Genomic DNA, 144,179 nt, shown 5'->3' on the forward strand with positions numbered 1-144,179 from the left:
TGATAATAGCCAGACAATGCCTCATGCACGATGCATTGCCTGGCTCATGTGCAATGTGAACGTGTCAGACAGACCAAAAACTAAAAATCATACAAATCTGCCATAAGACCGTACAATCGTACAAAACGTTCGAAAATCTTACAATGTACGGCTAAATCGTAGTAATGGCAGCTATGTGTCAATAACCATGAACCGCAAGAAAAGAAAGAAAAAAAAAAACACCATTAAATCAAACAAACCAATAACAAAAATTTCGGAACATAAAAGAAAAGAGGGGGGTGGGGAATGTCAATCACATGTTGGATGTTTTTTCATCCACAAGCTCATTTTTTTTTTGCATTGAAAAAAGCATTACTTGTGAGGCCGGAACATGCGTCTGCAGTAATTTGCAATTTGTGCTATAATGTTATTTCTTATTTTACAAGTAACAACAGTTATACAGCCCTGCAAAGCACAAAAGTCGTATTTGCCCTTTTTATTAAAATTAAGTTACTATTACTAGGTGGTTCTTTGTCACATATTTCACCTAAATACAATGCTTTATTGTTATTTGTCCGTGGGAAATACTTAAGAAAAAATTCTGAAAAGTGGCATCTGAATCACATGCATGGAGGTGAAAAGCTTTAATTAAACGAATAAGTCTCATTTTGAATCTAGTTTTAGATACGACTTTTGTGCTTAGCACAGCAGTATATTAAAAGTCATTTTTAGAGGTTTAAACACAGCACAAATAAAATTACTTCAAACCATAGAAGTATAACTATTTTTCTCTTTAAATGAAATATCACATCAGAAAAGAAGCTTGCTGATCATGTTTTTTTAGATACTAATGTTAATGTCATTTAAAAATCAATCTAAAATCTTCTCAACAGTTCATAATCATTGTTTCAGCAAACATAAGTTTTATAATTTAACCATAATTAAAAGATAAAATGAAATAGCAATAAAAATTTAAATATCACAGAATTTGTATCATAAATAAAATTTTAAAACCAACATAAGGGAAATTGAAATTCTCAATAACTTCAAGAGGTTTAATTTATTAGATTAGTGTAGGTAAGAAAATCAAAATCAAATTTGTCATATTTCGTTGGTTAATAACATTAAAAAACATGAGATTATGATACATTCCCAATTCATTAGGTCATTTTAAGTTAACAACAAAAATTTAAGTACTAAGTAAATATAATAAATAATTCATAACAACCATTAAAAGATCAAACATTGTAACAAAGAGAGGAAAAATGTCTATCATGTAATTTGAATCAAGTCTAACACAACCAAAATTTGTACATTACGAACAACATAAAATATATTGAAGTTCATCATTCACTCGAATATAAATTCTTTATCACAAAGAACTTTTACCTAACAGAAAATAGATAATTTAAAACTTTTCCATATAATGAGCTTTTAAAACCGCAAATTTTTTTTTTTTTTAAACCCCGAAGAAATATGGAAAAATATAGAAATTGATTCAAATAATATACTGTCAATCCCTTAACTTTATTAATGAAAAATAAATAATACTTTGCAGCTTTTTTGTACTAAAATAATATACACAAAAAAACGAAAACTTATGTTTCAGCATTCTGTTTCATACAATTAAGCATTCAATTCATAAAGCATTAAAAATCCTAAGACTATTTTGAGTTGTAAAAAAAGTAATAATTCAAATTTATAGTTTTAAAAATACAAAGACAAACATTTATAGCTGCATTTAGAACATGGTAACACTTTACCAAATTGATTTTGTTCATGTGAAAAAGAATTTTTATCACCGGCATTAATAGCAGCACTAAACACAGTTAAATAAATGATTAGCAATCTAAAAAGTAGGGTTTATACAACTGTTCATTTAAATCAAATTATACTATTTATTACTTGTTTTAATAAATTCCGATATCAATGGAAAGCTATAAATAAATATGAAATATCCTAATCTTTGTAAAACTAAATCCAGAAGAAAATTATGCTGCTAAATGAATTCAAGTGAAAACAAGATTTGTTCAGTAGCTGTAAGAGAAACCACTTTGAAAAGAAAGAACTTACAGTTGATTGTAGTATGTAAGATAAATTAAAGATCATTTTTCTAGTTCAAAAAAGAAAACTTAAAACATAAACAATTATTTTTTTTGAAAGGCTTTATGAGATGTTACAACAGATTTATACAGTTTAGCATTTCATGTTCCTTGTGAAGCTGCAACAGAGGAATTCTCCAAATGTCATTTAATGAAAACTTAAAATAGCATCAAGTTAGAACTAATATTTAATTAACACACTAAAAACTAAAAAACATTTCCTATTGGATATTTACTTAGATTCCAAAATGTCTGGATTAAGTAACTGACATTTCTTAATGGGCAAAAAAGGAAAATTAACTAAAAAATCAAAAAATGACTTAACATTTTTGCTTCCTAGAAAGAATAAGGTCAAAACTCAATAAATCTCAGTTTTCAGTAGGAAAAAAAAAGTAAATGGACTCATTTACACTAGTGGAACTTCTGAAAAATTGCATAAGATTTGTAAGCTACAGTAATTGAACAAGAGATTAATTCAAATTCATGCATTTTTGAGTTGTGACATTATTCTTACAAGGGTTTGATATTTCTTTCTATATTTTCAACCTTAACTAATAAACTTCATCAGATACATTTTCAATTATTAGACAAGGGGATTATATTCAGAATATTGACATATTTACATATAAATTGCAGTTCATATTTTCAAAATTAAACAGCATAAAACTAAATCCCTATGCAAAGAAATTTAACATATCCAAAGTCAAAATATACAGTAAAATTTAAATTGACCTAAAAATGTGATGTAATTCATTCAAAAATTAATAGTTTGGAATATAAAACACAAAACAGGCCAAATAATAAAATGTATTGGTTGCTTTAACCGTACTAAATATGCAGCTGATTAAATGCTGCATGGACAGAATTTTTCTGTCAGTGAAATATATATACAGAGTGTCTCAGAATGCTGTATATAATTGAAGGGGAGATAGAGAACATGGTGGCAAGCAAGAATTATACCGGAACATATGACCAGAAACGCAGCGCTGACGGGCTACATGTACACAAAGTCAGAAACAGATGAATGCGAAACAAGTTACAAATTTATTGCACAAAGATGATTTCACACAACATTTAAATTTTTAAGTAAGTATTTAAGTCATTGTCAAAATTTGAGGCCTCCAGCTATATTATAGGCATGTCAATGTCAACGCAGCAGCCGTCGCAACACCAAGCTATTTTCACAAGCTTTCATCTATTGCGACATTGTGATGTATGTATTATAGTTACAGGATGCAAAATTTAACAACGGCTCTAAACCTTCAGCAAAAAAATAAAATGCTGTGTGCATCAACTTTGTACAATACATTTGTAACCTGTTTTGCATCCGTCTGTTTCTTGTTTTGTTTGCATGTAGCTCATCAGCACTGCTTCTCTGGTCATGTGTTCGGATATAATTCTTACTTGCTACCATGTTCTCTACCTCCCCTCCAAGTCTGCAAATGGGATTCTGGGAAACCCTGACAACATTCAATATATTAAATTAAATTTCTAATAAAATTTGCTACATAAAATATTTACAAAATAAATAGAATTATAAACTAAAACAGGAATTGAATTAAGGCTTCAGATAAAGTAATGAAGAAATTTAGAACAAATGCATCAATTATTTCTTCTTTATAAGCATTAAAATTAACATGAATGCAAGTGAAATATGTACTTTAAAAATTTCATTCCCTGACAAATTTGGTCAACATAAAATAAAATTTTAAAGAAAAACTAGAATTCATTACAATAAATAACTGGCTTGCAATTTTTGAAAATACATTTTACATGTGAGAGAACAATATGTGGAAGAAGATTTTTTATGTGTTTTCAAGTAGCAAGGGACCTTTTTCAAGTTGGAAGACTTTTAAGCTTCAGTATGCAAGTAGAAATCTTGATCAAGTGTGACTGCCAGCCTCTAGTGTAACTGTGATTGTTTCTTGTACCCCAAAACCCCAAACACTTCTCCATTGAAAACAGGTTTAATTGTGACTCTTAATAATATGTATGTAGTATATTTTGTTCTTTGTGAGTCAAAATGTTATTCCATAACTTGTATGATTTGTAGTAGTAATAGTTTACTACACATTTTCAATAAATTTCAGTAATGTAGAAGGGTTGCCCAAATGAAAAGTGGACAAGTTGAATAAAAATAATACTTTTAGTGTAAATCAAAAGAAATCACCATAGTCCTTTAAGGACCCAGTGTTGTGGCAGCAGGTCGATGCCTTTGCTGTAGAAAGATTGGGGCTGATTCCTGAGGAAGTCCAGCACGGCTTAATTCGCTTCATTGTCTGATTGGAAACATTTACCCTGTAATACTCACTTAAATGGCCCAAAGATGTGGAAGTCACAGGGTGACAAGTCTGGACTATATGGAGGGTGCTCCAAAACTTCCCAACAGAATATGTTTTGGGTCGTCTGGGTTTCCTGGGAGACATGTGGGCGGGTTTTTGGATGATAGTGTGAACCATTCATTTACTCAGGTTGAATTCATCACTGATTTTACAGGTCTTAATCCTTCAACTGGCTCGGATCATTTCATTAACGAAGGTAATGGAATCATTGGTGATCGCCATGTTTGCTTGGCTCTGTCTCGGCAGATCCAATGTCGTTCGCCGGCCTTCACGAAAACTTTTACACCACCAGTTTACTGCCGTACGATCTAAACAGTGGTCACCACACACTGCTACCATTCGCCAATAGACGTCCGCATTATGCTCACTTTCCCCAACCAGAAACCGTGCGTTGCTCCTATCTGGACGCATCCATGGATAGCATGACTTTCCTTTTGTACAATTACCTCTAATGCAAACAGGTTTCACCGCTGAACTGCATCTGAGATGCATACTTTATACCACCCTTTATATACTTCTGCAGTGGCACTGTAATCGAATCATTCATTTTGACGTTATCACACATATCCACTTTTCATTTGGGCAACTCTTATATCTAGTTAATATTAAAAAGTCTTATCAGTGTTGACTCACAAAGCATAGCAACTTGATTATAACAAAACAGTAAACTAAACAACAAACAAAAAGCTGAATAATAGTTCGTTCATCAATAACCTGAAATCTTCTGCATTGAAAAAGCGTTTCTTGTACTCGAAAACACATGAACGCAAAATTTTACAATTTGTGGATGAGGCTCTGAGAAGTTGAGCTCCCACTCTGACAATGTTTACCTCTGTTTTTCGGAAAATAGGGAGGGGTAATTGGTGCTAAAATACTTTCTTAGTAGCTCTTCAAAAATATTAAAACTAAAATCCGAGCCAATAACACGCTTATTTTTCACTAAACTCCCCTAAAACAGGTAAACATAATCAAGGTCACAGCTTAACTAACCAGAGCTGCACTATACTTTAGCAACGTTGTTTTTATTATTATTATAACAGCAATCAAAACCATATCTACTATACAAAAGATCATTGTTCCAAAATTGAGAAATCAGGAATGTTTTAAAATATGCATAAAAAGTAAGAAATAAATAACCACCTTCTGGCTGAAAAAAAAAGAAACACAAATTTGCAGAAATTGTGGATACTTGTTTTACTCTTTTAAATTTCTGTTTCTCAGAGTAAAAATAAGTTAGACAATGCATGTAAAGACATTTGACAAAAGCAACAATGCAGACCAGGTAACAGCTGAATTTGTGATAATAGAGGAATAACCAACCATTAAAAAAGTTTAAAAAAAAGAAAAAAAAAAGATTAAAGTAGCAAAAAGGAACACAAAGCCATGAACGGAAGCTTTCTCAGAAGTAGAGAGTAAAGTAAGTGTAACTCCTATTGGATAGAGTAGAAATAACAAGAGAATTTGAAAAGTGGTAAGAAGCAGAGAAAGCTAAAACAAAATGAGTTTTGTTAACTGAATGGTGAAAAGAAGTACAGAATGAAAAGAAAATACAAGAGAATTTGCAAAGTGGAAAGAAAGCAGACCATTTAGAATGATTTCCCCTCACAAATACTCTTTGTTTCCTTCTAGTCAGCCAATTCCTAACCCAAAGTAAAAATTTGCCCCCTATTCCTGTACCAGCTAGTTTGTTGAGAAGAGCAACATGCAGTACCTTATCAAAAGCTCTTTGAAAATCAATATAAGCTACACTATAAGTACACACTTTTTGTTATCTAAAACCAAGGTAACCTTGTTATAGAAATGCAATAAATTAGTAGTACACAATTTATCTCTAATAAAAGTAATTATCTTAATTTTGATCAAAGTTTCAAAAATTTTACAAACCCCTGCAGTCAAGACTTACAGGTCTATAATTCCCTGAATTACCTTTAGACCCTTTCTTGAAGAGCGGCATTATATTAGCCAGGCACTGTCCCTGAGTTATAAAGAAGCATTGAAAATATTTAACATCCACTAATTCATCTGCACATTCAACTAAAATTTTTGGATAAATATTATGAGATTCAGGAGGAGCTTAACTTTATTCAAATGAAACAAAATCCTCAAGCTGTATGACAGCCTGTGACTTGTTAGGCCTATGACTGGAAAAAAGTTATTAAGAACAGTTGCAATATCTTTATTTCTTTGAATTAAATTGCCATGTTCATCCACCAGTGGCGTAATTTGACCATTACAAACTTTCCCATAATTAGCATAAGCAAAATAACTCTTAGGATTTCTGTCAATGATATCTGCTAGCCTTTGCTCCAATTCTCTTTTCTGAATCCGTATCAAATACTTAAAACTATGCCTTGCCTTACAATACCGGAACCTACCTGCACACTGACCAGTTTTTTCAAACAGTCGAAAGATGACTTGCTTATAATTTAAGAGCTTCTTTAACCTCCCTAGAGAAATACATGGGCCAAATTTTAGTATTAACATCTTTTTTCTGAAAGGAACATAATCCCTAATCGTTTTTGCTAGTTTTTCCTTAGATTCTGTCTACTGCAGATCTGCATTACTATTTTAAAATCCTGAGAAAAATATCTCTTTCAAGCTCTGCCTAAGTGCAAGAAAATCAGTACTTCTGAAATTGGGTACAAACCTAAAATTTTCATCTTTGTACACATCAAATTTTATCCAGAACCTATTACTGTTGAGGTCACTATCTCCAATATAATCCCCTACACACAACCCCTGAACAGAACCTCCCATATCACAGAAAACTAGATCCAAATCACATCCTGCTGAGTTCCGTGAGTTACAACATGATCTAAGAAACAGTCACCGCAATTAATTTCAAAAATTTATCTTCTCTGCCATCACTGGGGTAAAATATATTCCAATCTATCCCCGTATAATTAAAATCCCTCATTAAGATAATAGATCCCTTATTGGACATGTTGCTAATAATACAATACATACATTTGTTCATCTTGTTCCTTGGTTTAAACTAGGTGGCCAATAAATGTTTCCCCAAGAGCAATATTTTGCCCTTATTGCTCATTAACTCCAGCCAAACCATTAATATTATTAGGTTTGTCCTTAATGACCAATTCATTGCAAATGAAAGTGTCTCTAACAAAAAATAAAACTCCACCACCTCTTTTATATACTCTTATCTTGTCTAAACAAATAATACCCAGCAATACATAAAAAACCTGCATCATATTTGGTAACCCATGTCTCCGTAATTCTCATCTATAATAATGCTTCTCAATTCTCCCATCGTGTGCCTAGTACGTCTAGCATTGGTATAGGAAACTTTAAGCTTGCATAAATAGCTTTTGTTTAACACACTGAAATTTCTTAAATCACAATTGTTATAATTACTTCTCTTATTGCTCCCCTATTTCTATTTCTAGTAATACTCGAATGATTACATCCTTTTGAAACTTGATGCTTGAACCATGCCCCCCATTCAAACTTTTTTGATTTGTTAATTTTACAATAAACTTGTAATATTTCCTCCTCTTTTTGTGTCTCTTAATTTCTCTACAATTAATTTAAAGAAATTTTTTCCTGCTTTAGCTTCATTGGCATTTTCCTTCCAGCTTGCTAATTCTTTCACCATTTCCTTTCCACCCTATTAGAGTTATTCTTGCTTAATCGTATAATTCAGGGAAAAGTTTCCGTTTGTGACTTCGCTCCTACTGGTCCTCCAATTGCATTCTTACTAGTTGATTGTTTAAACCTCTATTTTCCCTTCCGAAACTATTTATTGTTTTACATGGTGACTTTTGTGCAATGTCTCTATATCCATAGGATAACTTTATTTTGTATTGAAGAAAGAATTCTTTATAAACCGAAAACATGTGTACATTTTCTTTGCAAATTTGTGTTTTGTAATGCTGTTCTAGAAATTTTTAATCATAAGAAGTGTTTCAAAAGATCAATTTCATTTCCTCTTAAAATTTTGTCAGCTTGCTAGAATTTAACAGAAGAAGTAAACTTAAAATTTGAAATCGCATTGAAACAGAATATGTTATTAGATCTTACTTCTCATGCAAACATACCAATCAAGTCAGTCAGGGTAACCTTGAGCCACAATTTCTCCATTTTTAACTGCCCCACATTTTCTAATAGTATTATTGAATACATTATATTGGCATATAACTCAAGAAAAACCCTTAAAGAATTATATAGTTACCCAAAATTAAGAAATAATTATAACCATCAACCTAGTTTAAAGTTATTCTGCCACTCAGTTTAACCTAGAATCACATGAGAAATGTGATGAAAAACAATTATTTCAAAAAAAGTTGTGCAACTTTTAACATGAAAATAAAATTTCTAAATGTTAAAAAAACTCCTGATTTGAAATTTTTTTACATTACAAGATTTCTCTAATACTGTAAAACGGTACAACTTTGTGTCAAGGGGGCAACAATGGGTCACTGTTGCCATGGCGATGATTTTGCTTTCTAAGGGCCACTTTTTCAAACTTACGAGATCCAAACAAAATCACCAGGTAGTGCAACCATTTAGGTAGATAAAGACTCTTTATCAGAGATTTCCATTGTTTTTGTATACCTTAGTCAATCTTAGTGCGTGATTCGATTCACTAGTGGAAGAACCAAAAGTCTCCTTTGGGCAGACCACTTATACTGTTTTCCAAGATCTGGTAGGTTCAGATTTGCTTCACTAGTTTGTCAGTTATGAATTAAATGGCTTGTTGACTTAAAATGTTTTATAGTTTTCACAAGCTCTCAACATTTATCAAAAATGGGAATGTTGGGGTACAACAATGGGTCACCTATTTTTCATGGATTTTAGTGGTTTGGAGCTTCATTTTATTCTCTGTTAGGATGCTTTTGTCATATTTTGTGTTATTTATTGTAAATAATGGCAATAAAAGACAGAAGAAAGTTTGGGGGTCGCCCTATCACTCGTTCTCATAGGAGTTTTTGAAGAAGGTGCTGACTGAAATCCGGACCAAATACAAACTGAGATAATTTTTTAAAATTATTTATTTTGATAACATTTGAAATAAGAAATGTGATTTTGCATTTCAGTCTTCAAAAAAAAATTTTTTTTTTTCTATTTCGTTTAAAATTTGTCAGACCTACATATTTTCCGAGACCTAAGTATAGGTACCTAGCCTTTAGTTGATACCTATGTTTACCATGTTGAACTTTATTAATCACTCGAGATGACAAGTGATGATTAAGTCTTAAAAATTTGAAAATAAAAGGTAAATCATCGACAAAAATTTTTTTTTTTAAATACAGTTTGAAGCATAGGACAATGTGTAGTCTCAGACAACAATAGGCCAGATCAAGTTTTCAATGTGTTTTCTAGGGTTAAAATGAGGTGACCCATAGTTGTACCAGATAGGGGTACAACTATGGGCGACGGGAGAAAAATTCCCCTTCCTCTTCTTTCCAACTTAGATTTTTTTTAAACATTTCATTCGAAAGATGAGATGTATAGCTACCATTGCTAATGTTCTCAAATTTCTAAATCAAAGATGTATACGGAATTTTAATTGGAAACATCGAAAAGTGACTCATAGTTGGACCATTTTACGGTACTGTATAGAATACTATATAGTAGGGAATGAGAGATTTCAACAGCTTCAAATCAGCATCTAAGAGTAGCTTCTAATAAGTCCATAATTACTGGATTATACCAATAGCTGTGCAAAGTGTTGCCAACTTATTTTGCAAAATGAAAGTAGAAAACATATTATTACCTAGTTAGCAGAATACAGCATTGGACTTTCTATTTCCTTTTGAAGTAAAATATATTTTAAAATTAGAAATGAGGCAAAGTTAAACCACACGGTTCAAAATTACCCTAAATGACTGTATGCAGTTTAATTATTTTCATTTCCATTTAATTTCTCACTTTCATTAAAAAATACTTTTGTTATAACAATATCACCAGTAGATAAGGTTTGAGAAGCTGCAGCGCAAGTTTGTACACTCATTAGTTTGGGGTGTTTTGGAGACATTGGGTGGTACTTTTTATGGCAGTCACAAGTACAAGTATTCATTCCACCACAGCTACTACCTCCCGGGGATAAACTACTGAAATGATCAATACTACCATTAATGAGTTCTGGGGAAGTACCACGATAATTTGATAACGAATGGGTTGGAGAGGTATAAGATGTGAATGGGTCTGAAAATGAACTATAATTTGACTCACTGATGTCATATTCACCTTTACTACTTAAATGATCATCATAATCACCATTTCCATCCACACTGCTGTCTTCAGAGAAATTATCATCTTCAGGATTTCCAGATCCAGAGTGAATAGACCCAGAGTCATTACTAGTTCCTCTGCTACGTAATCGCTCAAGCTTTTTGGCTACTTTGGGTGTGCCTTCAATTTTGGCTCGATCTTGAGGACTTAAGTCAAGATACCTAGAAAGTAAAAATATCAAAGAATCAAAGTAAGAATTCCTTAGAAATGAAATGGAAAAAATCAAAAGTTATTTACACTTATTATTAACCCTTTAAGTCATAGTGGCTTCATTTGAGTCCATCTAGCGCTTTTTTTTTAATTTTTAGTTAACCGACACAGTGGTTTCAAACGTTAAATCACCAAAAGTGAGATAATATGATGTACTTGTTGCTTGCATGACTTAACAATCACTTAAAAATATTTTGGATAGATGAAATCCGGTTAACATGAACTGATTATCATGTACCCATGAAGTTATATGGTACGTAATATATACAGTAAAAACCCTCTAATGCGGACACTAATGGGACAAATTTTTTTGTCCGTTAGGAAGGGTTTTACTGAGTATATATATATATATATATATATATATATATATATATATATATATATATATATATATATATATATATGTGTGTGTGTGTGTGTGGTTTCGCTACGGGGGGGGGGGCGGTCCGCATCACGTGTCAATCATCTAGGGGGTGACACCCAAAGTGGAATGGCAAGTCTTCAAAAAATATGAAGTTAAAATGCATTTTTAAGACTACAAATTTGAAAATTTTCCGAGGGTTCTTCTCCTTTCCACCCCACATCATGCAGTGAATATTATACAGAGCATTAGGTCCATATTTTCACTACAACTGTGCTTGAGATCCGTTTGATAATTAAAGGGCTATCAATTTCATACACCATCTTACTTTTTTGACCTATCGACGGTCTACACACACACAAGCGTCTAGGGCAAGTTATACAAAAATCATTCATAAATTTATTTGTCTTCTGTACACTAGCTCTCTTAAAATTTTGCTGTTACATAATATATGTACACACACACACACACACACACACACACACACATATATATATATATATATATATATATATATATATATATATATATAACACATATACACTGTTACATAATATATCTGCACACACACATGTACTTACCTGCCAACCTCCGAGAAAAAAATCCGGAAGATTTTTTTATTTTTATCCACAAGATTTTAACTCAAAATAAAATCAAACAGGACCCCTATCCTTTTTACATTTAACAATATATTAGTTATGAATTTCATATCAATTGAACTTACTTTCGTTTAGTAAATATTACTTTTATTGCTTTCTTTAAAAGTTTGGAAATAACATTTGGTACTCATTTTAAAAAAAGAACAAAGCAAAAACAGCTCAAACTGAGAGAGCGAGAAGATAATCGGCGCCGAAATTGTGCCCCTAGTTGCCAGGCGCGACGCTTGCTTTGATTGGATCCCGATGAAGTCATGCGCTGTATCACTCCGTGACGTCATAATCTTGCCTCACTTCTTCTCGTGCCATTCTCCTACGGCAATCTTTCCTTGGCTACTTGGCCTAAAACGCGGTGCCGCATTCCACAAAAGAATCGTTAGCGCCAAAATTGGCGAGATACTATTTTTTTCCTACAAAACGTGAAAAATCCGGAAGATTTTGCTCATAACCGGAAAAACGGAAAAGGACATAAAAATCCGTAAAACTTCCGGGAAATCCGGAAGGCTTGGCAGGTATGCATGTATATGTATCATTCTTCAAAAAGTAACTTTTCTGTCACACACCTTTTACAGTAAAAACTTTAAGGAACAATTCATTTAACAATGTTTTTTAATTTCATCAAAAATATATCTATTTAAACATGCCAACAATTTTTTTGATAATAATTTTTATTTAAATATAATTTTGGTTCACAGCATGTGAATTCTCACCTCCGTGGCATGTCACACCAGATGTGATTTTATGTTGCTTAAAAACTTGCTTAATTATAGTATATTCTTATTTATTTACTATTCCTTTCACAATTGAATCAATTATTTCAGAAAGGGCATAAGTCCAACTAATGCAACTTTTCAGGAATTAATAAAAAATGATTATTTCATTCAGAAATGAACAAAATTCTACGAAAATTTTTACCACTAATCTAGCCACAAGTAGGATCATTACCTCACCTTAAATTACATTTTATTTTGTCGCTGAAATTAATTAAATTTTTTTTTTTCAATTCAGAGTTATGCCCTTTCTGCAATAAATATCCTGAAAGACTAGTTTTTACAGTGATGAAAATGAAACTCAAGTGAAACAGATTTGTTTCAAACTGATTTATGGTAATAAAAAATAATATAACAAAGTGACAAAAACAATTAATGAAGTCCGGAATCATAAATTCATTATCTTAAGAAAATACATCTTGTATTTTCTGCTTTCTCTCATCTTGTTTTAGTGAAATAATAAAGTCTGGTGTAAAAAAATTAAAACAAATACAGAAAACTAACAAACTGAGAAAAAAGGCAAAAATTTTACATATATAAGTATAAATTATATTCATATTCATAAAATGCATCCTTCATAGAAATCTTTTTTCTATATTTCCCTTGCCAAATTTCGTGTACCAAGTTCGATGCACATATTAGTATGACTATGTTCAAAACTGCACTGAATAATCATCTTGATATCTGTTATTTCTTTCAACAATATGAAAATTTTCCCTTTATACTCAATATTGGCAAAGGTAGTTCGGTCAACAAGCATTACTTTGCAATATTCTCTTGAAAACAGTCTATAAAATAACTAGCCTGAAACCATTCCTTTGATGTTCGATCGAATATTTAAGCATCGTAAATGTTGATAATTGAAAACTTCTGTCGACCAGTAGAATCTTTTTCCAAAATATCAATTTGGGAGATAAGTCCTCTTAAAAAATCCTGGACACCTGTTTAAGCAGTTACAGATTTCATTGTTTTCAACAAATTTGTAATGCTGATAATGATGTAATTCAGGCCTGGCTCTTGGGGCAGGCGACCTAGGTAGTCGCCCAGGGTGGCAGATTTTAGGGGTGGCAAGTTTTGAAATTGAAATTTTTTTAAGAGTAAGAATATCTGTTTCAGCTCCATAAGATTCAATGCTAACAAAAAATATTATTAATAATAATAATAACTTAGAGTGTGTACCAGTGCTTGGATGTGCAAAACACTGTTGGTAATTAAACTAAAAATTCAATTTACTTTTAGAGGCAGAATTGCGCAATTTAAAAATCATTTGAAAATATTAATATTTGTTTCAGCGCCAGAAGATGCGCTACTGTAATGTTTGTCCCAGCGCTTAGGTATGCAAAACCCAGTTTGGACTTCAACTAGAAACTCCCTTTAATAGTCAACTCTTTACTATTTTTTTAATTTATTAAAATATCATTACTTTATATTAATTTTATTATTATTCAATGGGCAGAGGGCAGCACTTGTCAATATTGCCAAGGGTAGCCGAACTACTAGAGCTGGCCCTGATGTAATTTCAGGATTTCACATGGTTATGACCTGTCATATATGTTGAGCATTCGCTTTACTGTCCCAAGATCCCGATCGCAAAGGACAAACGAATGTCCTCTCAGAGGAAAGTCATCAGTAATCTTGTTAAATTTCATCAGTGTTATTTCTAGAAAAAGTCTCCTGTAGTGTTGTTTGTATTTTGACCAGCGTACATCTCACTGAAATCATAGTTTTTTTGCAGTTTTTAGAGGGGTGTTAATGGAACCCCTGAGAAATTAGCGAATTTCATTCGGATTCCATGATTTTGAATCTCTCCCCACCTAACAACCCGAACTGATGAACCTACCATAGTTAGATCAAAGGAAATTATTTGTTTTTTCTTCATTACGAAAAAAAATCTAATTTTTCTATGCTCTTGCCATTGCGTCTTTACTATTTCTTCCTTCGCGTTTGGTGCAGAAAGGGCATAAGTCCGAGACTTGCGTCCATTCTGCACTGAACAAAAAAAATGATCCCTAAATAAAGTGCTTTGTTGTACAAAAATTGACTTCCCTGCTACAGTAATTGATGTCTCTACATCCAAGCATGGGAAAACCACAGCGAACTCAATTTTGAAAAGAAATGTGATCGATTCCCTTTCTGCAATAATCGATTCAAGTGTCTCAAATACTAATTGGTTGAGTATATTTAATTGTTTAATATTGTGTTTTAGTTTGTTTTAGTAGGATAAGGAATCATGTCACACAATAAATTCTTGCTTCCGTTACTTAAACACAAAATGCCATTTCTCATTTACACCTGGCAGTAATGACATCATATTTTATTTTTCCATGATACTAGAGAGCTCCCTTGTTTATTTTCAGCCATAAAGAAGTGAGATTTTTGTTGAAAAACAAGAAGATAGATTTTGTTTTAAAAACTAAGAGTGTCATTGTGAATTCTCACCTCCTTGGACTTGAATTTCAGGGAGGTAAATTAATGTAAAAAAAAAGAAGTGAACATGTTTTCATATGCTTAACATGTGCAGATTGCAGCAATGAAGAAAAAAAATATTTCCCTGAAAAATGTATCCTATATTAATGGAAAATTCCTCATCTCCGTGAATCTCACCTCCGTGACAGACCTTATCAAAGTCATTATTTCTGAGGAGAACATAAATGATGGAGGGGAAATACATCAATTTTAGGCATTCAACTAAAATTATCAATTGTCAGTATATTCTGAAATTTACTAAATACTATTTTTTAACACACATTTGAAGAAAAAGGATAACTACTAACTAAGCCGTGCTTTAATTAAGAGAGCTTAATATTAGATTCCCACTAATCATTAAAATAGCTCATTGTTTGCACAATCAACAAAATTGCTACTTTAATATTAAATTGGCCTCAGTTGTTAAACATTAAAAGATTTTTTCTTTTTTTTTTTAATTTCCGTGAACAAGGCATTTTTCCTTTTTCTTATTTATGAGTAAAATAATTGGAACTTAGCTGGGCCACTGTTTATGGTTACTTCTAGTGGGTAACACTTTGTTGTAAGGATGAAAAAAAAAAAGGGTTTTGAAATTGAAAAATATTTGCTTTCAAAACTTACATTTTCTGGAGACCCAATATATATATATATATATATATATATATATATATATATATATATATATATATATATATATATATATATATATATATATATATATATATATACAGTCGACGCTCATTATAACGACCACACATTATAAAGACCATCCCAATATAACGACCAGTGGTAAAAGCCCCAACTTTATCCCTATGAATCCTATGTTAATTTGGTTTCGTTGTAACGACCGTTCTGTATTGTCTAATCCAATACAGCGACCGAATTCAGCGGTCGCTATTTCCGATGCTTTTTTCAATTAAACAAAAGTATAACTTGAAATGACCTTGGTTATTGTTTACGGATAGCTGCATGAAATCTTCAATGTAAAATCCAATTTTGATTGGGGGGGGGGACTATCACTCACCGCAGCACAGAAAAAAAATGAGAGGAAAAAAGAGATTTCCGGATTCCAAAGAAAAAGAACTTAACAGATGTATTGGTATAGTTTGGTGTTTGAATCAAATGGTTTTTAAGAGTTTGCTTCTGCACTCCACGGAGGTGAAGATTACAAAAGGATATCCTTGCAGCTTTGCATCTCTTTAATGGAATGCATGGAATGAATCCTCAGAAAAGACCATCAAGAATTTTTTCCATCATGCTGATTTTAAAAAGCAAAAGTAAAAAGCGATTGGTGAGGCAATCCAAGATGATAAGCCATAAAAAATTTCTAAGAAAATGAAATTGGATGAATCTTTAAACTTTGACGATTATGCTAAAACAAATTATGATTTAGAATGTGTCGAACATCTGTCAGAAGGTAAACTACCTCTCGATATTATGCACAAAAACAAATTGATGTATATCATGATCAGATGATGATGATGAAATTGAGACCAAAGTTCTTAATATGAAAAATGTTTCGAGTTCTAGAGGTGTTCAAAATGTTTCTTTGAAAAGCAAGAAAAACACTAATTATCATCTATAACTGAAACAGAAAATTATGTTTTGCAAAATAACATGTGCTAAAAAGGCAAACATGTTTCTGATTTTATCTTCAGAAAGTAAATGATTTATTTGTTCAGTGTGTAATATTTTTTCCCCTATATTTTCTGCTTCAAAATCTGTTTAATATTTTGCACACATGATTTTTCTAAAAACTCCTATGGTAAAAATAATTTGGGTATTTCACGGAACAGCGGGACATGAATGACGTATGTGTATTTTCTTTTTAATTCCACCCCTTCTAACGACAACTCGTCATAAAGACCTTTTTCTTTGGGATGGAGATGGTCGTTATATCGAGCATCGACTGTGTGTATATATATATATATATATATATATATATATATATATATATATAAAGCAATAATGATAATGAGTTTAAGGGAGTTCACTTTCTGCCTGGAAAAGCACAAAAGGTAATCTTCAACATTTACAAATAACTTAAGAATGATTTGCTATTTTTCACAGCATTTAAAGCAGTGGACCAGTCACATATTTCATACATTCAATCAAAAATACGAACCTTCAGAGTCAAAGGGAAGATTACCAAAAACATAAGAAATGGCATAAAGAAAGTTACAAGGTGACAAATCCCATTGATTCTCAGGAACGGTCATTTGACAAAATGAGAACATGGAAGGGATTCTTGTAACCAGTCTACAATGTGTTAACATTAGATAAGAAATATATCCCAAGGTACATTAAGCACTTTATTATAATTTTTTTTCTTACTCAATTTTTCAAAGATTAAAAATTTTTATTTAAAACAACTTTTTTTTAATTTAAAACTTTGGAAATGCTCAGGCTAAACACTGAAGAATTTATGTTACTTTGATGCGGTACATTATTCATAAAACACAAATCAAACTGGCAATAAAAACAAATGATGAGATTTGCAAATTACAACTCAGTTTAATGATTTTGTTTTGCATTTTTATTTATGTACTCTAAAAATACTGCTCTGCTTACTTTTTACATGTTTTTGACACAAGAATTAACATCTACTTAAACTTCGTCTTTTTTTCAAGTCAACATAAATTAATTATACTGTCTGACTGATTAAAAAAAAAGCAAGGGATTTTTTCCTCTCATGGCTCACGATTCAAGCGTCAGTAAGAATGGTTTTCTCCATAAACTAACACAGTGAACATTTAGCTTCTAAAAAAGTCTGAATTTTCAGGATTTTTAGTTCTTTGGGTCAAATCTAAGTCAACATAGCAAAAAGTATTTAAAAGGTAGCTTTAAATATCAAATCACACTTATTTATGATTAAAAAAAAAAAAACGGAAAGAGAAAACAACTATCCTTACCTAAGTAGTCTTATTTCACGGTTACTCAAAACAACTTGCTTTGTATGAGATGAATTGAGTTTCTGTTTCAAATCTAGAACTTCCATGTCAATTTTTCTTTGTTTCTTAGAATTCTTTATTTCTTCAGGACGAACATAATTCATTATTTGTTCATAGCACAACTCATTAAGCATTGAATAAGATTCCGGTCTTAATAAGCTACAATAAATGATAAAAGCAATAGTTAATTTTAATGAAATATAAACATAATTTGAGCAGCTTTGATGAAAATTAAGGAGGAAAAAAAAAGAGGCATTTAAAAATTAAAAAAAAAAAATTAAATGCTAAAACACATATTCAAATTTCAAGAAAAGTTTAGTATTGACACTGTTAAACAAAAATCAACTTTTTTTTCCTTAAATATAAAGCTAATATTTTGGTTCAATACTCTCATGGATAAATAAAAATGATATTAAAAATGTTTACTTAGTTCTCATTTTGTTTCAAATGTAGGGTATGATTACATGAATTATTACCATATTAATTCCGGAAATTGTACAGTAAAACTTAAAATTTACGGCAGTGTATTGGTATACATTTTACACACCAAAACACAGACTATTACCCAAATACACACCAAAACACTATAAGAGCATTAAATCCAGTACATTAGTACCTGTTTATACAATTATATTTTTATGCAAGTAACATGTTTGTTAGGTAACCCATTACTGTGAGGTACTGGTGCTAAAAAAAACTTTAGTCTAAATTCAAATCATAGATTCAGCGCAAGATAAGCAATCTTTATAACTTGAATATAACTTTCCATGTTAATGAGCACTTTTCACAGGAAGCAAATGAATCGCTTACACAGAGCTTGCGCTCAAGTTTGAAGCGGTTCGAGATCCAATTGTAACTAATTAATAATTAGACTTGCTTATCTTTAAAAGTGCTTGCAGTGCTCTCTATCGGAATTATGAGTGGGAAGGAGTATAGAGCTAAGGTTTCTCTACAACTGGTCTTGATGCAGAACTGATGTTAAGATGCTGAACACATGACACTGTTTCGAGAATTAATTCTTTTTGCAGTTAGAGTCGTACAAAAACCGGAATCCTCTAAATGTGTGTGATTTCTAGATTCCCTTCAAATTATTAGAATTTGGAGGGAAGTTTTCCCATGATCCATACTCGAAATCATATAGAACAGTTTAAACAACATAAAGGTGGCACCCATAATTTATTTTGCTCACTAATTTTACATCTAAAACAATGTTCATAGGCAATTTTTACAAGTGAAGTCATTTTTCTGCTGTGAGTAGTGCTGATGCTTACAAATTTGCCTGTAAAACAAATATTTTAAAAGCCTTTTTTTTTTCAGCTTATTAAATGCTATACAAACCAAATATTTATTACAAATCAACATTCAAATTCATTTAGTGTTTTTTTTAAATTACACCAGCCAACGTCCTCTTGGACATAAGGCGCCTTGCAGTCCAATTCAACAATGATGTAGTAGTAGAGCGGGAAAGCTCTCTACATCCTTGAGCATGTTGAGAAGAACGGGGCAATCAAAAAGATGATCCCCTGTCCTTTGCATAGTCTCTTCACATAGTGGGCACAGTGGAGAATTGTCCAGTCCGATTTTAAAAAGATGGGCTTGTAAGTAGCCGTGACCAGTAATGACACAAAAAGATGTAACCCCTTCAACTCTAGGGAGGAGGGAAAGGTTGCAGTCTTGTTTGGTCTTTAAGAAGACACCCCCAAGATTTTAATTCATTTAGTGTGAGATGGAACCCATCTAAACGACACCTCCACCCACTTTGAGGATCATTTGTGTGCAAAAACAAAGTACTTTTAAAGGCAAAAAATACCATCTTTTGAAACTTTTCTCCATTTAATTGCCCATAACTAAGTATCAATGCTGTGTACATAAGTAATTTATGAAAAGCTTAAAAATATTTTATTTTAGAACAAAGGAGAATATTAAGTTTTAAATTATTACCAGTTAAAATAATTTATAACCATGCTGAAATGTAACTAACTATCAGTTAAATTATAATTTTCACATAAAAATAATTATAGCGATAAACAAAGAAAATTTTTTTATGTATGCCCTCGACATTTTCTCCAGTTCATAATGTTCACTATGTGTTACAGCCATTTTGGGAAAAAAAAAGCAAATACAGTTGGCTCTCTGTTTAACGACTTTCTCTATTTAACGACGGCTTTTCACAGTCCCAGGTGGTCCACTATAATGTTAAAAGCATTCTATTTAAGGACGCTTTCTACTTAAGGACAATTTTTTGTGGTCCCTTGAAAGTCGTTAAACAGAGAGCCTACTGTACATTTTATCTGGCAATGGTTTAAAGAAGACTAAGTAGTACAAATTCTGTGCTTAGTTAGCCACTTTGAATTCCACCGTCGATATACTAGGCACCTCTTATTCGTTTCTTCTGACAGTCAATTTAAGTTATTGAATGGCGACTACGGTTGCACACAGTTGTAATAGTTTACATGAAGCAGCCGCTACTCGCAATTTGGAAGTGGGACCTTGATCTTCATTTATGATTGATAAATTGAATAGGAGCCACTTGCTGGTCGCCACTTTTCTATTTATGTATTTGTGTATGTATTAGGGTTGATTGAGGGAAGTAGGTGACTGGGGTAAGTGGGTCACCCCCCTAAAACTGAAATATGGATAAAGTTTTCAAACCTTTTTGCACTGATCATGTTACATTTCATCACAGTGATTGGTTTTGCATATGTTCGTGTTTCGTGGAATTTTTTTCTAGGTTTAGCACTTAGTCAAAATAAAATTCTGATTTTTTTTTTTTTGCGAGTTCAAGCAACATTTTTCAAAAAAGTGTTTCCAGGTTAGTTTTTACAGTCGAACCCCGATTTAACGAATTCTTCGAGACCAAAATTTTTATATGTTAAATCGGGGTTATTCGTAATATCAATATCGGGGTACGAAAAAAAAAAAAAAACTGCACTCACCTCTTCTAAAACCCTTAATAAGAATTGCATAAAAATATCTATAATTAGAAATTGTACATTTTTTATTCAGCATTTCACCACTTATTAGTTAAGTTGAAAATTTTTAAATTACTGAGTAATAGTTGATAATGTTCTCCTTGATACTTGACTTGAAATAGTTCTCTTTCAAATTTGTGGAAAGAAGCAGAAACTGTGTCATTTGCAGCATGCTGCATGAGATATGTTTTTACAGTTTCCACGCCATATAAAGCATTTGAGAAAGCAACAGTTTTAATGGGAGTTTCATTATCTCTTTCTGCATCAGAATCAATATTCCTTGGTTGCCCCCTTGCTCGTCAAAAATTGTTAATTCCAAGAAAAATCTTTTTCTGCTTCGGACAATATGGATATAACATTTGGAAAACAATCCAATATTTCCTAACTCAAATTACAAAAAAAAAAAAAAAAAATTTCGGCTGCTAGAATAATTCGTTAATTTGGGGTCTATTATTTGGTAAATAGGGGTTTTTGCCTTCATTTTAGACAGGGAAAAAGAAAAATTCACTAAATTGCGAAATTTGTTAAATAGAGGTTCGTTAAATTGGGGTTCAACTGTACTATTTTTTTTATGTTAATTAATTTCTCAGGTATAGTTTAGCTTAAGGTTCATACAGCAACAAGAATTTTTGAAAAAAAATATTATTAATAACTGTTTAAGAGGAGGCGGTTCCACTTAACCCATAAATTTTTGCTATAAGGGGTAAGTGGGTCCCCCTATAATAATGGGGATTTCAAAATCAAAAGCATCTCTGATAAAATATTTGTATTAGTGAAATACAAGACAACCATAATGACCTAGTAGGAATTGATAGTTAAGCTACATAAACTGCTAACGCTGGTGGTTATGTATTTGTTAAACTTACAACAAAGTAAACCATAAAGTGTTATGTAGGTCTAATGTTGGGAGTTCGAAATCAACCTTAATCAACTGTATTACGTTTATTAAACACACCTTTATATGTTAAAAGTAAAATATGTACCTATATGCTTTCAATAAATTGTAGATTTGTTTTGTTTTTGTTTAAAAACTTTCTGTCATACAGATTCAAAAGACAGTAAATATCTCATGAATAAATGCATTAAAAAAATATTCATACTAAAAATTTACATGTACTGTATCAAGTAAAACCTCTTTACCCCTTTTTAGGTATGCTTGATTTAATTTTAAATAAAAGGGGGGGGGGACCCACTTATCCTTTATTATGGGGTAAATGGGACACATAGCCGATTTTTTTTTAAAAATACAATCATTAAGAATATTTAAAGCATTATTTTAGAAAATAATGATGAAAGCATTATTTTAGAAAATGATGATTCATGAATAATGTACAAGATAAAATGAGACAATAAGTTTAATTTGTCTTATTTTATCTTGGGTCAAAATTTTTTTTTCAAAATTTTTGGATAAGATTTCAAAAACGAACTGTTCTGAAAAGGAGTCCTACTTACCCAACCAACTCTATATTTAGAGTAAAAAATAATTGAAAATGAGAAACGTTGATAGAGCGTGAAAGCATTAACACATGTGTCTGCATGTGTTCCTAATTATGAAGATCTTGTTTAGGAATATTTATTGTTGTTTCTCTCACATCCTGTAGAAGTCATGCTTTTGTGTTCGACATTGTTACAAATTCATTTTCCTGTATCATCTTAAAATGTTCTTGCTTTATATGATCTCAGAATTGTTATGAGGCAATTCTTTTATAGCAGTGCTGTAGTTGGGGGAGGTGGGGTGTCCCCTCCCTCTTCTCCCGATAATCGAGTAACGGCACCAGTAACAGACAAGGGTCCAGTAACAGACAGTCGTAAGTTTGGATTTAAATAATAAGAATTTTAGGTGTTTAAAACTGATGTTGCTACGACCCATGAATATGGTGCAACCATCTAGTGTTATCAAAGTGAATTTCATGAGCCAGTTGGTATTCACAAGGCAGTGGTGGAAAGTTATGAACAGTCACCCCAAGGTCTGCCGGTGATTCATGTTCATTTGAATTTAATAAGGTTTTAGATCTAAAAATAAAAACTTTTGCCCATTTAGTGAGAAAAGAGGAACTATGTTCATTACTCACCCTTTGCTCATCCTATCTGTTACTAGGTATCATCAGAATAGTCGGTGTTTGTTACGGGGGGGGGGGGGGGGGGTTCGGACCTTTTTTTCAAAATTGAGTAAATAAAAATAGAATCGACTAATTTAGAAGATCCAGAATTAGATGAGATGTAGTTGCATGAGAGAAAAATAGTTTAAAAAGTCTAAATACATTAAAAATCTCAGAAAATTGAGTTAAACTGAGAGCATATCGATTATTGGTGGCATTACTGGTTACCCTATGGTTTGTAATTACAAAAACAATGCAAATTTAATGTAAATCAGTTTCAGACAATCCTTAAAAAATAAATAATTGTCTCCATTTTAACTTTGAGTAGGGTGTTATTTTTGTAAATAATCAGTCAATTAACAGAAATTTGTACATTTTTTTTTCTTTTTTTAAATTTAAATATCAAGACCGTTGCTTTCATTTTTTTTTTTTTTTTTTTTTTTGAAAAGTTTGCTTCATGCATTTATGCATATCTATTCATGCAAACACATTAAATCAATAGCTAATAAGCCTTAACATTTTCCCTAATTGACACTCTTGATGTAATTCTATTCTGTGCGTTCATTTATTTTTGGAAAGAAAAATTAGCAAATACTCTGATGTATAGGGAAATTAACTAAGCTTACAGCTTGGATTATCAAAGTTAAACCTTTTAAATGTGGAATACTGAACTTTAAAACACATTTAAAGAAGAACAAACTCCTTGGAAAAAATATGAAAAAAGCTTTTTTCCCGACCGTTTCTATCCCTTCGCACTCCCAAATATTTTTTTTCCAGCCATAGCAGTTTTAAAGTATAAGTGTTTTTTTTTTTTCCTTTTGTAAGTGTTTCCCAGAAAATGGTAAACTGATTGTTGTTTTCTAGTCAAACGATAATCTTTGTGCAATTTACAGTTCAAACACAAACATTTTCAGCGATTTTGTATATTGTGATATAAAGAAAACTCAAAGTCCTTAATTCCACCAGTCTTGCTTAGCTGTCACTCAATCATTTAACCATTTCTGACACAAGCACTTAAATATAGGATAAAAACATGAAACAGGATAGTAAGAAAATTCTTCACATATTTGTGCAAAACGAACTTTAAAATAAATTGAAAAAAAAAAAGCTCACCTTTTAATATTATAATAAACTGTTGGCAAAAGACAGAACACATCAAATGCAGCATGGAAAATCATGTCATCTGTCAATGGTCGGCGACTCCAGAACTTTTGATCTCTCCGATATAAGCTTTTCATTTGATCTTTGCGTGGATTTACCGGGCCACCGTATGTACTACACAATGTATTAAGAGATATATTCTTTACTTTGTAAACAGGCTTGCCAGCATCCTGTTGTTGTAAAATAGCATGGGCAGCCTAGAATGCAAACAGTAATAATCATTACAAAGGCTGGACAAAGTGCAGAGTCATTTAGTTAAAAAATAAAAAGTTCAGCTTTGTGCAAAAATAATAAATGGAAAAAAAAAAACGAGTTGATGTGTGCATCACATGACTTCCTTTTACTCCAATTTAATGTCATTTTTCTCATTATTGGCAGTTTTAATGTGATTCAATAGTTTACTCTCTAAATATCACCAACAGTGGCCAAATTAAAACCAGATTAAAAAAAATAAATAAAATTAAAAAAAAAAATCGCCAAATTTGTCGCCAAGCTGGCGACAAAACTTGGCGACCAAAAGACTGGCGATATATCGCCAAGTATCCGCCAAATTATAACACAACTTGAGTTTACATCGAAATTAACTATGATTGCCCCCCAAAAGGGTCAAAAGACCCCCTTCGGAACATCAGAATGCAACCAAAAAGGGAGGTGCACAACTAGACCCCACTAGGAGTCTAAATACTAAATTTCAACTTTCTAGGACATTCCGTTTTTGAGTTATGCGACATACATACAAACATACGCACATACATACGTACATACAGACGTCACGAGAAAACTCGTCGTAATTAACTCGGGGATGGTCAAAATGGATATTTCGGGTGTCTGTACGTTCCTAGGCATACATCCACGTGTTGTCGGGCTGAAAAATAAACTCAACATTTATTCGGGGGTGAGCAAAATGGAAATTAAGGCCGATTTTTGAATGAGAATTTTTTCGCGAATACAATACTTCATTTTTTGTAAAAGGAAGTAAAAAAGGTTCGTTTTTGCGATCTCGATTTTTGTAAAAAATTCGTTTTTGCGCGTTTGTGACTTCTGCTAATAGAGTCTTCCTTTAAAATTCCTGACGAGCCCAGTTAGGAGGGAAGGGGGAGAGCGAATATTCAGCAATTTTACTGGAAGAAAATTCTGGGAAAAAGAAAGGGAGCGTGTCTTGTTCGGTATTTTAAGTGCAGCTTATTCTTTTGCATTGCAAGATCTTAAGTTTCAGGTGTTGTATTTTCGTATAATTTTCAAGGATGATTTGAGGGGTGATCGGGTGCTGCCGATTGAGATGATTTTTCAATCGCCATTTCCTTTCATTTAGTCGCCTTAACGCCGGTATCTACTGTTAATTTCGTCTTTTAGCCAGGGGGCCATATTCTACTCTTCAAATGGCGAAAAACAAGGTGGCAGTGACTCAACTTTTAACCTTTTAAACGCCGTAATTCAAATTTTTAATTTTTACTCTTAATTTTTTGCTTAAATGTCTCAATTTACCTCTAGTATAGCTAACCTAAACATGTTTTGGCGAAAAAAATTTTTTAAATAGGAATTTCAGGATGTTCCCATTTGGGAACATCGGCGTTTGGAATGAAGTAAACGGGAGGATTGATCTCGAAACTTTATTACTTCGAAATGGATGAAAAAATATGAATATTTTTTGTTTATTTTACATACTATTATACTTTTCTCTTCTGAATGACACTTTTTCTTCCTTATTGTCCATGGTATTGAGGGAAGCAAGATGAGCGGAGTCTTGTTTCACATTCAATGCCCGTTTTCACACGTTCTTCTGACAAACCGTACAACGTCTCTGAGCAAAGGGGACAAGATAATGGTTATCTGTTTTTAAATTCAGAACAGGAAGATGTGATTTAGGTTCAGGTCTGCTTGACACCTTCACTGAGAGTTAATATATCAGCTAGATGTTGCATTTAATCCAGAGGAAGTATTTTGAAAAATAACTGCAGGAGATCCATTGCCTGAAGCTCGGGGAATTTTTCAGTCAATTTTTCGAGTTTTTTTTCCCGGAAGATTTTCTTCCAACTTAGCATATTTTCCCCACCTGGGATAGGGTTCTTGTTTCCGCTTCTTTGCTTTTGGAGTCGAGCATGAGGTTGTGTTTCCCTTTTGATATCCTGAATTGTGAAGCTGATCATCTGAACTATTTGAACCTGTATCTTCATCGCTAAACATCAAGTCAACATGGCCGCAGACATCTTTAGGATAAACTTCATTTAAGGCTTCATCGTTTATGTGTTCTTCATTACTCAGACTCGCGTGTTTATCAGGCAGCAAAATACAAAGATCATGCTCATGTTCGTCATCAAGTTCGCTGTTGGATAAGCTGTGGAAATAATCTAACGCAGCTTCTAACGTTAAAAACTTGCGAGGCATCTCTAGATTGCTGTTTATACGGAATGATAGTTCAAAAACACTAAATAGATTAAAACTACATTATTCTGAGTCTAAAAACAAAATCGTTGGTACGTATGAGACTCGCTAAAAGAAACAGAACGCACGTGAGCCGAGTAATGAAATGAAATGATGAAATGAGACTGGTCAATGTTCATAAAAGGCCCTTATCTTTATCTACCCGTCAGTCACGAGATACATTTTAAAAGTGTTAAACACATACAATTCATAGAAAGTGAGTAGGGTAGGAAACAAGAATCCCAACCCCGAAAACGCGATTTACTTATAATAGAGAGAATGCATGAAGGCGGGTGTGAAGGTCATATTTACAATAGAATAGTGGTGTGAAGGGCAAGCTGATTGATAAAAAATGTATGTTCGTGAATGAAAGAACCGAGCACGCATATTCAACACAAAACAGATCTTCTACAACAAAATATTTGAAATAAAGAGGAATCACACTCAAATTCCGCAACTGACTAAAATCCCCCTCAAATACTATACTCTAAACGCCGATGTTCCCAAATGGGAACGTGTCGGTTCTTATGGAAATAACTCACAAGAAATAATAATTGGAAATATTTTGTTAAGTTGAAATAAAATATATGCCCTCTGGCTACTAAATAACGCCAATAAAATATTTCTTACATCTTTTTCTTTAAAAGCAGATACAAAAAAACTTAGACAAATTCTAAGTTCAGAAATTCAGTAAATTTGACTTTAATTTCAAGATAAAGGTTAAACGTACTTTAAAAATTAAGAACACTTAAAATAAATTCATATTGTTATGTGTCATTTCAGAAAATATGACAAGTCTAAACAAATAACTAGGTTACTAAAAAAATTCACAAAAAAATGTTCCCATTTGGGAACATCGGCAGGTAAAAGGTTGGTGTGTCACTAAAAGGGGTTCTCTTATGATCTCATTGTCACTCGCCATCGAGATATTGCAATCTTAGATCATTGAGATGGTCTAAGATTGCAATAGGGGTCCAGAATTTCTTTCCAAGAGTGAGGGTCATAAGAAGCCATTATTTGTAAAGATATTAATGTATTGGAAAGGGTTCAAAGGCGGGCTGCAAGGCTAATAAATTGACTTTCCCACTTAGATTATGATTCCAGGCTTAGAAGGCTAAAAATGTACAGTCTTGAGCAAAGAAGAGACCGAGGGGACATGATTCAGTTGTTTTAATTTATTGAAATGAAAGATGTTACGGGGCTGAAGTTTAGCACTGAAAACAGACAAGGGGTCATTGTTTTAAGCTATTTAAATCTCAGGCTATCATGGATATTAGGAAAATTATTATTTCAGCAGGGTAGTGGAACCTTGGAACAGCTTACCGGAAGAGGTGGTAATGAGCAAGGGAGTAGATAGTTTTAAGAGGGCCATTGATCTTCACTGGGGATTGTAAATTGACTAGGACCAGTCTAGCTGGGCCCAGAGCCTGTTGCTGGTCGTCACTTTTGTATTTGTATTTTCTCCTGGTGGTTGGTCATAACATTTCTTACATGCAACACTAGGAATTGCAATGTGGCTTAAAACCACAGGTTCGTGAGGGAAGGGTTATTTCCGAAAATGCACCCTCGCTTGGTCCCATGTACTGCTGCATCAAAAAAAAAAAAAAAAAAGAGGGAGCCAAAATGAAAAATTATTCTTTTTTTTTTAATGAATACAGTTAACTCTAGATAACTTGAAGTCGCAAGGGACCAGTTAAAAGCTTCGAGTTGCCGGAAGTTCCCCTCCGAGCATTTTCAAGAATAATGTCTTCTTTTTAACCGACTTCAAAAAGGAGGCGGTTATCAGTTCATACCGTATGTATGTTTTTTTTTTTGTTTGTCCACTCACAGCGTCTCACCTAGTGAACCGATTTTGATGATTCTTTCTTTAATGGATAGGGGATGGCTCAACTTAGGTCCCATTACTTTGTTTGACCATATTTGTCCTTTAGAAAAAAAGTTATGGGAGAAAAACCATACATTTCATGCAATTTCCCTATTAAATGATTAAATATTGTAACGAAGTTCGCGCTTACCTTCCGTGTATAACGGTGGCTCAGTGGTAGAATTCTCGCCTTCCACGCGAACAACCCGGGTTCAAATTCCGATTAGGACGAAGTGAATTTTACTAAGATTTCGTTTCTACTGTTTCTCGTATTTTCTCGAATGTTCTATTGATTTCTGTTTCTTTCCGATTCTGGAAAATTCCGGCATTTTCTCAAGTGGTAAAGATACATTTTTAGTGTCAATCGCTTAAAGTTTAAGATGTGCTTATAGTTTTTTTTTAGTATGTAGCATTTTTAGGAAAAAAAAGGGTAAAGTTTCATGATGGTAACTTCTTACTTTTACAGAAATATATACATTTACACTAAAAAGGATGAAAAAAAAATTTTTGGAAAAAAATAGAACCGACTTCAAAATTGCTCTAAAAAGGGAAAAATAATTTTATTCTTTAAACACCATCGATAATACTTTTAAACATAATTTTTGAAGTTGGCGCAATAACGATAGAACAGATCATTCACCGCCATAATCCAACTACAACTATATATTTTACCAGGCCTAGTTCCTTTACTACCACATACATTATGCATTGATAACAGCATCTTTGGGTAACGATATAAATGTTTCGTTTCTAACTTTGGATGATTTTCTGAAAAAAATATGAACGAAGCATGGTTACACTGGAATTTACTTTTTGTTTTTGCGCCAACTTCAAAAATTATGTTTAAAAGTATTATCGATGGTGTTTAAAGAATAAAATTATTTTTCCCTTTTTAGAGCAATTTTGAAGTCGGTTCTATTTTTTTCCAAAAATTTTTTCTTCAGAAATAGTGTAAGATAGAGTAATTATAATGATCATAGTTTAGAATAAAAGGGTTATTAGGACAGTACAAAAATATTTTCACATAGAATAAACTTTGTCACATACTTCTTTAAAAAAAGGAAGTTATCTTTGCTTACATTTTTTTTCTATATCGGACTTAAAGTCATTCAGTTTGTTAACAATTCGACTTTTTATTTCGATTTAAGGTATTCAATTTTCATTTTGACATCATTCTAAGTAAACACCGCACAAGCAAATCTCAAATCTGAAGTCTCGATCGGAAACGGCCAAGAAGGGTTGTTATATTTTCAGAATAGCAAAAATTCCAAAATTTTAAGAAAATAGCTCGAGATAACACAAGGTCGCCCAATTTCTTTTGATCACATTACTTTCAAACATTTTTTTGGCAGAATTATTTATGTGGTCCAGAAAAAAAAGGCAACATTTTCAAATTTTGACAAAATAGGGAAGTTGCAACCTATTAAATGTTCATATTTTGGCTAATGGATATTGTTAATTGACACTCAAAACTAAAAAATTCACCATCGCTGAATTTTAAAACACCGTGGTTGATTTTTAATGAATTTTTAAAAATCCACGCGCAAAAGTGCGCTCTTCTGAAACGTCACGAGCCTACGTCACAGGGCGCGAATGGGCAGCCTTCCGCCGAAGATCCCTTGTTTTCGCTAGGGACATTTTGAGCACGCTGATATTTTTATTTTTTAGAAATTCAATAATCCTTTTGAACACACTATGGAGACCGGATTCGTTAAAGTACAATCTAAATAATTTTCCTCATATAACATCAATGATGATATTCGAATACTTCCGAGAGGATGAGAGGTTTAATGTTCCAGAAACGCGAGGAGTTAAATGCGAGGAGAAAAGCCTTTTACGTTTCGTCTTCGAAGTCGAATGCGTGACCTTCGGCTTCGCCTGTATCGGAAGAGCGCATGACGTCTCAAGCGCTTAAACTTTAAAAATTAATTAAAAAAAAAACTACTTATCGTATCGCAAAAATTTTTTCACCTATGATGTTCATATATGTTACTCCATCATATAAAAATAAAATTGAAAAATCGAAAACTTCCCTATTTAAAGTCGACCAAAAATAGACAGCTGCTACTCAATAAGGTTTTAGTTCGCTAGAGATAGCAAAATGTAGCCCAATCTCGCAGAATCTAGGGGGGGGGGGGGGGGGGGGGGTAGGTAGTACCGTTAAGTTGCACTATAGTAAAGCAAAACACTTGTGTGAAAAGAAAAAAATTTTGTTTTCGTACGTTTTTTATTGGATTTTCGTGCATGAAATGAAACAAAACTTTCATAAGAGCTTTGACTTAAACGTTATCTTCTAGATATAGAGACAACTTAGCATCGGAAAACACTGATAATTTCTGGACACAATGAAAACTTCGAAATAAAGGAATATTCGAGTTATCTTGAGTTGACTGTATATAGCTAACAGGGGAGGGGGGAGTTCGTTCTTAGTTGACGTTTTTCAAGTGCCGTTGCTCCATATAGAGTATAAAGGCTAGGTTTTAAATAGAGGATTAAGTCTATCCAGGATCTGATTAACACACGGTCCTGCAGGTCTGTGTTAAAACTATGTAGGGCAATGTGGCGCAAAGTGAAATGGTTAAAATGGCCGAGATATTTCAAAATGAACAAATCGAAAATTTGTTTTGAAAATTACAGTACATAAAGAAAGAACATTGTATTTTGTACTAAAACTTGCGTTGAAACAGTATTTTTTATTTTTGGGAGTAAATATAAGTCTTCAAAAAAAAGGGGGGGGGGGGATTTCACTTTTTGTTTTTCATGGGGCAAAGTGGAAAATAAAATATTTTTCTAATGAAATATTTTCTATTTTATTATAAAACATATTTTTGATCAAAAGAATAAGAAAATAAAAGGTTGAATGAATAAATGAAAAGATTATGAAACAATAAACGGGGGTATTAAATGAATAAATCAATTAATATATGAAGAATAAATGAGCGAGTAAAAGCCATAATGAATAAGAAAATAAGTGAATGACTGAATAAATAAGTGAATTACTAAATGAAGGAAAGTAAATGAATTAATTAATAAATGAAAACGTAAAGTGATTTGTGTTAAATGATTGAGTGAGTAAATGAAACAAACTATTTCACTTTGCCCCGTATGTACTTACTTGACTAATTGTACAATTTATTTAAAATGCAAATAAGCTTAATATTAACTAAATTAATGCTGCATTGAATATTAGAGGGTCTCAATAATTATTTAAAATGTTAATAACAATAACTTTATCATTTTATAGTAACAAAAATAATTTTTGATTTACAACAAAATATTACAATATGAGTATCATTTTTTAAAAAATCCCTGTATTACCAAATGCTTTAATCATCGGCAGTATGTTTCTCTTGACTGGAATAGACTACATATGGTACTACATAGTTAAAATAATACCATATAGGTGGAGCTAAAAGCAGAGAAAATATGTCACCGTTTCACTTTGCCCCGCTATTTCACTTTGTCCCATGTTCCCCTACTACTTTGAAGAAGTGCGGATTTTTCCATGAGAGTGGTATAAAATTTTACCAGGACCTGGCCACCACTTTGGCTTGATCGGGCCCTGCGTCTATATCAACAGCATAGACGCGATATTTGATATGGAGCGAGCCGTACTTTTAAAACCCGATCCGTAACCATGTTTGAAAGTAGGAGCGACGCGACGTTCAAGTTCGTTGGACAAGGTGAAATGAGCGTAAAATCGCGCGACATCTTTACTTTCCCGATTAAAAACGCATTTGTTATGCGATATGGAACATGGAAAGTGACGTAATGTAATGGGGCGTCTGATGATTGCTTTCACGAACTCACGTAGCGTCGTTCACTTCTTTGAACATGAAGTTTGGCTTGTTCTTTCACTAGTTTTTAACTGACCCAATAAATTGTGATGTGAAAAAGCCTAACGACTAAGAATAAAATTTTGGTCAAATTTAAAAAAGAAAGAAAGAAAGAGGAAAAAATGACAGGAAATTGAAGCAAGCATTAAAAATTATGCCATAAAACACTGTTGATAGGCTATTTTGTGCGTCAAAAATCATACGTGGAAAATGCGACGATTTAAGAAAAGGTAGTATGTAATAACCTTTTCTTTTTTTAAACAAACTATTCCTTACATTAAAAAAATGTAAGCAGTTGAAAAGTATAAAATAAAATCTTAAGATATCGCAGCCTACGGGGGTAGCCAATTAGGTTCTTAGAGGTCATCAGAGGGCTATAAAAGTTTTCAGGGGAAAGAATGTCAGATAGTGGAAAGGGGGGGGGGGGGGATCCTTAAGTGACTATAATTGTTTAACAACAGGGTTCCTCAGCGCGGATTTTGCTTTTTGCGAAATATTTCACACACAATTCGCTTTTAAGTATATAGAATAACAAAATAACCAATGAGACACTGCTCTTAGTATAAATTGCCAAGCAATTTGGTACAATCGAATGTGCTCGTACATCTCGAGCCATATACTTACTTCATATTAGTCCCAGGTGGGTGTAAATAACTTACTCCGAAATCGTAACAACACAACTATGAGCAGAGGATTAAAAACGATGACGACCCAAATTATAGGTATAATCGCGAAACAAATAAGAATAAAACAAGCCTAAGAAATTTCTAATAAAAAAATTCCCTAATTAATCCTAATACGTAAAATTTCTGGAAACTTTGAGACGTCGGAAAAAAAATCGGGAGGGGGGGGGGGGTCTGGAAAAATAGGAAAAACTGATTATTTGCGAATCAAAATGTAACTAAGAGCTATATTTTCATTGAAAACATGAAAAATGATGATGCCATGAAACATACGTATATGCAATCTATGTTATTATTTTCCCTTTAAATATTAATTTACATAAAACTTCAGTTGTTAAAAAAAAAAGCTATTTTAATTGAAAACACCAAAAGTTACCTAAATTAGTCAAATTATTAGTCAGCCATTAACTGGGGGGGGGGGGGGGCAACATCAGTCAGCCATTTCTTCCCCCATCCAAAGTTCCTGTCCCCCCCCCCCGACCATTCTCAGACAGGACAAAAATCAATTTGAAAGTACATTTTTGCCATAATTATTATCTGGTTCTGCAGATTTGAGCAGTAAGAGGGAGGGGGAGACAGAAAAAGTAAAAATGTTTATTATGTAAACTTGTGCTTAGCATTTTGGACAATTAAAGCGTGTACCTGAAGAAATTGGTATATCCATATTTTTTAGAAAATGTTTTTTTTTTTTCTCTTTTAAGATACTGCAATACTAAGGTAGGTCAACAACCGTAAATGATCAAGAGTTTCAGGACTTTTCTTTTAACAAAACAGTAAAAATTCTGCCGTGGGAAGGTAAAGGGCTGTGTCTGCAGAAATGAGTTGTTGAGGTATTTAAAAGAAAAGCGTTTTGGATTCCATACGAACAACAAGGAAAAGTTGGAATTTTTTGACGCTTTTTTCGTGCTTTATTTTCAGCGGAAACCAAATAAGCAAGCTTGTACGATAAAACTAATGTACAATAGATGACAAAAATGCAAAATTTGCAGATACCACTCTTTACCGTCGCACGGTGGAGTTGTAACTCATGTCTTTTTATAGCGACAAATATATGAAGTCTTCCTATTCTTGTTTTTTGGAAATAACCTACTTTTACAGCATTGAATCTATCGCTTCAATTGTTCTAAAATTAGTTTGCTTTCGCAGATCATGACATATGTATAATCTTTAAACAAATGTGTAGAATTCTTCAACGTTGCTAAAATTATCGTCAAAGAAAGGACCTCGCGAAAGACTCTGGATAACTCCCAAAGGGAATAATTGAAAGTTTACTGCACGTTTAAAACCATAAAATGGGAGGAAAACTAATAGTCAATTCGCAGTTTTATTTATTTATTTTTAACCGACTTCAAAAAGGAGGCGGTTATCAGTTCATACCGTATGTATGTTTTTTTTTTTGTTTGTCCACTCATAGCGTCTTACCTAGTGAACCGATTTTGATGATTCTTTTTTTAATGGATAGGGGATGGCTCAACTTAGGTCCCATTACTTTGTTTGACCATATTTGTTCTTTAGAAAAAAAGTTATGGGCAAAAAAAAGTAAATTTTATGCAATTAAAATGATATTGTAGCGAAGTTCGCACTTTTCATTCGTGGATAACGGTGGCTCAGTGGTAGAATTCTCGCGTCCCACACGAGTGACCCGGGTTCAAATTCCGACTAGGACAAAGTGAATTTCACTAAAATTTTGTTTCTACTGTTTCCCGTATTTTCTCGAATGTTCTATTAATTTCTGTATCTTTCTAAGTCTGAAAAGTTCCAGCACTTTCTCAAGTTGTATATAAGGAGATGTAACGTTCATTCGTGGTTCTGAATAAAGATCTCGAGTTGAGAATAACGAGTATTCGCTTCATTTGGCTTTCACATTGTCTTCGCTATCTTCATCTACGCGACAATATGAAACTCATTGTTATAAAAGTTTGGTGCCATATAACAGTAACATTAATAGTAATTGTAATGATAATTTTGAATAAAGGCTTTTCTAAAGCAATACAGTGATATAGAGCCGAACTTCTTACTAGGTAACTTCTTACTTTTACTGAAATATCTACATTTACACTAAAAAGAATGAAATAAAAAATTTTTGAAAAAACAAAAAATAGAACCGACTTCAAAATTGCTCTAAAAAGTGAAAAATAATTTTATTCTTTAAACACCATCGATAATACTTTTAAACATAATTTTTGAAGTTGGCGCAAAAACAAAAAGTAAAATCCATTGTAACCATGCTTCGTTCATATTTTTATCAAAAAATCATCCAAAGTTAGGAACGAAACAGTTATATCGTTACTCAAATATGCTGTCATCAATGCGTAATGCATGTGGTAGTTAAGAAACTGGACCTGGTAAAATTTATACTTGTAGTTGAGTTATGGCTGTGAATGATTTTATCGATCGTTTTTGCGCCAACTTCAAAAATTATGTTTAAAAGTATTATCGATGGTGTTTAAAGAATAAAATTATTTTTCACTTTTTAGAGCAATTTTGAAGTCGGTTCTATTTTTTGTTTTTTTCAAAAATTTTTTTTAATCAATACACTTTTGTAAACAGTGTTTGAGAAAAATTGAACTATGGGTTTAAATATCTATTCGAAAAGGACCCGTAGTTTTAGCGATCGAATATGAAGCAGTTAAAAATGTAAACTTTTTAACTCCGGAATGTGTTACAAAACGAATGCTCAGGGCGATCCAGAGTTTCAGACGTTTCCAAACCAGCGATTTCTCACCCAAGCCTCCTTAGGGCTACATTAGTGCAAGATAACAATTTGCAAACTAAAAACGAAACAAATAGCGCTTAAAACTGCACGGATTGCGATCATTCTGAAAGATAATTTAATTTTCCAACCCATTCAGCAATCGAGCTCTTTCTCAAGGTCTAGATATCTCATGATTTCAAAACTACAAACGACGCGTAAGCATTCATGTGTTACTGAAACTAACTACTCGTTTCGGGATGAGAGAAGAAAAAACAAGTGCCTTTAACTATCCAAAGTAAAGCTAGCTTGATCCGTAAGTTACGCTTGATCGCGAAAATTTCTGATCTAAAAATACTGTGTTTAAAATACTAAACTATGAGTAAGTCTTGATTCTCCTCACTGTAGCCTGAAATAATCAAACAATCGTTTGTTATAAGTTGTTGACGATTTGTGCTTTACCAGGGCCGGACAAACCAGACGAAGGGGGGGGGGGGGATTTTAAAGGCGGCATTTAAGCTCAAATATCTAAATAAACTTTTCATTGGAAAAAAATTGTATAAAAATACAAAAATACTTCACATTTTCTTTGAGCAATCACGATTGCTTATTGTTCTCACTTGACTGTTTTTGGCGTTTACGCTGATTTTATTTTCCCACCGCCTCCCACTGCCAACACCGCCGTCGACCGGACTCACGATGCTGCTCCTCTAGCGAAAACAGTCTTCAGGTAGCGTCCATATCCTACACACACACGCATGCATACACACACTCACACACACACATACCCACACACCCAAATACACACGCCTGCACACACACATACACGCCTGTACACAGACACAAACACACGCACATACACACACATATATACACACACATATATATACACACATACCCACATACACACACACATGCCTGCACACAGACACAAACACATACGCCTACATACACGCATACCTGCACACACGCAAAAAAAAAAAAAAAAAACACGTGATTGCGAAAAACATAATTTGAATTCAAGATGTCAAAATTCATTTTTTTTTCTTTGTGGCTTGGAAGCCTGAAAAGTGAATGTATCATTATTTAAGTGTATTATTTCAATGCAACACAAGTTTTCTGGCTACTACAGCACAGCCTATTTTAAAAAGAATCCTACTTCGGAGAACCATCAACTGCTTCGTTGTGCTACTGAAAATTTTAACTGTGTTGTTTTTTGCGGTTTCCTAGAAAAATTCATGTCAACTAAGTTCGCCCCCTCTCCCTCCCTCCCCCGATCTCGCTTAAAAAAAAGAACGAAATAAAAAAAAGTTGTCACCCTAATTTGAAAGTTTAATGTGGGCATTTTTCGAATAACCCTTGTTTTGCACTCTTAAGGGGGTCCGGGACACAAAAATCCTCAAATTTTGCATTTTTTTTTTATAATTTGAAAAATTGCTTCGTTTTTTTCTGCTTAAGAGGACGTTTGAATCTTGTTTCTACCTTAAATAGAACGAAAGTTATAGTTATTTTTGTTGCATGCATCTAACGAATGTGTACATAACTTTGAAACTTTAAACGCGTTTTTCTCCATGATGCAATTTTTCCCGATTTCTTGCATTCAAACTCTTATAAGTCAGGAACCGATACAGATAAAGTAATGAAACTTGGAGCATATCTTTTTCAAGCAATTTACTTTAATTTTTATTCGGCGAATTTGAAAAAAAAACGTTTACTGCAAAAATTATGATTTTTTTTTAAAAAAAGTATCTTCGAATTTTTCGAAATTTTTCTTCAAATATTTTTTATTTTTTATTGAATCAATATTTTTAAAATCGCCGAATAAAAATTAAAGCTTAGATATTTGTGCATACTTTTTTGAAAAAAAATTGAAAATTGACCAACAATATTTTGAGTTATAGCAATTTAAAGCAACCCCATTTTTTTTGAAAAAAAAACTAATTAAATTTAAATAAAAAAATATTTTTTTTTTCATATTTATATTATGATTTTGCTTATTAAATAAATGATGAATCAGTTCAAAAAATTTCAAAACTCTAAAGTACATAATAAAAAAATTTTCAAAATGTGTCCCGGACCCCCTTAACTCAAAGAACTTATTGGGAAAGGATTTACCGACACTCCACCCACCTTGCATTCCAATAATCGAGGCACATATCTGAAATGTTCCCACTGTCCCCTTCCCTGAGTAAAAGTATGATTAATCATAACTAACAGAAAAATATAAACAAAACTTCTGTACATGCATCGAGCTTTTATTTATACCGGACTGTTGCCGCGAAATATCGCAAAAGTTTCACAATTAATGGATGTCTTACTATTTTTAGTAAAATTTCTCTACGTCCACTGTTTCCCCGTATCCGCGTCACACAGTTTGGAAATCACTGCCTTGGAAGGCAGATTGAACTTCATGAGTTCCAACAGAAGCTATGTTCAATTTTTATACCACTTATTTGAAATCAAAGATATCCGTAAAAATGTGCTAATCAAAAAGATTCGGAAATAATCTTGACTATTGACAAACATGAGATGGTGTCCGTTTCGGCCTTATTAGGCTGAAAGCAAAATCCACTTTAAGAATTATTACTACTTTTATCCCTAGATGAGGCACCAAATCTTGTAATTGGAAAAATAACTTCGCTGTACAGTAAAACCTGTAAAGTTGACTACCCTTGTAAGTTGACCACCTGTCTAAGTTAACCGCTATTCTCAGGCACAGAATTAGATCTATATCATATAATTCAACTTCTATAAGTTGACCACCTGTTTAAGTTGACCACCAATGTAGTGCACCGCAAGTGGTCAACTTATACAGGTTTCACTGTATTTGCTAATAAATAAGGAAAGTAGAAAGGAGTTTTTCAAAATTAAAATTAATACATTTTCTCACGCTCCATAATTCTTCAAGATAGGTAAAATAGTTTAGCAACGTTGACTACATTAGCTGAACAAATCGATTTCAAAATGTTAATCAAATAGTAGAATTATAAACCAGGAAATAAATACCCTTTTAGATTTTTTGTTTAGAACAGGATTCATCTTGACACAACTTTCGTACTGAATTCTAACCCTTTTGTCCTGGTATTAATAATCATTTTTTACTAATTATTTCTTTGTCTCGTCTAATTTCTTTCTAACCCAGAACGTTGCGAAGAAGCTTTACTTTTTGAAACTATGAGTTACCTGCTATCGAAACAAGTTCATTCTGTTCGTAATAGCTTTTTCTTTGAGATAAATTATTAATTAATTCTCCAGAAAATTAGTTTTCCTCCTCCAAAATCATGTGTTTTTCTTCAAAATGGAAAACTTCCTGCTTGTGGGTAAGTTTGTATTGCAACAATTGTAACCCTTCTATGAAGCACTTTGCATAGCAGAAAAGTATGATTTTTTTTTTTTTTTTTTTGAATTCAGAGATTGGATTGACTGTTGAATTTCAGAATCTACCGCCCAATTTGTTTTCCACCAAAACTGCATTTTTATAGACTTGATAAAGAAGACAAACTATAACTGCAAATCCTTATAAGAAGAGAATGACCTATCAAATCCAGTGAAAAAAAATCAGTTCACTATTGTACTAAATATACATATACATATATATATTTTTTTTTGTTAAAAAATGTTTGACGCTTACATTTCTGTGGCTCTTAATTAAATAATCTTAATAAAAGAAAATCACGGATGTTCATATATTGTATTTTAAGATTGTATTTTCTATTCAAATTTTACAGAAAAAATACTTTCCGTAACTTTATTCCAATTGTTCATTTATTAATATTATTTAAAAATTTTACAACAACGAAAGTTATCCCTTTTTCTTCGTTTGTTGCATCACTAAAATAAAATTGGCGGCTCGATTTCTGAAAAACTGAAGGAGAATGTAGCATTCCTCCATACACCCCCCTTTGCGACGGCCCTACGCGGATGTAAGCATTGGTAGCCATTATAATAAGAACTGTTTAAATAATGATAGCTTTTACTGTTAAGCTGTAATTATGGAACTGGCTTTTACACAATAAATTTTATTTATTTTTTTTGTTTTATCAGGCGTGTCAATTCGGCGCCACCTAGACACCCACCGCCTGCGTGATTTGTTAGTCATCCGAAGACGAACGAGGCAACAGAAGAGGGGGGGGGGGGCATACAGAAAGAAATAAAACCTTGCAGCTTATTCATTTCCCTTTTTCCTTTCCGCTTTTTTTTTTTTTTTTTTGACGATTTGGTACTTTATTGCTATGAAAAATGCATTTCAATGTCAAGCCGAAAAAAATTATGTTACACGGTGCTGCCAAAGCCCCCAGATTTTGGGTTTTCAATAAGGAACTTGAGTTCTTGGGATTTTGTTTCAAAGTCTTGGGTTTCGGGCTTCATTGATAAAAACGATACATTTGTTAAATATTTTACAGATAAAACATAAAATTTGAACAAAAATATCAATTTTTGGCTTAGAAATTTAGAACGAAAGTTTCTTATATGGGTCATTTTCCAGAAAAAATATAACTTTTGAACGCGAATATTTTTCAGTTTCGAAACCTTTTGTTTTCTTTATTTTTCATTCTTACATGAAAGTGTTACCTACTAGAAGTAACCATAAACAATGCCCCAGCTAAGTTTCAATTATTTTATTCATAAATAAATTTAAAAATAAAAAATAAAATAATGCCTTGCTCACGGAAATAAAAAAAAAAGAAAAAAAAAACTCTTAACGTTTGAAAATCGAGGTCAATTTAATATCAAAGTAGAAATTTTGTTAATTGTGCAAACAATGAGCCATTTTAATGATTAGTGGGAATCTATATTAAGCTCTCCGTCTTAATTAGTAGTTTTCCGTTTAGTTGAAATGTGTGTTAAAAAATAGTATTTAGTGAATTTGAGAATATACTGGCAAATTATAATTTTGGTAGAATGCCTATTATTGATGTATTTCTCCTCCATCAGTTATTTTCACCCTCAGAAATAACGACATTGATAAGGTCTGTCACGGAGGTGAGATTCACGAACGTGACGAATGTTCCATTAATATAAGCCTAATGGAAACATTTTTCCGGGAAAAATTTCTTTTTCTTCGTTGCTACAATCTGCACATGTTAAGAATATGAAAACTTGTTCACTTCTTTTTTTTTTACATCAATGTACATCCCTGTAATTCATGTTCACGGAGGTGAAAAGTCACAATAGTTTTGAACACACTTAGTTTTTAAAGCAAAATCCATCTTCTTCTTTTTCGAGAAAAAAAATCACAACACCTTTATGGCTGAAAATAAAAAGGGGGGCTCCCTTGTACCATGGAAAATAAAATTTGATGTCATTACTTCCGCGTGTTAATGAGGAATGGCATTTTGTGTTTAGGTAACGGAGGTGAGAATTTATCGTGTGACATAATTCTTTATCCTACTAAAACAAACTAAAACACAATATTAAAAAAATATACTTAAACAGTTGTATTTGAGACACTTGTGAAAGGAATAATAAATAAATAAGTATATAGTACTTTTAATTAAACAAGTTATTAAGCAACATAAACAGTCACACAAGGTGTGTGACATGCCACGGAGTTGAGAATTCACATGTTGTGAACCAAAAATGTACTAAAATAAACATTATTATTAGAAAATTGTTGTCAGGTTTAAATAGATATATGTTTGATAAAATAAAAAAGCATTGTTGAATTGCTCCTTAAAGTTTCTTCTGTTAAAGGCGTGTGACAGAAAAGTTACACACTTTTTGAAGAATGACCCATATGCACTTGATTTGACTACTGTCCTCTCGTTATGAGAATATATAATTGTATCAAAACAGTAATAAAACCCCTTTTTTCTTTCAGCAGACAATGTTTACACCTTTTATTTTAAGAAATAGTTCCAAAAAAAGAAAAAAAATCATTGAGCCAATCAGTTTTATTTAGTATTTATTCCATTTTTTTACGACATCGCTTTTAAGATTAATAATCGATCATCTACAGTAGTAGCGAAAGCAAAAAAAAAAAAAAAAAAGTGAATAAATACTATTAAAAATAATTACTAGCTGACCCTTGTGAAGCACTTGTGCTCGATAGAAGGAATTTCAAAACCCTGTTTTTTAAGTTCTTTTTTTCCTTTGTAGAATAGCAAAAATGTAACTTGTTTGACTGTTTTTTGCTGATAGCCGTGAAAAAAATCTTTAAATTGATGTCTTACTTTTGAAGTTTGATGATGTATCAAGCAAGATTTACAACCCTTCTAACAAATTAATAAAAATCAAAAATTAAAAAAAAAAAAATCTAAAGATTCAAAAAATATTGAGATCATCAGCTGCATGAAACCAAATATAAAAATAGTAAAAATTATCGACATGATCATCAGAACTTTTGAGTAAATTAAAGAATAATGAAAAGAAGCATATCTGACTTGAGGTAGTTTTACAAACTTTTATTATTTTTCTTTGGGTTTGATCTCGAGGCTTCGCTGGTTTGTAGCAGTTAAATAGTTTTAGAATGTGTATAAAGTTTTTTTTTTTTTGGGGGGGGGGGGGGATAAAAAAATATTTCGTGTCAAAGTGAAAAGAAATATTAGGAAGGAAAACTTCAGAGGCTTGGTGGTAAAAATTTCCCTGATATTTTGCGAAATGTTTAAAATACCCTGTTAATTCCCGGATTTTTTCCAGAAATTAAAATTTCCTTGAGAGTTCTCTGATTTCCAGGTTTTCTAGGTTGTAGTTAGACACTGAAAAATATTTTAAACTAAGTTTTACTGTGATTCACCATGCTAAAATTAATGTCTTGTTTCCTGATTTTAACAACTACAGACCTCAAACTCAAAATCCTGCAATGAGTTTAGATTAGAAATTTGGATCAAATTCTGCTGAAGAAAATGATTGTTGGGCTAAATGCCTTTATTTTTGGTTCTTGAAGGATTTCACCAATATTGTTTAAAAAAAAAAACATTTTGTGACTTACCTTTTGCCATTCCGGGAGAAAAACCTTGCGCGGGGAATCCCATCCACCTGCCACCGACACTCAAATGTCCGAGTTTGAATCGGAAGTGTTCGGAAAGACATGTGGCACGCTATGATTGGTTGCCGTCATTCGGCAGACGTCGGTAAACTTCCGAAAGAGCACGTGTCGATGACGTGATGAAATCATGTTGAGGTGTTAAGTGCTGAATGCCAAATTAAATAAGAACTGTGCAACCTGCAAGCTGTGTGATTGCCGAGTTGTGTTGTTCTGGCAATATGCAAATCATGTAACGTCACATTGTTTCGGGAAAGGCCGAATCTGGCTATAAATACGCAGACCGGCCGTAGCTCGATCGCTACTTTTCTTCTACTCGTCTTCTCGTCTTGTGTTGTTTGTGTTTTGTGAACGTGTTCGTCAAATGTCATCATAAATTTTCGCTACTGGCCTCTCAGGTGAGGTCTGGTCTTTCCTGAAAAAGCACTGCTGATGTCTTAAGTTTGGAAAGCGCGTGTGGTGATGACGTCTATCAAAGTGAAAAGTTATAATTTTCCCTGATGTGGGTCATTTGTTCTCCGGTGAAAGAAGATCGTGTCCATCTATGGTATGCCTTTTCCCTGATGTGGTGAACTGTTGCTCACGCGGTACGAACTGACCAGCCTGCAATTCTGGTGGAAATTGCGATGCCGTCCATCGACCGGTGAGGTGTCACCATGGAACATCAACAGGACTTTTGATCCATGCATGGACTTATTGTAAGATCTCTTTTTTTAATTTTTCTTCGGGGAACAAATCATTGTGTTGTAATCATTTTTCCAATATGTGTCAAATAAATGTTTTTCAGTGTAAAGAATGATTCATGTTTTATTTTCTTCGGGCAGACCACTACCTCAAATTTTTAGTTGGAAATGAGCAGGGGCGGACTGGCTCTAAACTTTTAATGTGGAAAAAAATTCATGCCGGCCCCATCCAAAAAAGTTTGGATGTAGTTTTCCAAACCTAAAAAGTTTCTAGTGTGTTTTTTCAACAAAAAAAAAAAAAAAAAAAAAAAAAAAAAAAAAATCCTCCCCCCCCCCCCCAGCACCCCCTCACCTCTCTCCCCCCGCTGAAATACCAAGATTTTTTTTTTTCAGAAATCCTAATTCAACATTTTATTTCAAGCAAACTAGTGAGCAGATTGATTTAAACCAAGCGTACAGCAAACGTCCATAATATACAGATGATATTTCAAGGATCAAACTTTCTAAAAAATATTTGCAAGCTTAAATTGCTCTACGCAATAAAAAAACCACTGTGAAAACTGTGTGGCTTCTTTGAAAATCCGCATTTAAGAGTATTTCGTCTATGTAAAAGTGAATAAAAATCTTATTTAAAACAAAACGTTTTACATTTGAGGCAGTGAGAAGTAAAGGGGTGTAAGTAGACATTTTCAAGTTTTGAGTAAAACTCGTATAAAGATCACATCCTAGGTAGGCTTTCATTGAATTTTTTTTCTAAATCATGCTATACAGCGGCACCTACCAGGGCTGCTAATAGTACTATCTCTTTCCCCAAGACAGAGAAGGGGTCCACCTACCTTTTTGTACTGGTTATCTCCAAATTTTTAATTTTGCCTCTTGCATCCCTTTGCTTCTCACTGGGAACCGGACATAACGTCCAGATACAAAACGTCCATGGATATAACGTCCAGGTCCAAAACGTCCGAGGGACAAAACATCCGTTATGTCCGGCATTCGCTTCTCACTACCTCATATGGCCATGAGCGGTACTATTTACCCTTTAGAAAAAACTCTTTTTTTTTAAAGTCTTTTCTTAAAATTGTATTGTACGTATTCAAACTAATGAAAAATTTCATGTAAACCAAACGTAATACATCAGTTCCGAATGAATACATCCCAGATCATGAGACAGTGAGAACTGATCGGAAATATCGGATAAGCCCGAATTACTCTACGAAAGAAAAAAGAGTTTCACTCGAAAAAGTCGCCATTTGTCTCAGTGAGAAAACTGATTTTCAAAGGTATCTCTCAAAATGTTATCTAGTAAATGAAATTTATTTGTAAGGTTCTAGAACTAAATTGAAAATCATGGGATATACACTTGGGGTGGGGGGATTGCGGTCTCCTCCCCGGGCCCTTGGTTTTAAAGTAGATTTACATTGCCAATAATTTTAATACGGTAGTTTATATGCATATAAAGATGGTTATGACCAAACTCCCCTCCCATCCCCACAGAAGGCAAGTTCTGGCCGCGCTTGTACTTTATGGTATATGTATGGCCTATGCTACATATTAACTTGTCTTTAATAATAATATTCCACTGACTCTCAACGTTTTCAAGTAAGAACAATTTATTTATCAGCTTCCAAGATTTAAAGTGAAAACGGAGAAATGTATTGGGAAAAGCAATGAGATGTGCGTATTCTTTTTCGCAAGTAAATATGTTCAACTAGAGTTTAACCTTACACTTTATTAATCTGTTTTAAGAATTCATTAAGATTGTTTATATGAAACATAAAACACCAACTTAATATAGGAAATTATGATTGGTTACTGTAGCGTAAACCCTTTCTCACTTTCTCTCTCTCTCTCTGTTTTTTTTTTTTCTTTCTTTAACTAATTTGTTTATTTAACAGCAAAACTGAAATTTACTTCAGGAATGTTACTACGTCATAAAATTTAAAGTAAATGTAAAAACAATTCATGAATTAAATAGATGTATCTAAAAATGTAAGACATTTTCTCTTTGAAAATCAAAACAAATCACATAAAAGCTTATGGATAACTTTCAATATGAATTACAAATTCTATAGCATAATTGCTGATTGTCAACTGAAATTTTAAGTTGATATTCATTTTGAAATTAACAAAAGTCCTCAAGAGAACGTTATGAAAAGGATATTTTGCTTTTTATTTCTAATCAAGTGAAATATCCAGTATATTTTAAATCAGTGGTTTCCAACCTGAAGCGATTATCCCCAAAAGGTTGATTTGGTTACTTCAGGGGGCAATGAACATTCAAAACAAAAATTTAAATGATAATAATAATAATAAACATAAGTAATAAACATAAATCATTATATTTTTTCAATTTTTAAATTCTAATAATTTTTGTTTATTAATAATAATAAACATAAATCATAAGAATTTAAAAATTGAAACAAAACAGCAGATATTGAAAGTGAAAACGTATGCAAAATCGATGGTCCAGAGTTTAGACAAAAAATCATGAGTTTAAAAAAGAAATGAATTAAATTCAGGAGGGCCATGCACATCCTCATATCTTGGACAAGCATACGAGTTGTATTCAGGGCAGGTTCTGGACACCGGAACAAACCATTCTCTCTCTTCTTTTTTTTTTCTTCAAGTTTAAACTGCCAAAGTTTTTTATTCTTCCAAATCCTAAATTTTATGCCAAAAAAAGGGGGGGGGGGGGGGAAAAAGAATAATGTTCTGCTGTCTTTGAAAAGTACATTAATAATCTTAGTTTATTATCTCCCTTCAAAAATTAATTACTCTTGAAAAAAAACATAAAAAATTTGTGTAACAATAAGTGGATCAAATTGGTACAGTATTTAGGCTTTAAATTAAAATTAAGTACAGTAAAATCTGTAAAGTTGACCACCCTTGTAAGTTGACCTCTTGTCTATGTTGACCTATTTTGTCAGGAATGGAATTAGTCCTATCTTATAAAATAAAGGAAAACCTCTAACTTGACCACCTGTCTATCTTGACCACTAATGTACGCCAAATTTGGTTTGGAGTATTGTAAAAAACCCTTTGTAAGCTTACCACTTGGTTTATTTTTTAAAACTTTCTTCAGTAAATTATTTTATTTTATTATTTATTAATTTATTATTATTGTATTATTATTATTATTTGATAGCTTTCTAAGAATGTTTTTAATGCTTCGATGACGGACTAGCATTTTACTAACTAAACAGCAGCATAAAGCTTATGCTGCTCTTTATTCTCCAACCTTATTTTTCTTTTGTTGTTCTATTTGAGATAGTTTTTTGTACTTTGTTCAGTAAAAATAGGTGTCAGTAGGAAAGTACAAAGTGTTTTCTTTGAGTTGCAATAGGTTGTGGCAATACTGGAATTGTGCTAAGGCCCGGGGCTGTACATTTTGGGCCCTCTGCAACAAAATGGGTAGGGCATCTCCCTAGTGACCAGCAGTGTTTATTTGTAAAGTTAATAAGTCTTAATGCTGGTTTTTCTTTCTTTTTTTCTTGAATTTCTAGGGCCGTTAGCCCCCTTGAGGAAGTGAGCCCCCCGCACAGCGGGTACGCAGATATGAGCTTGCTAAAGAGCCAGTCTGGCTTATTTCGGGTGCAAGGGATTAAGATATAGGACATTTTAATTTTGCCTTTATGAACTGAGAGAGTCGAGCTTGTTGCTCTTTGTGCTATAAGTGTTACATAAAAAGGCTTCAAAAAGAAAGTTAGTTGAACTTGAAATTAATAAAAATTATGAAATATTAAAATGAATTGAAAAAGGAGAAAGCCAAAGAAAATTAGCTGGCACATATGGAATTTCTAAAACTACGGTGTCTAATATAGTTTAAAACAAGGAAAAAATAACAAAACTATTTGAATAGTATTTTTAATTATGGTTTCACTTTCAATAATGTTTAACAATGAAAGTTAGTTGAACAGAAAGAGTAATAAGGGTGAATTCCTCGAAAAATGAATACACGGTGCGAGAAATGACAAAAAAATATTTCAAAAAATCATTACTGCCCTTTATAAGTTGACCACCGGTCTAAGTTGACCACCAAAGTACTGCACCACGAGTGGTCAACTTACACAGGTTTCACTGTATGCAAAAAATACTAATATCGATTTTACGTTAATCTAAAATTTTGCTTTTTTCAAGAAAAAAGGTAAGGGGGCGATGGATAAAAAAATGTTGGAAATCACTGTTTTAAATATTTATACTGTTTGTACTTTTTGTGAATTTTATCTTTGTTAAACGAAAATAGATGAAGTGGACGGTGATATACAAAAATGAGTTATCCAACAAAAATTTTCAAAAAAAATAATGAGTTATTCACATATGTTGGCAGATAAACTGATACACTACGGGGATACAAAGACAATTTAAGCCAAATTCTGAATTAATATGTCATCTATGAAGTTCAGCTTAGAACTCAATTTACTCAAAAGTACTGCTTGGTGGGGTTGACTCATTTTTGTGTAACACCGTCAATTTGTTATAATTATAACCGATAGTTCAAGTTCTTATTATTTAAAGTGCTGATGACAAAAAATAAATAAATAAATAAATAAATAAATAAATAAAAAATACATGATGATTAAAAATATTAAACCTACCTAAAAAAGATTCTTGTCACCGTTGGATTTAAAACACATGCAATCCCATTGAGTAGTCAACACGGTGTATAACAAATTGAGTCGTTTTTTTCCTCGGAGACGAAATTGAGGAGATCTCAAAATTATCTAATTGGTTGAGAAAGTCATGGATCTATCTATTGCAAAGTGCTGGGAAACATAACAAAAAAACGAAGGATGAAAATGAAAAAGAAAAAAAAAAAGCTTTTTAGCAGACGTTTTGCTCCTATACATTCTATTCTTAGGATGGCGCCTTTCTCTTATTTCATTAGAAAAAGGTTTAATGTAATCTTTTCCCAGACATAGACCGGGATCTGAAGGGGGTTGAGCATGCATGGAAAGGCTGACGCAATATTATTTCTGATTATTGTTACAGGCACGATGGTGACTATGAAACCACATGTCGTCGCCCCCCTGGGTGGTCGACAACCCAGGGGGAGGGGGTAAAGCAGTGGGGGGAGTCGTTTGCTAAAACACTCGTAACTCGCGAACTATTTGAGATAAAACACTGAAAAAAAAGGCAATCGACGCAACAAAACAAGGGCTTCATAAAAAGCTAAATATGATTATGGACCTATCTTTGTTGGTTTCTGAGTAAAAATGCCCATTTTTCGCAAACAAGCAAAATTTTTGAATGAAATGCGCAAAACAAACTTTTTTTGACCAAAATAAATTCCAAATCAAAATTGTTTGATTTTTTTTCAAATGAAGCCTAAATATCATTATTCAGTTTGTTAAAAATAATTAAAGTACTGTTAAACGCGTTGAAAAACAAAATGACAGTAGCAAGCTCGAACACGATTTGCATTATAGTTCAGGATCTGAAGAGGTATTTTGAGCATGCATGGAAGACCTGACGCAAAATTATTTCTGATTAATGTCTCAGGCACTATAGTGAATATGAAGCCACATGTCTTCGCCCCCCTGGATGGTCGACAACCCCGGGGGAGGGGGGGAAAGCAGTGGGGAGAGCCGTTTGCTAAAACACTCATAACTCGCGAACTATTTGAAATAAAACACTGAAAAAAGTGGCAATCGACGCAACAAAACAAGGGCTTCATAAAAGCTAAATATGACTATGATCATATCTTTGTTAATTTCTGAGTAAAATTCTATTTTTCGCAAACAAGCAAAAAATTTGAATAAAATACGCATTTTTTTTCCAAATTATCAAAATTATTTAACTGTTTACGAAACCAATAAAATCTGAAATATCATTATCCAGTTTGTTTAAAATTACTTAAATATTATCAAAGCGTTGAAAAGTGAAATAAAAGCAAGCTCAAAAAGCATTTGAGGTAATTCACAAAAGGAAAAAAAAAACCAAGTTTGCGGGATGTACCTTGAAGACTCGACATAAACCAAAGTAAATTTTGTGGCTCTCCTGTTTTGCCGGTTTTATTCGTATTATTATCAAAACAATGTCCCAGTTAAGTAATTACTTAATCTTTAACGCATTATAGCTGCTTAGTATGGGTCACAATGGCACTTTTTAAAAAATTAAAACATGCAAGTTTGCAAGTACGAAGTAATTACGGAAGGATAAATGATCAGGATAACCCTTTTGCAGATTTTACACCTGAGTTATGAAACATAGTGAGCGAGGCTATTGCCACATAAGCAGCATCAAAATTTCAGTGGAACGTTACAGAAAATGTGAATAGTCTCTTATCCAGAGAAGTCCTGCAATGGCAATGTCTTCAATAGCGACTGCAAAACAGCAAAAGAAAACCAAAAAAACATTTAACCTAGGAAACGTTAGCTCAAAAGTGATGTTAGTACATCTAAAAATCATCCCCATACAATAAGCCCAATGCTAGGTTAGGTTCATCAGAATGGTTCACTAAAGCAAAGCGCGAGGTCCGATTTCGTGAATGTAATTGAAAATGATACTTCTTGCAGCAAAACTCTGGAAGAAGCACCCTATTTTAAGAACAAAGTTCAAATTATCGATAGAATGAATGACTTTGGTTCATAATGTCCCAAACACTACTTTCAAATGTAGCAAAGATTTTACAGGTCTCCAAATAAAAAATAATAAAATTTTCTCTCCAATTGTCAAACTACACGAGTGGACCTTAAACACGATCGGTACATCTCACTGTCGTTTTCATAACTTGAAAACCAGAAGTTCCGGAAAAGTAAATTACAATAATTTCTTGTCATTTCCATCAGAAATAAATATAATATCAGCTCTTTACCATGCTCCTACCAATTCTTTCCAACATATGCTAAGAAGTATTGCTCAATACTGTACTATTGAATGAATTCCCCTGTACCTTAGCAGTGCCTTTAGATGTAACCAAGTTTGGGTTTCACTTGAATGAAAATAAATCAATAAAGCTCCACACCTTATGATGCAGCCAGTGTTACCAGATAGTTTAATTCCACCCTGCGCAGGCAAAAGCTGTAAATAATCTTGTATTTGTTTTATTAATAATTCATCTTGCTGTAAATACTGTGCTTTTAAGACTAAAGCAAAAACCCATTAAACTACAAAATACTCGGAAGAGAACGATTCAATAGAACAATTACAAGTCAACAAAAAAGAGTATGATCCATCTTTCAGAATTTCTGATATATTAATGCTTCATGTATGCATATTGATATTCTACAATTATGTTTTTAATACGCATCATTTACTAATTTTATTTAATTAGTTTTTTAGAACTCTAGTGTATAATTTTATATTTATATTCGTTTTCATAAAAGCTCAAGCTTCTCATTTTTTATATTTATTTAGTACATATTATTTCTTGTATCATTGTTCTTTGTTGAGTAAATTATAAAAAGCAATATCCGCAAAACAATACCCGCAATATTCTTTTGTGCAAATTGAAAACACAAATTAACAGAAATAACTTAGAATTATATTTGAATTGAAACTACTCTGGGCCTGGTTCCCTAGTTCCTCTCAAATTTAAGCAGTATATAACAAAATTAAAGTCATAGTTAAATACTTTGCAATTAGAATAAGTTTGTAAACTTAAGAATGAATAGTTCGTCATAAGGATAATAAGGCTATTTTTTTCTCCTTAGCATACTGCCGTTTTATTCAATGCGCTAACTTAGGCAAGTGCTTACATTTTCTATTTCGCTTTTTAACTCTCACGTTGGTAATAATTAAGTAGTTTTAAACAAACTGAATAATGAAATTTCAGGTTCTATTGATTCCCTAAAGGGTTAAATAATTTAAAAAAAGAACTTATCTTTAAAAGAAAAGTTTTTCGTATTTTATTCAAAATTTTTGCATGGCTGCTAAAAAAGGAATTTTAATTAAAAACTAACAAAGATAAGACCATAAACATATTTAGGTTTTTCAAGCCATTGTTCTGTTGCATCATTTGCCACTTTTTTCAGTGTTTTATTTCAAATAGTTCGCGAGTTATGAGTGTTTTAGCAAACGGTTCCCCCCACTGCTTTCCCCCCTCCCCCGGGATTGTCGACCATCCAGGGGAGCGAAGACATGTGGTTTCATATTCACTATAGTGCCTGTGACATTAATCAGAAATAATTTTGCGTCAGGCCTTCCATGCATGCTCAAAATACCCCTTCAGATTCTGAACTATAATGCAAATCGTGTTCGAGCTTGCTACTGTCATTTTGTTTTTCAACGCGTTAACAGTACTTAAATGATTTTAACAAACTGAATAATGATATTTTGGACTTCATTTGAAAAACAAAATCTAACAATTTTGATTTGGAATTTATTTTGGTCAAAAAAAGTTTGTTTTGCGCATTTTATTCAAAAATTTTGCTTGTTGGCGAAAAATGGAATTTTACTCAGAAACCAACAAAGATAGGTCCATAATTATATTTAGCTTTTATAAAGCCCTTGTTTTGTTGCGTCGATGGCCACTTTTTTCAGTGTTTTTATCTCAAATAGTTCGCGAGTTATGAGTGTTTTAAAAAACGGCTCCCCCACTGCTTTCCCCCCTCCCCCGGGGTTGTCGACCACCCAGGGGGGCGACGACATATGGTTTCATAATCACCATCGTGCCTGTAACAATAATCAGAAATAATATTGCGTCAGCCTTTCCATGTATGCTCAACCCCCTTCAGATCCTGGACTAGACAGTCTCAGATCCTCTCTGATGGCCACAAAAAAAGATCCCCACCCCCAATAAAACTCCTTACCAGAATTCCAGGAAACATCAATCCCGAACAGATACGAGAGACACCCATGGACCCTGAAGGCTTCGCTTCGGACGAAGACCACCCAACAAAGACATTGTTTCGTTTTCCCTACGTAACAAGATACGGTAATAGTTATAGGCAAGAACAGACTAACGTCCTGAGAGTGACCGTTGAAAAAGGAGCGGCCGTCCTCCTCTCCCTCCTCCCCCCCCAAACAAAAAGAGCAGTTCTGGCTGATGCAGCCCTCGACACAAGAACGGCCGGCCTAGCTAAGAACTTCTTTTTTTAAATAAAATTGAGGAAAATGGTACGCACACATTGAATGCACAGAAAACGGCCCCAGTTAAGGACGGCCCATGTGGAATTTTCCACATTTCACACGTGGCCAGTCCGCCCCTGGAAATGAGTTGCCTAATTTTCAGCTTAGCTGTAGGCCATTAATCCCAAATTATATCCAACAGGTGGTAGCAGAGTCGTGTGGTTGACCTGCCCGGAGAAAATTGAATCATTTTTTATTATGGAGAAAGATTATAGAAACGTTGAGAAGTTGGGCTCCCATAATTGGGCTACCTGGTCCAAAGATATAAAAATGGTGCTCATAGAAAGGGATTTATGGGAGATTACCCAAAAGAAACCAGAAGGGGAGTTAACTAGTGCTGACAGAAAAAGATGTGGCCAAGCTTTAGCCATCATCTATTTAAACTTGGAGAAAAAGACATAAAAAGGTTAATTGATAATTTGGAAGATCCTAGTGAAGCTTGGAAAGCCCTTAAGGCAAATTTTGAACCCCCATCTTTGGCCAGAGTAGCCGCACTATGGGAATCCTACTTCTCTTGCAAAATGCAAGAAGGTGAAACGGTGGGATTATTCGCTGCAAGGTTGGGGGGAATTTTTAACCAATTAGTCGAAAATGGATATATTATGGAAGAAAAACTCAGAACTTTTCAATTGATACGGCATTTACCTCCAAATTTCAGCAGTATTGTTCAAGCCATCTACAGATGGGAAGGAGAGAGATTTACTTTCTCGAAAGTAAAAGACGAACTACTGGCTGAGGAAGGTAGGATTAGGTATTTGGCCGAAGAGCCTAATGTAGAAAATTCGGCAATGTTTTCAAAAAACCGGAAACTCCGGAATGGCAAATGGTAGGAGTAAATTTTTTGCTAAAAATAAAGTTTGTTACATTTGCAAAAAGAAAGGGCATATTGCGTCGAAGTGTTGGAGCCGTAACAAAGTAAAACAGGATAAGAATTTTAAATTTCAAGCCAAAGAAGACCCTCAGGCAGGAATGTTTTGTTCAGTAAATGAAAACGAAATTTCTGCAAACACTACCTACCCAAAATGTGAGGATACATGGCTATTGGATAGCGGCAGCACATCTCATTTTTGTCGAGATAGATCATTATTTGCCGAGCTAGAGCCTGTACAAAACACACAAATGGAGGTAGCTGTAGGAAATGTGAAGAGCCAAGTAGAGGGCATTGGGAAAGTGATTTTTAAAATTGAATCAGATGGAAGGTTAGTTACCATCACCCTGAATAACGTTTTCTATGCTCCAACACTGCGACGCAACCTAATTTCTGGTTCTTGTATAGACAGACATGGCTATAAGCTCAAATGGTTGCCCGGAAAGATCTGTGTTTTTAATCAAGAGAATGTTAAACTATTTACAGCAAATTTAATAAATAAACTTTATCATGTTAAACCAAATTTCTATATTGATTGTGAAAATGTTAATTATACCAAAGTTTTTAAGACCAAGGACCCGTCTGAAGGGGCCAATATGGTCAGTGTTGATATGGAAAAATGGCATAGGAGATTTTGCCATATAAATATGGAAAGTGTCACCAAAAGGAGTAAACTTGGTGCAGTCCAAGGACTAGAGATTAACAAGGGGCAAAAACCCAATTGTGACCCTTGTCAATTGGGAAAAATGAGGAAGTGCTCGTTTAAATCTATGCCAGAAAGGCGTACTAATTCTGCACTTCAATTGCTCTACATGGACCTGATGGGACCCCTTCAGACCGAGTCCTTGGGGGGAAAGAAATATATTTTTATAATCATAGATGATTTCTCAAGAAAGTCATATGTTTTCTTTTTAAGAACAAAAAATGAGGCATTTAATGTTTTTGTAAATTTTCAAAAAAGGACTGAAAGATTCCTGAACTCAAAAATTTTGGCTATCCGTTCCGATAATGGAACAGAATTTGTTAACAAAGATTTTGAAAACTATCTCACCAATCAGGGAATAAAGATAGAGCGGACCAATTCCTACACCCCGCAAATGAACGGGGTAGTAGAAAGATATAATTTAACCATAATGAATGGTGTGAGGTCTATGCTCAAGGATTCTGGATTGGGGGATGAGTTTTGGGCTGAAGCCGCTCTTTGTTTCAACTATGTAAGGAATCGGACGGTAATAGGAAATATGGACAAGACCCCTTTTGAGCTGTTTTCTGGGCGTAAACCTTCAGTGAGGCACCTACGTATTTTTGGATGTACTGCCTATGTAGGTCAGCCTAAGTCTAAACTAAAAAAGTTAGATATGAGGGCTACCAAGGGGATCATGGTCGGATACGCCTTACGTACCAAAGGGTAAATAATCTGGGATCCTGAAACCAGAACAGTCACAAAAACTATTAACGTAAAGTTCAATGAAAATGAGAAATGGGGGGAATTAAAAGTCCAAAATAAGAATGAGAGAAAATTTAACTTTATCAGGCCTATAAGTGAAGTTCAACTTGAACAGGAAATCCAGGAGAGTGTTGAGCAAACTCCCTGTGAAAAGATTAAATGGGTTAGAGAAGCCAAAAAGAGAAAGACCGGGGACAGGACTGATATTTATTATACAATTGCTGGTAAAAATAAAGTAAGATTAAATTCATTAAAACAGGTTCTAAAATATTGTAGTAAAAATAAAATAGAGTATAAACCAAAACTTTTTGACTTTTCATCTAAAAATCCAACAGTAGGGGAAATCTGTGACGACAGTGAAAGTTCGGGAGAAAGTGAAGAAGCAAGTTTGGTAGAAGTTTTTATACCGAATTCGTATAGGCAATGTATGGCCACCCCCGAGGTGGACAACTGGAAACTGGCCATGGAGTCTGAATTAGATGTCATTAACCAAAGAGAGATGTGGGACCTTGTACCCCCACCAGAGGGGAAACCAATTTTGGGAAACAGGTGGGTCTACGACCTCAAGGTAAATGACAAGGGTGAAATTGTAAGATACAAGGCCAGATTAGTTGTAAGGGGGGACCGTCAGTCAATTGAGTCATATTCTGAAGTTTTCAGTCCAGTAATTGAGTTTTCACTTGTAAGAGTTTTCTTTTCTATTTTTATATGTCTTTTAAAATGGTGTCACTCACAAATTGATGTAAAAAATGCTTACCTGTATGCTGATTTAGAGGAACAAATCTACATGAGACAACCAGAGGGTTTTGTCAGTAAAAGCCACCCTAATTTTGTCTGTAAATTGAAGAAGTCTCTCTATGGACTACACCAGTCCGGAAGAAACTGGTTCTTAGAAATAGACAGTGTTCTTCGTGGTTTTGGTTTTCAAAAATTAAAAGGATGTAATTGTGTATACCATAGAGACAAAAATACTTTTCTTCTTATTTATGTAGATGATATAATAATTCTAGCAAAAAATGAAAATTTAATTAAAAAGGTAATTAATGAAATTAAAAGTATGTATGATATTAAAGAAATGGGGAAAACCAGAAAGCTCCTGGGGATTGAATTTGTGGAAGATAAAAATAATCTTTTTATTCACCAAAGCTCTTACATTTCGAAGGTCTTGGGGTTATTCTCTGATTACTATGTGCCAAATTCAACCCTCCCAATCTCAAAGGGTACAGTTTTGTCGAAGGACGACTGCCCGAAAACTGAGGAAGAAAAAAGGGAAGCAGAAAAGCTTCCATACAGAAATTTGTTGGGTTGTATGGCATACATAGCGGGAAAGACCCGACCTGACATTTCGTATGCGGTGAATATTTTTTCCCAATTTCAAGCAAATCCCGGAAGAAAGCATTGGGATTTTCTATTAAGATTGCTAGGGTATTTAAAATATACAATATCATACAAACTAAATTTAAGTTCAATCAATAGTGTAGACCTACGGGGATTTTCAGACTCCGATTACGCCGCTAATCGGGAGGATAGAGTCTCAATGGGAGGATCAATTTTGTGTATTGATCGGGTCCCCATTAATTGGAGGACATTTAAACATAAATGTGTTGCGTTATCCACAATGGAAGCAGAATATATTTCACTTGGTGAAACTGCAAAAGAAATGGTCTGGCTGAAGAGGATAATCACAGAAATAAGTGAATTAAATATTGAAAACCTCCAGCTTAGGGATACAATTATTTATTGTGATAACACTGCAACAATTGATTTTTCTAAGTCTCCCATTGAGAATTCCCGTACAAAACACATTGATGTAAGGTACCATTTTTTAAGAAATTTAATTGAGCAAAAGATTTTTTTGATTAAATATGTGAGGACAAATGTAAACATCGCGGATATTTTCACTAAACCCCTATTTAAGAATTGTTTAAATAAACTTTGTAAAATTATATTTAATTGGGATTAAATGAGGGGGGCGTATCAAATTTTTGAACTGTTTTTTCAAATGTATCTTTTGTAAATATAATATGAATGTAGTTAAATGTTTTTAATGTATATAATGTGGTTTTTGATGAAATTCCTTCAAGAGGGGGGAACTTGTTGGGCTAAATGCCTTTATTTTTGGTTCTTGAAGGATTTCACCAATATTGTTTAAAAAAAAAACATTTTGTGACTTACCTTTTGCCATTCCGGGAGAAAAACCTTGCGCGGGGAATCCCATCCACCTGCCACCGACACTCAAATGTCCGAGTTTGAATCGGAAGTGTTCGGAAAGACATGTGGCACGCTATGATCGGTTGCCGTCATTCGGCAGACGTCGGTAAACTTCCGAAAGAGCACGTGTCGATGACGTGATGAAATCATGTTGAGGTGTTAAGTGCTGAATGCCAAATTAAATAAGAACTGTGCAACCTGCAAGCTGTGTGATTGCCGAGTTGTGTTGTTCTGGCAATATGCAAATCATGTAACGTCACATTGTTTCGGGAAAGGCCGAATCTGGCTATAAATACGCAGACCGGCCGTAGCTCGATCGCTACTTTTCTTCTACTCGTCTTCTCGTCTTGTGTTGTTTGTGTTTTGTGAACGTGTTCGTCAAATGTCATCATAAATTTTCGCTACTGGCCTCTCAGGTGAGGTCTGGTCTTTCCTGAAAAAGCACTGCTGATGTCTTAAGTTTGGAAAGCGCGTGTGGTGATGACGTCTATCAAAGTGAAAAGTTATAATTTTCCCTGATGTGGGTCATTTGTTCTCCGGTGAAAGAAGATCGTGTCCATCTATGGTATGCCTTTTCCCTGATGTGGTGAACTGTTGCTCACGCGGTACGAACTGACCAGCCTGCAATTCTGGTGGAAATTGCGATGCCGTCCATCGACCGGTGAGGTGTCACCATGGAACATCAACAGGACTTTTGATCCATGCATGGACTTATTGTAAGATCTCTTTTTTTAATTTTTCTTCGGGGAACAAATCATTGTGTTGTAATCATTTTTCAATATGTGTCAAATAAATGTTTTTCAGTGTAAAGAATGATTCATGTTTTATTTTCTTCGGGCAGACCACTACCTCAAATTTTTAGTTGGAAATGAGTTGCCCAATTTTCAGCTTAGCTGTAGGCCATTAATCTCAAATTATATCCAACAATGATTCATTAAAACGATATTTTTCGGTCCCAGCGAAACCGAACCTTCGCATTATTAGCACGACACTCTACCAACCGAACCATTAGGTTTCCATTTTGGGATGTTATGCATTGAAGCAATGCGTAATGAAATAAAAAAAAGAGGATAAATCGCTTTTTTCGACAAAAGTCATTGTCTCAGCAGCGAGAAATATTTTTTGAAAAATGATGCCTAACATATGAAATTTGATTATGTATTGAAAAAGTTAAGGCAGTATCAAAAAAAAAAAAAAAAAACGCACACAACACTCATTTGAAAAAAATACGATTAGCAGTATGATCTTGGTTTTCTCGACTTGATCTTAGAAATTTTATGAACCCAATCTTGGGGTTTGTGCAAAAACTTAAAGCCAACCCTGCACAGGACGCACAAAGTAAAATTGTTAAGCCATGCTTAAATTAATATATTTTCCTAACTGCTCATCGAGTTTTCATAAAAGGTAAACTTTTCAGAGGTAAACTATTTATTTTGCGAACTTTTTAATAATGTCCGCAATTAAGGATAAATCAATGCAACTGACTTCTAAAACAGTGTCCTTGAGCGTATTTGAGGGCGTTCGTGCGAGAGAGGTTTTTAATATATTTAGGATCCTTTGCCTAACCGTCAGGAATTTAAAGCTGTCCGCATAAGAGGGGTGTCCGTTAGAGCTTATTACATTGATTCAGTTATACAAGTTTCAGAAATTAAAATATATTTCTAAAATTGAATGATCGTAGATTCATTTTTCGAGCACAATAAAAGCGCCTATTTTTGCAAGGATTTCATCTTCGCAACTTTCGATTTTGTGCATAATAAATTCGCGAAATTTTCAGACCGCAAAACCATCGATATCTTCTTTTTAACGAAAATTTCAGCTCCAAAAATCAATAATTTTACAATAACCAGAACCACTATAAACAAAAGAAAATTGACAACCGTGCAATACAATACACTTGTCCTTTTCTAATCGTACGAAGCAATTAAGAAGCTCACCAATAAAACATAAATGCATTTTTTGAATAAAAAAGCTTGCTTTTCTCAATATTTACAATAGGTGATTAGGTAAAAATAAAAGTCTTAAGACGTTTTTACAACTTTTGTCTGTGTGTCTGAAACTGCCCTGTACCCTACTTAGAAGCCGCTTTACGAAGCGGCATAAGCAACTTACGTCACAAATGAATGATTACGTCTCCGGTGAGTTTAAGCAAAAGAATGGGTTTGTTTTTTTCTTCATACCAGAGACTATTCAGTAACATATGGAACAAATTGTGCACGTTTTCAGTGTACTCAGCAGAAGAAAAAAAAAAGTAATAATAAAAAAAGAGGTCAAGATGTCTGAAATAGATATAGGATTTTTTTTTTTTTGTCATGAGCATTCTTTTTTGAGAGCTGATTAACAGAAGAAAAGCGATGTATTTTTAAAAGATGAAAAGAGAGAGGGGGAAAAACTATACTGGGGCAAACTTCACAAGAAATGATACAGATTGAACCACTCTACATCGAAAGAAGAGATTTGGTTATTTTAATTACATAAATTAGACAAAATGAAATGATAAATACCTTCTATGTGAGAAATATTGAGAAAATGTTGAACTTTTAGAGGATTTTAAAACAAATAAAAGATGTGAAACTGGCCTGGATCCAAAAATTCTGAAAATTTCTATATGCAAGTAAGACAGGTGTGTAGTCAAAAGTTAAAAAAAAAAAAAAAAAAAAAAAAAAAAAAAAAAAAAAAAAAAAAAAAACCTTGATCCTCCCTTTAATTTAACAAAAATAAATCAAGTTTTTAAGGTTCATAGTAATTTTTTTTCATGAGTGCAACACATATCGAACATATTTTGAAAATATTTAAAATATTTCAAGGCAAAAAACAGCAAACGAAACTTAAAAATGATTATAAAAGCTAAACATCACTCAACCATGGCTCAATGTCGCTATCGGCAACTTCGGCCTCACTTGTGGGCCACTGTTTGTGTTGTAATAATCCTGATGTTGAACGGGATATAATGCACCATCATCTCAATGGTCAAATATTTTCGCTTTTTTTTATGGATACTTTATATACAGGATAGGCTAGAGCTGTGGGTGGTTGAACAGCCTGTCGCTTAGACATGAAAAAGGTGGAGAGGGAATCTGACTGTTTATGTTTTGTTTTCTATACGAATTTAAATAATGTGCAGGCTGTAAATAATTGAACAGCCCTACTTTAAAATTGTCTAGCGGCAAAACTATTGCTCAGAAATTTACGAAACTTTGTGTACAACACAATGAAGGGATGGGACTTAGAACGAATAATAACAACAATAATATATATATATATATATATATATATATATATATATATATATATATATATATATATATATATATATATATATATATATATATATATATAGTTCAAATTTCACCACCAGAAGGCTTTTTAATGAAATTGCATTACTTTTCGGTCATCAAAACTTGATCTATGTGACTTTTAGCTCTGAAGGCAGTTTGACACACCTCATCGTGATAATCCTAAAACTTGACCTGATTTTAAATACAGCATATCACGTCATGTTCGTAGCCTTTTTCAGAGCACACTGCGGTCAACTGTAGGACATGCGATTCCAGAAGGTAGACGAAAAGGATAGCCGTCATGTTGAACATGTTTTGATGCAATATTTATTTCACAACTATTGTAAATGTACAATAAATGTGCAACTCATAAAAATGCGACCTCTGGTGGTGAAATTTGAAACTGTTTGTTCTTAGCTCAAACAATTTTTCATCCCTTTATTATGTTGTACACAAAATTTCGTTAATTCCTGAGCAATAGTTTCGTTGCTAGACAACTAGTAGAGTCGTTTAATTATGGACATCCAGTACTAGTTTGGAAAGTTCTCAATGTCTTTTTTTTTTTCCAATCTTTTTAACTTTTGGTTTCTTGGGGAATGCAGGGCTTTTTGCTGTGGGCTTTCGTCCATGTTTGCAAGAATAAAACGTCCGAGGAAGATATTTCCCAAACTGTTAACTTGTCAAATATTGTTGCACAGTTAACTCCCGATTATCCACGAGTCAATCAACAATCAGGAATATGCATTTTCGCAGCAAAAAGCAAATACCAATGGCTGCCCCCCCCCCCCAAATTGTAAATTTAAATGTAGTTGTTCTTTAATTTCATCGTACATTTGCTTTTTTGACGTAATACAAAACATTTTTACTGTACTATTTTCACTGTTTTCAGAAAGTATTATGCATCAACAGAGCGAAATTTTTTGAGGAAGGACAATCTTTATCTTTTTTGTCCTTCATTTAACCTTTTTGCGGTTTATTCGCGGCACTTGTTCCACCCAATTCCGCGGATAATCGGGAGTTTACTGTACTTGATTTAAAGTACTCCAAGACGATATTCACAGGTTATGTGTTCCCAGACATTTCAATAAGAGATCGAAGTCGTGATCGCAGGGGAGAAACATATGCCTCGCACAGAGAAGTACAAAGTACAGTAAAGTCTTGACTTATTAGAGGGATGCGCTTCAAGATCCCCTCGCGTAAGTCGAAATTTCGCGTTGTGTAAAAGGGTATGTATACGATTTTTTTATAAACAGGAACGACTTTTTAATAAAAATAAAACTATTTTAGGCATTTGCAAACACCTCTCAAACTGTTTCAAACTATTTTTTAACTATATATAGTATCATTTCTTACAGAAAGAAGTGAATTTTTATCGAATTTTAAAAAAAGTTGTATTATTCAACATCAAATATTGTTCCGATGCAGAAAATCAATGATCAAAGGGAGAGAGAGAGAAGCATAAAATAAAAAGTACAGTAAGTATAGTATGTAGTAATAATAAAATGCAGCACAATAACAGAACTGTACAACAGTAGATAAATTAATAATATTTATAATTTAAAAAAGGAAGATGATGATTTATGGAAGCGCAATCAGATTGTTATCTATCTTCCTCTTCCAGCGCATCCACACGAAGCAAGATGTCAGAAGAGGAAGAACAAGAAAGAGTGATGAATCGATCTTCTGCTTTCTGGCGAAAAATTTTGTGTTGGGGGCGATTAATTAGCATTAGTTCTAAAATTCGTGACTGGTGAAAAATTCGCGTTATAGCCATTTCACGAAGTCGATTCGCGTTGCAGCTAGAGTACACTGTACCTTTGTCCAATTTCCCAGAATCAGTAAGATAATGGCTAAATCTGGGAAAAGACTGATCACTATCTGGGAAAAGACTGATCATTACAAAACGGTAGTTCAATAGCCGAATAAACTACTAAATGAACTTATGATGTTGAGCACCTATGTAAGATGCAACAACCACAGCAGAAATGGCCAGCCGGCAGATGACAGTCAAATGCCAGACATTAAAAAAAAAAGTGTCCACGACAAACAGGGTGAGTCAGCCTTCATGGACTCATGGTCTTTCAACAAAAACCAAGAATTAACTTATGCCTTTTTAACAGGAACCACCTTTTTTGCCAGTTTGTCATGTCTCTCTCTCATTATGGATATAGTTTAAAAACAAACTTTTAACGCGAATCAATGTGTCTGTCTTTAAACAAAATAAAACCATATCAAATTTATATTAATAAAAAAATTTTAACTTACTCTCTTTTAAAAGACAGTGATTCAAATATGGACTGACAGCGAATTTAAATACATATTGAACTATAAAACATTATCATTTAAGGAAAGTTGCAGAAATATATATAATCTTCTTTAGTAAAAAAAAATCCATGTTTTAGCCCACATTTTTAGTTAAAATGGTAGAGCACCTTTAACATCAAAATACCTAAAATGCAATATCATTTATGCTGATATTTTATGAAGAGAGGAGTGGGGGGGGGGAGGCAAAAAATTAAGATTGTAAACTGGATTGAGAATGAATGCTTCTATTACTTAAACTCCGGTGCCACCTTTTGGTCAAAACTGAAACTAATACAAAAGCACCTTGAGTTATGAGTTATCTAAAATATGCCCAAGATATGCATAGATACATAGAGGGTATACATATGGGGTCGTTTGTTTTTTAATTGGAAAAAAAAGGGGGTTGCAACGTGCAAGAGATTAGAAACCACTGTTATAAGGTTTTAAAAAGTCTACTGACTTTTAGATCATTCCGTGTAATAAGTTAGCCTTCTTTTATAAATCTATTGTGCCCCAAAAATTGATATATTTTTTCCATAAACCTTACCTCACAGCGTGCTTTTAACCGGACATGCTTTGTACGTCAAACATATAATTTGATCACCTATTGTTAAAATATAGACTCGAAGCTCCTTATTTAAAACTGCTTTCATCACAAGAAAAAAAAAATGGCTTCTTATTATTCCGATTTTCCAGACGGCAAAACCTGTAGTTACTCGCTCGTTGTTCATATGAAGATAATTTTGGCGGCTTTGTTGAAATAATGAAAGGAGTAGAGAGCGCCTTCAAGTCTCCCCAAAGAGGAGTAAGTCGACACGAAACGAAAGCCTTCAGTCACCCTGTGTAACCTCGAATAAAAATTCGTTCATCGGTGGGCGTTCTGGAACTTTCGCGGAAAACGCAAAAATAAACCGAAGAGTAAATGAGAGGTTTCAGTAACGAAGCAACTCGACAATTCTTTTTAACGATTGCAAAAGCAAGCAGGTGTCTTAAATCATGTGGGATTCTGCGGTGAAATCATAAGAAACAAAATCATAGCTGTTACTTTTGGAGACGTTTTCCCAAACGGCACATTTTTTTTTCTTACGAAACGTACGGAGTCTCTGAAGAGAGACATTCAAAGTAGTTTAAATCTGGAGTGGTCAGTTTTTCGATCACTAAGCAGGGCCGATCCTAGCAGGTGTGCACCGCACAAGGGCGGCCAAAGTAAGGGGCGGCCACAGGCCGCATCATATAGTTCTTTTAATCAAGCAAAATTTCTCAAGAATTTCTCACAAGATAACATAATAAGTCGAATAAATGTGCTGAATTTTAAATGTTCAATTATCAAAGTAAGTGCCAATTTTCCAGCAGCATAGCATATTAAGAAAAATGGAATGTTAGAGCACATTGTGTTGCTCCATTATCCATTAATATCAACTTTTTATACATATGCTTCATTTGGTTGCAAAATTTGTGACAGAAATGGTAATCAGGCATGGTTACAGGGGAATGGGCAATGATGAAAATCCCCCCCCCCCCCAAGCCTGAAAGGGTGCCTTCTAAAGGACACTAATGCTTCACCCAGCCTCCCAAGTTTTTATTGACTCTAAACAATGAAGACATATTTTGTGTAAAAAAAACTATGCTGATAGGTTACTCTCGCAAGTATTTCAAACAACAAATTCTGTGTTCAGCAGTCGTGGATGCGTGGAGACTGGAGAGGGAGAGACAATGGAAAATTGCGACTCCCCTGAGAGTCAAACATATATAATCAACGAAATAAAATTTTTAATTTTCCCCCTTTACAGCAATTTTTTCTAATTAAAATCTCGAATGAACTGCCGGTTTCAGATCAGGTAGGAGGACAGGGCCTTTGCCCCGGGTTACAAATTTTAAGTGTAGCTCCAAAACGAAGATCCAAAAGGATGCCCTGACGAGACTAAAGAAGGCTTCAAACTGCGTTTTTAGGACTTTAATTTCGGAAAATTTCGCTGGTTGAACCCCCGATTTTCAGGATCCGATTAAGTTCACCCTTTCTTCCTTAATGTAATCAAATATAGCCTAAAAATGATGGCTCCAAAATGTCTTTTCTGGAGACAGCCCTCCCTAACGTCATCAAAAATTGCTCAATGGCATTTTCCGAATTTCTTTTTCGAAATGTTTGAGATAGGGTCCTGAAATCCATTCCCTAACATTACTACCAAAGATAGTCTGAATTGGCGTCTTTAGAGAAGCCTCCAATCCCACCCCCTCTCACTCAACAAACTAAAAGTTTCGAAGAACTTTGGGGGAAATTCCCCGGATCCCCCTTTTCTCCAACGTAATCACTATAGCTCAAAATTTCGTTTTTAGACGGTTCCGTGGAGCCACCAAACCTTCCTGCCTAAACTAGCCTGAAATTGACATCAGTTTCAAAAAACAATTCTTGAGGGTACACTGAACCCCAGCCCGCTCTTTGTCCCATCGTTATCAAACAATGCCTAAAATATGATTTTGGGACTTCTATTTCTAAAAAATTCCGGATGGCTTATGTAAATTTTCACGGCACTAGGGCATCCGGCATCCCCCATCAATCGCCGAGGTGAGGTGGAGAAAAGTCTTTAGTTGTATTTTTCAGATATTAATATCGAAAAATATTCAGAAAGATACACTGAAGCTTCTCGGTTTCCTTAACGTCACTAAAGATAGCACAAAATTGTGCTTTTTAGAGCCCCAAAATCCTTCCTTCACAAAAATAACCTAAAATTGATTTTAATTCCGAAAAATATTTCAGTTCGGAATATTTTCCCGTTTCCCCTATCGTGTCCAAATCTAGCCAAAAATGTGTTTTTGAAACAATAGTGCCGATAAATTACCGGATGAAAGATGCCAGACGCCCTAACGTCACCAAAGACAGCCTAAATTTGAGTTTTAAACTTCAATTTCGAAAACTTTCGATAGGAGACGACCGAATCTTCCTCCCTGGAACAATTTCAACAAAGATCACCCGAAATTGCGTGTTTAAAACTGTTTCAGAAAATTTTCGGGAAGAGCGCTGATTCTTCCTAAACTAAGGTCACAAAAAATAGCTGCAATTTGACATCAATTTTGAAAGAATTTCAGGAAAGAACTCCAACATTACTTTCCCCTCAAATCTGGAAAAATTTCCTGAAATTGCAAGTTTTGACTTCAATATTGAAGCTTTCTCCATGGACCTTGAATGATCCCGAATCTTTTGGCCTTGCAACCAAACAACCAAAGATTAATTCCAGCTATTTTTCATACGCCAATTTCGTATATTTTCTGGGGCGACCCCCCCTCCCCCTTCCTCTGATGTCACCAAAGACAGAATATAAAATGCTTTTTTACGACTAGTAAATTTTGGTACTTATAACTTTCTTCAAAGATATAAATTGTACCTAAGGAGTTTCTAACTTTTTACATAAATTCATCCTTCTGTTTTTTTTTTCTTTTTTCTAAATTAGAACTTGATACAGAAATTTGAAGAAAAATTGAAAGATTTATATGGGCGTTAAGTATTAGTCAAAACATGCAAATTGCTCTTCAGGGGCGGCACATTAGGTCTTTGCACACGGGCGGCCGACACCCTAGGATCGGCCCTGTCACTAAGTAAAATTGCTGCAGTTAAGTTTAAAAAAAAAGTACACACATATCCTCAGTCTGCCTGTTGATTTTGGTTAAATTTATTCAACTTTTTTCAGTTCCATCGGGTATGCTGATAAACATTGATTTACGTTCTGGTATCAAGGCGAGTCGCTGGTGATCGGTTACTAATTTGGTTGCGTAACTGGAAACGTACTCATTCAGTTGGTTGCAATCATGTATCAATCTTGTCCAGAACATATATAAACATACAAAAACCGCTCTCTCTCTCTTTATAATATTAGTATAGATTTTACTGTGCAAGTTTGCGCCGTTCAACGCTGAAGAAATTTTTTGATTAGTTGCAGTGGTTCCGGAGATTACCAGGAAGACATAAACATACAAAATAAACCCTTTCTCTTTAAAATATTAGTATGGATAAAAACCACAAAGGCTAGCCCGAAATGCATGCAAATTTACAAAAACACTGACTAATATAGTCTATCTACATTACTTAAATTCAAAAAATCAGTCGTCACCAAAACTAATTGTGCTTTAATAAGACATAAATATTTTTACTAGAACTGCGAAAGACGAAAGGTTCTAAGTTATCAAAGTTGGTGAGGAAAGTTTCTGCCGAAAATGAAAAAATAATGATCATGTCATAGGGGCGTAAAGAAACACAATTTAATCAAAGAAACGGAACAAGGATAATACAAAGAATTTGCATGATTTGATACAGTTCTTAAAAGCTCATTAAAACGCAGACAGCAACTCGTTATCATTTTCAAGCATTTCCCAGATTCCCACTCGTATAGCATACCACAACTATCTCCCGTAGCATAAACTGGTTTTGAACCCACAGCAGTGGAAGAAGGGAAATGGAGGTCGCGCACATTAACGAAAACAAACCATACATCAAACGACCGCGCCGAGGACGTTTTACTAAAAAGCAGATGTCATGATGTCAAGGTCATGGTAAACGACAGTTAAAGTATAAGGGTTAAATAATTGAGTTTTTTAAATTTTGAGCATGAAATCGACATTTTAGTAAGGCGAAAAATATCGGATTTTTTTTCTTTTCCACATAGAGCTATATTTTCGCTGTTTTTATAATGTTAAGGTGAACCATTATTTTGTTTCTAAAAAATTCAACAAAATTACTTCTTTGCCATAAAAATAACAATCAATTCAAAATAAGAATATTAGGTTGAAACAATATCAAACGTGTAGAACTCAAAATCTTTTGTACAAGTATTCGAATATAAATCAACTGTAACAAACACAAACCTGTGCAAATGTTTTCATTAGAAACTATCAGTCACTAAGTGAAATATACAATGAAATTTGAAATTATCATATTGAAATAAAAACTATCCTAGTTTCTATAGCATTGTGAACTGTGCGCATCCATAAAGGACATTAGCGCTATCAATTTTGTGTATAAGTTTTGAGCATTAATTTACCTAGAAGCAGAAGCCAAGATCCGGTATGATGAATGGAAAAACAAGGACTGTAGCAAAAGAATAAAACTGATCTATCAGTACCACTAGCGCAGCCAGAAATACCTTCTGGGGGGATTTTTTTTTAAATCAAAAATACCGTTTGAGGTTTTTTTTTTGATCAATAATACCTTCTGAAGGGGTTTTCTAAACAAAACATTCCTTTCATATGCATAAACTTCTGTATTAGAGTTGGCATCTATGTTAAAATCAATGCCTCTGGGGGTGTTTTTACTAACTCCCCTTTTGCTACGTCACTGATCAGTACTCGAGACACTACATTTTCCCTTCAAACGCCCGCTATTTAATAATATGACAATTTCTCCAACAAAATGCAGTGAGGAACGATCATTTGTACCCTCAGGTGAGTGAAGACATGACTGAGAAGTACAACGAACAAATAATATTTTTCTTCCAACTAAAATCTTGAAACTGAAACATTTTCTCAGCCCGCCCCCCCTAAAATTACACACATGGGCGCATATGTTGTGAACATCCCAATAAAATGTAATGCTTAAGAAAAAAGAACAGGACTGATTGGCTTGCATTACATAGCTGCAAACACAGAAAACATCTGAAAAGAAAAAGGTAATATTTCCACACCCAAATTCATAAAAAGGTCATAAACAGCTCTTTCATATCGATCACAAACGGATTGTTCACAATCTATTTCAAAAATGGATCGTTTTAAGCAAAAAGGTTTTTAAATGGTTAAAATATGTATTAGGTTACAGTTTTATTCGATTTAGCGTACAAAAATACATATAAAACAATGGGCCACTCGACGATATACTTCACATCAAATCCCTCCCTCCTCCCGAAAAAAGGAGGAATGCGAACAACAAAAAACTGGTCTCTTTTAAGCTATCATTTAAGAAGACAGAACAAAACTTGGAGTTAAGAAAAATCTAAGTTATTATTTTTTCGAAAGAAAAACTCTATAAAGTTACAATGAAACAAGTATTTCCTAATCTGTTTTAAAAATTGGTTTTTGTGCCAAAAACTATTCAAATATTTGTAATATCGATTTGGTTATGGTTTTATTCGCCTCAGCGTAAAAAAAAAAAATATATATATATGTTAGAAATGACACCCCATTTTCCTAGATTGCAAAGTTGAAATCCCCCCCCCCCCCCAAAAAAAAAAAGTGGGGAAGCGTAGAAGAAAACGTCGGGGACATTTGAGCTGTCGTTGAGAAAGACATAACAAAGCTTTTTGTAAATAAAAACTTGGGTTCTAACTTTTTTTAAGCAAAATGCTAATTTTACTGGACTATGGATTTTAAATACTGGCCCACTTGAAGGCATTAGTTTCCAGCAATGTCGATACACGCATTAGCGGATCTTAATAGTTGCTCTAAAATGATGTCAAAAAATGTGTGCGCTCGTGTATATATATATATATATATATATATATATATATATATATATATATATATATATATATATATATATATATATATATATAGAGAGAGAGAGAGAGAGAGAGAGAGAGAGAGAGAGAGAGAGAGAAAAGGTCTTGCATATCATTATACCTCCAACATGAAACTATCTATCGATTTAATACCTATTGCGCACAAGTTTGAAAGTTATATTTTAATTTGTGTGGGAGTTTTTTTTTTTTTTTTTCCTTCGTAAATTCGCTTTTTTAGTGAACAAAAACAGGATCATTATACTAACTCAGAGAGAAAATTCTTCGCTAGATTTTGTAGTCAATATGAAATAGCTGTTAAAAAATATAAATAAATTAATTAATAAACATACCTGCGTGTCGAAAACATTAGCTAAAACTATCCCAAACTGATGATAAAGGGCTCCACTGTCATTTCTGCAGTCATGAGCAACCTGACCAAAGAAAGAAACACACATTAAAATAATTAGAAAAAATCAAGCCAGATAACATAAAAGTAACCACTTTTGTGTGTGAGAGTGTGTTTTAACATATTCACAGATTCTTTTATACAAAAAAAATTTTTTTTTAGTATTACGACGAGCAGGTATTCCACACTACTAAAACTACTTAAAGCAGAAGACATGACATTTTGCACTACATTAAGACAATAAACAGCAAATTAATTTTAAAACATTTTCAGAGAAAAAAGTATCCCCCCCCCCCCTTCTATTTTGAAGCAACAAATATCAAAAGAAATTGGTTCAAACAATAAGTGGAAGACAAAAATGTAATAAAGGAGATGTATTTTAAATAAAATAAACAGGTATTTATTGAAAAAATTACGAAATTTATTTATTTCAGGCACTAAAGTAAACGTAAATTTTAAAAGCATGACCATCATTTTTTATTATCCTATAAAAAAGTGGCAACATTGTATGTGTAGATTTATCTTCCTTCTCAAAAAATAGATAAACAAAATTATGTTACATAAATAAATAATAATAATAATAACAAAAACAATAACAATAATTTTATTCAAATAACTGAACTTTTTATTTTCTAATAATATCACTTTCTATTGAAATAACGATCGGAAATTTTTTTTAATAAAATCATTTTAATTTAAAAGAAATATGTTTTTACATACAACTATAGTGCATTCAGAGACAAGCGAGAGTGGAAGTAAACGAAGCAGCGTGACACTTGGCGATTCCGTTGTCTGCTTGGTGATGGGATGTTAGAAACAGAGCAAATCAAATAAACGAAAAGTTCGTGAACAGAATCGCCAATCCAACGAGTAATTCATGAAAGTGGCAAACATTGCCGCCAAACAGCAACCTTCTTTGTTTACGTCCACTATCACTTCTCCTTGAATGTATTATACAGTTAAAGCGCGGCTGTCCGGAAAATATGGTCGAATTCCAAAGGGCAAAGAAGTACAAGAAATGAAAACTCAAAATTTTAGTGTTATTGTTCAAGAAGGGAAGCAAAACTCACTATTGCGAAAACGAAACCTTTGAAAAAATTACAAACACGACGCTTTACACAACACAAAATCGAAAAAAACGGGCAAATCTCAGACACGATCAAGAAAACTCTACATTCCTGATCTTCATTTAAAAGTTTATAGCTTAATTCCGCGTTACATTTTACAACAACGCGATTCAAAATAGTGTCATCTTGAAGAATGTTCAATGTTACTATAGTTCAAATAAAAATGTCCAGATCGAAATAAATTAATTGTTAAGACGTAATTCAAGATTATGAGTTTCTTGTGTCGTAAACAACTCGAAATGCTGTTTCAGAATATAAGTTATAACCATTAAAAAAAACCCAATCGCGAATACCAACAGTTTGTACAAATCACTACTTCGAAAACGACGCTTTACAAAACTCGCTACCGCAAAAACGAAATAATTCCATAAACGATGAGGAATATTATACATTTTTGAACTTACTTTCGTTCATTTAAACTTTAATCACATTTCCTTATTAGGTTTATTTTCCTTGTGCTTAAAATATTAATTTTAACTTTAATGCTATTCTTAAACCAACGCATTCTCAAAATGGCGTCACGTTGAAGGTTTCAATTTCATTACTTCAAACGAAAATGTCCCTTCCGAATTAAATAAATTGTAAAGAAGAAGTAATATTATAACTTTCTTCGGTAAAATGGATGAACAATAAGAAAAAAGCGCTATTGAATCAAAAGGTATCTAGACTAGGTAGAAGGAATAAATCACTGGAAACGATCCCTGGAGAAGCCTGCGGGTAAAGAGCAGGGCGGGGAGTCTCACTTGGTACTTTGTGCGCATGGGAAGATTTTTTAAAACGATGTTTCTTTCCGTGAAAAATAAAAGTATGTACATAAAAGGGAAACTAAAGTTCTGACCACCAATATGCACGGATCTTACAAGTTTTTTTTTTTTTACAATTATATTTTCTTTCCTTTCTTGAGAAAGGAAATACCAAATGCTGAAACCGAAACAAAAGCTCTGGCTGAATGTTCCGCCATTTTTACTTTTTGAGAGAGTGGAAAGATGAAGATGATCGGAAGATTTTTTTTTCCTTTTCTAATGCGTCTGCGTGCACAGAAATTTTGGGGCTCGTTACAAATAACTTTTACGGGGCCCTCTCCATATTGTTCACCACTACGTCATTTCACCCGTCATTTAAAAAATCTGGACCCCCTTCAGGAACGAGACCGGGCCAACAGGTGTCCATTCTCCCCCCCCCCCATGCACTATCGGCGGATGCCTTTATTACGAGAACTTTGCTCCCACCAGATGGAGACGCCTCTGGGCGATGCACTACGAATTTAATTTCGCCAAGAGCACTCAAAACAACCCGAGTAGTTCGAAAGATCTTTTATATGCCGCATACTCATATGACATGAACGCTGTCGATTTTCTGCATTGTGAAAATCCACCGACTGAAACCAGGTTCGATCCTGCGGATATGGGAGCAAGAAGTTGATGCCGAACTACTACAGAACTCTGTCGGCGATCGGATGAAATAAAAGCATTTATTTCAGAAACCAGTCAAGAGCAACATTTTTCGAAAAAATTTCGAAAAATCATTTTAAGCATCCTATTATTATTTTTTTTTTAATATAAGATCGCAACATTTCAAACTTAAAAGGGCACACCACACATTTAGGTACATTTCTATCAGTAAAATGGGTTGCAATCACTTGAAAGGCAAGTGTTACTTACACATAATTACCTAGAGACTTTTCAGAAAAATAAGTTTCAAAATTGGCATCGATATTCTGCGACAGTAAAAAAGTTAAATATAAATGGCAAACGAAGTAAAGCAGCAGACAGTAAAGAGAGGTAAAGACAGAATTGAAAAATTTAATAGTAGAACAGAAATTTAAATCTGCGCATAGGAAATTACCAAGACCTTGAAAAGTAAAAAATAATAATAATAATAACAATAAATAAATAAATAAAATAAATCAAAAAAATAAGTAACGAAACTGAAGCAGTAAAAAAAGAGGGGGGGGGGGGGCAGAAATACCGACCTTTTTACGTATAACCACAAAAAGGACGCTGACTTTTCATAACGACATGATCAATCAATATAACCAGAGAACCGGCAAGGATCCCCTTGTCAGTCTTATCGCCCCTAAACTCATAAAACTTATGCTACTCCGATACCGAGCAGGCCCCGCATTGGCCGGGCCTATAGTTTCCGACAAGGTTGACTTGGCCTCTTGTCGGCCCTGATAATAACGAGAACTTAACGTCATCCTTTTAGCGATCATGTGCAGACATAGAATAGTTGTATTAAGAAAAAGGATAATATATTGAGCACAGATTTTTGCTCAACAGATTTGTTCCTAAAAGATAAAAATTGCAATTTGACCTACATAGTTAAAAATTTGTTTTTAAAGGCTTCCCTACTTACGTGATAAAAAAAAATAGAAAAAAAGCAATAGACATTGCTCTGATATCCTTTTAAAAGTGGATAAGCACCTTTCTCAAAGTAAAGTAAATTTCGGATAAAAGTGATAACACCCGTGTAAGGATAAGGAAAAAGAAAAACAATTTGTAGTTTTATGACAAAACTAGCACGTGTGAAACGTTAGCAATTTTTGCTACACTAAAATAATTGTGTCTAGTGATATAGCTTTCCAGAAGTGTTAAGAGTAAATCAAGTTTTTTAATAAATTTTACCGTGTTTAAAATTTTAAACAGCCTTGGGAAAAAAGACTGAGGCGTGTCAATGCTACGATAATACATTTGCTTGCTGTATGAGTTACATAACCTTCTGGCATATATAGGACAAATTTGGGATTCTGAAGTTTTGAGAAAATTTGCTTTGAAAATGGAAAAAATTGTACGCAGAGCCACATTTTCTCCAATTAACTATTAACTTTCACTTCGCAAATACTTTTATTTATTTATTTATTTATTCATTTATTTTATTTTATTTATTTATTTAATATTATTATTATTTTTTTATTTATTTATTTATTTTTTTTTTCAGAATTGCTGATTCACTTTTTACTATGACAGCATAGAGTTTGGCCAAATAAAAAATGTCAACTATCACAAGTGTTCCTCGCTAACAAAAAATGACAAAAAAGATTCGATTTTGAAACGAGCATTTTTTCTATTTTAGCTTCGTCTTCGTTTTAAAATCTGAAACTTTATATTATTTGAACTTCGTAAATATCTTTATTCGTCCTCAAGATCAATAATCAACAAACGTCAAGCGAACACATTATAAGTAAATGAATTTGTTTTATTTCCCAAACTTTGGTAAACATTCTAAAAAGTTCGTGAAAAATAAATAAAATAAAAAATAAATAAAAAAAAAAACATTATCAATAATGCATGATTCTGACTTTTTAAGGCAATTGAAAAGATTTTCGGACATAGGGCTCATAGTAGTGAGTTCTATAACTTTGGTTTTATGCCGGAAAAAAAGTGAAATTTTTATAAAACGAATCCCTAAAAAAAAAGATTGGTTGTGATGATTTTAAAAGTATTTCTGGGGGGAATATCACCACGAGTCTCCCGATTTGCTCCAAATGTTCATGTTTTTGAATTTTAAACCTCTCTAGCTCCTCAGAAGACTGTTAATGACTAATATAATGATCCTTTTCCCTCCAAATAAAAATAATAGCTATAAAACTATCAAAAACTGGAAAAAAAAAAGAAGAAGAGGGACATTTCCAAATAGTGGGACGTGATGAAGAAAAACTCTGATATTCGAACTCAGGGGTTGTTTTACATAAGAATGAGCAAGAATTACGTCAAAAGCATTCTGAAGGTATAAAAAGTGCATGAACTCAGTGAATGAACACCCCCAACCAGCAGGCAAACAGTTGTCAAGCAACAACGTTTGTTTTCTTTCTGGAATAGACGGAAGTTATTACTGCCAAATTATCTAAGAAAAATGTTTAAAAACCTTTTCTTTTTTTAAAAAAATTGAATTATTCATTCACTGGGGGGGGGGGGGGTTACATTATAGTGTTGTTAGGAGTTAGGCCATCCTCTTAACGCCATCAAAGATAGCTTGCAATTAAATCGATGAGTTCGAAAAAAAAAGTCGGCTCCATCAAAACTAATTTTACACAGGAGAGACAAAAAACATATTTGTTCAATATTCATGCGATACATAGCGCTTCCCCCCCCCCCCCCGCACTTTTTTAGAGTTGAATTTTGCTGTTTACCTTACAAGGGTCTGGCAAGAGAAAATTTGGGTCCGTTAACGGACCCTTCACAAAACTTTGATCGATCAAAACGGACCCTTCGCAAAATTTCGATTAACCAGAACGGACCTTTCAAATTAGTTATTGGAAAAGCTAATCTGAAATCAAAATAACGCATGTCTCCGTGTATAAGCCAATAATTTTTGGAACCTTTTTTAACGTTAAAATTAGGAGGATCAGCTTTTACACGGGTTTGCTAATTTTGCAAAAAAATGTCGGTGCTCTTCTTTGGGGCTTGCACAAGCGATATCACTAAATACTGAAAAATATTAATAGCGCTTGCTGTTAATATTTCTTAGTTTCTTTGAAAGAAATTCAGTTGCTTCGTTTCTACAATTTTGCTTGTTTGTTTTATCATAGCCGAATCAAAGCGGCTCAGAGATGTTGTTACACATTCCGCTAAAAATGCAATCTCCTGCAGTTGTAAAATGGTATGTAAGACTTTTCTCCCAAGTCATGATTTAAACAAAAAATATAAATATAAAAGCATATCAGGGAATTGAACTTAGAAGTGCTACGTTTCATGTAAGGTTATCAGTTTTAAAATTATCGCCACTTGGCGTCTGGCCCTGGCCTTAAACTTTTTAGGTACATGTTTTAACATTATTTTGGGAGAAAATTTTAAGGGGTTTTGAATTTTTATGCTAACAGGGGTGGTTGTGCTCCAGTTATATTCCGGAATTGCCGTATTTTTCAGTGTGTTAATACCGGAATTCCGGTACGGTCCGTTATGCTTTTATCTCCCCACCTCTGAACTTTTTTCCCTTACTGCAAAGTTTCAGTGAATATGTCCCAGATTATTAATAATATTCATCATGCAGACCTGTTAAAATGCCATTCTAAAATTACTTTACGGTAATGAATTCTTTTTATTTGCTATTGTATACTTTTGATGCCTTCATTTTGAAAAAAATGCGACCTCTTTGCATTTGATATGAGAATCGAATTCTACTCATTTTTGATGCCGTCTAAGGTTTATTATCAGGCAAATAAAGGAAATTCATTTATTTATTTATTTTAATTAAAACATAGTTCAGAATTTTCAAGCGAAATTTCATGTTCATTATGATGGTTTTTCTTATAACACTACGCTACGGTTACCATTTTTTGAAATCAAGAATAATTTTTGTTGCCACCTTTTTTACAGCTTACCAGTGTTGCCAGATTGGGGGAAATTTTTCCATTTTGGGGAAGTCTGGTGCTCTATGGGGAAATGGGTTTTGAGGGGAATTCTTTGGGGAAATTTTTTTTTTTTCTTGGGGAAAACCAGGGGAAAAAAAATTTCGTATTTAAATTCACGTCTTGACATTTGGTAGTTACATTGTTTGCTTCAAACAGCATTGGTTTAGCTTTGCTCAACTTTATGGAATTCGCATTTTGCATTATGCGGAATATTATGCTACGGAATTCACATTAATAGTTCTGAGTGAGTAACTAGTTGATACGTGAAACAGGCAAAAATAAGTGTGATGAAGAATGTTGTTGGATAAATATAAACAAAAATCATAGTTTAAATGTACATACAGAAGCAGAGTATTAAATGCGAGAAGAAAAAATATATATTTGGCTATTTCTTATCTTTCAGTCAGGCGCTTATATTTATGACTAGTGGCACCTGCACGGCTTTGCCCGTAGTAGAAAATTAAAAGATATTTTGGTTCCCCTGTATATTTACAAATAATGCATGATGAATTTCTCGCCCTCATTAGGGTTCCACATTATGATAACTTGGTAATTTAGTCGTCTATCTTATGATAATTTTGCTCATTAAAATGTTCTTAAAATTGGAATAGAAAAAGAACAAAATCGAATTTTCGAAAAATCGCTTGAAGTTGCACACCCCCCATGCTGCAAAACTAATTCTTCTCCAAACTTCATGAAAATCGGTCGAACGGTCTAGGTGCTATGCACGTCACAGAGATCCTGACAGAGAGAGAGAGATCCGGACAGGGAGACTTTCAGCTTTATTATTAGTAAAGATTAAAAAAGATAAAGATAAAGACAAAAAAAAAAAAAAAAACCGAAAATGGGAAGAAAAAAAAGTTGGGGAATTTTATAAGAAAATTAGGTTATTTGGGGAAATTTTTTTTTTCAAGAGACAAAAATATCAGAGGAAGTCGATTCATTTTATGAAAATATTAGTGGAAAAATAATTTTTGAATTTGGGGAATTTTGATAGAAAACATTGCTTTTTGGGGAAAATTTAGAAGGGAATTCGGGAAATCTGTATTTGACCATCTGGCAACACTGCAGCTTACATGCGGTACATACGGACGGAGCCGGCCTTAGCGAATGATGGGTCTGATTGAAGAATTCTGGCGAGGACCTTTACAGAATAATTTGCATTTAATTAGTTAGACAGATGTGAATAGATAAATATAAATAACAGACATGGCAATAAAAAAAAACAGACATAGATATTGATAGAATAAACGAATAAACAGATAGATAAGGGGTAGATATAAACATGGATTTTAATTGATAAATAATAGGAGATATAGAGATAATAGATATATGTATAGGCAGTGGCAGATGGGACAGCATGAATAGATCCTGGCATTTACAGGCCAGTCTTCTCCTGACAGTAGAGCACATATACAGTCGGACCTCCATATATCGAAGTAGCAAATTGCGGGAAAAAAATTCGATATATAGAAATTTCGATGTATGGAAACGATCTTATTTTATCATAAAAGTATCCTAAAACATTAAAATAAAAGCTAATTTTCGTGTATACATGAAACCCAATTTATAATTTACATGAGTATCGAATTAAATGAAAGTTGATGATTAAAAAGTTAACAGAAATTACATTTTTACGCCAACTATACATCTTCATATTTTTCGGCAATTCAACTTGATCGCAACATCAGGGGATTTCCGTTTTAACAATGTGATCGAGAGAAAAGCAAAAAATCAATCTACTTAACTTGAATGATTTTTACTGAAGCTAAGAAGACTAGAAATGATAATCAACAAACAAAAGGGATAATTTGAAACTGATTTTACAGTCTTACTGGTTACAGCTAAGATTTGAAATAAACTTGAGGGAATTTAAGAACTTCAGAACGGAACAACGACTCAGCTACACACCCTTCAACTCCAGATTTCTTACGAGTTCCATAGCAACCTTTAGTGAACGTAATTTTCTCCATTTTTTATGAAGCAAACAGTCTAAAGTGGAAAAAAAATCTACGAATGTCTCGAATTTTTTTTCGATATATAGAGATTTTTTCGATATATAGAAACAATTTTTCTATATAATGAACATAGAAATTTGCTGGGATTTCGATATATAGAAAATTTCGATATGTGGAACTTTGATATATGGAGGTTCGACTGTAGTTGTGTGTGTCAGTCAGTGGCATATCCAGGGAGGAGGTTTTGGGGGCGAAACCCCTTCCAGAACCTTCGGTTTTAACATATATTGTTAATCATAACACGATGATAGTTCTGTACCTCAGAGCCAGATGGAAGTAAGTCCAAACATTGCGATTTTCTGTTTATTGGTGCATTGTATCTAAAAGTCTATCCTGCATCAAGCCATGTGAACGTCATTCTTGAAATAAAATCCTTTTCAAATTTTTACCACGGTTAAAAGAGTGCACGTCCCATTTATCATAATGTGACTTACGTTCCTCTGGCTCTGAGGTACAGAGTTTACACACAGGTTATGACCAAAAACCTAACCCAGAAGGTAATTTCTGGCTGTGCTACTGGCATAAGAGTAATATTTATGACTAATCTATGACAATAAATCATGCAAGGCAGAATTTTAGGAAGTATAAAGAACCTATTTTATGTTTTTTCAAGCAAGTGCCAGCTTCACCCCTCCCCCCACCTTCTTTATTGAAAAGTTGCTCTTTGAAGAGAAAAATTATAAAGATCTGACCTCTTATTGTAAACTTGAACCAAAGCTAAACAATCTACAGTATTATGGGCCACAAGAGGACTAGACATTTTGGAAAGGGTGTATAAATTTGCCCCCCCCCCCCAAGTTTTTTTCAATTGTAAAAGAATGAGAGAGCAAATCCAGTTTCTGTTAGGAGGATCATCACTAGAATTTGAGTACTCAAATGAAAAAAGCTAGTTGCGTTTACATATGCAGAGAAAAATAATTAGCAATACGAATCAACCAGCGGCCTCCCTGGTTTAGATCCAGGGAGCTGCTTAGTCTGAAAGTAGGAAAGAGATTGAAAAGTCTGCTGGGTTACTAACTGCACATTGCTCTCTTCATAGGCATCTTAATGTGAAGGATATTACACACGATCCACCGTGTAGAGGATGCCATATGGCAGATAAATGCTCAGTTCATGTATTATGAGAATGTGAATATTATTCTGCACAAAGATTCGAATATTTAGAATACCACTACGAAGATCCTTGGGAACTGCCTAACACATTAGTTAAAAAACTGCTGAAATTCATTTTGGTTATTGTGCTCTACTAGGGGTTCTAGCGGGGATAGTACAATAGAACAGTGTCTCAGTGCTCACGCTCGTTTCAAGCACTCCCCTTTCAGGGGCAGATCCAGAAATTTTTGTAAGGGGGGGGGGGTCAGGTTTTAATGGTCAGCGTTACACCTCTTACTTAAAACGGTATCAGTTAAGCAGGGGTGCCCATCCCCCCCCCCAAATAAGATCGAAACCCTGTCAATCTTTTCCCACTACATTTCTCAATGCCGCAGCTTTCGCCATAGATTATATTCCCTTAAAATTTTTATCAAAACTCATATTTCTTTAGGTAGACAGGCTAGTCACGTTACGCTAAGCTCTGAATACATGAGATTACAGCTATTAAATAGTTGAAAAAAGCTCAGACAACGCACACACGACTTGTGGTTTGAGTTGGAAGAGTACTTTGAAAAAACTTTAAGCTCATTAGAAATGATTCTTCCTTTGAAAATTCGCAAAAAATTAAAAAAAGCAACGCCCCAGTAAACGAACTCAATCAATACTTTGAATTATGACGCGCTAAGAAGAATTACCGAACACGAACCAAGCAAAAAAAAAAAAAGATTCACATTGATTCCAGGTACTATATTTTCGGATCTAAAAATTTGAAGTTCAATAATAATCATAACATAAATCTTGTCACAGGGGGGTCAGCTGACCCTTTGACCCCCCCCCCCCCGAATCTGCCCTTGTCCCCTTTTTCACTTCATACTTCATTCATGTTAACATATTCCAGATGAAATGTTCCCCTATTTTAGAAAATATGTTTAATACACTTTTTTACAAATAGATAAAAACCATTTTTCACCTGTAAGGCCCCCATACAAATGCATCTTTTTTTTTTTTTGGGATTTCTTTTTGCAAAAATTAATTTGTTACAGCTCTCTGAAACTGCTCTGGCTTTTCTATTCTTTTTTTTTTTTTTTTTTTTTGTCTTATTGTCCTTTGGATAATCAGAAAAACTACTCTCACAAACAATTCTTTTTTACGAAACTAGAAGATCAGAGCTGCTGAAGTTCTTCAAAATCTTAAGTTGATGAAGAATTCTTTCGATATCGAATTTAATTTCCACTTCTGATGATATCGAAGACGATTAAGATAGAATGGAGGTTGCACCTGCAGCTGACTAAGCAGTTCAAAGCAAAACTAGAATAATTTTCACTTGTGAATGCCAATCAAAAAGTAAATTTTTTAAAATTCTTGGAATAGAACAGTGGTTTCAAATCTGGGAGGGTAGAAAAATTTCAAGGGGGTGTAAGGGTTTTTCACATAAAATAAGAAATAAAACAAACTATTAATTTTATTTTGTGTCATGCATGAATATCAAACAATAGTGTCAGCCTTCTCGTTTATGCTGTCAAAGATTTAATCAGGGGTGCAGAAAATGTTTTGAACACCAACATTTCTCCCAATCTGTATGAAAATTTCCCCAAAATTTTATAATATGCTATATGTGTTTCAGATAAAAATTCATTCCTATTACTATAGGTAGAGATAGTTTTGGGGGAAAAAAAAGCAATTGCATTTTTAAAACTAATAGAATGAACTAGTAGCCTTAGAACTCAGTATCTAAAAAGCAAATTAAGTAAATGCATGTAAGTTTTAATTAAAATATCATATCTATATTTATTTTAAATGTAAATTATTATCCAACAAATAGTTGATGAAAATATAAAGAGTGGTGATGCAAAAGAAAATGCATTCAAAAGACACTTGCAGGAAAAAAAAATGGATTTTTCTTTTTTTAAAATCGAATCTGCAAAATTTTCCCCAGATGGTTCTAATTTCCCCCGATCCTAGATCGTCGGATCGGACATATTCTGCACCCGTGGATTTAATTTGAGCCAACCTCCCCATGATCCTAAATTACCGCTCAAAATTGCATCTGTGGGCCATTCCACCGTCACGTGCAGGACAAAAATACGCTTAAATGTCATTAACATTTCGTCATACAGTCGAGCCTCCATATATCGAACTTCCACATATCGAAATTTTCTATATATCGAAATCCCAGCAAATTTCTATGTTCATTACATAGAAAAACTGTTTCTATATATCGAAAAATCTCTATATATCGAAATTATTTTTCGAGATATTCGAAGATTTTTTACATTTTAGACTGTTTATCTGATGAAAAATGAAGGTTAGGGGAGAACATTATGTTCACTAAAGGTTGCTACGAAACTCATAAGGAATCTGGGGTTGAGGGGTGTGTAGATAGGTCGTTGTTCCGTTCTGGAGTTCTTAAATTCCCTCAAGTTTATTTCAAATATCTTAGTTGTAACCAGTAACACTGTAAAATCAGTTTCAAGTAATCTTTTTTGTCTGTTGATTGATCATCATTCATAGTCTTTTTAGCTTCAGTAAAAATCATTCAAGTTAAGTAGATTGATTTTTTACTTTTCTCTCGATTACATTGTCAAAACGAAAATCCCTTCACGTTGCGAATCAAAATGAACTGCCGAAGAATGAAAATGTATGAAGGCACAAAAACGTAATTTCTGTGAATTTTTCAGTTATTAACTTTCGTTTAATCCGATGCTCGTATAAATTAGAAATTGGGTTTCATGCACTAAAATTAGCTTTAATTTTAATGTTTTAGGAGATTTTTATAACAAAATAAGATCGTTTCTATGTATCGAAATTTCTATATATCGAATTTTTTTCCGGCAATTTGCTACTTCGATATATGGAGGTCCGACTGTATCTCTTAATATTTTAATGAAACAGGGGTAAGGAATATTTTTAATCTTTACACTTGATACAAAGATACTCCTGACACAATTATATTTTTATTAAACAATTTTGTTATTTAAAATAAAATTTATTTACATGCGTCACATGCATCACATCCAAAGTCAACCTCTGGTAATTTGCTTATGAATAAGCTCATATTTTTGCTTTATTAATACAGTAATGACAAAACAAAGTGTAGATTTTGAAAGCTATGGTTCCAACATAAAGGAAACATGTCTCATTAGTTGAGAAATAATTATTTAAACCAAAAAAAAATATGTATATGCCCTTCCTTTGAAAATGGTCATTTTTCCCTGCAGGTGACGGTTCCTATACTTCATAAAAAAGAAATAATTTTTGAAGAAAGTTTTTGCTTAAGAAGTCACACATGCGTTTGTGATTTCTCACGCAACAAAATTTTGTTCATCATCCTTTTAAACTATTATTTTTTTATGAAATATATGAAGTGTCACGTGCGGGACAAAATTACTGTTTTTCGTGGAATAGCCCCTGTTCTTTCCTTCTAGGATTTCACATTTTCTTGTAATAATATGTGTGAAATTATCTGGATTTTTACTTGTTAACTATAGTCTCAGCTATCCTAATCAACTCCTGTTCCCTATTGTACCAATTAAATACGGGCAGGTGGATGGGATTTGATCTCATGTCAGTGTTCAAAAGGGGGGCAGAGCCTGAAAGGTATAGAACACCTGGTGTAGAACATGGAATGGAGGAAATTATACCTTAAAAAACAGTGATAACTTTATTCTGCTAATTTACTGGATATGTGTCATTTTTTAAACAATATGATTACAAACTAAACACTCATCTCCGATTTTACATTCTCTTGTTTGGTACATGTTTTATCGCTAGTTGGACAGAATACATAACCGTAATGACATATATTAAGACTATCATCTAGAAGCCTATTTTCACTGTTCATGTTTTACTTAATCATATGTACATCATGTATAGAAAAGTGATATCGTAATCAGGGTTCGCACTAGGGAAAAAAGTCAGGTGGGATCTTTTGTAGTAACTAAAATTTCATGTGGGATTTTTAAAATTGAAGTGGGAGTACTTATTTTTTATTGGTTGAAAGTTTTAGACAAATATTTATTCGAACAAAGTATTTCCATAACATCGAAAGTGAATGTTTTATTTGTATGCTAGAACAAATATACATCTTATTATATTAAAGATATCGACAAATTTTTTGAAGGAAAAATTAATATTAAAATACATTAATCTTTGCCACAAAGGCAATATTTTGTTAAATGAATCTCTTACTGAATGGTGTGTTAATGAAGTACTACTCTCAATTGTTATAAAAGATGTATCAATGTCTCCAAAAGAAAAAAATTGCTAAAGAAAGATTATGCTGATGAAAGCATTTTGATGCAGCTTTGATCCTACCAAGTTGAGTTAAAAATACAATCGTTTAGGTGCAACTTGGGAGCAGAAGATAAAGTTCCAAAAGGTGCTTGAGCAATCAGCAAACCCAAAGGATATACGAGGGTTGATGCAAAAGTAAGGTTTTCATCAATTTTAGAAATATACAGCAGTCTATTCTCCTTGAAATTCATTGTTGGAAAGAAAAAACATTTCTCTATTTGTATACATACTTGCCATCTTTTTCTGTGCATTAATGTCAACAGTGCCTAACTTCTGTATCGAGTGTCACAGAATTCCACCGCCAACCTGTTGAGGAAGCGTTTCATCCCTTTTTTGACTTTGTCATCGCTCCAGAAACGTTGGCCATCAAAGTATTCCTTAAACTTAGAAAACAAGTGGTTATCACTAGACTCGAGCTCTGGACTGATTGGAGTTGTTAGTTGACTGTCATGTCCCAGTCTGGAGGTGGATTTTTGTGACAATTGATACAAAAGTTAAGGCACAGTCGACAATACTGTTAGATAAAAAGATAGCGATTATGTATAAAAATAGAGAAACATTTTTTCTTTCTAACAATGTAAATTTCAATTAGAATAGACAGTGCTGTATATTTGTAAAATTGATGGGAACCTTACCTTTGGATCAACCCTTGCAGATTACCTCAATCTTTTATTCTAGTTTCTTTGTGGCTAAACTTACATTCCTCTGTTCATTGATAATAGCCTGGTGATAATAGCCTCATTGTATAGCCTGGAGCAAAGGAGAGTCAGAGGGGACATGATTCAGTTATTTAAATTTATCAAAATGAAAGATGTAAATGGATTAAATTTTTGCGGGGAAAGCAGGACAAGGGGTCATTGTTTTAAATTATTTAAATCTCAGGCTAACTTGGAAATCAGGAAAAACTACTACTTTAGCAGGGTCGTGGGCACTTGGAATAGCTTACCGGAAGAGGCGGTAATGAGCAAGGGAGTGGATAGCTTTAAGAGGGCCATTGATCTTCATTGGGGACTAATTAATTGACTAGGACCAGCCTAGCTGGGCCCAGAGCCTGTTGCTGGTCGTCACATTTGTATTTGTATTTGTATTTACAATACGATGGCAGTTGAAATTTATCGTAACAAGCCATTAAATTTATATTGGCTGTCTTTTTAAAAGAAACATGAACAAGAGAAAAATCCACTAATGGTGATCAGCGAGAACAGCTCGCAAAAGGGATTTTTATCGAGAGTAGGATTTTAGAAAGTTGCGGGAATCACGCAATCCTGAACGCTGGCGCGAGCCCTGATCATTATGCAATGACACTAAAAAATAAAAATGGGAGTCATTAGCCAAAATTTTAAGCTAACAATACCTAAAAGTTTAAAATAAACAAAAGGCATGAGTTTAAAGTACAAACAAAACAACTTAATTTTTAGGATAAGTTTACTTGGTACAGTAAAACCTGTAAAGTTGACTACCCTTGTAAGTTGACCACCTGTCTAAGTTAACCGCTATTCTCAGGCACAGAATTAGATCTATATCATATAATTCAACTTCTATAAGTTGACCACCTGTTTAAGTTGACCACCAATGTAGTGCACCGCAAGTGGTCAACTTATACAGGTTTCACTGTATTATATTTGTTCCTTATGAAAAAAGTAGGTACCCAGTAGAAAACCGTTATAACACACACCTTGGGACCAGAGCTTTTGCGTTACGCAGGTTTTTGCATCCTATAGATCATTTCACAACTTTTGAAACTAATATTCAGAATATATATATTTCCATTTCATAGTAAGTTTTAACTGCAGTATGTATTAAAGCACTAATCATTCAATGTAATATTCAAAAAGTATGTTTCACGGTCAAAATAAAGTGAATTATCCAGCAGTTCTCCTATTTTTATGGTTTGCATGACAGCTACATTTTCAAGAGTGATTTTCTTTTTTTTTTTAACTGTAAATTCTAATTTTCACTTAAATCCTTTGAATTAAAATAGAAAGATTTAAAACCGTTGAAATTTTAATTTGCCTAACAATTTTGATGCTTACAATGAAGAACAGAGGGTTTTTTAACTGCAAAACTTGTTGTTTACATCTGAAAAGTTGTGTGGTTTATATAGGGAATTGCGTTATATAGGTATTCCACTGAGTCAGTGACGAAGTCTAGGGGGGGGGTTCCTAAACTTTTGTCACTTGCGGCATCCTTTGTAGAGTAACAATTTTATCATGGCATCCCAGTTTATTATATTGATACCGAAGGCATTAGACTGGGTACATAAAAAGTAGTCGAAAACTTTGTACTGCATAGTGAATAAAATATGACAACGTATATAAAGTACAAATTGAGAATGGAAAAAGGTTAAAAAACCAGCAAACAGCTGTTTCGGCACTCTGAAATACAAGTGCCATCATCAGTGCAATTAAAAACGAAGACAGGTTCAACCCGACTAAAACACAGTCGAGGCGAACTTTGTACTTTATATACGTTGTCATATTTTATTCATTAGACCGGGTATTTGGCGGCACCCCTTACCTCTCCCTGCGGCACCCACTTTGGGAACCCCTGATGTAGTTTATGAGAAATGCAAAAGGAATGTCATCCCTCTACTTTTTCATTTTAACACAAATGTTCCCCCAGCATTTCAAATTTTAACAACAAGCATTACCCCACTTTTAGATTTCAGTAATTTACACTCACTGCCATAAAAGAGCCCTTTTTTTTCCTACAGGAATATACTATTTACGATGATACTGTTGTAACTTTACCCTTAAAATGTGTAAACAAATCAAAATATTTTGAATTTACAAAACATTGCATCTTAAACTGCGTGGATTTGAGAAAATCAACTGCACATCAATAGGTAAAGTCGAAAACAAAAAAATCCTTTAAGTATTTATTGATTAGTTTAATTTCTTAAAAGCTAACAGTACAAATAGGTCTGAAATTAAAACTAGGAACACCGAGTAATCAACAAATACATTCAGATTTTTTTTTTAAATTCTAAACTTACCTTTAAAACATCTTGAGATTCTAAAACATCCCTCAATCCACCATCTTCTATCAACTGAGGACACGAAAGTAAGTCAAATAAAAAAACAAGCTCATCTTGGGTTGAAAATTGCAACAAAGTTATGGGACCTGAAGGTCCTAAATTAACGCCTTCTCCATCAAAAGCAATAATAGGATCCTTTAGAGAAAAAATAAACTTAACAACCGCAGAGCATTCCTTCGTCTTCGTCACAATTTTAACACGTTTCATCATTTTGGTGATAGAATTATCTACGGCCTCTTTGTTCGAGGATATCGGGGAATTATACAACATGCGGTCCTTATAGTCGATGGCCGAATTATCGGCGACTGCTTTTATGATTTGGTTTTTCAGCCTCTGCTGAAACGTCTGACCTTTCTCTTGACTGCGGCCACCGGAATGAATGGGCGAAGAGTTTGTAGAAGATATTGCATTTGGTGTCACTGGGGGCGGTATGGGTACTTGAGAAGTTGCTACCTGGGGAGTGGGGGAAGAGGTGTGTTGGTTAGACAAACCGACAGCCGGAAGAGAACCAGGCTTCCTCTCAATAACAGACACAACGTTTGACTGCACGTGAAATATTTGTGAATTCATTTTCAAAAATGCCAACAAATCTTGTGGATTGTTTACCATTTTCGACCACATGTCTTTCGGAAACCAGGCGGTGAGATGAGCAAATAACTGACCCACTGGTAAGGGGCCTCTGTGTTTCAAAACACTCTCAAAAAAATTTATTAACTGGTTTGTTAGTTGAGGGTCTAATTGCTCCTCTTCGGGAACTTTTGTAATCATCAGACTAGTATCATTACTCAAATTTTCAAGCACACTTTTTAAAACGACGTAGTCGTCTTTGACAACAAACACATCTGAATATTTCACCAGAAATTCTTTGAATTCTTTACCGTGCTGCCCCGATATGTGCCTGATTTCTGGACTTGCTTGAGATCGATGACCAAGAAGGCTTTTAATAGGCACTTCAGCATTGCCATATTGTTCTAATTTGGAGCGAAAATATTCCACTGCTTCGAATGCGTAGTCACGTTTGTTTTTGCCACTCGCATCATCGTTTTCGGATGTGTAGCAAGTGACACTTACTTGATCCTCGTTTATGGTAAACAACGATGGATACTGGGATAAAAACTTGCGAAGACCTGATTGACTCCCGCCAGCTATTTGTCTCATTTCTTTCGTAAATCCTTTCGTTCCGAATTGGCAAGATAAATCGTGAAGAGTCCGAGGCTGTCCCTTGTCAATCAGCCGATCCAAAAAGAACATGAGAGTCATATTCCTAATGTGATCGTAGTCCTTGCTGTCCATGATTAGTTAGTTTTAAATTTGAAATTTGATTTTGGCACAATAATAAGGGTACATAGTGCTCAGGCAGCTATGAGGCCGCTTGCTGATTGCCATCACCAATCAAGCTGTGCCATCTTGGATTACGAGAGGCAAACTCCGGTCACGTGATAACAACAGCTATGCAGGTCGAGGAACTCCATCTGTAGCATTCTGTGAAAATGAAATTCTAGATATTTAATGTATATCTTTTTGGATAATAAATGTGATGAAATACTGTGAAGAATAAAGTATTAAATTTAAGTTTATTCATTACTCAGTTTTTGATTGTTTCTCCGCAACAGAAATAGCATGATTAAGACATTTTCAGACATAAACGAAGGAGTACAAATGGAGCTCAAATGATTTTTTTTCTTTTGCTAAATAACTTTTCTCCTGCTGTTTGATAACTTTTACCACTCTAAATATTATGAAATTCATACATAAATATTTCAGCTTCAGTGTTTCAATTAACATTTTGAGACATCTTTACGAAAAATATTTATAGCTTTCTGCTTTTCCGATTTCACGAAAAGAAGAAGAAAGATGTAAGCTTTCGAGAAAAGTTTCGATATATCCCTTTAAATGCGCCCCAACACTGAAAATTTTCCCAAAAGTAATGTAAAAATACGCGTTTTTTGCTTTGATACAGTTTAAAAAACAATTGTTTACCTTAATATGATCATTATTTCTAAACATCAATTTAGGGACAAGTCCTTGAACCCAAGAATTTCAAGGATGCTTAAAAAATATTACGGGATTATTTGCTGTTTACACTAAATAATATAAAATCCGAATACAGGTAAAAAAGGTGGGAAAACCCGATTTAAACAAAATAGTTCTTTGGGGAAAAGAACATTGGAACTTTCTGTTTATTTTTGTCCCAAAGCAATCATTGGCTGAATTTGCGTAGAGTAACCGACCAACCCAGAACGATGTCATGAAAACACAGGCTGTCATGGTCAAGTCAACTAGCAACCGGTTGTTCTATGTGAAAATAGTCCCTGTTTTTTGCATGTTTAAAAATGATAAATTGCGGGATCAATAAAATTGTGGTACGAGTGCTGAGAAAAGTGATAAACCTTGTGTTCGAAAAGAGCAGTGGTGCTCTTATAAAATTAAAACATATTTAAATCTTTTCAGATAACATCAGGGAAAAAATCGAAAGGGAAAGAAAAATACAAACGAAGAGTTGTTGTTATCATACTTGCATGCTTAAGATTGCTTTTTAGAACAGAATTTCTGACTGTTTGACAAAAAATTGTTGACAATCATTCGTAATACCGAATGAAAATGACTGGTTGTTGTGGAAGGCTCCAAAATATCTTTTTCGATTTGTAACATTGAACATATATCAACTGGCCACATATGATTCAGCCTTACAGGCCACATTTGGCCCGCGGGACGTAGGTTGGGCACTCAGGGGCAGATTGGGTCCCCCAAAAGGACGACAACCTTGAATACCAACGGGCTAAAAAAAAAAAAAAAAAAAAAAAAAAAAAAAAAAAAAAAAAAATGAATAATAAATAAATTAGTAAAAAACCAATGGCGCAAAAAATTATATATATATATATATATATATATATATAAACACCCCGAGGGTAAAAAAAAAACCATGAAGGCACACACAAAAAAAATTAAAAAATAAAAAAAACTGAAGGACGCAAAAAAAAAAAAAAAAAATGACGACAAGACGACCACATAAAGGCGCTAAAATTCGAAAGCACATAAAAAAGGGAGAAAAAACTCACAGGGCACATAAAAAAAAAAAACCCAAGATTCACACGCTCGAAGGCGCAAAAGAAAACTGAAAAGGAGCTCAGGTTTAAAGGTACAAAAGAAAAAGAAATCACACAGGTGTGCAAGATACAAAAAAAAAAAAAAAAAAAAAAAAAAAAATTAAAAAAAAATTAATTTGAATTTTGATCTCTTGAATTCAAATTATGTTTTTCGCAATCACGAGTGTGTGTGTATGTAGGCATGAGTGTGTGGGCGGGGGTTGTGTGTAGGGGGATGTGTATGTGTGTGTAGGCATGTGTGTTTGTTTCTGTGTGCAGGTATGAGTGTGTGGGTACTGGGTAGTTGTGTGTATGAGTGTTTGTGTGTGGTAGGGAATGTGTATGTGTGTGTAAGCATATGTGTTTGTGTCTGTGTGCAGGCATGAGTGTGTGGGTAGTTGTGTGTAGGTGTGTGTGTGTATGTGTAGGTGTCTGTATGTATGCGTGTGTATGTATGTGTTTGAGTGTGTGTTTGTGTGTGTGTATGTGTTTGTGTATGTGTGTGTAGGTGTATGTATTTGTGTGTTTGTGTATGTGTAGTTGTGTATGTATGCGTGTGTGTGTAGGATATAGACGCAACCTGGAGACGGTTTCTGCTATAGGAGCTGCATCGTGAGGAGCCGGTCGACGGTGGTTCTTCAGAGAGTGCTGGCGGAAAAATAAAATGATAGCTCATCAGACAAGTGAGAACAATAAGCAATCGTGATTGCTCAAAAAAATAAATAAATAAATAAATGAATGAATAAATAAATAAATAAATAAAAATAAAATAAAATAAAGAAGAGGAAAGAAGAAAAAACCGAAGTCACCAAGGCTTAAAGGAGCAAAAGGAAAACAAACTAAGGTGCACACGTTCGAGGGCACTAAAAAAAGATGCACGAGGGCACACACAAAAAATAAATAAATAAATAAATAAATAAAATAAAAAAATAATAAAAATAAAAATAATTGAGCCCGCTCAGATTACCTACTACTCAGCTGCCTACTGATATCTTGATTTTAACCTTCATGCTGCATGTATGTTGCGAAAGTTATTAATTGCTATTTAAATTCAATAGATATTTATCTTTTTTCCTATGTCGCATCGGAATGGGAGGTTGGGGGTTTTAAATCATTCTCGTGAAAAAGATACGAAAACTGGATATTACATCAAAATAAAGTTTATTATAAACATATTGTGCATCCCTCTGTTCTTTGTTTAAAGCTATCTTTTCATCAAAAAGAGTTATTAATTATTTTTAAGCAAAAGTGATATTATAAATGAATATAGTTACTTAGTCTTAGAAACTGTTTGCGGTTAATCATATCGAAATATGTTTTAGCATTAGAACAAATGAAAAACAACGCAACGATTTTCGATTTTGAAAACCCCTCTCATAAAACGTTTCTGGTTGCGTCACTGCATGGACACGAGAGAAAGAAACACTTTTCGTAAAACAATTTAATAATATACATTACAGTCGACTCCCGCTACAACGCACTTCGACTTACGTTAAATGTCTACAACGCGAATTTTTTCCGAGTAACGAATTTCAGAGCTAACGCGAAGTTTTCGTCCACAACACGATTTTTTTTGTAAATATTATTACATTCCTTTAAGCATCACACTGAAAGCGAAAGTTCTCACACCAAACTAATCTATGCACCACGCTGTTAGTGCTTCAAAAAACCACTCAGCATCTTTCATTTATTCATTTTTTTTATTCTAAATATTAAAGTGTATGAAATTTCTGTTACCTCAGTGGCACCTTTACCTAAAGTTTGTGAAGATGGGAAGAAAAAGAAAGTTTCTGATTTAAAAAAAAAACCCTTAGATTCTCGATATGCTTGAACAACTACAAAACGTCGACGGTAGCGCGACAATAGGTATAAGTGAATCTTTCATAGGTACAATTAAAAGTCAAAACAAAAAGATATCCGTAAAAGTTCAGAACTTAGTTTCAATATTGAAGCTTGCAGAGCAGTCTAGCAAAATAAATATTATTAAAATAGAAGCTGCTCTTCCGATTCCGAGTCACAACTGACTACAACTGTATTTATGTCGAGGACTACACACTAAGTGCCTTACCTCCATTATTTTATATACCAATAGATGGCAGCACCATCACCGGATCGAACAGTTAATGTGAATTTAGAACTAGTCCACGAGCTAATAGCTACCTGGTGCTAGCACCCCCAGAGGTATCGTTTCACTTGGAGGACATTGAGACCACGAGCATATTTAACGTCGCCCAGTCCCCTTTAATGACGACGGTGGATCTTCGACCTTCGAACTCAGGACCCTCCGGCCCCGAATCCGACACTCTACCGATCGGGCTACCACGGCCCTAGAAGCTGCTCTTGTATTGTGGATGAAAGAGATAAGAAAGAGGGGCTGTTGCCCCAAATTGAAACGTTATAAAAGAAAAGGCGAAGCAACAAATGCATTAGATGAGAATAACGATCTGATCATGGAGCATAAATCATCGTTATCTTCATTTTTTAACTCATAAATATTATTACTGTATCTACTGCACAGTACTATTATAGTTCAGCATGTAATTATTAATACATACTTAGCGTACTGGGTTGTTTTATTTTATGTCTATATCTCCCATTCATTTTGAGCATTTAAAATATTTCGTGTTGAATAAAAGTTTTTTTTTATTTTTTAAATACGGTAAAAGTTCAGTTCTTTATTTAAGAAATTGTAGTGTGTAGTTAGGGAATTTTTTTAAAGCAGTTTGAGGGGTGTTTATAAGTTTTAAAAGAATTTGGTATGCTTTAAAAAAAAGTTTTACATATATTTTTCCATAACGCGAAATTTCAACTTACGCGAGGAGTCTTGGAACGCATCCTTCGCGTAAGTCGAGACTCGACTAATTCCAAAGCATGCCCAACCAAGCATCCAATTTTTGGAGAAGGGGAAGGTACTTTTGATGAATGGTGCTGCCATCTGTACTAATAGCCTTGAAGTAAAATATAATTTAGGTAATTCATATATTTTTACTTATACTACCGTGGGCAGGTAAAAGGCAGTATCTGCAGAAATGAGGTTTCGAGATATTTGAAGAAATGTGTGCTGGACTCAATACAAACGAAGGGAAATGTTTGAATTAGACTTTTTTTTCGCGCCTTTTGTTCAGCGGAAACCAAATAAGCACGCTTGTACAATAAAGCTCACGTGCAACAGATGACAAAAATGCAAAGAAATGAAAAATGTAAAATTTGCAGTTACTGCCCTTTACCTGCCCATGGCAGTATGCTACTTAGTGATACGGAATATTTTGTTGTATCGCATTGATAGGTTTGGGAGCAGTCCCGTCATTTAAGGGGATCAAAAAAAGAGGGGGGGGGGGGATCAAAATTCTTCCCTGGCTTCAAAAAAATAATGTTTTTACGTATAAGTGGGCGATGCTTTTGCTATTTTCGATAAAATTTTCACGAATTATCCAATTGCCCCCCCCCCCTGAAAACAGAAGAAAAAAAAAACAAAAAACAATTGACACGGTCTGTTTGAGAGTTTAACTCATCAACATTTTGTGTTAATTGTCAGAGAATAGGAGAAAAAAATTCGTTTCTTTAAAAATAATATTTACCATAAAAATGTGGGGGTCTGGAAAAAGTTACCTCTAAAGATCAAAGCATGTGATAATGCAAGCAATTTTTTAAAATTGGTATTCATAATGTAATATTTTGCTGTATGTCAAAACAATTTTTTTGTTACTGTTAAAATGATGAAAGTCTATATTTAGCATTTTAAACATTAAATGAGACCTGCTAAAATTCGGTGCAACATTTATTTATTTAATATTAACTTTTTTTTGATTTGAATGTTTTATTCAATTAGTCGTGCGCTCGGGTCAAAGTGGATGGGGGCAAAGTGAAATAGTTCATTTCGTTTACTTATTCAATCATTTATTAAATCAATTATGTATTCATTTATTAATCCATTCATTTGCATTCATTCATTTAATAAATCACTAATTTATTCCTTATTTCAATAACTTTCTTATTCATGCACTATTTTATTCACTCATTAAATTTTCTCACATATATACTAATTAACTCATTTGTTTATTTATTCGCTTATTAATTCTATCTTATTCTTTTCGCCATTATCTAGGCATTCAATTCATTCATTGGAATTCATTCATTTTTTATTTACTCTTTAATTTTATTAAAAGTATTTTAATGATCAAATAGAAAATACTTCACTAGAAAAATACTTTATTTTCACTTTGCTCTCGTGGAAAAAAAGGAAATTTTTTCACCTTTTTTTGAAGGTACAAACTTATTGCCAAAACAAAAATTGTTTAAATGCAAGTTTTTCTGTCAATGCATTTGTTTCATACTCTGAAAATTTAAAAACAAATTTCTAGTTTTCTTATTTTGAAAAAGGTAAGTTATCTTAACCATTTCAATTTTCCCCACATTCCCCTACTTACTTGATTGAAAAGCTTCCTTTTTCTTAGTTTTTACCGTTTTAAAATTTGCGCGACGAAGTGAATCAAAATTATTATTTTTTTTACATCCTTTTGTTCGAAAAATAGTTGAGATTTAATACATGAAAAAATTTAATTACAAAAAAGTAACTCCCTTCATTCTTCTTTACCTCGAATTATGTTTCGTATCGCGTTCATACATGAATAAAACGAGCCGATGTGTGCATCACATAGCTTCCTTTTACTCCAATTTAATGTCATTTTCTCATTATTGGCAATTTTAATGTGATTCAATAGTTTATTCTCTAAATATCACTAACAGTGGCCAAATTGCGACCAGATAAAAAAAAAAAAAAAAAAAAAAAACGCCAAATTTGTCGCCAAGTTGGCAACAAAACTTGGCGACCAAAAGACTGGTGATATATCGCCAAGTGTCCGCCAAATTATAACACCACTTGAGTTTACATCGAAATTAACAATGATTTCCCCCAAAAAAGGGGCAAAAGACCCCCTTAGAAACACCAACTAAAGGGGAAGTGCACAACTAGAGTCCACTAGGAGTCTACGTACCAAATTTCAACTTTCTAGGACTTACCGTTCTTGAGTTATGCGACATACATACGCACATACGCACATACATACATACGTACATACAGACGTCACGAGAAAACTCGTTGTAATTAACTTGGGAATCGTCATTATGGACATTTTGCGTGTTTATATGTTCTTAGGCACTTATCCACGTGTGGTCGAGTAGAAAAAAAAAAACTCAACATTCATTCGGGGGTGAGCAAAATGGAAATTAAGGTCGATTTTTGAGTGAAAATTGTTTCGGGAATACAATACTTCTTTTTTGGTAAAAGGAAGTAAAAAAGGCGAATTAAATAAATAAATTTAAAAATGTACAGTATAATACTAATTTTTAAAAACCCAAATGTTATCGACTAATTTTGAGTCATGTCATGAAAAGTGTTTTACATTTTAATACGGCTAAAGTTAGTAAATTTGAAAGTGTGATTAAAAGTTTTTGATCACTTAAATATTTGTATAAAAAGTTGTCGAAAATTATAAAATTGTTTTTGCAAATTAGATTACTAAAGTTCGTAATTAAGTCATTATTTTGCTCCATTTTGTTACCCTAGTACTGAAAAATAATTGATGTTAAATTATAGATGATGTTTGTTCTCGTTTTGGGATTGTAGATTGATTCAATTAGGTCTAATTACTAGTTCTTGAAGAACGAAGAAATAAACTGTTCATTAATGACAAAATATACGCAGTGGCGTACCTACGAGCATTAAACTCTGGATTATCCGCGGGGTGGATTATTATTCTCAGTCTTTCACACTTCAAAAAAAAAAAAAAAAAAACAATTTCGTCGATGATTAACTGAATGTAGATAGCTGCACGCATTTTCCCTCACAACAAGTGCAAAATATCTATAGTAGAATCCTTGTCAATTCAACAAGGCTGTAACATGATGGTCTCAGATTTTTTTGAATTTAACATTTGTTAAAATTCATAAAAATTTAAGAAATACGTTTTTTTTTTTTTGTTTTGCCCCCCAAAAACATTCCTAGGCCGAGATACAGTCCTGTCATGATTCCTCACTTTAAATCTTTAAAGTACATTATTTCAGGAACGGTAGAACATATTTTGTTGCGGTTGTTTTATTTAAAAGGATATTTTTTCTTGTTTAAAAAAATATGCAATATTTTGAAATATATGCTTTAGTTTTTTTCTACAGTCTTTTGAAAAAAAAAGTTTAAAATAATGTTTTTGATTTTTCTCAAATATGTCAATTTCAAAAAATTTCATTTTTTTTTTAGTTTATTAGTACCACTGAGCACTACTTTCCCTGAAAAGGAGAGCTTCCACTTTTTCGTTTACCAGATTTTAGAGGTCAATTTCAAAATGAAAATTTTTGAAATCGATGTATTTGAGAAAAATCAAAAACATTATTTTAAACTTTTTTTTTAAAGACCGTGGAAAAAAAACTAAATCACATATTTCAAAATGTTGCATATGTTTTTAAACAAGAAAAAATATCCTTTTCAATAAAACAAACCGCAGGAAAATATATTCTTCCGTTCCTGAGATAATGTACTTTAAAGATTTTGACGAAAATCCCAAGTGAGAAATGATGAACAGGACCGCAATCTTAGGCAGCCTGTATCTCGGCCCAGGAATTTTTTTGGGCAAAAAAAAAAAAAGTATTTCTTAACTTGTTATGAATTTGAAAATCTGACTTGTTAAGACTAGATTTTTTAATCTACACTACTTACTGCTTTAGATCTACACTACCAACTGATTCTTACATCCACCCCACTTACTGAATTTTCGATCTACACTACTTAGCTGGTAAACGAATGACTGAACCCAATCTTAAATAAATTCTCCAACCCTCCCCTGTGCGTTTTCGGTGTGACCTAGTTTCATCTGTTGCAGGTAATTTGGTTGCACCATTTGTTCGCCTATGTGTGTAATCTGTTTATAATAATGAGCTGACTTATTTTAGCTTTTACATGCATTTTTACGTATTTATGAAAAGCTATAGTTTAAATGTATACGAGTGTCAGTATTATTTTTTAAGCTATTGCACACACAAGCATCGTCTTTACCTAGTTTACAGATTATCCGCGAATTTGCTTATCCGCGCTTACCGTGCCACTCTATGCCGCGAATAATCGGGCGTTTACTCCTAAAACCAAAGGTGCCTGATGGGTGAACTTTTTCGCCTTAGGGTGAAAAGATGGAGCCTCATGTTCTAATGGAAGCTTAGAAATATGGCTCCGGTGCCTTTTGGCACCTTGCTGAGGTGAAAGACGCTAATGAAGGTGATCAACAGCCCACGCAACATCAAAATCTTTTCCTCCGTAAGGGGCGCATCGCTTGCACTTGAGCTCTGGTATACGTTAAACCACTTTAATGGCGAACGAAGAAGAAGTTGCAACGCAGTTGTGGGTATTAAATTTTCACATTGAATAGAAAACGAAATTCAACTGAAATTCAACATTTCTTGGATAGATGTTTAAAATATCACGTAAATACAGTCATTTAATCATGGTGTAACGTTTAGGGCTTTTCAACAGGCTTAGTGAAATAAGGGCAGGGGCACCCCGAACTTAAAATTTTGGACTGGGGGAAACTCGCAGTTTGCGGAATGGAACTCCAAATTTTGTCGAATGATAAAATACGAATATACAAACATGCGCACATATAATGAAAAGGAACATTCGGGCACTTAAAAATCACAACATTGCAGTTATGCCTCCTAATTTGCCAAGTGAAGAAAGTTTTGGGAGGTCGCATTGACTTTCCATCTGGGCGTCCCTGTTTAGAATTAAGAGATAAACTACTTTAACATTGCAATACTATAAAGTGAAAATTAAGTTTCCAACTAACGTTTTTCATGCACACCGATTGCGCTGTAATTTGAGATACTACGCTGCTTTCGCATTTCCCATTTGGATTGGTTTACTGACAACATACATTTCGAGCTCGTGTACTTGGTCCCACAGGACTCGTTTATGAACTCACGTCCAACATGACAGATAGTAAGTACAATGCAAGCACATAGTGTAGGACAGAACTAACAGAAGAAAAGAAGATACAACCAGGGCAAAGGACGGAAATCGAACCCACCACCCTGGGAATTTTTAGAATAACGCGCTACCCAACTGTGCTATTTCCCATTAAGATTAGCCAGGACCGACGAGAGGCTAAGTTTGCCTATCAGAAGCTAAAAGGGCCCTTCCCATGAGGTGGGCCGGCTCGAAATAAGAGTAGTATAAATTTGGCAAGTTTTAAAGGTGGAGGGGGGGGGGGCGATCAAACTGTCCACCTACGCTTTCGGCGACCCTGAGGTCAGTTTTATTTATTTATTTTTTTTAATAAAGAAGCTACAGAGTTTCACACACATAGAGGATTACGTACTAAGTGCCTTGCCTTCGGACACACACAGGAAAGATTTACATCACAATTGAAGGAAATAACACTCAGGGCACCTACGGGAATCGAACCCACGAGCCACGACCTATAGCTTAGAAGACGAAGAAGCTTCTACCATAGAACCACGAAGGCCCTGAAGCCAGCTATACAGCTGCAGGGAACTTTCTCAACAGTTGCAAACAGAAAGCAGAAAATCTTACTAGAGATACCACCGAGCTATATCTGGACTGAGATCAAAACTAAATGTAAGAATAATACAATTAAAAGTAAATAAATAAATAATATAATATCTAAATATGATGCTAGAATATAAACCAAACTTTGTATTATCGCTCACTGAGGCTGCGTTCGGAAACGATCCACCGGTTACACCGCGTGGTTAGTCCGGTGTGGTTATGACGTATTTGGAATTTCTCTAGGAATTCCGGTAGAGCAGCTGTGTTTCCGAACGCTCGTGGTTAAACCGCGGTAGTTCTAGTTCAGCAGCAAACGACACTCCAATCAACGCGTAACTTTCATAATAGGCAAGTCACGTGTGTTACGATCAAAACATGAAACACGACCGGATTGGCCAACACAGACTTTGTGACGTTTGTGATCTCGCTAACCGCTTCCAGACAGCGGTGCCACAGGTTGCTACCAAGTCGACCGCCAGAAAACAACCGCAGTGTTTCCGAACGCGGTTAAGTGACGTCAGCGGTTCCACCGCAAGCGTTTCCGAACGCTTGCGGTTGCACCGAGGCGACCGATCCGCGTTTCCGAATGCACCCTGAATATCCAACTAGAATGAAATATAAAAGTATGGCCACACTCAATTCGAAAAGTCAGACATCAAACGTTTCGGGTGGGGCCGTGGTAGCCCGATCGGTAGAGTGTCGGATTCGGGGCCGGAGGGTCCTGAGTTCGAACCTCGATAGTCGAAGAGCCACCGTCGTCATTAAAGGGGACTGGGCGACGTTAAATATGCTCGTGGTCTCAATGTCCTCCAAGTGAAACGATACCTCTGGGGGTGCTAGCACCAGGTAGCTATTAGCTCCAGGTCTAGTTCTAAATTCCCATTAACTGTTCGATCCGGTGATGGTGCTGCCATCAATCGGTATAAAAAAATAATGGAGGCAAGGCACTTAGTATGCAGTCCTCGACATAAATACAGTTGTAGTCAGTTGTGACTCGGAATCGAAATCGAAACGTTTCGGGTGACGCCCACTTTTTGTAGTTGGAATAGTGGAATGATCAGTGTTAAGAACAGCTACTGCTTGCCTATCCTAAAAGCTTTCTTTAAGAGGTAAGTGTTGATTCTATAAATTATGTTGTTAAACATGCATACAATTTATGCGTTGAATTGCATTTTTATATTTTATAACTCTCAGTAATCTTTAAGTATACTATTAATAAAATATAAAATCTGTACCTCAAGGGCAGACAAACGTGAGTCCAAATATTGTGATTTTACGGTTATTACTGCATTGTATGTAACCTATTTCGCATTGACCCATTACAACGCGATTCTATGTTAAAGGGTAAAAAAATCCTTTATGATTATTTATCAGTGTTATAAGTGCTCGAGTCCCATCCTTTGTATGCACCAGACAAATGTTTTGACGCTTTGCTGTAAAGTAATGATAGTATGACTTACGTTAGTCTGGCTTTAAGTTACAGAAAAAAGCAGGTTCTGGTATTTATGTGACATACATTTGAGGATCATGTGCTGTTCAATTGTTCCATTGATAGGTATGTAGACCCATTACTGGAACACAGACCAATTTTGCGTTTGCTGTTTAGTTGATGAAATCGTTCGGTTTTTTACATGTTTTAATGTGTTATCTGATAATCAGAACCAAGAATAGGCCACCTGGCCAGTTCAAGGTGCACTTGTGGTCCATTACTGGTACACTTGTAGCCTATTGCTAATATAACAGAGTAATTATTTTTTCGAGCTAATATCAAACTAATCTGAATGATGGTAACTTTCTGATTATTTGATCGGAAAATACTCCATGTTTTTTTTTTTTTTTTTTGTCAAGTTATTCAATTATTTTGTAGAATTAGGGATTGAAGGAAGCATTGAAGTTGCTCCAAGCTTTTTTTCCATGCTTTTGTTTTCTTTTTAATGTCTTCATTTTTTAAGTGAATTGCTTTACTTTTTGTCTCGATGCACTTCTTGGATATATTGAAATAAATATATTGGAAAAAAAGTAGTTGAATCAGCAAATATGTTTAAGAGGCACAATTTAGAAGTGTCCACTACTGGTACGTCTGAAATTTAGTATGTTCATTACTGGGATACGTGGAAAGTTAAGAATATTTGTTTCTTTCAATTAAGGTATATTTTTGATTTTGTGCCTTAATAATGGCACATGAAGGCTCAAATATTGATGCAAAACATCTTATGACAATTTTCTGAAACTTTTTATTGAATTGACATAATGTCCTTCAACAGTCCATTACGGGTATACTTATCTTAAATTCGAATTTTCCTGCTTTGTTAAAACCATTAACGGAAAAATGTTTATAATTTACTGGAATATTATACCTCTGATTATGCTTTCACCGACATTTCGTTTGTTATTTCAGATTAGTCCTCATAAAATTTGGAATTTTGATATGACTATTTTATTTTTGGTATAATAACGAATCAAGCGTTTTGTGATAAGTAAACCTCATTTTCTGTTCAAGTTTTTTTGAGCAATTTTTAGTCAACAGCTTTTTGAAAAAGGTCTTACACTTACAGGAGGACGGTATCGAGTTGTTTTTAAGAAGCAGAAAAAAAAATTCTGTTATGCTAAGATATTGTGCCGAAAACGGAGGCAAAAAGCCTTGATCTATTTGTCTTTAATTTTGTGTAACAGTCATTTAAAAGTGTAATAGCTTCGAAAATATAAATTTTTAAAATCCAATCATGCTTTTGTGCTAACCCTGTCTTCTGAAAAATTGAAAATTGGTAGTCGGTGAGTATTTAAAAGTGAACCGGCAACTTAACAATTGTGCTAATGTCTCTCATTGTCTGCTAGCTGTCACAGCTTATGAGACATAAAATAGTCTATGGCTTTTTAATTTCAATGCTTAATTTGGTGTCAGTGGGTAAATAAATTAAAATTTAATTCCTTTAATTATTATTGGAAAGGTAAATGGGAAAATTTCCAGTTTCTGTCCGATCGACCCCTTCCACATCGTTATATGTAAAACTTCAGACAGCATATCTCACCCCAGCAAAAAAAGTGATACAGCTCAAAAAAAAAAAAAAAAAAAAAAAAAAAAAAAAAACACATGAGAAAATAAAGGTCTTACGCAATGTAGTAATTTTTAGCCATTTAGTCACAAACATTACAATACGAGCAAAAAAAACTAGAATGTAATGTTTACTGGTTAATTTTGTACAATAATTTAATAATGAAGATTTAAAGTTCGAAAGTTTTTCGAATAAATTATGAAATTTTAATGATGTGTCACTATTGATTATATCTTTTTTACGCCTCCACGCACCAGCTATGTAAACTGACTTTGTGCGAGTTTTGATTTAAAGATTAGCATTAAATTTAGATTTTAAAAATCAGTACCTACTACATTTTCCCCAAATTTTAAGTTGTCACTTTGCATGCAGGGGTGCGATATTTCCAAAATTAGAAAATTTCAAAAAATTAGTCCCCCACTTTTGGAACCATCACCTTCTATTTATGCAGCAATTAAATTTCGACTTTTCTTTCCGGAGAAAAAAGTACGTACTGTTCAATCATCGTAATTTCTCAACATTGTTAAAATCCAACTTTAAATTAATATGTACCAAATTTAACAATTCAGTTTCTAAAATCGCAAATTTGTATCAAGTCCTTAAAAACCTGGCATACTGTTGGCATTAATTATAGTGATAATTTTGAATATTATATTGATTACTATGAGCACAAGTGAAGGAAACCAATGTAACATCTTTTAAATATTTTTTTTCCTCTGTTTCTCCAATATCATGTATTGCTAAAACGATTAACTTTATGTGAAAGAGAAACTGCAAGAAAATTTACATCAATTTTAATGAAGTCTGAATCATCATTGTGGGTAAAATCACCTGATTACCCGATTCTTATGGATTTTACGTGTATTAATTTTTATTTCAAATTGTTGAATTTTTATCTGAACTGAAAAGATAAAAATGGGAGACATTTTAACTGTTGTGATATATTGGTAAGTAAGCATAAATATAGCAAGTGAAATCAACTTTTTGAAACTGGTCAGTAACCTTGTTTGCAATGCATCTACTCTTCAAATCAGGCTGGTTATGTTGTCGGGGGTTGAGGGAGGGGGAATGATAGAGGCAGTAATCTTATCCTTCAAATACGCTGACAATTCCTAAGTCAACTTTTACGTCCTCATAATCCAACAAAATTGACTTTTTTGTCTTCAATTTTAACTTTATGGTTTACAAGGTGATATGCGACAACCCGGACTTTTCAATTTTTCGTGTAAACCCAACACTTAATTAGCAGGAATTACCTGAAACTCAATGTAGTTTGAAAATAATGTCAAAAGCAAATCCTAAAGGGAAGCTAATTAGCTTAGTTTTACAGCGTATTAGTAATTTATCTTGTAAAACTTACTGCTTTCCATGAATACTTCTCGGATATTACATTGACAGCTGCAAATTTTCTTTTTATCACAATGCAATATAAATTTTGGTAAAAACATATTTTTTTTTTGCTATGTTTTTCAGAAGTACAACTTGCATTGCTTAATGACTCTAACTACGAGTGAATATAAAATCATATATGGCTAAATTTCAAAATAGGAAGAAAAAACATTTTTTTTTAAAACTTAAATTGCACCAACACTTGAACTAAGTTTTACTAAACTTGATGTCAGATCTTTTGCACAACTAAATCCCGAAAAGATGAACCTGCTTCCAGTAGTGTAGAGAGAGGGCTTGGGAAGTTTTTCAAAGAAAACAAGACCAACCTCATAGTTGTATGACTTAAATTAGTAGAAATATTAATTAAAAAGTTTATAACATTACGGTGCTCAGGAATTTTTATTTCTTTCCTGTTGACATTTTGTATAAGGGTTTGAAAATAGAATAATAGTGATTCTTTTAAAAGGGGAGATTTTATGCCCGCTATCTAAATCTTAAAACAACTTTATCGCCTATAATTTTATTTTAAATTAGCATCATTTCTCTTTTATTCGGATAGATAAATCTTAAAACTACTTTTTTAAGAAATAGTTTCGTTAAAAATTTTATTGTTAATTAACTTCGTTTCTGTTTTATTCTAAGAAATGATTTTTAGTTTTTTTTTTGCCATTTTAAAATATGCGTTAACAAATAACACCTTAATTGTTTCAGTAGGACTGACGTCATCAAAACAACCAACCGAGTTAACCGGTTGCTTTATTCAAACATAACCTTTATTTATCGTCTGCGTCTTTTTATTTTTTATGGCCAACGTTTTTAATTCTTTTCACCATGTCAAAGTTATTTCTTTAGTTAGGTTTATTGTAGTGAAAGTTTACCCTTATCAGCTTCTTATTTGGTAAATTTAGGATGTGCGAAATTATGTTTATTTTGTTGCACTTTTCCCTTTCACGTTTTGCAATTTTCTAGAATGGGTGAGTTTTCGAGTTGTAATAACTCTTTTACCCTCATTTTTTAAAACTTTTGAAATACATTTTGTTTCGTTAAAAGAACACGTCAAACTAAGATTGTTACGATTTCCTCAAATGAAACAGAAATTCCGGAACTAAGAAAATTTGCTTTTTATGATTTTACCTAAATCTCAATTGGAAGCTGATGACTTGGTATTGAAGGAATGTAATCATTAGCATTTAATAATTCATGATGCTTTAATTTCACGTAATCAATCAAGCAATATATGTCGTTTTATGTAAAAAGCTGATGGTACATGGTACATGATTGGTACATGAATATTTTGGATATAGTCTATCAGATGTAATTCAGAGTAACTTGAGCACAGATTATAGTTGATAATGCGTATATTTTCCATCTTTTGTTCTAATTGAAAATATTAATAATTTGTATCATTCACAACTATTACTAATGTTATGCGATATTTGCCAAAAATATGTTGTACTGGTGTTTTGCAATCCCCGCATTACACGCATTCATTTAATCCTGAACGTGTTAGAAACTGATGTTAGAGTATTACAAAAGCCACCAACATTTGTTTCATTTTTGAGGTAACCCGTGCAACGCCGGGCGATGTAGTTGGTATATTTGAATAGAATTGGTAATATGGAGGGGATAACTCCTAACCCCCTTTTGCTTCGCGTCTGAAGCATTATGTTGCTTGGGGTCGTTCTAATCAGAAATGTTTTAGTTTTTGCAATGTTTCTGACTATATAAAAAACAACACGTGTTCCAAAATTGCACTAAGTACTTGGTCCTTTATACCGAATAAGCACAAAATTATTTTGAAGATATCCTGATTTCCACTTTTATCTCTCAGCCATAAAACAAGCAATGGTTTTCGATTCATCTAATAAACAATTTCTCCACTAGTAGTTAAAAATATTTCATATTTATTTTTTTTAAAGAGCACCACAGTAAGAAAATTTTATACTAAAGAAGGAGGTATTTTTAGGTAGTTAAAGTTCTATTCTTCTGAAGCTCAACTAGTTTCTTTAAGAAAAGTATGCATAAAATAACTTTTCGATATACTTTACAATTTTATTTTTGCGAAGTCAAATAAGGTTTTTCACTTAAATTTTTTTTTTAAGATTGACCTCCACTGCATCTTGAGTCATCGCAGACAAACAGGAATTTGTGTCATCAGATATTTATAAGGATAGTAAATGACTTAGAAAGTAATGTACATGGATTAAAACCTTTAACAAAAACTGAAAGAAAACATTGAATTTTAAACTGAATAAAATAATTAAATTTATTGTTGAAAGCTTGTCAACAGACAGTGATTAGTTACGTCTAGAGACTGGCATGTTTCAGTTTCCCGAGTTTCCAGCTTTGAAGATATTTAATAAAGAAAAAGCACCAATAAATACAATATTTGAATGAAAATGAATTCGAAATACTATACTGACAGCAAAAAATATATTATGAACTCGTAATTTCAAAATAATTGCCTGAATGCGGATTAAGAGGTCACGTCTGCGGATAGAAATAAAAGTACCAATCAATTCATCCAGAAGCTACGCATATATAGTTATAGCTCATGAATTTCTTCTCCAGAAGCTATTCTGCTTGTAGCTACAATTACAAGCGAGTGCCTTGTGCTTTATCAAATTTAATATTAAGCCTTTGGAATTTTTTTCTATGTGCAGAGATCAACACATCGCGTCTATGGCGCGAATAGAATTCATATATATTAAAGTCAGATTATGAAGTAAATCTGTTTACCTATGTTTTTTAGTGGTAATGACTTGTTTTCAAATTTTCAGAACATTCAAATTTTCAGAGCAAAGTTTCAAGTGTTAAAGTACAGAAAATTATGTTTCACCACGTCTGTAGACACGATATGTCCATAAATTCAACACTTTACAGGGACGTGGTGACAAAAAACAAATAACTGAAATAACCAATGGGGCTCGAACAAAGTTGTATAATAATGTTAACCTTTTTTAAAAATATACAATTGCAAATTCAGAGTTCAAACATCTTATCTACTCCCAAGTTTGCCCTCAAAATACCATTTTGGATTGTCTCTCCGTATTGCTAAACGCTAAATACTCGCAATTGCAGTTTATGTGAACACTTTGACATGCTGTTAAAAAAGGCAGGTGCTAGATTTAATTAATGTAGATTAACCTACTGAGCAACTAAAAGATGTAACATGCGATAAATAACTTAATGTAAAATTTTTATAGGGATCTTGTTTGAACTGTGCAAGTAATCTGATTAAATTTAAGAACAATGGATGGAAAGAAAAAAAATGAGTTTGGACTTAATTGTTACAAGTAACTTGCAAAGAGGAAATGACTAGCTCGAAACGTGAGTTAGTTCACCAAACAACTTACGTAAGACCAGGGCTTCCCAAACTTTTTCATGTATCGACCCGTTGTAAGAAACTTACCTAAACCATCGACCCCTGGCAAAACCGCACTAAACTCTTTAAAAGATTTTTTTTTCTTGAGGCATTTCCTTCTATTAACAAAGAGAGAGATAGAAAAAAGATTTTCTCTGCTCAATAAAACTTTGTAGCGAATTTTCAGTCGGTTAAGCAATGTCGAGTGCAACTTGAATAACTTGTAGGTTAGCATCGAAGTTGAATTGAAAAATAACATTGATTTCATTGGAAGTTCAAGAGATAAATCTTTCGAATAATCCATGATGTCAAATGACGTTTGCACGCTAATAAGAAGAAAAAAAAAAAAAAATTCCCCCGAGCAGTGGCGTAGCTACTGTTTTTGCCGTCCGGGGCGGCTCCTCTATTTGCCGCCCTTTCATTAAGACATTTACTAATACATAAAAGCCATCGAAAATATTTGAACTTAAAATTAAAAACTTTATTTAAGGAAAAAGACAAATTAATTTAATCTGTACTCTTCCTACAAGGGCGACCCCTCTTCCGAAGAATGCTCTAAATTTACGTCAAAAATCGCCTAAACCTGCGTCAGAAATTAATAGCAGCGTTCGAGGGAGGGTTTTCTCTCGAATCTTTTTCAAATTTGAAATCAGTTTTGGCCTTTGGGTGACGTTAGGAGGTCGGGGGCTTTTCTTAAATATTTTCCGAAATTAAAGTTTTGAAAATACCACCTTAGACTGTTTTTTAGAGGACGTTAAAGGAATGAGGACGATTCAGGAGCTCACTACTGAATTTTTTTAATTTTGAACTCTGAGAAGCACAGCTGAGGCAGTAAGAAGCAAAGGGATATAGGCGGATTTTTTAAAGTTTCAAGAAAAACGCGTTTAAAGTTCAGACCTTAGGTAGGATTTCATTGACATTTTTTTCTAAATCATGCTGTATAAAAGCATCCATCAGAGCTACTAGTACCATATCTTGCCCCCCCCCCCCAAAAAAAAAGAAAAGAGGTTCACCTACCGTTTGTACTGATTATCTGCAGTTTTTAAATTATGGCGCTTGCATCCCTTTGCTTCTCACTGCCTCAGTTGTAGTCATACCAGAACCTTACATTTCGAAGTCTTTGCCTCCAGTAATAGGGTTTAAGTATGATTCCCGTATCCCCCCCCATCAAAGGCGCTGAATCACCTCCCCCAAAAGTGTGCCACCCGGGGCGAACCCCCCCTTCCGCCCCACCCTAGCTACGCCACTGCACCCGAAACACAAAAAACTTTCAAGAAAAGAAAGATTTATTCCCATGTACCATAAAATAAACTGCAAGCAATATTGGAATATAATATTTAGTTGATAAATTGTATACAACAAAGGAAAAGCTATTTATTACAAGAAAAGGAATGATAATTAAGAAATAACTAAGGAAATTTAATTAGAAGGATGAGGACGTTGAGCTGTCAAAAAATAAATAGATAAATAAGGAAAAAAAAATTGAAGTTATTTAAAATTATTTGAAATCACCTTGTTTCAAATAATTTAACCTATTTCTAGATTATCGTAAGTAATTATTCAAATGACTAAACAGAATTGACTAAATACGAATCTGGGGATATGCAAAAGGGAAATCTTGAAGTTCTTTGATTCAGAAAAAAAAAAAAATTGATGGAATAGAAATAAAACCTCGATCTATGCATTTTAATAACAGCGTAACAGTGATTTCGAATTTCACTTCTTTTGTATGAGCGTAGTTAAATTAGATTTGGACTACGATATTTTAGTCTCAGTTAAATAAAAAGCTCATTAAACCTATATTTGTTTCGTATTCTTTGAATTTTGATTTGACTGGTACTGCTTCAGCGAACCATATCTACCTTTGATGAGTCATCGGCCTCGACAGTTTCATCAACCCCAATGAAAACTTCGTTGCACCCAGGGGGTCGGTATCGACCACTTTAGGAAACCCTAAAATAGACAATGTGTAGCTATTAATGAACATCAATAACATGTGACATGCAGTGTCACGTATGCGGACATCATTCATTTTAAATTTAAATAACTTAAGTAAATTTTGTTTACGATCTAAACCACTACAACGGGGTTACTACTTAAACCAAGTTCTTTTTTTAAATACAATGGGACTTCGTTCCCTGCTCGTTTCACTCGCCAACTCCCGTTCACCATCTACTGTGGTTAAATGTCGCCTGCGGCGGGTTACAATTGATTATTGTAATTAAAATTGATGATTCTTTGCAGTACCCGATGAAGAAATCGGGGGGGGGGGGGGGCTAGGCCAAACGCTTCAGGACCCCTTTGTAGTCAATTATCATTAAATAATAGTTACAATTTTAGCCATTGGCTAAAACAATTTTAACCAATTGGGGACCCCTAAAAAGCTGGGGCCCTAGGCCATGGCCTAGTTGGCCTACTCGTTAATCAGGTCCTGATTCTTTGATTCCCCTGGGTGCCAGGCTTATCCCTGGCCCCTTAAAATTTAAATGGGTGACACATGGCAGAATACGTCGATTCTCCTGGGATGTTCTGTATTCAACGGTACCAGCATGGACCTGGTAGGCATTCACTCTGAAGGAGATGGGGTTGCAGAAACTGACACAGACATAAGCTCACATGTTTTAATAGTATAGGTAAACTTGATTTAAGATTTATAATTTTTAATCATTCATGAAATTCCTAATTCTCTGAGAATGACCCTCGTAAATACGTTGTATAGAAATGGAATACTTTTTAAATATTAATGTACAATTACATTTTCGACTGAGCAGAAATATGGTGGATTAGCCTTTGACGCTTTAATCCAATAAAATTTTTTCTCTGCTTTTCTCCCCCTCCAACAAGAACCCCCGATCCGGATGCAAATGCCTAGCAACTCTGCTTCAATTTCAAACTTTTGAAAATATTGCAACTGAAAATAAATGGAAGAAATTTTCCAACTATTTAATTGAAATGATGTAGTAGTCTAGCGACATTGGTCTAACCTTTGATCCTAAAAATGTAGCGATTAAGAAAATATCTAATTCTAATAGGGTATCCCCATTCATGAACTTAACATTTGCATCATTTAGTTCGAGTTAAATGGACTTTAGAATCTCAGGAACTGCTACCCGTTCGAAGAGGCAAATATTAATGCAAAATTTCTTCGGTAAGTTATTAGCTTTCGAGGATGATTTTAAAGACATCGCAGTTATATAACTTTACAGAATTAGGATAAAATTTATGTTTCGTGAAATCAATTCATTTGCTCCTATTTCGTGTAGAGCAATTGGTTTTTCTCTTAAAGTACATGAGCATAAAATGCAACTTAAGGTTTACATTTGCGATGACAAGTAAGTTGTTTTAGTTTTAAAACTAATAATTTTGGTATAATGCTTGTTCAAATGCGTCAGAGAAGCGAACACTTGAGTGGGACAAGTTCCAACACTCGTAAATAATTCCAAACTGCTTCGGGGAAAGTCGACTCTTCCGCGTTTCTGCTAGACTATAAAAGTTATTTTAAGTTTTCTTCACCAGACAGTCAAGTAACCACGGTCACCAGAATTTTTTTTTTATAAACACTAGTTTTTATATTTCGTGTATAGCAGTGAAAACATGCAAAAAAAAAAAAAAAGTATTTCAACGTGAAAATTCAATTTCCACTGAGCTTCACCCAGATTTTAAGGGTGAAAACTGCAAGAGGAATAATAAGTATCATCCTCTTCAGACCCTAGGATAAACCACAGTTCAAAAGAATAAAAATCTTCGCCGTTCATAGTGAAAACACCGGTATTCGGTGTAACGGTATACCGGGATTGCAATCACTAGAAGCCGGAAATGACGTAGTGATGAAATATTTAACTGGAAATACAAGAACATCACATATTCACTAAGAACGAATATCACTAAATTAAGGCGTCAAAATGAGTAATCAAATTACATAAAATAAAACATGCCTATTTGTTTCTCTAGTTGAAAGTTGGGACAAGAGTAGTTTTTATTCACTCGTTATAGTCGGGTTATTTCATTTCTGGCATTCTCAGATAAAACCCGTCTTGATTATTGCCTAGATCAAAATATTTATTTGAAAAATGTACTTTTTCTTTTGATGAGATGTTTACTTCAAAGTAAAGATGGTTTTCGAGCGGATTATTAGTTGTCTAAATTGTATCTTTTTTAGTAAAGCTTACGGATTGCAGTTTTTAGTTAATCTACTCTAACAAAAGTAAACTACTTTTAAAATTTATTTGAAGAAATGGCAAAGTCCATCATTTCAGATGCGACCTTCTTAAATTTTGGATTTGCTTCAGCAAGCTATCAATCATGCAATAAATATTGAAAAGTTAATTCTAATGTTTCAGTAGCTTTTCTCTTAGTCTCGTGCCAAAAAAAAGAGGTATATTTAAACTATACATATGTATACACCTAACTATATGCCATTATAACTAAAATTGATTTTCATGCATTGTAATTTTTATGTTAAATCCAACAATAAAAAACATGTTTAACTTGTTTAAAAACATTTTCGGAAGGAAATTAATATTTGAAATGAATGATCGGAAACTATATTACATGTTCATGAAAAAAATTTCTGCGGGCGTTTTTGTACGTATATCCCATCAATCGTTTTAACGCTGTCAGGCATTTTCATGGTATTTGACATTTCACCTTCACATGTGGCACCCCCATCACCACAAAACTTTATAAACAACACTTCATATTCCATACTGAATATCAGGCAAAAATATGAAATAATATGGTGTAAAATCTAAGGCCCAAGACTGCCATAAAAGAAGTTATTTCTTGCGCAAAATAGCATGTTAATCCCTTTTCTTAGATTTAACATCTTAATATCAGTTTATTACTTCCGTGTTGATCATAAACATAAATCATGATCAGCCAGAAATGTGATTCTATGATGCAAAAAATGACCAACAGAAATAGAAATCATGCTTATGTATTAAGGTAATAAACTATGATGAAGAATGATTCCTTATTTTAGTTATAATTAAGAAATTTTTTTACTAACAATTTTAATTTGTCAGCTGAAAAATCGTAGCGTAAATTATTGTGTATTGCTTGCTGTTGCTTGTTGCTGCAATACTTGCGTATTGCTGTAAATCTAAAACATGTGTCTATTTTTCTATTGAGATTCTGACGCAAAATGTTATAAGCACTCAGAAAATGAAACAGTTACAAATCTCGGTATTCAAAGTTAGTTTCAAATAAAGAAAATTATTAAGGGTCAGTTTGTGTAAAGGGGATACAGAATTTCAACGATTTAACTAGGAATTGAGAACTAAAATTTTGTACATTGTTTCCAAGACTACATTCTCTGAGAGTAAGTCGGTGTGAAAATTTTGACTAACTATTCGTTAGCGAATGAAATCATGTTTCCGTTTTCCACAGCGTGTTTCCTTTTATCTCAGAAACTATGGGGTAGTTGGAAACATCCCACTTATTTCCATGAAGTTCATATTGTCGAACTATACATAGTATAGAAGCTTTTGAAGTTCTAAATCAACAATACTCTATCTCTGGTCCGTAAGTCACGTGCGACCACCTGCAAAGTCACTTACTACCTACGAGCTAGGGGTCCTCCAAGAAAGCAGGGAAGCGAGCAACAAAAGTTAAGGAATTTTTAAACCTACCCATATAAAGCTTTTTGTGTAGGGAAAAACTTGGCATTAAATTTTAAAGAAAAATGCTAAAGCTACAATTAAACACGTAGTTTCTAATTTGTTTTGAAAATTCGTCTTTTTGATGCAATTAACTCTTGAAATATTTATAATATCGATTTGGTTGTGACTTTATTCGATTCAACGAAAAAAAAAAAAAAAACAATAAAGCAGTTCTCAACTGCTAGGATACATAGGTTGACCCCCTCCCCGTTCCCCCTCCCCCCGCAAAAAAAAGAGGGAAAGGCACAGCAAAAAGTCGGGGACTTTTCAGACATCCATTAGGAAGGCATAACAAAGCTTTTTGTGAAGAAAACCTTGAGTTCTAATATTTTTCAAGGAAAATGCTAAGTTAATGAACAGTTATTCGAGAAAATTTGCAACAAATTGGAAAAGTAAAAACTGCCCAAGGGTAGTCTTATTGGTGTTACTTGTTGTGGCATTACATATTTGTTTTTAATATTCTTTATTTAATAAGCATTAGTCAACTAGAGTAAGTGCTTGATTCTTCAATTTATGAATTTTTATTCTGGCTCGAGAAATCCCAAAAATGTGCCATGAAGTCCGTGGGTTCCGCGGAGCGAAGTTTGAATGTCAACGCGTTTTGAAGGGTTTTACATAAAGATAAAGTAAAACTCATCCTACTAACACATGATGAACCCGTAGGATGTTGAATAGGTACTCATTGTAAAATGTGTTGTGTACAGTGGCGCAGCGAAAGGGGGTGGGGATTGAGGGTGAAAACACTCCCCCCCAGAGACATTGGTTTTAACATAAATGCAAACTTTAATACAGTAGTTTATGCATATGAAAGGGCTGTTTCGATCAAAAAACCCTTTCAGGTATTTTTGGTCAAAAAATCCCCTTCAAAAGGTATTTTTGATTAAAAAAAAAACCCTCTTGAAGGTAGTCTACATTAAAAAAAAAAAAACCTCCAGAAGGTACGATTGATCAAAAAAAAAAAAAAAAAACATTCCAGAAGGTATTTTTGATAAAAAAAACCCCTCCAGAACATATTTCTGACAGCGCTAGTGGTTGTGTATGTATCGTATGCGTAAGTATCAGTATGCATACTTATGTATTAATCCTTTGACACATTAATAAAGTTATGTTGTGAAAGATTTACATACAATAGTTTCAACCCTCGATGTACAACATCTGGCAAACATCATTCATTTCATCTGCCGTTACAGGCTTTTAAACGCTTCTGAGACGTCGTCATTCAGGGGGTTAATTAACCAGAGTTTCCTTTTGTGATTATTTTCTTTTGTCATAAATGAATATCCTATCAAAACCTTAACACTCATTTCACACCTAATATAATCAAAACCATTAAAACTTAATTCATACACTCTAAAAACAACATTTTCAAAAATGACGAAAAAGTTCTCAAATTTGAACATATCGCGAGTCAAAATGGCTCCGACTACGTGGTATTCAAATTTAAAACATTCAAATATTCAAATCAACATGTGTGCTCATTTTTGAATATGTAATAATTTCAAAATTGAGTATTATGTATTCATTTTTGAGTATGAAATAATTCAGCACACTATTTTTGAAAACATGGGTACTCATATTTGAAACAAAAGGTTTCAAGAAAATTTGAAAGCATGAATGTACTCATTTTTGAAAACTTCATTTTTCTCAGTGTACCTATATGAAACTGAAGTCTTATTTTTTAAGCTTATTTATATGGTTTTGTGAGTGTTTCAATTTAAACTCCTCACATTATAGTTTTTTCTAACAATGTAACATTAATATCTCCAGTGCCTAGCACATCATTAGACGTTTAAGTTTCCACAACAAATATACGACTATTAAGAACAACTTAATAACAAAAATGAAATAAACTTGGGGGGAAAATTGAGATCAAGCATCATTTCGATTAATCGTTTTGTAGCCCGAAGCTCATCATCATTTCCCAAGAGGTATAACACTAATTTTGCAACCGGTTGTAAACGCGTCGGAAATGTAGTTTTCACGCATCTACGATGTTCACGATGCTAAAATATGCGGTATTCCTGGTAATGGTGTTTGAAGGAAAAAGTCTTTTCCTAATGGTATAGACAAGAGTTTTCAGCTGTTTATATCCCTAATCTAAATTTCAATAAATAAATAAGAAACAAAACATTTGTTTTAAGTATATTAGCCTTCTAAAAAGGTATTAAGGTATTTTACTCAATTTACAAACTGTATTTAACTTTATCTACAAGTTTTAAATTTAAAAGAGAATATTTCTTTATGTATTTGCAAAGTTGAAGCATAATGTGAAGATGCTTATGTAATTCTGGTATCGTGCATAAATAATTTTCATTTCTTCCTGCGTAAATAATTTAGTTGCAAGCGAAACATTTTTTGAAACTTTTTGTAGCTATAAAGCACAATTTAGAATCATGTAAATTTTGACGCCAGTGTAATCATTTTTAAAATGGACTATATATACATAAATATCAAAGAAAAAAGTGTAAATTATTTTTTTAAAAAATCCGATTCCGTTTTTTACCTATGGAGAAGTTGAGCACTGTTGCATATGTTACCTGAGCAAAATTTCAGGAGTGAGGGGGGTGGAGAGGGGGGACTTCTGTTTCCATTTCGTTGGTGATTTTAGGGGTCTTCCATCCAAATCAAGCCGAAAAGATTATTTTCTATTAGACCATATCATGTTTTTATGACACTTTCAGAAATCTTATTTTGACATTTTAGTTAGCTATAACAAGCTGCTAGCTTCGTTGCCCGGCACTTCACGGTCTACTTCGAAAATAAAAGTTGTCAAGTAACGTATGTTCATCAATCAGGCTTAAATAAAAGGGAAAAAAATAGGATGAAGTTTCCAAACAGCGAGTAGAAAAAAGCAACTTTACGACTCACATTTAAAATTTGGTTTGGAATAAATAAAAAAAAATGACAGAATGGAGACGGACACTATTTTTTGTTTTCCTGAAATTTTGCACTTAACATAGCACCTGCATCCAACTTTTGCGCACTGACTAGGGTAAAAGCCAAATGGGGAAAAAAAAATTGCGCTCCGCCCAATAATAAACAAAGCAATCAAGTGGCATAATGCAAATTAACATACCTTTTGTAGTTATTTTTTGCAAAACATTTGTAGCAAATTTGAAAAGGGTTTAAATCCATAGACCTACAAATTAATAATTCCAACAGTTTTTTCTTTGTTTTAATACCATATTTGAGGCAGTGAGAAGCAAAGAGATGCAAGTGCAAAAACAGAAAATTTGGAGATAACCAGTGAAAATTGTAGGTGAACCTCTCCTCGATCTTGAGGCAAGAGATAGTACTAATATCACTGGTAGTTGTTGCTATACAGCATGATTTAGAGAAAAAAAAAATCAATGAAACCCTACCTAGGACCGCAACTTTAAACGCGTTTTACTCGAAACTTGAAAATGTCCACTTACATCCCTTTGATTCTCACTGCCTCATTTCTCAAATATTTTTTTTTCAAAATCTAACATGACAAATGTGATAATATCCATTTAACAATAGATTCAAGTAGCTGGAAAACTAAAAGTTATTGATAGTTATATTTAAAAATAAAAGGCTATTTCACATGAAGAAAGGACTAGAGAAAACTTGAACGAATTGTATTAATTCAAAATTATCATTAGTGTATAAATTGCGCTGGCACTGTTGCAGGGCATATTTTAATGGGTTTTTTTTGGGCAACTGCCCACACAGTCAAATAAAATTTGCCCCAAAGTCAAATAAAATTGCCTACGTACATTTTCCTAAATGTTTCCATCGGTTACGTGTTATGGCCATCCGTCATAAAATTTCTGCAAATTAAAAACCGAAGAGAAGGAAAACCAGAAGCTTAACTTTACAAAGAGAGGTTTCATATGAAATCTTTTTTTGAAAAAGACAATGTTATTTGAATTTGTTGTATTGAAATGAAAATGAATGGTTGTATTATAATGAATGAAATGAAAAAAAATCAAAAACTCAGGGACTGTTTGAACTATTTTAAATGCTGAGTCACAGCGTTTATGTTCTTTACACTCTTTTCCTATCGAACAAAACGACCATTAGCAATAATTTCCCTAATTCCAATTTTCACACCTCAACTCTGACGATTATTCAACTAACCCCCCCCCCCCTTCTGAGGAAGTTGGAGTTGCCCACACAGTCGAATTTCCTTTAAAATATGCCCTGCACTGTTATGTCCTGAATTTCCATCAATGGTGGGAGGGGGGATTATAAAAAATCACAATTTTCTTCTGCAGTGGGGGGTTGGGGGGGGGTGAGTTTCGTAATAATAGTCCTTAAATGTATCTATGTATTACAATACTAGGATTGGCAAATATGGCTCAAAACTGTAGATTCTGGCGGATGGTTTCTTCCCCAACACCCTTCTCTCTCCGCTTCCACGCGTTGACAGTGCTTTCTATTTAATCCTCGTGCAACGTTTCTTATCATTTTATTCCGAATTTGAGACATGTTCATCAGTAAATATGACATTAAATAATTAAAACGTTTGACAAATATTGAACTTTTAAACATTATTATTAAAAAAATCAGAACATTTAATGCGAGAGATTTTGAGGCATTGGGTAAAAGTCACCTATTAATGCTAAAGATTTTACGAAAATGCGAGATAAATGCTATTTTTAAAGACCGGAAAATCTGTGTGTCAGACGTAGGATAAGGCTCTGTTATTTTGACCTCATTGTACGCAAGTTTGAAGAAGTTTCCGACAATTTTACAGGTCCTACCATGGGAAGCCAAGTGACAAGTTCTGCGAAAGAACGAAATGCGGGAGAATCTTAACATCACTATAAATATATGTAGTTATTGTGTGTGACACTAGTTGAGTGGGCTTAGGGGAAATATCGCTTAGGGAAAAGACTTGGTGGTTGAACGTAGGAAGCATTCGGAGTTTATTCTAGCTGATGATTGTGCGGCTAACTGCAATAAATCTTACACATATTTCTGTTTTAAATGGGAGTGATACACATTTTTTCTTGTAGCGTAAGTTTGGCTTGTATTTATCTATGGTGAAGCAAGTGTTAATTTTTTTGGCTGTCAAATTCTTTTATGAAGTCATTCAATGACTTAATTCTTGAGTTTTTCTGTTTCGTTTCAAAATGCGCGAGGGAGATAAAGCTGTGCAACTAACAGCAATAAACCTTTTTGAATCAAAGCATTTTTTGTTACAACATAACTTTGATTTTTGTGCAGCAGGGTCATTTCACGGTAATTTAGACATTTATGTAGAGTCTGTAATGCGACCTTTTTTTTTGCCCTAACTTTTAAATTTACTATTTGATTAGCATATTGTTTTATTTTGAGCTTTTCCTACCAATACACCAACTCAAAAAATTTGCAAATCAAAGTAAATTAACAAGTTATATCAAAAAAAGATCACAATACGGACTCGACATAAATGTCAAAAATACCGTGAAGTGACCCAGTGACGAAAAAAATAGTGCTATTTTGCCGGTATTTATTACTATTATTATTATTAGTTTCTTCAATAATTTTTGATTTGAAGGATAAAATTTTGTAATGATAAGTTTGTTTGACTCATGAGTAATATAAAGTAATTTTTCGTTAAAACACTTATAACTGTGCTATTAACTGCAATTAAATCTCAAATTTTTTTTGGGTTGAATGTAAGTATTAATAGTTTTGTGACTAAGTCGGATTCTATAGCTTTACGAGAAAAAATTAAAGTTTACTGTTTCCGTTGATTTTATTAATTATTCCATCATTTTTAGCTTTTACTTCATAACAAAAGTCAAACATATACTTTTTTATATTTGACTTTTGTTACGTATACGTTTATACATTTGTCAACCGTGCCATAAATGTTTGTTCTGATCAGACCCTACTTATTGAAGAACTGAGTTTTTTGAGAAGTGTGGCTCTTGACAGAGGTTTTCCTCTTCAAATTGTTGACGAGGCTTTTTACAAACTCTCAACCCGAAATTAAACCCCCAACAAACCAAGGTTTTCTTCTACAAATTTTGTGATTTTACCGTTTTATTCAAAAATATCGTTTCGCATTTCTAGAATTCTTAGCAAGTTTGATTTTCGTGTAATTTACATACCTGTAAATAAACTTTTTTCAAACTGAAGGACCCAATCCAACCACTCGATCAGTCGGGCATCTATCATACAAATTGCCAATGTAAAATTAGATACGTGGGACAGACAAAGCGATCTTTTAAGTTTCGTTTAAAGGAACGTGAAAACCATGTTAAAAAACAAGAACTGAACAAATCTTCGATTGCCAAACATTGTTGGGACACAGGGCATCATTTTGTTTTTTGCGAGGCCAAGATTATTTGCAGACCTACAAATGTAGGGGAATTGGATTTTCTGGAAGCCTTTTATGTTCACAAAAATTTAAATCATCTTTGTAATGAGTCTTTTGCGGTTCCGCATACCTCTCCAATCTTAATCGATGGGTTCAAATTGACTTATTCTGATAAGTCAAATCATGCCTCAGCACTCGCTGAGATCTGATTGGTCCACCTCCCCCCCCCCCACCTTTTTGTATTTAAACTCTCCTATGACCATGTTCCATTTCATTTACTTTTTTTGCACTGAGGAAGGAGGCTATTGCCTCTGAAACATGTTTGCATTTCAACATTTTAATCCTTTATTTGTGCTTTTAAACGTTGTTTCCGACTTTTATTTCATGCACAAAGCTCATGCTTTTTAACAAAAGTCAGTTAAAATTCCTTAAGAGTATTTCATTTAAATGCAATAAGGGGTCGTCCACAAAAGATGCCGCGCTTTGGAGGGGGGTTTGTGAGATGGTGACAGTTTGGGACAAATGGGAAGGAACAACAAGTGTGACATCACATTTTCTTTTTATGATTTTGTTACTGAAAAACAGTGACATGTGACAAGGAAAGAGGAGGGAGTAAGGCGGAGTATAAAACTTTGTGACAAAGAGGAGGGGGGGGGGGGTCAGAAAAGTTGAACCTGACTGAAAAGTACTCCTGAGAAAGAATAACTTGCTAAAGTAAAAAAATACAATAGATTAAACGAGAATAACTTCTTTCGAAATAAAGTCGGTGACTGAAAAAAATAGTACATCAAATAGTGTACTTCTTACCCCTAAGCCTACGAACAAAATCACTTTCAGTTACGATAACTTTGCAATGACTTTAACACTTTAACATACCATGAAGTCTGGGAGACGTCATTCAGTTATTGTACCGTCGCACAAAGGAGTTTTTGTATCAAAAAACCGGACAAAATTTTTTGATGCCATTTTTTGTCACATAATGCATTGAAACTTGCTACTCCATCAAAATAAGGTGTTTATTTCAAGAAAAAAAAGATATTTCTTAGAAAATTATTACCTTTTTTTTTTTATCTTCTATACACTTATTGCAATTAAACGGTTACTCATCTAATATTTGTTACTGCGTTCTTACGTCTTGCGATCATCATATTTACTCCTTCAATGGAAAACGACTTTGCTCTTTAGAGCTGCCTGGTCTACTACCACTTCTTTAGTAGTGGTTAGAATACCCTTAGTGTCGGTTTAGTCTGCATCTGTTACAATCCACTCCTGAAAATTACCATGAAAAATGTACTCGGTGATGCTGCGTTGGCTTATTGCGGGCTACAGCTGCCTTCTCTGAGCAATTAGTTGGATTGCTTGAGAGTTAAACTTCAGCACCTAGCATCAAAAACTTATATACACTTTTAGGCATAGAATGATAACCTAACTCGTATAGGTTAACAAAATCTAAGAGAGGAAGGAATAATATTTTGTAATTTTGTTTCTTTTACAATCAATAATTACAACTAGTAGTGTGAGTTCTGTTTAATGTTTGCATCGTTTTCGGTAAAATTTTAAAATTTGTTTATACTGTATCTGCTGTTACCCACCATAGTCCTGTTTTTATATCAGTACCTCAGTTTGTTTTTTTCCCTCTGAAGACGTTTCTATATTTATACAGTCGTAACCCATCGTGGTCAAGCTGTACGTGAAGTTGAATTTCAGAGACGGTATCTGTTACTCGTACACTGTTAAAACCAGAAGTGCCACAGGGGTAAAGAATTTCACCCTAGGGTGAAAAAACGGTGACTCAGGGTGCAACAGAGGCTAGGAAGTGTCGTTAAGGTGCTTTTCGTTCCTCAGTGGGTGAACAACGTTAACTCAAGTGCTAAAAGACCATTCAATAGGAGAGCGACTCGTTGCGCATGCGCCCTGACAACAACTCCAACGACAACTTCAGTTTGAATGGCGAACGAAGGAAGTTGCAACGAAATTTACTTTCACATTGAATGAAGTACAAAACTGAAAATTTCGTGGATTAATCTTCGAAACCTCACGTAAGTAAAGGCATTTGATCATATTGTAGCTCTTAGAGCTTTCGAACATATTTAAAGTGTTTAAAGTATGTTGACAACTGCTTATTGTTCCGTTTACCTTATTAAATATTTAATATCTTGCTATTTATATCCTGCAAAACTGTTACCTAAAACTATCTATCAGTACTATCTTGAACAACAACAACATTAAAAATAAAAACTTTAAATCAGCTGATAACTGAATAGCTAATTCCGGAATAAAAATGCATCGACGCGACGTGAGCAGCCTATATACCAATGTATATTTCTTCTCAAAGAAATAACTACGTAGTAAAAACGAACAGAGCAGCAAAGGCGGAGGAAAAAAAAAAAACCGCGTAAAAAGAAATCTCTCTCACTTAGTGTGACTCATGAGTTTCACATCGTGTTTTGGTTAACGTATCTTTCTTAGGCATTATTGCATGAAGCGAATGTAGTTATCTCCTCGTTTTTATTTTTAATCTGACGGAAAACTCGACATTGGAAAGGGCTTTTAAATTAGTATTTATCTTGTACGCATAAGGATACTCAAATATTGAATCTTATAATAAGTATTGATATGTTACGCTCGATTAAAATTTTAAGCGTTAATGAAACGCTTTTATTTTCCCATGATTCTAATCTAATGTTACCTAATATTTCTGGTTGTTCCGGCGAATGATTGATAAATACCTTCCCTGTTCATTTTCAGTACGGATCATGCAGTAAAAGTTGTCAACAACATATTAATTACTGAGCAGTCCCAAGTGTGAATGCAAGAAAGTTAGTGCACGAACAGACGAAGTCATGAACACTTCTAAACTATGTTCGAAAGTTGAAATGTTATCAAATGCCTTCGTATATATAAATCAAAATAAATAAAACACAATTGTATTCAAAAACTCACACAACACGGGGGGGGGGGGGGGAATCTATAGGAAGCAATAAAGGTGCCATTTTTCTCACCTAGGGTACCATCTTTCACCTACAGTGCACGTTAGGTGAAGGGAGCCAGTTTTTCACTCTTGCTAAAGGTGCAATTTCGGCTCTCTTTCGGGTGCCGCTGGTGAACAAGCATTTCACCCCTGAAAGGTGCCAAACGCCACCTGTAGTTTTAACAGTGTACAGGGTCCTCATCCGGATAGCATTCCTTCTAAATACGTTTTGCATTTGAACATCTCGAGGTAATTTCTTTTTTTTGTTATCATTTTAATTTCTTCCCACTGCCTTCTAGAGAAATGTCTGCAAAGATTGCGAGAGCCTCTTGAAATGTCTGTTTCATAACAACAGTTAGAATATTATAGAGGAAATAATAGTTTTTTCGAAGTTTGATTGATCCGGTTGGTAAAGAATTTTGTTATTTTATGATTTTGTATTTATCACTGTTTTTATAGTGCACTGGCTTCTACCAACTACACTTGTCATCTCTTCAACAGGTGCCTGATTTTGTAGTTCTTTAGTTTAACAATTTAGTTCTTGAAAGGACTTTGATGGTTTCTGCTAATTGCGCAGATTTTGTCCGTCAGTAATGAAGTATCTTAGCCATTGCTTTTTAATTTTCAAGAAACGATCATCAATATAGCATTCAGATGCCTCTTTACAATTGAACTCAGTTTTAAAATACTTCAAAACACGACTCAAAATGATCTGCCTATTTCTCCAATTCCTCAAGTTTTCCTTTCGACAATGTAAACTTTTTATCCAGTATCATGGCTTTGAATTCTTTCATGATATCACATAATCCTATTCTGGTAAAAGACTTGACAGTTTCAGAAGAATTTATCAAGAAATAAGAAAAATCTACGAACTTGAAATGGTTAAGATTTTTTTACTCACCAACTTTAAACGCCTAAAAACCAAAATGGCGGAAATGGGCGGAAGATGTTTTTACAGAATATCATAGCAGAAAGTCTATATTTTATGCCCATAACAAAAGTACAGCCCGACTCGGCCCGGAAAGTAAACAAAAACTTTAATTTCTAAAAATTTTAGTGAAAAATAAACACCCAATTTTGACTTAATTTCACAGAGTAAGAAAATGACAAATGCTAAAATAATTCGACGAAGCAGGAATTTAGATGGAACTACATACCTCCCTTTTCCATACTCAAAATTTTGTTTTACTAAATTCCATCGCATTCATATACCGTAACAAGAAAACGGAAACTTAGCATGAAAAGCATCGAAAGCAAAAGCGAGAGGTTCCAAGAATTTCTAAGTTCCAACTAGCATACACCAACGGAAATGCAACAGATGAGATTTTTACTGCTGCCCTTTGATAGAACAGTTATCTGACTTGAAGCAAAGTAGGTTTAAAACAATTTTCGTTAAACTTTTGGATTTTGGTTTTTGTCCGGTTTTACTGGCCTAATACTCCTATGTGCGTCGTAGACTTTGCTGTTTTCGTTACATCAATCGTTTCAAGTGCTATTAAGAGGGATGCCTCTGAAACATCATTTCATGTGCCATTACAAACTCTTTGACGTCTCCTAGATGCAATTTTATGTTAATCAAAACGAGTAGGTAGACCGGGGCACCTTTACGTGGATTTTTTAAAATGAATTTTCTAACTTTAATGTTTTATCTTAGGAAATTTTAGACGTTGCGGTTTTATGAAGCAGTTAATGGAGTCAAAATTGGTATATTCAATTGTCGCTCAGTTTGTGTTTTTAACCGTTAAAAAAATATTTTTGAGTCTAAGTCGGTTGCGTAAACTCGCCCCGGACACGGGGCACGTTTACGTATATTTATTTTGACACCTAACGTGGTTCTGTTAGTGTTTTGAACATAATGTCTTATCATCGTTAAAATAAAGTAAATTTATTTCAGACTGAATAGTGTATAAAGTAAAAGCTGAATGGGCATGAAGACAGCACTACATGATTTTAAGATATAAGATACGAATTTGTAACTCAATTAAAAATTTAATGGTGATTTTCAAAACTAAATAGCCTGAAAATACTAAAGTTTCAAGACAGTTCGGAGTGAAAAAAGCGCCAGGGTACGTTTAGAAGTAAGACACAGTAGGAACGTGAGTAAAGGTGCTCAGACGTCAACGCGTAAATTTGCCCCGTCGCCAATTTTGGATTTTTTTTTAACGTGCAAAAATATTTAATAACCTTTCAGTTGATACAAATACGATTCCCCAAAAAGATAAATTCTGCTAATTTTTATATATTTATTCTTTCTTAACTAAGTATTATTTATTCACAATAAGCTTTAAAACGTACAACTCAACATTTACTCGTCTTGGCAGAAAACAGATTATTCTTTCTGCATGATAGACCCGAAGCTCAACTGATGGCTAAAAAACTTGTGAGGATATTTGCTAGGAAGCAGTATTAATCTGTTATGACTGTTAGCTCTAAAATTATAACTCATTTTGAAAAAAAATGCGCTTCATAAACGTGCCCCGGTCTACCCTGTAAATTTACAAAAATGGTGGTTGCGTAATGGTGCGAAATTTAGAAAACTTTCTTATTTCGAAATTTGAGCATTACCAAAAAAAAAAAAAAAAAAAAACTAATTATTGAACAATCATGATTGCTTATTGCTTTCATTTGACTGTTTTTAGCGTGCTATCATTTTATTTTCCCACCGCCACCCTCCGTACCATCACCGTCGACCGGGTCCTCACGATGCTGCACCTATAGCGAAAGCCGTCTCCAGGTTGCATCCATGTCCTACACACACGTGCATACATACACAACTACACACACACAGACGCACACACATACACACACGCATACATACAGACACCTACACATACACCTACACACATACACACACACGCATACATACAGACACCTGCACATACATACACAAAAACATACACATACACACAACTACCCACACATTCATTCCTGCACAGACACAAACACATATGACTACACACACATACCCCTACACACAAACACACGCGCCTACATACACACACTCGTGATTGCGAAAAACATAATTTGAATTCAAGATGTCAAAATTCAAATTTTTTTTATTAGTTTAACAGTTGCATCTCCTTTGTTTAATTATTAACATCTTAATTTAGTCATCAGAAAATACTTTGTCAATTTGCTTGAAATTCCGTATTCTGTAATTTGAATATTACAAACACAGGAAAGATTACTATTGACTGCAATCTCGCACTGTTTCTAGCCCTGCGGGATAACGAGATTGAGATCAACTAGTCCCGCGGGATTGACCAGTCGCAGCTAACTATTTCATTCAAAATGAGAATTAAATAAATTGCAGCGGAAAATAGAGAGGAATAGGAATAACTAATAAGCTTAAACAATACGAAATTTTATCTTTTGCACAAACAATACCATTAGAATTATGGTCCTTAAATAGCATTTGATGGTAAAAACATAACGGATTCAATGAGTCATCCCCCTTGGTCGGGATTAAATTTTAGTGGCCAATAAAGCACTCGATGGAAAGTTTTTTTTCTGACTCCACAGTTGTTGAATTTATGGATGATAAATATCCATACACAGCTTCGAGTACTCTACCGCGAGATTCACTCTTTCTAAGAGGCTCATTTTTTCCATTGAATATAGAGTCAATTCCCTTTTCATCATAATTTTTCTTTAAACGGAACTCTGAGAGAATTATACAGTTTTGTATGACTAATTTTAGTTTATCTTTCAATGGTACCTCATATCTATGATTCTCAATCTCTTTCAATGTCCTTGGTCTTATTTCCAACCTCCTCCAGTAAGTCGTAATATGTTGATGAATTCTTATTTCCTTTCTACTAAGCGCAGAGTTTTTTTTATCATCCTTCTTCACCCTGTTTGGGCGTCAGAGATTTTAAAACACTGTTGGGATTCGCACTCGGATCATTGGGCTGTTCCTTATTTTGGAGATATACTGAAAAACACGGCTCGTACCCGTTTTTCTCCGTTGAATGCGAGTTTCAAGTGCAAATTTCAATCGTTCACTTAAATTAAAACTTTGACTGCTAATTATGCTTATCATAACGCAGTCATTTACGATTCTAGAAACTCGAAATTCTTCCTCAACAGTCCTCAACCCTCCCACTCCAACCGAGTAAGGAAGACAAATTCTTTTAATGAATAGTAATTAAAAGATGTTTTTTGACGTATAAATCATCTCATCAAAAACAACCCTGTTGTAAAAATTTCCCCGCCAAGAAAACCTGCATCCTAAACCCAAAAACCCTCAGCCATAAAAAGTTATGATATCTAGTTTGCCTGCCAAGTATCTGCCAAACTATCATCCTTCCCTCTTCTCCTTTTTCATCACAGCTACTTCCATTAGAACCTCATACCACCTTCAACTCCTCAGAAATATGGATATATCTTTTAAATCGTTTATCTTGTTTGGCGGGAAGCTTTACAAAGTGAAGTGGTTGCTTGATGAGCAAAAAGCTTCACGCCAAACAAGATAAACAATTTAAAAGATATATCCATATTTCTGAGGAGTTGAAGGTGGTATGAGGTTCTAATGGAAGTAGCTGTGATGAAAAAGGAGAAGAGGGGAGGATGATAGTTTGGCAGATACTTGGCAGGCAAACTAGATATCATAACTTTTTATGGCTGAGGGTTTTTGGGTTTAGGATGCAGGTTTTCTTTTTTGTGCGGAAAAGTTCAAGGTTTTCTTGGCGGGGAAATTATTACAACAGAGTTGTTTTTGATGAGATATCGCATCTTTTTGCATTGATATTATTACTTTGTCCGTATTTTTAGAATTGAGAACTCAGAAAATTTTCAATTGAAACAACGCTGTTTTGTGTTTTTAAGGAACAATAATGGCTAGCCTATTTTTACGTCAAGTTATTTTCTGACTATTAAGATTCTATGTTCATTTTGCGAGAATTGGACGGTTTAAATTTTATTGCAATCCTTGTATCCTCTCTGTTGCAAAGAAAACTTCTTGGATAAACAAAATACTAGATTTTAAATTATATTGTTTTCGAGTATTTTACAACTTCGCAATAAATTCTATTAGTTTCTTTATTTGACAGATTATCCAACATTTTCATGAAGGTTTCTTTAAATGTTTTACAGCTTGAGGGCTATTTTAATCTAGCTTTTCACTTTTTGTTTCATTACATTTTTTCGTAAATCGTGGATTATTTTACGTTTTATGGGATAATTTTAATTCTTTGGTGATTTATCTTTTTCTTGATAGAAGTCTTTGTCTTGTTTAATACCTAGTTTTGTTTAAAAGTTCATTTAAAAAACGAAATAACGCATGTTATCACCAAGCAAAAAAAAAAAAAAAAATTTTGAATATGTCAGAAGATCTATACAACTTTACTCGATGTCAAATCGCGGATATCCCAAATTTGCCATAGCGAATGCGCATGTTGCGCGCGGACTAAGCTTCATTAAAAGTCTTGCTTAAATTAATTGCAAAATTTTTTTCAGCTAACAAATTACTGCAAAGCACGGATTTCCACACACGTATTTCATATATTTTCAATTCATTATGTGTTTGTGAAAAATCCATTAATTTAGAAAATAAGCAAACCAATAAAAAAGTCCTATTTTTCGCTTTCAATTAAAAAGTTATATGTGCCGTTTCGTATGCGTACAGTTTCATCTAATTTGTCACGTAAAATATTGTAATGGTTTAACCCCAGTTTCGCGCCGACCTTTAAAAATTTCTTCTCTCCATAAATATATCAAAACTGAAAAACAGGGAGAAGGAGATTTCGTATCGGCAAAACTTGGGGGAGGGGGGGGGGGGACAGCATTCTAATCTCATTCATTAATTTGTTTCTCTGCTTAAGTTTAAACAAACAACATAGCTCATTGGGCTTTCTGTTTTGAGATTCCAAGTCTGCGCGCATGCGCAGTCGCTGTGCCAAATTTCTGATATCCGCGATTTAACGTCTAGTTGCAGCTGTTGGATATGTTTTAGTCTTGATTGAATTTCATTTCCTAAGACAACTTTGGAATAACTGTTAGATCTGTTCTAACCTCGCAATTGCAGTCCGAGATAAACAAACCCTATGAGCTGAGAGTAAGTACATAAGAATTTAGGGAAAATTAGTGATTTTCAAACTTCAATTACTCCGGTCCATGATGTCCCTGGGGGTTGAATTTTTGTATATGTACTCAATGGCCCCCCAAGAATATGTATACAAAACATCATTACCGTAGCTCCCTGGGGGACTGTGATAGAACCCCGGGAAGGTACAATTTGGGGGGTAAAAACGACGGGGGAAGGGTAGGGGGGGGGGTCAAATGGCACAAAAAGCACATCAGTAGGGCACAAGGAATGTGTGTGCGAAATTTCAGTTTGATTCCTTTTTTCGTCTGGGCTGTAGCCCTGTCAAAGAAAGCGAAAACTTTTTTGAACAGCGATTTTATAACTTTAATACCTCCTCCTCCTGATGATCCAGGTGATAGTATTTTGGTTTACGGCGTCAGGGACCACTAGAGATCGAGTGTACCAAAAATCAACTCCGGGGGTCTTCATGAGGCTGAGATACAGAGGGGTGAAAAACATAAAAAAACCCCAACTTGTTCTGTCGTGTAATCTTGTTCTTGGTCGCTTTTATTTTCTTTCGTCTTTGGCGGTGGATTTGCTTCTGTTGGCTGCTGACGTTTGGTTTCCTTGGCAGGACGCTCCAGCGTCCCGTGATTTGCCGCCTTCTCCGTGATGTTGAAATATGCGGTCTTAAAGGCAGTGCACTATAGAAAACAGTGATAAATCCAAAACAATAAAATTACTAAATTCCTTTTACCCGGAACAACTAAATTTCGGAATTTTTTTTTTCTATCCCCAAACTGTTGCCGTTAAACAGACACCTCAAGAGGTTCTCGCAATCTTTGTAGACAAGAGACTTACTTCACTAGAAGGCAGGGGCTAGTATGATAACAAAAGGCAGTAATTGAAATAACAAAAGCGTTTATACCTTGTTCTATTGCAAAAAGTGTTTCGAAAGAATGTTATCCGGATGAAGACTCAGTACGAGTAACAGATACCTTCTCTGAAATTCAAATTCAAGTACTGATGCTTTATGACAATGAGTTTCGTCTGCATAAACGTACAGTATAGGTTGTAGAAACATCTTCAGAGGAAAAACTGCGAAATATGGTACTGGTATAAAAATAGGTCTATGATGAATTCGAGCTGACACAGTATTAACAAAAATCTTAAAACAATACTGAAAGTGATGCAAATATAAAACAGAGCTAACTTGTTCTTTTAAGACTAGCTGTAATCATTGGAGGTGAAGGGAACAAAATACTATTCCTTCCTCTGTTAGATTTTGACGATCCATACGAGTATGGTTAAGCATCCTAAGTTAAACGAACTGATGTGTGCATAATATGACTTCTCTTTTCGTCACTTTAATGGCAATAGTGCCTTGGAGTAAGCAAGGAAACACGTTAAATATCCCCCCCTAGTTTGTTGCGAACCGAAGCAAAAAAAAAAGCTTTACACAGATAATTTTTCCAATATTGACAATTTTAATGTGATTTAATGGTTAATTCTCTAAATATCGCCAATAGTGGCCAAATTGAAGACAAATTAAAAAAACACACCAAATTTGTTGCCAAGTTGGTGACAAAACTTAGCGACCAAAAGCCTGGCAACATATCGCCAAGTGTCCGGCAAATTTTTACACCACATTTGCATTGAAAGAGTTTGTACTGAAATTAACGATTTCCCCCCAAAAAGGTGTAAAAGACCCCTTTTGGAACATGTGAATACAACCAAAAGGGGAGGTGCACAACTAGGCCCCACTAGGAGTCTGTCTACTTACCTAATTTCAACTTTCTACGGAAGGGGTTCTCAAACTTTTCCAACTCGAGGCACCCTTTCAAGAGTTAGAATTTTCTTACGGCACCCTGGTCTATCTCTATTATGTACACTGCTTGACAATTGCTAAGGAACAAGTGATTTATGCAAATTTGTACCTCAACCAGCTGGCCAATGGAAATAAATTCAAGTTCAGATGGCGTGGTAAATCAAGACTCGTTATCTGTATAAAATACAGTGCATACACGCTCAAGATTCGTACGAAAATTTACACTGTTTGGTTTTTGACAAAAATAGTTCTGGATGTTAAAAAAGGTTTTTGTCTGAAATTCTGATTGGTTCTTGAAATATTTAAGAGTAAAATGTCAGCAAGACATCATTTTAGTACCTACGATCGTGGACGAGCAGTTAGACGACTGGAAGCAGGTCAAAGTGTCACCACTGTGGTTGCTGCAATGGTTGTATCAAATGGGATCGTTAAAATTGGTCTAGAGTGATGTTCTCTGACGAATCTCGTTTCAGTGTGACAAGTCATTCTGGTCACCAACTACTGTGGAGAGAGCGTGGAACATGTTATGCACAAAAATTTGTTTGTGAACATGATCGGTACGGTTCAGGCGTGATGGTGTGCGCTGGCATCATGCACAATTGCAGAACACCGCATCACATTTTTGAACAAGAAAGCGTTACGTCGCAAATGTATTGCAGAAAAGTTATGCTGGACCATGTTCGTCTTTTTAGAGGGGGGGGGGCGTTAGGTCCAGACTTTCTCTTTACGGACGACGATACACGGCCACACAGGAGCGTTGAAGTGCCAGACACACTGCAAAGTGAAAACATTCTCCGTATGCAGTGGCCTACTTACTTTCCCGACTTAAATCCAACTGAACTTGCCTGGGAGGCTCTTGGCAGACGTGTTGCGCGAAGAACCGTCCCTCCCAGAACAGTACAAGAACTCAATACCGCCTTGAGAGAGGAGTGGGAAAACATCCCCCAAGCACTCCTCAATAATTAATGGGGAGTATGGAAAACAGATGTAAAATGTGCTTTAGTGTCTCTGGTAATCATACATCATATTAAGGTACTCATGTCTCTATCATTCTGACCTAGATCATTTTTTGTGGTTGTTTGAAAATCATCTAAGTAGGATTATTTTTTACTTTAAAGTTTTATTTCATTAATGAAGTAATATTTGTATTATTTTGTACTTATAATAAAGGCACATCCTCCCTACTAACTATATACTTCGTTCTGTTTCTTTAATCATTATCTATTCTTCACTATTCCAAAAAACGTAATTGTTCCTTAGCAATTGTCAAGCAGTGTATATAACTAATAAATCTTTATTTCCAGGGCTTTTTTCCCACACCTGCGCACAGTTCGTGCACATATGTGTAGCGTATGCAGCACAGGATGATATCCTCATCCCATATACTACGGTGTTATATTATAAGGATGCCGGAGTGTTAATAAGGGAACCTAGTACTCGTACAAAAATCTACATTTCTAGGTTATCAAATCTCGGAAAAAATAATGACGGCACAACATTTTTCTTTTTGAATTCGTCAACTACAAAATTTAGGCTTCAAGAACAACTTTTGTATGCAACTTTTTTTTTTATTCTAGTTAAACTTCAGGGAACCATATAGAAACAAAATTTGCCGTAAAATAAGATCAGTTGGTTTCGACATCATTCTTCTGCAACAACTTTCACTACAATGCTGCACTGTTGCCTGGTAGTTAAAAATGACTTGTTGATAACGCTTCATCATCAGTTAGGCTTTTTGACGACAAATGAAAGAGGATCTCGTGAATTTTTGTTACACTGTATTAAAAAATGGAGGATTTCCTTTCTTGTCGACGGGCATTATTTGGCGCACTCACCTTACATATACATTAATACCACGAAGACTTTGCGGGACTCCTCACCTCTTCCTACGGCACCCCAGGGTGCCACGGCACCCAATTTGAGAACCCCTGCTCTACGACACACCGTTTTTGAGCTATGCGAGATACATACGCACAAACGTACATACGGACGTCACGAGAAAACTCGTAATTAACTCGGGGACCGTCAAAATGGACATTTCGGGTGTACATACATTCTTACGTATATATGCACGTATGGTCGTGTTGAAAAAACAACTCGACATTCATTTGGGGGTGAGCAAAATGGAAATTAAGGCCAATTTTTGAGTGAGTTTTTTCGCTAATACAATACTTCCTTTGCTATGTAAAAGGAAGTAAAAAGTATAAGTTTTTGATGCATGGTGCTGAAGAACAATATCCTACCATTTGCTCAGTTTTCAGAAGCAGCAGCTATAACCTGCAATAAGCATTCCCAGCGTCACCGATTACATTTTTTCACGATAATTTTCAAGAGTTGGATTGTAAAAGATGCATACTACACAGAAATTTACGAAATTCTAATCCCTTAATAATCTTAAGAAATGGTAGCAGACCCAGGCAGCTCTGAGAAACCAGGTCGTTTTCCTCAGAAGCAGTGAATATGATGATCGCAAGCACGCAAGAATGAATCCTAGATGAGCAGTCATTTAATTGTAATAAGTGTATAGGAGATGGCAGCGATACTATTTTCTGCGAAATATTTTTTGTTTTTCTTCAAATAAACACCTAATTGTAATTGAGTAGCATGTTTCAATGCCCTATACAGGGTGTTCCGTTTTAACCTGCAAGACCTTTATTTTCGAAACCGTTTATTCTTTCAGTTGCGAAAATGTTCAAAATCAAATGCAGAGTTAAGATGTTGAAAGTTTGAAGCAAAAATAAAAATGAGTCAAAAAATACAAAATTTAACTTTTTATACGTACCCCAGGTCCTCTAACGTATATTTAGGGAAAGAATCTCCATTGAAAAATATTAACACAAAAAATTTGACATTTGTACGACCAAAACACAGGGTGATATTCAGGTTTCAAGTTTTAAGGGATCATACACAAGATCAGATTGGAACTTTTTCATATTTATAACTTTCTCTATTGTATACAGGGTGTTCCGTTTTAACCGGTAAGACCTTTATTTTCGCAATCGTTAATTCTAGATGTATACTTCCAACTGCAAAAATTTCCAAATCCGATGCAGAGTTAAGATATTTTTATTTTTATTTCAAAATTTCAATGAGTCAAAAAATACAAAACTATATCATACGGAATCTAGGTCCCGTTAACTAATGCTTAGAGAAACAATCTCCATTGAAAACTATTACTGACACAAAAAAACTTGACATTTGTGCGAGCAAAACTGAAGGAGATATTCCAGTTCAAAGTTTTAAGGAACCATACAGAAGATGAGATTGGAACTTACCGTCCTTTCAGAAGAATGACAGGTCGCCAAAGTAAGAAAAACAAAGTATAAATATTTGTCATTGCTATTCAAAAATAAATGCAAATGTTATTCCGTGATACGCAAAAACACACGACAAAATCTCGAACAATTTGAAAACCACACTCTATGCACACGTATAATTTTAAACACATGTTAACTGCTTTTTTTCCCCCCAAAAGGCGTTATTGACGGCGAGTGAAAAGTGGTGTAAGTCACAAAACGCTACGTTTCATACCTCGGTGAATATTGCTCGTACTAATTTCAAACTGTTTGTGTTGGCATTGTTTTTCAATAGAGATTATTTCCTTAAATATAAGTTAGGGGATATGGGGCCCGAATAAAAAGTTAAATTTTATATTTTTTGACTTATTTTTATTTTTACTTCAAACTTCTGATATCTTAACCCTGCATCTGATTTTGAACATTTTTGCAATTGGAAGTATACATCTAGGACTAGGAGTTGCGAAAATAGAGGTTTTTGCAGGTTAAAACGGAACACCCTGTATAACAAATAAAAGCATCAAATAGTTTTGTTCAGTATTTTGACAAAAATGCTCCTATGTGCAGAATGCATTGAATAAAGAGAAACGCGACATATTAAATAGTACTTTCTTTTCCCAAAATATTTAAAAATTATTTGCTTCTTTTTTTGAGATGATCATTTGTTATATTTTTTCGAAAGGCGCACTAGTCTTATGATTCATTAAGAGCAAAATGCTTTGTTTTTAATATAAGAGCAGAATGCCCAACCTTAAAATAAATCATAAGGAAATTTTCGCATAATATGCATTCTTCGTTTAAGTTATACTTTTCGTCCATAATTAATCACACGTGCAGCAATTAAAGCATCGTTTTAAAGTTAATTACAGTTGAAATATTTGGCAACTTCTATGTGAGACCATAAATCATCACACTGTAGCATATGCTTATTAGGAGTACACATTCTCCGTAAGGCTTTGTAATCAAATCTAAATCGGGATTAATGCTTCGATACATTAAATGAAAATGCGTGTCACCAAAGTATCTTATTTTAAAATGCAATCACACTTTATCTTTTCAAGTTACTAAGTTTTCCCAGTTCTTGCATTTCTTTAGCTATTAGTTTCAAATAAGGGTGATACAGTCGGGGGAAAAAAGCTTATTACTGAGACATAATTAATGCGAAATTTTGACATTGAAATGTGTACAAATGTTACACGTAAAAAAGATTTTTATCTTCCAAGTTACCGAGATTGAAACTGCGTTACTTGAATGAACAGAATATTAACATGTTGTAAAAATGCAGTATTGATTCACAAAGTTTACACTGTTAAAAATTTTCCGGAAAATTTACGGTAATTGTTACTGGCATCCATGTTGCCAGTAACTATTACCGTAAAAATCAAATGTTACTGTAAAATTTTACGGTTTCCTCGGTAGACCACGGCAACCAATTGGCGCTGGGATCGCTTATTTCTCCGGTATAAATTACCGTAAAAATCAGCGATGCGTTAGCGATGCCATTTTACAGTAACAATTACCAGAAAATCTTCCTGAATTTTTAACAGTGTAGCCTAAAGCGTTTTGTTTTCCGTTGCTTAAACAGTTGTATAATTTATAGCATAATGGGACTTGAAATACAGAGAATTAATTCATGACTCTTCTAATAAAATTTGAGCATCTCAACTCGTGCTTAGTTTGCTCGATAGTACGATTTATTGAAGACTGCCATTCAAACGAGCTGATGGGTGCATCACGTGACTTCCTTTTACACCAATTTCAAGCTATTTCCCCCAATTACTTGCAATTTTAATGTGATTCAATAGTTAACTCTCTAAATATCACCAACAATGGCCAAATTGAAACCAGATAAAAAAAAAAAAGAAATTAATTTGAATTCTGAAATTTTGAATTCAAATTATGTTTTTCGCAATCACGACATGACCTTACTCATTGGACTTATTGTTTCTAGAAATGACTCCTGTCCCCCCAAGCCTGCCTCTCCTCCTGAGCGGTTACGTGCGTATAATTGTGTGTGCAGGCGCACGTGCGTGCACATATAGGCTTGTGTGTGTGCGTAGACCTGTGTGTATGCACTTATACGTGTGTGTATGTGCGTGTGTGTAAGTGCGCAACGATGCATGTTTGTGAGCGTGTGTGTGTGTAGGACATGGACGCCACCGACCAGGAGAAGCGTCTAAAGGGGGACAGTGCTCAAGACCGTCTGCCGGTGATGCTGCAGAGGTCCCTGGTCCAAGCTGAAAATGGAACCACAACGCCAAGGATCGTCAAATGAAAACAATAAGCAATCGTAATTGCTCAAAAATGCCAAGTTTGTGACAAAACTTGGTGACCAAAAGACTGCCGATGTACCGCAAAGTGTCCGCCAAATTATAACATTTGAATTTGCATCGAAATTAACAATGATTGCCCCCCCCGAAAAGGTGCAAAAGACCCCTTTAGAAACACCCGAATGCAACAAAAAGGGGAGGTGCAGAACTAGACTCTACTAGGAGTCTACGTACCAAATTTCAACTTTCTAGGACATACCGTTCTTGTTATGCGACATACATACGCACATACATACGTATATACAGACGTCAAGAGAAAACTAGTTGTAATTAACTCGGGAAACGCGTCAAAATGGATATTTCAAGCGTCTGTACGTTATTAGGTACATATGTACGTGTGGTCGGGTCGAAAAAAAAACATAACATTTATTTGGGGGTGAGCAAAATGGTAATTAAGGCCGATTTTTGAGTGAAACTTTTTTCGCGAGTACAATACTTCTTTTTTTGTAAAAGGAAGTAAAAAACACAACTGAAGTTTCATTTTATTATGTAGGATCAGGTGAAGGAAAGTGAGAGAACATAGAAAAATGCCAATTTTTTTTCAATACGATGTTCTTAAAAAGGCATATATTGAGATTGGAGCTTTTTTTTAATTTTTAGTTTTTGAAACTAGAATCTAGTTAAATATGTACAAATGATTTGTTTATGCTTACGGCATATGGTATGTAAGAATAAGCTGCTTATGTACTTTCTCACTAAAATCATTATTAATCGGCAAAAACTATTGATTTCAGTCCATTCTTGTAACAGAATATCTAAGAAACTGATCAACATGAAAATGAACGAATTAAGTCTTAATCATTTCTATATTAATGTGCTTTCTGGGGTGGGTAAATTGGAGGGTATGATTTACGATAATAAATGCTAGCATGCAACGGTGAAAAATTTTGTAAATTTTATTTTGTCTTTTCGGGCTTAATATTTTGCAATCGTACTAAATTTTACGTTCAGTCCGTTCATTGTCATTCCAAGTTTGCTTCATGTTGTTTTCCTTGCCTTGCCATGAGTTTACCACGGGAGTCGGAGTTCGGTGAGAAATTAACATGATTTTGCAAACTTGGCACACTTTTGAGCGACTAATTTTCAGCGACAAATTCGAAAATTTCTTGCCAAATGTTTCCAAGCTTGGTGACTTATCGCAGCAGCAGATAATTGTAGAATTGTCCAGTGTTTTCAATTCTGATTGATGGTTGAATGGTTAGAAAATCGTTGACATTAACTAAATTACTTTAATGTGTGCAATTTTGTCTTTAAATAATCAAGATACCTTTGTGTATTACTGAATTTTTATTTCAAAAGCAATATTTAAATATTTTCGTTTAAATATACACTTGTTAATGAATTACCTCCCACTTTACGCACCCCATGGGGTTAAGTGGGAGTATTTTGTAGGTATCACTGAAAGAAAACAATCTAACAAAATTAAATGGTTCTGCTTTATTCTTAATGTACATGAATTCAACTTATATAAAAAGTATCAAACATTTCATAAATATAAATCGTCATTTTATGGGTTTTTTTTCTAAAAAGAAACGGTATTTTCTCTATTTATGATTTAAAAAGGGTGTGATAATAAATTATTGCACTCTTAGCAAATGCCATTAGATGCAGTATAGTTTTGTGCTTTAATAGCCAACCTTACCTTGCGATTAGGACAAAACGTATCATAAACACCAATTCCACGAGAATTATTTTATATGGAGTTAAAATTTGTTTTACAACATTATCAATAACAAATTTATGCTACAGTTAATATTTTCAACCAACTGAATATAAAACGTTGCTTTTTTTAATCTATCCGAAATAAAATAACTCAAGATCTATAAAAATCTCTTGGAAAGAGAAATCCTATGCGTTGGCATTGTACATATTAGGAAGTGCTATAGTAATCTTTTGTCATTCGGATTTTCCTGCGATGATTGGTGTTTCAGTTTGTATTTGCAGGAAAACTCTTGATCAGTGCGAAGGATTAGTTACTATTGATCATTTATAGTTCACAAATTAATCGACTTTTCTTAAGTTTTAGAGCATTTATTCTCCACAAAATTTAAAAACTATCTTTAAAAGCTGAAAGCGAAAGGCTGTGCTCCATATTGCTGAGCTCAATTTAAACTTTGTAAAACAATGCATATGAACATTGCGTAAAATATTCTATAAAGAGATCTAAATAGTAAGCAAGTTGTAAACGAATAAACTTATTAATATCTGTGTCCAGTTAGTAAAAAAGTACCAATGTTTAGAATAACTATATACATGTTTTAAAGCATAAACAAAATCAAATATAGTATAAGCACAATGGATAAATAACGCCGATAGGAAATTACAATTGAAAGACATGTCGAGCGAAGCCAAACTGAATATATAAACTATTCATTTGAAGAGAGTTCATTCATCATACTATTTTCATTCATTCATATTCAAATTGTTTAAGATATTGCATTCCATCATTTATTTTACCCTAAGCGTTATTGCTTCTTTTTAAATTTAGACAGATCTGACGTATCATTTTACTCTTTGTCCAGATAAATAACAGTTTAATATCAAGTCATTAGTTCTTCAATGTTTATGGTGTATCAAGTACGTTTTATGCCTTCATTTCCAATAATTTTGTGAGTGAAATGACATATATATTCCAAAACTAGCTTCATAGATTTTTATGCACATTTATTTCATTTAGGGACAACATTAAAAATTTACAATGCTTGGAGCATTAAAATAAATTTCCGGTTTTAGAGTGCAACTTGTATTACTTATGGTGCTCAAATTATTACGAGATCTCACAATAAGTTGTTATTGGCTTTTTTTTGAGTAACTCTTGTGCATTTGAAATTGATTTTTTTGCGGGGGATTACAGCTTTTTCAAGCAGCGGTAAAAAGAAGTTTCTTATTTTGTCTAAGTTTTTTAAAAATTGCTCTTGCCGGGTTGTGACGGAGCCACTCCTGAAAGGTTGGATGCCGTTCGTCTACTCCAGCAAGTTATTTGTGCACATTCTTATTAAAAGGATTCAATTTAGCAAGAAATAAATATTTTTCAGAACTTTATCATCTTAATACTACTTTAAAACTCCTTCATAAAAAGATATTATTTTACTTTAATGTAAGTATTAACTCCAGTTTTGAAGATTTGTTAGGACACGTACGTTTGGATTCATTGTCAAAAGGGTTGAGTAAGGAGGACAAACTCCGTTTTAAGTTATGATTTAGAGGCGCGCTCTGAAGTGAACATATAATTCATGTGAGCTTGCTAAAAAAATGGCTAGCTGTTGGTAGTAAAGAATATGGCCCACATTATTATCTAAGCATATTTCCACAAAAATCATGTGAATATGTTTAAATAGCATTGTAATAGTAAATGCTGCGTGCAAAAGAGAACTTAAAATCAACAGAGTTCAAGCAAACTTGATGAAAATTTATTATGCTGTGTCTTATAGTTATTGCAGAGAATATTTTTTTTAAATATTGATTTTAAAATGTTTTATTTATGGTATAAACCTCTTTTAGAATATAAACAAAACTGTTGAACTAACTATAGACTTTTGTCAAACTAATTCAAATAGTTTGAGAATTGTGAACATTTACTTAATAATTGGAATAAATGTAGTAACTTAAAGCGATAAACTCTAAATTTTAGTAAATAAATTCAATTCTGGAACAATAATTTTTCTTTTTGACTCTGTACTTTCTTCTCAAGGTACTGCACTCTTCTCAATTCTTCTCTTCAGTCTTCAACTAGGCTGAATCTAAAAGAGAAAAAGATATTTTTCAAATCAAAGTGCCGAGACATTCTGAATCGCAGTTTACGAACAGGATGACAAACATGTCAACAACATTATCTTTTCCTTTCATCTAGGCAAAAATGCATGCATTTGCATCTAAAGTAAGAAAAGAACGAATAATTTAGCTAATGACGTAGTTGCAAAAGAAGATTTATATTTTTATCTCCTTAAAAAGTAGATAAATTTGACTACCGGAGGAGCTTAAAGATCAATAAAATTCGTTTTCGGCAAAAAAATAAAATAAAACCTTTCGTGGCATAAGAGATTCAATCTGATTAAGCACTTTAGTCCAAAGGAAACATTTCAGCAGTGGCTAGTTTTAGTGCAAAAATGCAAGAAAATAAACAAGATATGTTTTGTGATATAGGAGAATGAGCACTTAAAACTGTTTCGGAGTGAACACACAATGAAAACGATTCGAATATTTTCACTTGTGTGTAGAAAGTGTTCAGAAAATGCAAATGAAAACAGACAGAAAAGAGGGCAGGGGACCATTTTGCTCATAACTGGTATATTACTTTCACAAAATATGACTATCACGTGATTTGAAATGGGGCAAATATTCTTTATTCTCAAACCTACTTACAACTAGCAGGAAATTAGTTTCATAATTCGATTACAATAAAAAATACTGTAAAGTATCGTTTATACGTCGTTCATGGGATTGGATCGAAACGCTACTTTTATTTTTACAATTTTAACCCCAGTAACGCAACTTTTTTCAAGTATAGCAGTTTTAAGGCTCTAATCAAGTTTTTTTATGCAACAGCAAAAAAGTATTTTGTAGTAGTTCTACACTAAAGACAATAATTGAATTCTTAAACAAAATTGTTATAAAATAGAAATGAATCGTACATTTATTGTATATCCTGAATACTTATTTTTTCAACGTTCATTTCCAACAATTATGTAATTGTATTTTTCAGTTAACTATCTACTTACAGATGTTTAGTTTAAAAAAATGTCGTTTGATGTGCGAATTATCTTTGAGCATTGATTATCGAATTTTGAATTGAATGAAGTTCATGAAATGATTTTCACTTGTGCTTTAGGAAACAAAATAAGCTTTAAGTTAGAGTTTTTTGCATCTTCAAAGTAACGTGGTCTCACTCATCTATATCTGAAAGAAATTACCCCTCTACGAAAAACGAGAAAGACAGTCAAGCAGAAAATTTTGAATTTTACCAAGAGGAAAATGACGAATAACCGATTTTTGTGACGCATTAACAATGCACTTTTGCTTTAGAAGGAATAGGAATGAATCGAGAAACGGCGAATAAATGTATCAGACATATCAACAGGGCTGTGGAGTCGAAGAGTCGGAGTCAGACTGATTTTGGGGTAAAGGAGACGGAGTCGTTAGAAAACTTGCCGACTACGACCTCCGGGCTTCTTCTTTTCTTTAATTTTCACTGACTCTCCTTGCATTTTTTTTTTTATAAAACTGACTACCAATCGGTTCGATTACGTGTTTAAAGGCCTACTAATAAGAAAATAACTGTCATTGGCAACCAGGTGGCTTGATTGTTTATCGAATTTTCTGTAATAGCTACCTACCCCGTCCCCTAGATTTTTAACTTTCTTTAACTAATAGCAACTGTGTCCACAAACGGTTTTGTTACCTTACATTTTCTAAGTAATTACTAATATTTTTAAATAAAATTAATATTTTTTTACTTCAATGTCAATAACAAATTGGTAAAAGGAATATATCCCTTGAGCAAGTCGGAACCCGTAGCTCGGGAGGAAATTTCTGAGGGTTTTCGGTAAATTCAAATAAGTGTTTGCACAAGAGCGAGAATCTAATAGATCCGATAAAATATATGTTTTTTTTTTAAATTTTATTTTAATCTATAGACTCTAGTTATAAGCTTGGTTCTCACTTAAAAGTATGGAATAAAATAAGTGTATGGTTTCTTGGTTACAACATTCAATAAATCCAGTTAATCTTAAAATCTTCATATTAAGATTAATTTTAAAGCAGCCAATAAAATTCAAGTGAGCGAAGAAAAAACATAGATTTCGTAAAAGCTATTCATACGAAGCTGTATACTGCCGTGGGCAAATAAACGACAGTATCTGCAGAAATAATTTTCTAGATATTAGAAGAAACGCGTTTTGGAAACAATAGGGGAATGTTGGAATTAAATGTTTTATTCGCGAGTTTTTTTCATCAGAAACCAAAAAAGCTATCTTGTGCAATAAAGCTAACGTACACTAGATGAGAAAAATGCTAAAAAATGAAAAAATTCCCGTTACTGCCCTTTACCTGCAAACGACAGTATATCGCCGCATTCTGTGTGAAATTTGCTCCAGACGTACATGTAGGCGGCCTCTTCTCGCGATATAGTGCCTTATTTTCATTGAAACTTGACAGAGGAAATATAATTTAAGATTTATTATTGGGAACATTTTCCCGAATTCAAGTATTTATATTAATTCCGAAATTAACTTAGGAACTTAGGTTGTTACCCACTGGATGAGTGTCACCTGGTCAGACCGCCCCCTCTCAAGAAAGGTTTTCTTACTCAGCAAAAAAAGCTTTTTTCTCTCAAGTTACAGCTTTCAAAAATTGAAAATACACGATTTGATCAACATCTATTTGTTAAATATTAAAGGGGAGCACATTAATCATTTCCAATCTTTTGAAAAAATGGGATTTTTAAGTAATCTTACTTTTAAAATCGTAACTATTGGAAAATTTGATTTTCAAATTTAATTTCTAACGTTGTATGCTTCTTAGATTTAATATAAAATACAACGCGAAAATTTCATGAAAAGGAATTAATATTTTAATCTCTGTCACGAGCTCCCCCCCCTTCCCATTAGGGGGAGGGGTTGAAAAAAAAATAAGTAAAAAAAAACTGGAGTGGGAGTCTGTCATTTTCCTTCCGATTCCGCAGCCCTGCGTATAAACGATGCTTTACTGTAATCATTTATTACGTAAATAAGGAAGACTTAAGGCGAGACCCACGTGATAACAGGCCAGACAACTCCTTTCCCCCCCGCTTCGTTACGCCACCAGTCGTCGATCTTTGAACTAGGCGCGAAACTTTGAAAGCAGTGTGTTTTACCAGTAAACATAGTGCTCTGGCTGAAATAGATGAAATGGGAAATATGTAACTTCGGATGCATATTTTTGAATACAATACTGTTGGATTTATCTCATCCTTTCCACGTACCGGAATGTAGAAGCAATTAATATATATATATATAATATATATATATATATATATATATATATATATATATAAAGTTTGTAAGTGTGCTGAGTGAGATTTCCGCTTCTGAACAACCTGCATGCGAAGAAAAAAGTTGGACTCCTTATGGAATAAATTTTAAAGTTCGGAGGTAAGTAATTTTCTCAGATAAACAAATTGCTTTTGAGTTCATGCAGTTAAGGTTACTTAACTTTTCCTCTATTACACAAACAATTGTCAGTTTCCTTTCTGATATCTTTGTCTGTAATTTGTAATTTCAGCGTACTGCTTTAATATTTGAAATGGTTACTTGCAACTTTTTATTTCTTTATTTTTTCAACCTTGTACGCGCATTTATTCGAAATGGATTTTCCAAGCTGACAATATACATATGTCAAAATTTTCTGCAAATATACTTGTTGCTATCAGAAGCAACGTAACTTGGTGTAGATATTCAGTTAATATGTATGTAAACAAGTTTATTGAAACATGCTTTTAACTGAACTAATCTTATATTTTCGGTTTCGATTAAATTGTTTCATACGCTAGCATGTGTTATTTTGATCAAAAAACGTTCCTTGATGGGCTTCCGTAGTTCTGAGGTAGAAGATTAGCTTTAAACGCCGGAGGTCGTGGGTTCGATACTCAAACATTTCCCCCCAACTACGCCCCTGCAATGTTATTCAAACAAGCTGGTTCTGTGCGTAAATTAAAAAAAATATATATGTTTTTTTCCACTGTTGTCTTTAAGTTATATGATATTTATGCACAAATTGTGGTTGAGTTAAAGGTATTCATAATTTCTGGGCTTACGAAAGATTACTTTTGAGCAGTGGATACGCAACGTGTTTTTGCCAAATACTCTATGCTTGTTTGTTTATGCTTAAAAAGGGCAATATGTCTTGAACTACATATTTTTTGAACTCCTTGGGTTTTCTGTTAATAAGCTTTCAGGAACTCTGAAACCGTAACATAAATTGAATTAAGGGGCTGTCCATGAAGTATGTTGCGAAATTTTGAACAAATGTCCCCCCCCTCCTTGTTACATGTAACGCTGTTCAACATGAGTATATTGTTATAAATAACGCGTGATGTCACACTTCTTGTTATCCCCTCCCTTCCCCCTGTCACAAAACTGTCACACTGAATTCCTAAAAGAGCATACTCAGCAAAATGTTGATCTAAATTTAACATATATGAGGTTTTATGTATTGAAGAAAGTTGCTAAAATGGTCATTCTATGAAAAGTTTTTTGAAAAAGGTTACTTTGTCATCAATTAATGCTTTTTAAAATAATTTTTCAAAGCCTAAAATGATGAACTATTGAAGCCCCCCCCCCCCACAAGAATCATTAGCAGCAGAAAAAGCTGAAAATGAAAAAGTAGCCAAATTTCAAATTCAAAAAAAAAAAAAAAAAAAGGCTGCTTAGATATTGAATACATTTTTTTGATGCACAACATACAGTATTCATGATGTTGCATAATTCTTTCTTTAATTGACGTTTTTCAAGTTGAATTCCTGTGTAATTTTTCGAGAGTGCCCACCAAAGGGGGGGGGAGGGGTCGGAATCATAGTCTCATAGTAATGATAGCTTTTCAACGGCTATAGTTAAATAACTGTGCCCTTGAAATTTTAAGGGAGATGGGGAAGATGTTTTTGGGGTATTTTTCTTGAAGTTTTCATAATTGAAGGGGGTAGGGCAGTGTTTACTTTGGGGGGTGGCACCCAAGCATTCATGTCTTTTTAAAAGCATAAATTTGCTCAGCTAAGTTAACATTATTAATCTGGTATTATGTACTTTAATTTGATGTTATGTCTTTGAAACATATTGCAGTCATGTTTCCCATTTGCTTAAGTAAAAATGATTATTTATTTTTTAAAATTTCATTTAATTCTTATTCAAATACAATGGTTAAATTATTTTTTGTTTTGATGTAATTGTAAAATGAAAGTTCATTTATTTATTTGAATACTTCTTAAGAGTTAATGTTTCAATACAATATACAAATAGTTAAAATGCGATTAGTTAAAAAAAAAAAATCAAATGAAAAATAAAACTGTGTTTATTTATCACTTCGTTTTAACATGATTGTAAAATAAAATCGTGTTTAGTTATTTGAATACTTTGTAAGACTTGTAAATGTTTTTATGTAAAATACTATGAATTAAGCTCAGTGTATTTTTTAGTGTATGATTATCGGTTCCTTTTTATGTTTTCAAATGCAAAAGTAGAACTTTTAACGCTATTAAAATAATAGAAGACAATAATAAATAAACCAAATAGTTTAATTAAACCAAAATACTAATCGAAGTGCTCATTTCCCAATATCATTGTGGATCGACGAACGATGACGTCATTTGCTAGTTGGATGGCCTTCCTATCTCGAAGGCCTCGCTTAAGGTACGATACAAAATGAAAACGGAGTAACAATATAAAAGAAGTTTTTCATTACAAAAATAAGAAAGAATTACGGTTATACTTTGAAAACAATGGATTTGAAGTGTACTACATGCAGGGAGTGCACAAATGATGGATTCAAAAAACATATTTTAGAAACAACTGGCACACAGTACAATAAGTGTGTATGAATTTAGAGAGAAATATTTCAAGTTTTTTTTCCATTAAAGTTCAATTGCACAAATGGGCGATAGGTAAGCACATTTGCAAAATGTTCAATTTCAAATGCTCAATTTTGTTAAACGACAACAAAGTTACACATAGGGGCGCCCAAAACTGAAATTTTTGTGAGCGGAAATTCACATTTTGCGGAACGGAATTCCAAATTTTACTGTAGATATTACCTCGAACTCGTTTTTTAAAAGCTTCGTCAATTATGTTACAATTTTATAGACATTTTCATATGTCGCACAAAAACTATCTCTAAAATAAAAATCGCCCCCCC

At 33.8% G+C, this 144,179-nt stretch overlaps 1 protein-coding gene across 1 annotated transcript; it reads right to left on the reverse strand.

The window, feature by feature from the left end:
- Positions 1–9,677: 9,677 nt before the first annotated feature.
- LOC129231485 (egalitarian protein homolog) lies at positions 9,678–87,869 on the reverse strand. Its single transcript, XM_054865814.1, has 5 exons — positions 86,429–87,869; positions 69,495–69,575; positions 24,277–24,521; positions 18,054–18,251; positions 9,678–10,839 (listed from the first exon to the last, which is right to left on the reverse strand). The coding sequence occupies exons 1-5, from the start codon at positions 87,761–87,763 to the stop codon at positions 10,284–10,286; spliced, it is 2,415 nt and encodes an 804-aa protein (XP_054721789.1). The 5' UTR covers positions 87,764–87,869; the 3' UTR covers positions 9,678–10,283.
- Between the last annotated feature and the right edge of the window lie 56,310 nt (positions 87,870–144,179).

Source organism: Uloborus diversus, chromosome 10, assembly GCF_026930045.1.
Source record: "Uloborus diversus isolate 005 chromosome 10, Udiv.v.3.1, whole genome shotgun sequence".
NCBI classification, from domain to species: domain Eukaryota; kingdom Metazoa; phylum Arthropoda; class Arachnida; order Araneae; family Uloboridae; genus Uloborus; species Uloborus diversus.

What these genes read in the sequence shown, in the direction of transcription:
- LOC129231485 (XM_054865814.1), bottom strand. Translation starts at nt 87,763, where the DNA reads ATGGACAGCAAGGACTACGATCACATTAGGAATATGACTCTCATGTTC. An exon ending in CTAATGTTTTCGACACGCAG is followed by an intron (nt 24,522 to 69,494) that starts GTATGTTTATTA and finishes TTTGCATTCTAG; the next exon opens with GCTGCCCATGCTATTTTACA. An exon ending in CGTGAAATAAGACTACTTAG is followed by an intron (nt 10,840 to 18,053) that starts GTAAGGATAGTT and finishes TTTACTTTCTAG; the next exon opens with GTATCTTGACTTAAGTCCTC.